At 46.7% G+C, this 144179-nt stretch overlaps 1 protein-coding gene across 1 annotated transcript; it reads right to left on the bottom strand.

Annotated features, from left to right (window-relative positions):
* Window positions 1-43975: 43975 nt before the first annotated feature.
* Window positions 43976-126956, bottom strand: LOC138498006 (forkhead box protein H1-like). Its single transcript, XM_069621787.1, has 3 exons — window positions 126260-126956; window positions 79269-79373; window positions 43976-46175 (listed from the first exon to the last, which is right to left on the bottom strand). The coding sequence occupies exons 1-3, from the start codon at window positions 126560-126562 to the stop codon at window positions 45075-45077; spliced, it is 1509 nt and encodes a 502-aa protein (XP_069477888.1). The 5' UTR covers window positions 126563-126956; the 3' UTR covers window positions 43976-45074.
* Window positions 126957-144179: the final 17223 nt, after the last annotated feature.

Below are 144179 nucleotides of genomic sequence, written 5' to 3'. Positions count from 1 at the left end.
TCTTCTTTGGTTCCTCTGTATTCACCTTTACTACATCGCCTGGGTCCATTCTTTCTTCATCTTCTGGGTCTATACATGATGGTCTGAAGAAATGTCTCTTTGGGGTCTATAGCTTCATTACTCCTTTTAAACTTCCTGCTGTTCTCACGTGTTCGTCCTTGTTGCACGTCATTAGTTGACACTGTCCATTTTGGCTGCAGTAAACCCATCTTCCCACATAATTTCTGTGCTTCCTGGGATAGAGAAACCTTGTTCCTTCTGGTGCGTGAATGCTGGCCTTCACAAAGTCTCTTATTTCTTCGTCAGTTGGGTCTTTGGGTTTCCATCCTTGCTTGACATCAATCATGATCTTCATCCCTATGGTTTTCTTTTCAGTTTTCTGGCACTAAGAGATTATTATCTTGATAACACAGGATCCTAGTAATATCATCACTAACAGGGCTCCTAGGAACTTGAATGCATCTTCCATCCATTGTGGAACCCATTGGAGTGATCCAAACCAACTCTTGTCGTCTATTTCGTCAGTTTCATTAATCGTTTGATTCTGTAGTTTCGTCAGCATACCTATGGCCTCCGTTAGAGTTCCATTTTCTTCATCATGTGATGGTATGAATATGCAACATGATTCTCCAATTTTTGCACAAACTCCTCCATCCACAGCTGTGATCATGTCAAGTATGTATCTGTTTTGTAGAGTCATCAGTCGGATTGCTCTTAACTCCTCCTTGATTGTGTTGAATCCCTTTATGGTTGTGATGATGGTCTGCAGTAACTCCCATCTGGTTATCTGCAACCATTGAGTCCTACTTGGAATCTTGGCATGAAGATTGTCGTGAACACTGATGAGGTGAGGCTGAATAGCCTGTGTTCATATGGAATTGCATGAAAAGCTTCTTCTGATTTAGCAGAGAAGTAATTCTCTCTCTCTTCATCCGAGTCAGCAGTTCCACAGATGTCTTCTTCCTTAGGCGAGTATCTGTTTTTGGGAAACTGTCAATATTCAAGTCACTTTTCGGGATCACCAACGCTGGAACGTGGACATTCACTATTGTGCATATACGTCCCCAGTTTCTCGGCATCTGATGTATGCTTTGGATCCACCGGCCCAATAATGATCCATAATTACTGCAGTTCCGTGCACCATTCCTGGAGCATCAAAAACTTGTCCACAGTTCTGATTCTGTCCCATCTTCCTTGTGCCATTATTCCTGAAGCCGAATTTTGGGCTTTGGGCTTTCCAGTGGCACTATCAGCAAGGGTCCTCCTCTGTCTTTGACCTATGTCATCAGTTTTGCACGCTTTGCCCACAATGGCTTCCATCCATCTCGCACTATGTTGATGGTAGGCTCGTATTGACCTATGACCATCCATGCTCTGCATATCACTACTCCTTTCTCGCATCTGTCTGGTGAAAGCACTGTTCCCCAAATCTGCATTTGGCCTCTGTTCTTCCAACTTCGAGCCTCCTCTGGAGTTTTCCTTGGACATTTAGCTTTTGGTTTGCTTCTCTTCTAATTTTTGCTCCTTTAACTCCACGCTTCTCGTATCTGATCACAATGTATTTAGTTTTTCCATTGTTTCTTGTCTTTATGTCCTGGACACAATCGTCTTCATTTGGATCGGTTGCTTCAGTTGCCCATTTCAGTGAGGCATCACTACCCATGAACTGGTCTCTGTTTTTGCACATTGCTACGTGCGAAAGACAGTGTGCTGTCTGGACATCAATTTCTACAGCTACGAAGATCTTGGACTTCCCCATGCTGTATGGTAGGAGTGCATAAACAAAGCATTCCCCTTCTGAACTTCGTCTTCCAACTTCTTTCATATGCTGGTACCAAATGTTGTTTCCCAAATGTGCTGTGCTGTCGAAGTAGTCGTTCAATTCACTGTCGTCTCCATGTATGCTTCTCGTGATTCTCAAGGTTTTCATGCAGTTTGCTATAAATACATCCCTGAATGCATCTGTATGGCTCCTTCTTGCTGGAGGATTCTCAGGTATCCCGGTCCATGATGCAGGCCTTCTCGTCTGTGCCATTTGAGTAGACAAAAGTCTGCAGTTCTTTCTTTGTCCTCGTATCTTTTTCTTTCTGGTTACAAATGCCCACACCCACTCTGGCATTGGTCCAGTATATGGCTGTATTATAGAGTGTGAACTTTCACTGGAACATATGTGCTTGTCCATGCTGTCTCTGTTGGTCGATTCTCTAACTCCTCTTGTCTCTTCAGGAGTTCAGCTTCTTCCATTTGTCTTTTCACTTCGCTTGTAGTGGAATTTCTCCTAGCAGGCAGTCTCTTCTTCCATGATTCGGATTGTGGTTCTTCAGTTATTGGCACTAGGCCTGTTGTGTGTGCATTCAGTGTTTGCATGCGTGTGGTTTTCAGTACTCCTTTTCCATTCAGACTCTGCCGACCCTGTCTCCGGCTTTTCACTTTGCTTGTTACCATTTGTGTATGTGTATTATTGCTGATTGCATCCTTCTCAAGTTCATTTGCTCCTTTATCAGATCTCCTGGGAACTGGAATTACTATAAAGGGCCTGGGTGCTTTTGTGGGTGTCATGTGTACATCATTAGAAGGGTGCACTGGAACTGAGGCGCTTTGTACACCAATAGAAAATGCAGTTCTGATCATTAGTGACAGTAAAACAATGATGAATATAATACATAAGTACATTATGCCTCTGTAGGTCAATCGGCAGCATTTACTTCCAGAGAAATATGAACTTCTTTCCCAGGGAGGACTAGATTACTGCTTTGGATCCCCATCTCGATCATTCGTTGAAATGTTAACTTTTAATATAACCTTTAGACAATATTATCTCTGGATTCTGTTGGTTCTGTTTGTGAGCTGTAGGAACTAAACAATTGTCTCTCTTTGTCTGAACACTGGATTGTCTATTATTTCTGGATACAATTCTCTTTTTCTATGTAAATGTCAAAACAGGTAATAATCCAACCAGTCGCTCTACTTTGCATGTTCAAAATATACTAACTCCCAGTTTGTGCCTCTGATTTGCTTAATTCTCGAAGACATGTTGTGTCCTTGTCAGTATAACAAAAATAAAAAAAGAAATCTTTAGCACTGTTTTCTTAATCTGTCCCTCGGCAGAAAGTTTTAGAATCTCCTCAGATAGTTCTGCTGATGGTTAGAAAGTTCCCTTTGCATCGCGATACCATGCATGACCATGTTCATCTGCGTGGAGTTTGCTGGCTCTCTGATGAATGTGAGGCCGTCAAAACCGATGGCCTCCCCACAAGCTCTGGAAAATCCTCGATTAGGTGGAAGAACACATTACTCTCCAACCTGCTGTCTTCTGGTGACAGGGACATTTGTCCTGTCTTGCTGAGGTTCGGGACTGTAGGCTTTCACTTCACTGTGAACAGTGTCTGCACTTTCCGTTTGCGTGGAGAGCAACTTGGATTACAATGCTGTTTAGGATTATGCTCAGACGTTCTGTATTTGCTGGATCTCGAAGAAAAGTTAATACCTCTGTCGTTCTCCCGACAAGAACTGGACAGTCTTCAATTAGGCGAAAGAACAATACGTTGATAAGCTCATTTGCTTCCTTCTCCGTTTGGGACATTTGGTTTTTCCTCGCTGTACTCAGCAAGTAGGCGGAACTGTTCGGCAATTACAGTAAGCAGTCTTATTATAGTCTTTTCGTTTTCAGGATCTTGAAGAATGTCAGTGACACTGGTGAGCCTCCCCACTAGTGACGGGTACGATCTTAGCACTAGATCGAAATAGGACAGCACATCTTTGGCGATGTCGCTACTCTTGAACACCATAAGTAATTCCGAACATGGTCTCTGTGTGGAAAGAGTCTGGATACTGTATTTTCTTCCAATTTATGTGTCCTTGATCGAAATTAGGCATATTCTTTCCTAATCAACGCTTCAGTGTGCTCAGTCCAAAGTTCAAAGTCGACAGACTATGTTGTGGTTTATAAATGCAATTTTCTTCTTCACCCTGCAACCAGGATGCACAGAGTGTCGGTTTTTGTATGTCCTTATCCCCTTTTTTGCTCAGAGGAATGTCCAAAATGAAGCCACAATTTTTTGCACAAAAGTTCTTTGTCTTTATTTTGCTGCTGCTAATGTGTCCTTCTTCCTCATCATGGATCTCGATTGCACGTGCTGTGCTTCTTCCCCGTCGTCCATAGTCTCTTCGCGCTGGGGTGCAGGCAGGGGGCCTTCTCCAATGTATGGCTTGATGTCACCCAAAAAGATCCAAGCTCTTCTTCCTTGTAGCTCCACTGCAGAGGGAGTGCAGTCTTCCACTGTAAAGGGACCGTTATCCACTGTAAAGGGACCATTAAACCATGGCTCGTCCCACTTTTTCCTCGTATGGTTCTTTACCAGGGTGGTGTCTACTGGGAAAACGGATGGAACACAAAGTCCTTGAGCTGTGCCTTGAGTAGTATCTCCTTCTGTGTTCCGTGCTGCCCTGCACCCTTTTCGTCGTCGCTGCTTCTGGCCTGAAATTACATTTAGGCAAGATGTCATGCAATTCAAGTAATTTTGCATTTCAGAAGCTAAGATTTCTCCTGTTGACTGGGCATCACATCTAGCTCTGTCTCGGGGTGTCAGGGGAGTGCGCATTCTTCTTCCGGTGGCTATTTTGTGCGGCATAAGATGGTGGTCAGAACCAGGTTGGTTCCTAAGTGCATACAGTGCCAAAGGAAGGCAGTGTAACCATCCCTTTCTTAGAGTAAGCTTCAACTTGGCTACCCTCTCCTTTAATAAGTCATTGAGCTTCTCACATACCCCGTTACCTTGTAAGTGATACGCCGACGAGAACTTGTGCTTTATACCAAGCAATAAGCTAATCCATTTAAAAACTTCATTTACAAAATGGGTTCCGTTATCTGATCTCATGACTTCACATAACCCCCACCTGGGAAATACCTCCCTCACTAAAAATGTGGCCAGACAAGTACAGTCTGGGTGTGTACATGGAGCTGCCTCTACCCATCTAGAGAATGGACACACCAAAACAATGAAGTATCTGTACCCGTTACATACTTGGATCATGTCGACTTTATCGACATGCAAGTGCTGAAAAGGTCCATTTGGCCTTGGGATGACTCCTCTCATTACTTTTAATGTGTGCCCGGCTGTGAACTGTTGGTAGATTATACAGTTCACTATAAAGAATGCAACGTGCTCGGTTAAGTTCGGTATGAACCAGTCTTCCGCGAGTGTTGCTGCTAGATTCTCTTTTGTCATGTGTGCTGGATTGTGTTACTGCTCCAGCGCTATTTTTAACAGGGCTATAGGCATTACTGGTTTACCAGTGGTGTCTTGTCGCCAGAGCTTTCGGAGGGGTTTAAAGAACACCCTTGCCGTTTCCATAAGTTATTTTCCTCCTGTGGTGCCTCCCCTTGGAGTTCCATTAACTGTGTTTGTCTCAGATTATTGTAGCTTTCAGGTCCACTCCGTGCAACAATCATTTTCTCATTTGTGTGAGCGACTTCCACCTCCATGATCGTCTCACTCTTGGATGCCATACACTTGGCTTACGTTTCTGCTGCTTGATTTCCTCGCAAGATAAAATCTGTCCCTTTCGTGTGGGTGGCGCATTTCACGACCGCTATGCCCACTGGGAGCTGTAGTGCCTTTATAAGCCTGTCCAATAAGGCTGTGTGCTGTACTTGCGTGCCGTCCGCTCGGAGGTAGCCCCTCCTTTTCCAGCGCGCTGAGCCTGCATGCACTGTTGATAGGCGGAGTCACTGTACACCGTTACTTCCTGGTTTGTGTGATTCTCAATCGCGGGTATCAACGCCATTAATTCTGCAGCCTGTGCTGAATAATGAGATGGTATTTGTGCACTAAGTAGTACTCGAAATTCTCCATTTGCTGTGTGCTTCATCACAGCAACGCCTGTATATCTTTGACCATCGTTTTGATCGATTCTCGAAGAACCGTCAATGAAGACAATTTCTCCTTCTGCCAATGCATTCTCTTTTACTCTTGGAATTTCATCATAGAATTCTTCATAATTCGCACCGTCATGTATTGGCTCTCCTTCAGTGACTGGCTCTGCTACGAATATAGCTGGGTTCACTATTTTGCATCGGACTATCTTGATTGAGGGATTCGATATGATCACTTCATAAGCAGAAGCTCTCTGAGATGTCAGTGTGCCCTTAGGCTTCTCTAGGATAGCAAATAGTGAGTGTTCAACGTACAATGTCATCGAGCATCCCATTACAATGGTAGTAGCTTTCTCTATGGCGAACGCTGCAGCAGCTAAACTTTGTTCACAAGGGAAATGGCCTCTCATTACTGGGTCCAAATTTCCACTATAATATGCTAGGGGCTTGTACCCCAACGTGGTCCTCTGCGTGAGTACTGCCGTCATAACGCTGCCATTCGTGTGTGAGAACAGGTACAATTCCTCTGCATAATTGGGGATTTCTAAAACTGGTGCTGTGCAAATTGTTCTTTTGAGTTCAGTAAATACTACCTCCATGGTCTCGGACCATTCAATCTTTCCTTTCGTCACTTGTGCCTTCTTTAGGGCCTGAAGCAAAGGCTTGTTGTAAGAGCTGTAGTTGAAGACCCATGCCCTGACATAATTACACAGGCCTAAAACACACTGCATCTGCTTTACTGTGTGTGGCTTGGCAGTGTTTAGTATGGCTTCAGCTCTTTCTGGGGTAACTCTTTTCCCTTCATGAGAGATCAGCTGACCTATGTAGAGTAGTTCTCGTTGATAATATTGTAACTTCTCTTTGTCAACCTTATATCCTTTTGCAGCTAGTATAGTTAATAGCTGAACAGAATTGTGTCTGCATTTCTCCTCTGTCGTGCTGCAAATTAATATGTCGTCCACATATTGCAAGACTACACTTTCTAATGCAATATTGCTTAGGTCCATCTGCAGGACTCTGTAAAAGATAGAAAGAGACTCACAGTATCCCTGGGGTAGCCTCGTGCTTTTCAGACGCATCTGTCCGAACTTGAATGACGTCAGATCTTGTGATTCACTGTGAAACAGGTTTGAGAAAAATGCATTTTTTCTAGTCAATCATCGTGAAATATTTTGCCTCAGTCGGTAGATTACATAGGATTGTAGCCGGGTTAGGGACTAAAGGGAACTCGGATTCCACAATATCATTTATCGGCATTAGATCTTGCACCAGCCTCCAAGACCCCCTTTACTTTTTTAACAGGGTACACTGACGTATTACATGGTGACTCTGACGTCACTAAGATGCCTTGGTCCATCATAGCCGAAATTGTCTTAAAAATACCTTCATCGGCCTCCCTGGACATGGGGGATTGCTGTGCTTTCGGTAGAATTGCTCCTGGCTTCAGTTTAATCTTCACTTCTCCGACTCCTTTCAATAAGCCTACCTCATAGGGTCCTATGGTCCACACTGAGACAGGCACCTGGGCCATGTCATCCTCGAAATATTCGGGATGATTCTGTGCTAACATCATTTCATTCTCTAAGGCACTTCTCTTTTGATCATTTTCACCCAAAAGGTGAGGTTCACCTCCACTGTTGTTTCTCCTCCGTCTGCTTGTTCATCAAACAGATCGTCATCAGTGACGTCAGTCAATCTGCACCCTTCTTCAATGGCGATTACTGTGCAAAATTGTCGGCCTTCATCATCAGAGCCATCGATCAAAACCACTTTTCCTCGCATCACGGCTGTGTGTATTATTAAGGGAAATACTTGTCCCCTTTCCTCGTGCATAGGTATTCTTGGCCTGAACAAACATTTGTCTGGGTTCCTTGTTGTTTTTTTCAGCAAGGCCTGGCAGCCCTGCCATTAACACGCGTATTCCATATGCAAATATTTCTGGTTCTAATGGTATAGCCCTCATAGCTGTGTGTCCTGCCTATGCTCTAATAATTTTGCATACGTTTGAATAGTGCATTCCTGGAGTTGAACATACTATGCCCTCCTCTGTGAACGAGATTGTCATATTTAACTTCGTCATTAGATCTCAACCCAAAATGTTTACTGGGGTTTGTCGTGAATATAATAGAGGTACATTCATTTCACATTCTCCTGTAGAAACTGGAAGAGCGTTTGTACAGGGAACCCGACTTCTAGTATGCGGGGAAACACTGAGTATTTATAGCATCGCCGGACAAGGAAATTTTGACTTTACGTATACACGAACGTGTTGCACCCCTGTCAACGAGTTAGGAATATTCTTTATCCCCTATAACGACATCCACCCTTGGTTCCCGGTGAGGGTCTGGTGTCACTGATAGGATTGATCACATCAGCGTTCCCAGTGAGCTGTCCTAGTCCATATATAATTGTCCCACCTTGTGCGAATGGGCTTCCTCCATCACCAGTGTTACTCCTCATTCCAGGGTTCATGGTCTGTCCTGGCATACTGTCTGTGACAGTTGCATCAGTGATTGTTGGGGCTGTCCTTGTGGAAAACTCACCGAATTGTGAGGTTGCAACCCTTGTTGAACTCCTGGCGTTTGTTGTTGCACCGTGTGATTTTGTGCAACTCCATGCTGAAAAAACGCAGGTGGATTCACCGCACCTGCTCCTATTCCTTGCCCATTCTGCATCATGCCTTGATTTCTGCATGTCCTATCTTTCTACTACGCATAGCAAGCTGCACGATTTTCCTAGCTTTCTTGCGGTTCCAAGCATATGTACAGGTGTAAACTGGTCGAATATCCGCATCTTGCTTACAGCTTAAGCTTCTTACATTTGACATCGTCCTTTCACTTTAGGTTCAAGATATCCTTGTTCATGGCATTTCGTCTCTTTACGTCATTCTCTGGTCGTCATTTCTTCGATATGTGAGTCAGGCCGCGTTCTTGTGACGTCACGCACCATTTGTCTTCCATTAAGACCTTTTTAGTTTCCTCAGGGACTGTACTCAGACGATCTTCGTTTTGTTTCATTTGTTGATAGGGTTTCCGCAATGGATACCTTACTGTCTATGGTTTCCTTGGTACTGGTACTTCAATAGGCATCGTTCTTCTGATGGTTACTGGACAGAGCCCCACTGCGTCTCTCTGCTGTTTATTTTTGCTCATCATACGTCACATATTTCGGTGTGAACTTTCCTGGTACTTTGAAATGGGCGATTGGAATGCAGGCTTTATTTGGGACCCCCTCTACAGCGTGCTTTAACAAGTTTGGTGCAAATCCGTACAGCGTTTCTTTTAAAAAGTAGAACATATTTATGTATTGTGGTGAGAAGGACATGGAGACTTTAAGGACATGGTTAACGAGTTTGTGTTAAAGAAAAAGTATAAGACCTAACTTTCCCTATCACTATGGGTGGGGCCTGCCTAAGTTACTAAGGTGCTCCTCAGTCAGTCGTGAATGTGCAAAGGAATATGTCAACTGTCCAAAACTACCCTAACTGACCCTACCACTATGTAAACTAACATATCTGGAGACTCCTTTCTCCTGGGGGTACTTCTAGTACCAGTCTGTAGAATTCTTTATCAGTATATGATCTTCAAATAGTCTCTTGTGATTTCTTGGATCAGTCTCTGTAGTTTTCTTAATGCGCTGTTGGGTTTTCCTTTCTCCTAGGAAGCCCAGTTTTAGGATCTCCTAGAAGCTATATATTCTTGGTTGCTGTTTCCAGTAGATTCTTGGAAGGCAATATTATTATGATATTCTTCCCCTATTCACCAATTATAGCTCAGCTTGCTTGGGCCTGCTTGGTCTTGCACTGGGTTCACTTGTCTAGTTTCTCTGACTCAAATTACTTTCCTTTTGATATTGTGTTGTTCTTGTACATAATATCTAGTTACTTTCCCATTTTCCCAGGGTATTGTGATCCATTGATCTTTTTGTCTTATCATTCAGATTTTCAGTACTCGTTTCTCTATTATTCCAACAATTCAATTTCATCTGCTTCTATGTCTCATGTGGTCCACTGAGACGGGTTGTTTGCATGGTATAACTATCCTTTCCCGGCCTCCCAGTTACCTTCTATTGTGAAGGAGAATGTCTTTGGAGCCTCTTTCCTCATAGACCCACTCTGTGGTCTCAGATTGACAGTGCCTTCTCTCTGTCGACGTGTTCCTCATTGTGGCATGTCTTCTTTCTACAGTGCCCCGGTCTTCTGACGAGGAGCCAGACACCCTGCAGTACTCTATGCGCTGTGGTATTGGTGATGGTTATGGGACTGGCTGCATACTACAGGGCTTCCGTGGTCCCGGTATCACTTTCCTCCTGCCCTGCTGGTTTCCCATGCTGGGCTTGCGCTGTAGCTCTGGCATCCCAGTCGGCAGCATCAAACTCCGGGCTTCATGACGTGTGCTTACTCTGCCTCCTCCAGGTGTTACACAGCGAGGGTCCTTCCCGTGCCTGCATATTCATTCCTCTCCCTCTTCAGGATTTTGAGTGCACTGTGAGGAACTTGGAATCAGACATGGACACAGAGTACTCATGGTGATTGGCATAAACCTTTACTAAATAATAGAGGGGTTGGAAAATGCCTCACTATCCCTAATCTAAGAGGCATTTCCCTACCTCAACCAAAACTAAGGGTCTGTTGGGTGTCAAGATGTCCAAAGCAAAAATGTCCTGTGCTGTAAAGCCTTTCCTAGTCCTCGCATTCTAAAACTAACTCTAATGTGTCGTCTTTGGCTTTGAAAGTGCGCAAATGTTCAAGTTCAATAAAAGGTATAACTCCAACAAAAGTTCCAAATGGATAATGTTCACAGTTCCAGAAGGAATGACTCTATTCCCTTGGATTCTCTCCACCAAAACAAAAGGTCAAAGAATAATAAAGTTCTTTATAGCACAAGAGGATAACTCCCTCCTCTTGTGTTGCAATTCACCCCTGGCCTTTTCTCAACATTGAATAGAATTCAAATCCTAAGGGCATGGGTCTCCCTTGGGATTCTCTTTGCAAGACTCGCAAAAACACCTGGTATACTCTCCTGCCAGGCTCTCTTATACAGTTACTTTACACAATTTGGGTGCGGGTCCCAGACTCGCAAAAATACCTGGTATACTCTCCCGACAGGTTCTCTTATACAATTCTTCATGGATAAAAATCCCAGATCCACAGTGCGCCTGGTATACTCTCCTGCCACGACTTTATGTTGCAATCTCTCTTTCTCATTCAGTGCAAGGGGGCATGGGTCCTCACTAAGCTACTTCATGGCATAGTACTGGGACTATGAAGATGACAGTGATGCCAATGAGGATTACTCTCTCCTACCACTCCTGGCAATCAGTTCATTCTTTCAGGGTCTCTTTGCCTCAATTTCAGTATTCCCCTCTTCCCTCTGGGTTCACCGACAACATGTACTATATTTCCCTCCACTTGTACATATTAGGGTACTCGCCTCGGTATTTCCTAGTCTCGAGCGGCTTTCCCCAGTCAGCGGCACAGAGTGTTCTCGCTCCTTGCATCGGAACGAAGCCCGTCCTGCCTTCCAGTTCCTGCCGCAACTTCCTTCTTCTCCAGCTGGCAATTCTGTCAACCAACACTGCTTCTCTACGCATCCAGTCTTCAGCTCGCCTCCATACTTCTCCTCTCGCCAGCAGCAGCAGATATCATATATATGGCGAATATGTTCAGGCCTGCTATCACCACGGACCACAATATCATCCAGGTAAGAAATGCTGCCATGGTAACAGTGGCAGTCTCACTATGATCTATTTTCCACTCCTTCAGCAGGTTTACTGTCCGACTGAAAAGGTACAGGTGACTGTATGTCCATTATAGACAGCCTATTGTTGTTTCTGGGCCTGTCCCAGAGGTTTTCCTACAGGTTCTCAAGCTGCTTTCATATGCGATTTAAATTAATGGTTTGGAAAATTTGCAAAAAGGCTTCTCCCCTCTCCTCCCAGGTTTCCTTCAACATGTCTAGGGCATCCCAGGGTTCCCTTCCATACAGGAGCTGAAATGGAGAATATCCCAGGGAGGTTTGGGAGCGGGGTTTCCTGGCTGCAAAGAGGGCCCAGGGACCGTCCCAGTTCTTCCCATATGTCTCTATGAGCTTCCTTAATATTCTTTTTAATGTTTGGTTGAAACCTTCTACAAGACTATCGGTCTGGGAATAATACACTGATGCCCTTACTGTTTTGACATTTAGTATCTCTTTTACCTCTTGCATCAGATGGGACATAAAGGTGGTACGCTGGTCCGTAAGGGTTTCTTTCGGAAACCCTACTCTGGAGAGGAAAGGTAACAGGCTTTTCAAAATGTGTTGCATAGTGTTGTTACGCAGAGGAAAGGCTTCTGGATAGCGAGTGGCATAGTCAAGGATTACAAGGATGAAGCAATTCCCTAGTTTTGAGGTTTCCAGAGGTCCCACTATATCCCTAGCAATCTGTGAAAATGGAACTTCATTTATGGGTAAAGGTTGCAAAGGTGCAGGTGGTACGGGAGTGTTGCCAGTCTTTTGACAGATCTCATAGGTCGATATCAAATTATCAATGTCAGCAAAGATACCCGGCCAATAGAACGTAGGTGTTATTTGATTGTGGGTTTTCCCTGTTAGATGGGAGTGTGCCAATTCTAACACAGTTTGTTTATGACTTTATTGTACAACCACTTGCGTTGGGCATACACCCTCAGGTGTTACTTCACCTTTATAGAGTAACCCCTTTTTAAAGAAAAAGAAGGGGCTGACCAGACTATACCCAGCTTCTTCAGAGATTACTTTCATGATGACGGGGACATTCCTCTGAACGAAGGCCAGATCGGGTATGGGGACAACCTCTTCTATTTCTTTATTTTAATTTCATCTACAATGGCAAGGTCTGCTTCCCCAAAACCTTTACAACCTAATTCGGGCTCATCTTGTTCTGCTACTTCTGTGGAAACGGGGAAGATCGCTGTTTTTAAAATGCCTTGAGCAACCTTTTCCCCCTTTTTCACAGTAGATGTATTCTTTCCGCGATTGTGTAAGAAAACTTCAACATCCCCTCGGAAATCAGGATTGACGACACCTACCATAACATCTAACCCATATCTCCAGGTCAGGCCAGATTTGGAGGCGAGCCCAATATGGGTTCCTTTATGAAGGGTTCATGTTAAACTCATTGGGATCAGACATCTCTTGCCCAGTGGTATTTCAATGTATTCAGTACTTTGCAGGTCAAACCTTATGGATTCAGCTGTGGCTACAGTGGGGTTTTGGCCTTGGCACTCAGTTTTGTGAATTTTATGGGTCCCCATCTTCTGTCAGCTGCTGTACATCCCACTTTCCACAGCACTTGTGGCAAATCAGAAGAAAGACACATCAGTATGGGTGGTCCCTGCATAAATTACTAACTGAGGTGCTTGTCCGTCAGTCATGAATGTCCAAAGGAATAAGTCAGCTGTCCAAAACTATCCTAACCGACCCTACCACTATTTGTACTGCGAAGTGTAAGGCAAAGTGTCTGTGTGGCGGCTAGGTGGCCACTTGTCTTATCTGCCCGAGAGCCGATGTGCTGACAGTCCCTGGAGGTTGAAGAAACACTGACGGGAATTTTGTCTGTGCGCTGCATTTGGGACTGTTACAGCTTTAAGAGTCTTTGCATACAGCTAACCAAAGTAGGTGGAGCCTACATCCAGGAAATCCTTCTTAATCACTTCAGCAGCGCAAAGTGTAAGGCAAAGTGTCTGTGTCCATGTTCGTGGGTGGAGTGGACGTGGACCGTGGCCTGAGAGTGGGTCTGCCGGTGAGGGAAGACTGTAACCTTTCACTGCTGTCTTATTGCTGAACCCTTTGCGTGTTCAATGATTTATTGTGTTCGAGATATTTTCTAAGGCTTCTTTTTGATAGACTCATAAATTGAAAGATTTTCTATTTTTGCACCCGGAACAGCAGTGCTATTTCTTTGAATAGATATGATCTACGCAGCAACCCTAACATGAATACAATCAATGATCGACCAAACAATTGGTTTTAAGTAATTTAAATCATATTCCCTCATCGGATCAGAGCTCCCTACGAAACCTTATAGCATCTGAGTCACTGGAATTAAGGGTTGTGGCACCAGAGACCCGGGCACCAGCGACAATGGTGTTGGCCGTTGTGGGAAATATTGTCCCAGATAATAAGGCCCTGCAAATGTCTGAGAAGAGAAGGAGCCCAAACAAAGTCTTGCTACTGTTGGTTTCATTGAAAATGCACATTCAACTGGGCTCATTCCTAGTTCCAATAACGCGTCGGTGTTACCTCAAATGGGTTTGTTGTCAACTGCTGCACCGGGCAGGCTGGACGATCATCTAGTTTGACGGCTGATTTTGCAACAGGCGAGCCACTAGATTCGGGATGTGATACTAACCAATAACAAAAAAGCCTGGAGGTGGATTTGTTAAATATAAATTATACAGTGGCTCTTGCAGTGCCCACACAAGGGTAGAGTAACGAGAGTCTGATCTCTCATTACCATTGTCTGGTTGTGTATTATGAACTTTTTTTAGAACCACCCCTCCCCAAGTATATATGGGAGAAACAATATTTTGAGAAGATCTAAAGAAAATGCCACTGAAATCTTTATTAACATTATGAGTGACAAAAGTCTTTTAAAAATGCATTTGAGGGACATAAATAATGGGTCAAAGACTTTATCTCTGGTTGGCCTATTAGTAAGGCCCGCAATCGATCTCAATTGCCCCCTCTTGGATGTTGATGATCTTTCTTTCCTGACAAAACACCAAAGAGTGTTTCTGGCCAAGATTTGACCGGTTTGAACACGGTGCAGGGATGGAGGGAAAACGGGCTGCATCGTACTCTTCAAGAGATGGACAATCACGTCAGGCTAAACGCTCCTGAAATCTCGGCCCTCAATATGGTTTTCATCTCATTTTCTACTTTATAGGATGACATTAAACTTGAGGTGCCGACTCATACGCTGCAGTTAATTGGCTTGAAAATTAATTTGGAATATTTGGCTGATGGCATTAGCGGGCTTACCTCCACAGGGGTCGTATTAAAATAGGAAGTGTCTAAACCCTTGTCTGCTCCTGCTGCGCAAGGTCCAAACACTGTCCATCTTGTAGTGGCACCGCAGGGAGGGGTGCACCGTAATGGGGAAAGAGGCATGAAAAATGAAGGGCAACAAAAAAGGTAATACCGGATCAGTAACTTTTTAAAAAGACTATTCATCTGACTGAGGAAGATGCCAAAGACAGTCATACATTGAACTCGTCTTCCCTATGTGAAAAGGAGGCGACTGTGAGCAAGGTTAATGTTGCCACTCTTTCCAGCATAACGGCATCCAACGTTATGGATACTCAGAGGTTGGGAGAGGACATGCTGTTAAGAAAAGGATTAAAGGTGGACTGTGCGTCCCAAACTTTGACCAACTGCCCTCTTTTTTATTGGTACAAGTAATGGGCCGGCTAGGCCCGAGTGTGCAGTGGTGGGGCCTATTGATTGGACAGCCAAAAAAAATGGTTTTCAATGGCTGATGTGGCTCCAGGTATTTCAGTTGTAACAATGTTTTCCCCTGTTTAGTCCATTTGTTAAGATGTCTGGCACTTTGATGGCTCAGGGTTGTAAACCAAAGGGAACGGAGGCTGGTGAGTCACTTCACCCTGTGCAGCCTGGTGGATCTGATTTGCCTAAGAATGTGCCGGAGTTAAAGAAGACGGGGAAGTTTTGGCGGCCCCTATGCATGTGAGAGATGGCTGCTTTACGCAAGTACCATCTGGGGCTGGCCGAGAGTTCCCAATGTGATGTAAGTGCTACCCCAGTAATTGGGAGGTTTGAGCACACTACTGGGGCCTGTCTACACTGGGACTAATATAGTATGATGTAGATATGATATGTCATTTATAACACGCCTGTACACAAGTGTTAATAGGCACGAGAAGACAGAGGTAGGACAAGACAAACAATCTTACTAGGCCTTGTATCATTCAGCTTGTGCAAGCGCGACAACGTAAAGTGCAGGTGGAAGGGAGAGTGGAGGAAAGTGCCAGGGAGAGGAAAGGGGGAAGTGCAATCAGGGCAGCATTTCTCTAAGTAAGTGCAGCTAGGGCAGAACTGCTCTGGGTAAGTGCAAGCAGGCAGGGGGCTGTAGAGGTTACAGTTACAGCCCCTAAGTGCCCCTAAGTGCCCAGAAGCAGTGCAGATCACGGAGTAGCCTGGTACCCAGTGAGACTCTGAGGGTAGCCAGGCAACCAGTCGGCAGAAAGACCCCTTTCATCTGACATTGAAGGAATCCCTCTTTAGACCAAAACATTTGGGAGGGTAGTGTCCTCAACTTTAAGTCAAAGAGAATACGGGCTGGAGACCCAGATGATCACAATGCCCAGTCCTTGCCAATTATGGATGGGAGAAAGAAGCTAAGTTGTTTGAGTTGGAAGGTTGTGAGGCCTTTGAAGCGGTCGCATTGAGGCAGGATTCCGAATTTTTAAAGCATAGAGAATCCTTTGGGGCAAACATAAGGAAGATTGTTGGCGGCAATCATCAACTATTTGATCTTCCAAAAACGTTTGTTAGAAAGGTTGGAAGCCCCTAATTGTAATGTGGTGTTGAATAGAGGGAATGTCCTCAGTTTACTGCATGAAATCCCACAGCTGAGAATTATAACTACTGCGGACATAGAAAGGGTGTTTGTCCGCCAAGGATGATCGGCTGGATTGGGTACACCTTGATTTTAACTCCAATGCAGTGGTGATGATTGTTTGGGGAAGAGTTAATGGTCTGAGGATGTTCGGGTATTATTTATACTCGGCTGCTAGGGTTCCATTTGATCGTTTGGATTTTTCAGTGCAGTACCCGAGTGATGAGAGCAGGTTGGGCACGAGACATCCAATTAAGGTGACCTGTACTGTAGGGGCACAGGAAAATAGGCTTGTAAAATTTGCAAAAGATAAGAAACAGGGGTGGATGCCCAAGATTGTGGTTGGTTATCACCAACTTTGGCGGGGGAGAATTGTAAGTTGGGGCACAGGAAGATGGGACTCTAACCCTGTCCAGGGTTGCACAAGACCTGTCTGTTGCAACGTGGACCATTAGCGGTTCACGTCATTTCCTGAGCACCCCAGAACGGTTAAAAGTGGTACATGATCTGGTGTGTTTGCAGGAGGTATGGCCTACTTAGCCTGTAACAATCAATGGTTTCACATTGGCGCAACAGTTGGCTACGCCAAGTAACGCAGGTCGTCCATCAAGGGTCCTTATCATAGCCCTCACAAGTTCAATGATTATCAAAATGGAGGTGGTTTCAGAGAGTACATATGGACTTTGGCAATAAAAGTTTGGCTTAAGGTTGTGAGCTTGGACGCCCCGGTCCTCATTGTATTTTATTTATTTATTGCATATTTATATGGTGCCTATGCACAGTGTGTTTCCAGGCATCACAAGACAAAAGGGGGGGGGAATAAAAACAATACCAGTCCTAATATGCCAAGTGCAGCCGCAAGAAGTGCAGGGAGGGTAAGAGAGTGGGGGGAGCAGGGGCAGCAGGGCCCAGGGTTAGGCAACTGCTATGGGGAGCCCAGGGGGGCAAGTGCCAGGAGATGATGGGACTCACCGTCTAGTGACAATGGGGCGACTACTCATCAGCCCCCCCCCCCGGCCTGCTGACTGTGGTGTACCCCAAATAGCCAGTTTTTCACCCTCCTATTTAATAATTACATGCGCTGTCTCTGCACCCTCCTGGCCAACCTGGGAATATTCTTTACACATTTTGCAGACGACACACAGTTAGTTATGGAATTAACTGGCTGTCACACCACAAACAACGAGAAGCTCGCTCACATTTACAGCTCCATTGAAGCATGGATGAAGACCAACTAGATGTGCCCCAATGGAAGCAAGACGGAGTTTATGGCCTTTGGATCTCCACAGATCAGAGCCAAACTCGATCCCGCCTATTCGACATTTAACGTTAAAAGCTCCATGGTCAAAACATCAGACAAAGTGAAGACCTTTGGCGTCTACTTACAGACTTCCCTGGGAGCAGACGCCCATGTTACACACCTAAAGCAAACCTGCCAATACCACCAAAAACTGCATAGACAAATCAGGCCTCAGCAAAATAACTCCATCATTGCTAGAGCCACAACCCTATCTAGGTTGGATTACGGCAACTCACTGATGTTGGGGGCCAGCAGTAAATGCTTTAAACAATGCCAAATCATACAAAAATAATGCCTTAAGGACAATCCTGACAAATCAAAAAAGGAACACATCACAAAGGAAAGAAAATCCCTTCACTGGCTGTCGATAGAAGACCGAATCACCTTCAAGTCAATGTCCCTTGTCCACAACTGTATATATGGAATTGCTCCCGAGTATCTAAAAAAGCAAATCAGCCCTTATGTACCTGGTCCGGCCTTAAGGTCCAAAAACCAAGGGCTAGTCAAAGCCTTGTACAAAAAAAAAGCCAATGGACTTCGTCAGGCTTTTCCCACCAGAGTCACTACCAAACGGAACAAACTTCCAGTCCACCGCAGAGTAGAACCAAACTACCTTACATTTTGAAAGAACCTTAAAACTGTGCTGTTCAAATAAACTAGGATCAGACTTATCCTGACCTTTGTACTTCCAGACTGTCCTGTCTTCACTCTATTGTCTTAGTGTTTATGTGATGCACTCCGATGCTTGCGGGCTGCAGCGCTATATAAATAAATAAATAGTGCAGGGAAGGGGTGGACCGGATTCGGGGGGCGGGTATCCCTCCAGGCTGGTCATGGGCCACTTCTGGAAATTAAGGAGATCCGGCTCAAGTCTGAGAGGGGCAGGGAGTGTTATGTCTCAAGGTCGCCGTTGGTCACTGTTGCATTGTTGGCATCGGATTGAACTAGTCTTTAGAACCCCTTCCAAGATGGTTTATTCAATCCTGTGCAGCATTCTAGCCTCTGGTACGGTTTCCTCTCGGCTGGCTTTGCCCCAGTGTCTCTGCACGGATATCCAGCAGCGGAGCCTAATCTCCTTTGCGTTGCTACACTCCCTGTAGATTATATTCGTAAATTTGCTATCAGGTTCAGCCCTTTCTTATCCCTTCTGCCTTCTCATCTCTCTCTTTATTAACATTGTGCCTCCTTTCCGCAGCAAACAGACCGCTCACATGCAATCTTCACTCCCGTGACGAGAGACACGCTTTATCCCGTTACACTTCTACATCCTCATTTCAAGTAGATGAACAGCCAGGGTAGAACCGTAGGCGAAGTACTAGCTAATCCCACATTGCAGTCTCAGCACTTAACTTTCGCATTACCCTCTGCAGTGTATCACAAGCCCGGAGCGGTTTCCACGGCAACCGTCGCTACGACTTCCTGCTGAACCGAAGTTCGGCATTCGCCGAGCTGTGCTAGTCGAAAGCCCTGAGCCTCTGAACCCTCTCTCGTGGTAAGATAGAGATCTTCATATATTGGGTTAAGATATTAGTGCATATTACCACTCTACCATTCTGCCGTATTCACTTCTTGCGCATAGGGTTACAACCACGCTACCCAGGTCGCTAGGCAACCGCAGTGGCACTCCACAGACACGTAAATCGGCCATCGATTAGCAGTAGTCCGCAGATACTCCGAGGCTTTCTATCAGTTCACACCGGTAAGAGACATTGGCAGATATATGTACTATACGTCCCTTCCCTACCCTTTATCTAATCTCTCTTTATTATTTGAGATCCCTTCCATTGAGAGTGTTCCTCTCTTACTGCGCAAGAAAGGTATCTTCAGGCAGCAATCCTCCATATGCCCTTAGCAAAAGGTAAGAGGTATTCTGGCAGCACATAGACAGAGTCACAATCGCATTTACCAATCCCCTCTCTTGTGTTTACAGGGCCTCTGATAAATCCTAGAAGGCCAATTCAGTACAGAAGGACATCTTGATATTTGAAGTATGGCCAGAAGATTGTGAAGAAAGATCGATCCCGCCATGCACCATACAGGGTTTTATTCCCCAGAGGGTTTCCCTGGAATCCCGCGACCTACTAGCGATTATCGCTGGTGGGCTGAGGGAGACCAGGAGGATTCTCAGTGCTTCACCCACTGCTGCGACGGGTCCAGGTAGGAGATTTCCAGCCGTTAAGTATTATTTGCCAAGACATACTCTAACAGGGAAGCCATTCTTGAGGGAAGCTCCTGCCGAAGATAGAGATCTACCCCCCTCTCTCTGCTTGGAGAAACAACGGATCTGCAGAGAGTGTGAGGACTGAGTGCTTTAGCCGGGAGCTATATAGGGAGAGAGACTGCATATATTGGTATCAGTGGGTGGTAAGTTTGGATGCCTTTCTGTCCAGATCAAATGAAGTCTATGAAGTGTTCTTGGGCAAGGAAGGGGGAGTCCATATGATCCTGGCCGGGGACCTCAATGCTGAGTGTCTTATTTTTGCCTGCCTTTGACCATTGGAATCAGAGATGTATAAATGGCGTGATAACTGGTTTGTGCCCGAAGAAGTAGATCAAGGGCTGAGTTTCATCTCACAGGCAAAATTGTAAGTAGTCAATTTGCACATTGTGTTTTCACAGCATTTCTTTATGTCGAGTTGCTCGTGTGAGATTTCAGTTTCCGAACAGCTTAGATCCGCTGGTTGTTAATTTCTCATTTGTCTGCTTATTGTGACTGTGAACGAGGGTACTCTAGATTAGCATTTGTTAACTTCACAGGCTTGAATTGCTCTAGACTTTACCACGTAACTCTAGCATTGCTGCCGAATAAATTGCTTGTGTGTATCATTTTTGTAATTGTAGTTGGTTGGACAACATTTCCCATCCTGCCCCTACCTTCTTCTTGGCATGTTAGCGCTGGCACGCCTAAGCCGGTTTGTGCACTGTCGGTCGAAAGGCAGTATTACCGGATGCTTAGACACTTCCCTGTGGGTCGGGTATGCACACTCTTCAGATTGATTCAAATTATTTTGGCGCAATCTACCATGGACCATCCCTTAAGTTTGGAGACTTTATTAGCCGCTCAGAAAGTCAAACGAGATTTGATTGTAGCAAAGTACACTTCAATGTCCATTCAAACTCATGAAGTTGTGCCAACCGTAATCCTGCAGAGTACAAGGAGCCCTACCCCTTGCAGTTATCCAGAGATTTGGCCTTTGTCAAGAATGATCCTATGCTACCTGAACTTATAAACAACAATGGTACGACCCTGAATATATATGAACAAGAAATAGGAGTTTGCTAAAGCTTCAGTTCAGGTTATGCAATCCAAAGATTTGACGGACAATGCATGATCCACGTTATATTGCACACTTGACAATGGAAATGGGGCAGGCCCAATAAAGCCGTCTCCTCTCTGTCAGTCAGACACTATGACTATTCAAAGCTTACGTGATGTTCTTCCTACTTCCTCACCTGGTCTGGCTAGTAAGGTGATGAAACGCTTGGGGTTGGGCAACATGCAATTCTCTCAGAAGGAGACTGCTAAAAGGCCAACTATGCCAGCAACTGATAACACCTCCATGCCCCCCCCCCCCGCACACTGATGTCCCAGCCAATCGCAACATAACAACCAAGTAACAAACTTGGAAGGACATAGTACAAATCTTAAATGTATGCTACTGAACACAAGGTCCCTTATTAAGCACTCCTCAGAGGTAGCCAACTACATTAACACCCATGAAATCGAACTATGCGCTATCACTTAGTACTGGCTGCATGAGGCCGCATGACCAGCTCTCTCTTTAGCCGTTCCAGCAGGTTTCAGTATTTTAAGAGCAGACCTCAAGAGCATCAAAGGGGAGGGGTTGTGGGGGGCGTTGGCGCTGATCTATGACAATTTCCTATAAATTTGCAAAATTGAGTTTCTGTTTTGGATTGCGAAGTGCTTTGGGCAAAATTTGAGGTTTATGCCAATTCTACAATCAGCATCTTTCTTATGTATAGGCCGCTGTGATTATGCCAGAGGTTATCACACATCTTTGTGATTTACTAACCCCATGCTTGAATGCAAGAGCCAGAATTCTCTTTTTGGGAGATTTTAATTTTGGTTTTGCAGATGTCTCATATGTCATGTCTATGACAATCAGGAACACTCTGCTTGATTTAGGTTTCATGCGCATATTGGCTCACCCACCCACAATAAAGGGAGAATATTAGACTGGGTTCTTACCCAGAACATTACCATCAGGAATATAGTAAATAGGCATCTGTTGGAATGGAACAGGACTACACCAACCCCATTTAAAATCAGGCATGAAAAATGCTTCATTTCTTATAGGCGTCTTCGCAATATTTCACCCGCTGCTCTGGAACCACTTATTTCTCGGGTGATTGATAATCTGCCTAACTTACACTCTGCGGAAGATCTGGCAGTTGCTTATCGAATCACACTGGAAAAGGCTGTTAACAGCATGGCTCCTGTAAAATCACTCCTGCAAACAAAACTGGTGTATAAGAAATTTTCAGCTGATATTAAAAACCTGAAGAAAATCAAGAACAAGGCGATGAAGCATCTATGCCCAAGCTGCGAAGATGTATAAGGTAGCCATACTGGAAGCTAAAAGAACGTTCTATGACTAAAGAATTCAAGGAGCTGCTTCCAGCACTAAAGAGCTTTTTTAGAATTCTCAAAGAGCTGGGGGATCCTTTTCCCCCCTCATCCACAGCTTAGTAAAGATGCTAAGTAGCGCATGACATTCACAGGGTTACATCCCAATTGCTGCCCAATTGTTCACAGGGTTGATTCTCTTCCTGCACTGCTGTTCTCCTCCTACCACTTTCATGTCGCCAACACTCATCAGAGAGGCTGAGTTGTCTTTCTGGTCAGGTGAATCCAATAAAATTGCTGTTGCAGTCTCTAGGAATATTTTGGCCTACAAGAGCGATAATCATGGTTTTCCCCCCTCGCCCTGCTAAGGGTATGATGTGTTTTTTAGAGGGGAGTCTTTCACTGGTCACCTGAATTGTTTAAATGGGTTCACTACATTGACCATTTGTTTAAATGGGTTCACTACATTGACCATACTTCCTAGAGACTGCAACTGCATTTATATTGGTTTCACCTGAATTGAATGGCAACTCAGCCTCCCTGATGAGTATTGCAGATATGAAAGCGCTTGGAGGCGTACAACAGTGCAAGAAGGGAATTAACCCTGTGAAATTTATTGGGACTTAACCCTGTGATTGTTTTTGGATACTTGTTCAGGTAATATATTGGCCAGGAGGAGTACAACAGTACAAGAAGGGAATTAACCCTGTGAACTTTATTGGGATTTAACCCTGTGAATATTTTGGACACTTTGGGATTTAACCCTGTGATTGTTTTTGGATACTTGTTCAGGTAATATATTGGCCAGGAATTGGAGTGCGCGCCTCGCCGCTGCTTTTTTGAGAAGTTAATAGAGTACTCTTAACCACCAATATATCCTATCCTAAATTCAGCTTCCATCCCATATCGGAACAGGACCTCGCTGAGATTCTAACGAAGCTTAAGCCAACTAACTGTAAGGGGGACATTTGCCCCGCTAGCGCAGTCAAGTCATGTGCTCCGCTGCTAGCTCACCTGATCACTACATTTGTAAACACCTCTTTAAGGGAAAATGGTGTCCCGAAAGATGTTGAACAGGTGTGCATCTCCCCTCCGATAATAAAAAAAACCTCCATGGATCCTAGCCTGCCAGGTAAGTACCAGACCATTACAAACGTGCCATACTTACATAAAATACTTGATATGGTGGCGCAGGCACAGATCAAAGAGTTTCTTTCGAACACAGGACATCCTAGTGCAGAAACAATACGGTTTCAGATGAGCCCACAGCACTGAATCTACCTTACTTGATCTGAAAAATAACATCTTTAAGATTTTGGAGAAAGGGAATATATCCATGTTTGTGCTGCTACATCTATCCACAGCCTTTGATTTGTCCGATCAGAACATACTAGCGGATGGACTACGTACCACAGCTCACTTCCCTCTTTCAGCCACAGCTTGGCTGAAATCTTTTCCCTCAGATCTTAAGGCTAGGGTTTTCTTTAACAAGGCTAGGGTAGAGGACTTTGTGGCCACATGTGGGGTTCTGTAGGGCTTGTGCATGTAGCCTGCATTCTCTTTATGCTCCCTCTGTTTGATCAGTTGAATGAAGCTGCTATTCTATATGCCAATTATGCAGATGACACGCAATGCATTGTGCCTCATACGGGGAACTATGCCAACGATTCTTTGACCCTGAATTCTCTCTACAACCAGTTTCAATTCTGGATGCTCGATAATAATCTTGCGTCAATGATGCCAAAACTGAGCTGATGGTCTTAGGTACCACTGCTCAATTGCGTGAAATGAGCTCTGAATATCCGTCATTTAATATAGCCGGATGCCCCATAAACACCAAGTCTCAGGTCAAGACTATAGGGGTCTGAGACCAAGAATTCACCATGAAGGCCCAAGTTTTGTTTCAAGCACTGTGTATCATTTAAAACTGCTGGCGCAAGTATGTCAATTTTTTAACACACCCAGCTGTGCTTCCATTGTACGTGCTAATATAGGGGCCAAACTTGACTATTGTTGAAGTCTTCTGCTAGGTCTCACCAAGGGGGATCTGACTCGCTTGCAGGCGATTCAAAATAATGCTCTGCTGGTTGTGGAATGCCTTTGAAGATCAGATCATGCGACTGTGGCCAGGAAAGCCTTACATTCCTATCTGCAGCAGGATCATCTTATGCGTGTGCTGCATTACTCATAGATGCTCATATGGCCAAGGGCCTAAAAACCTCTCTAAATGTATCTCCTGGCTTCCAGCTCGCAGGATCCTATGGTCTAACAATGCCTGCCTCCTGGAGACTGCTGATACCAAATGTACTAGCATGGTTCAGGGATCTTTCCCTCATGCTGCGTCAAAAATCTGGAATGCCCAACCAGTAGACTTGAGAGCTTGTACCTCGCTTGACATTTTTATGCGAGGGCTAAAAATGATGCTGTTCTCCTAATTCTGTAGTTCCTCAACTCTGTCTTCTCCCGATTCTCTTTTACATGGCATGTGTTGTTAGTCTTTTGTCAAAACCGCCATCATGCCTACAGACTCTGTTGGGCAATATACTAATAAAGATGTATCGGCTAAACCCACGTGGAAGGGGAGAGGGTTTGCTTCTTGTATCGATTACATAGCTTTGTGGCAGGCCCTTTTCGACTCATGTTGTGAAATTAAAGTATTGGAGTCCTCAGCCAGTAATCACAATGTGATAACTGCAAAATGTAAGTATGGAGTAACACAAGTGATGAATAGTGGCTGTAGCAATTTGGTAATCAATATTGGTGGTTGTCTTTTGGCAAAATAAGGTAGTCTACCCCAGGAAGTTTAATGAAACGATTTGCAAGTTCTTTAATGGTATGTCTCTGGAACAAAAGTACAAAACAATCACGATAGAGAACTTCCAACTGTTTTTTGATCACCTTGGCAGCATGTATAACGGCAATACGGCTCCACTGTGCACCCATTCTCATTTGTTTGACCCCGATGTACAATATAAAAAGAGAGCTTAGAGGGATCATCGGGGCTGTAAGAAGTAAGGGTGGCTACCTTTTGTTGTGCCAAGATGAAGAGTGGGAGCTGAAGCAAATTTTAAAGAATTGGTGCAAGAGTCACACATTCATTCAACTCCAAAGAGAGGGTGAAGTGATGCTGAAAACTCTTACAGAAAGGAACTCTCTTTAATTTTTGGGCTTTGGTCAACAATATTTGTAACCCTCGTGATCAGACACAAACGTACCCTATATCGGAAGGAGCATGGGCTGAATATTTCAGGTTCTTTACAGAGAGTCTGATCAGCTGCACTTCTATTCACAACCTGAGCTCCCATGGGCACTGCATTTTGAATGTACCCACAATTGAGGGCCTTATTAGAAATGGCTGCAATTCTTGTGCAGCAGGCCCATATGGCCTTAGAAATGCATTAATGAAACGAGCCCAGATTTAGTTTGTTCTTTTTGGGGAAATGATTGGGGCTAGAGCATTTCCTGGCTTGTGAGACCGGTCGAACATAGTTACAAAAAGGGTAACAAATGTAACCCGTGTAACTACCGGAAAATCTCATTGTTTGACTCGGAAAGAAACATTTCTGCCTCAATCGTTTTGGGAGAGCATGAATCCTGGGCAAGATCTAGCGGCCATCTGCAGAAATTTCAAACTTGGCTCCGCGGGGGCTATCAACTTCCCTGAATGGTTTCATCATGGAATGTATCCAAGAATCATCATGCGGAAAGCGAGCCTCCACTATTTTTGCAGCCACGATTGATTATTCTCAGGCCTTTCACTCTGTCAATTGCTCATTGCTGCGGCAGAAAGTGAGAGATTGGAAGATTCCATCTACGTTACGCTCGATTTTGGTTCTTATGCACGAGAATAGCTCCCTGCAGGTGTGCCTTAGCAGGCATGGAGCCTTGCCCAGGAATGTCCCCACTATGAGAGGATTAAGACAGGAGTGAGTTTTAGACAAATGCCTGTTCAATCTATATCTGGCTGACCTGAGAGCATCTGGAAGAGTCAAGCTTCGCCCTGCCTAAAATTGCCAATCTTCCCATATATTATCTAAAACATGCAGTCAATGTTATTTTGATGGATAAAACACAGATAGGTTTGCAGAGGCAATTGGCCATTATCCAGTGTTGGTCCATAGAAAAAGGAACTCGTAATAAACTAGAAGAATACTAACATCATCTGCTTCGTGGGTAATGCAGGGGAAAAATAGGGTTCAAATGGCAGGTGGGCTATCATGTTTTGGTCCCAGAAGCCTCTGTTATGTACTTGGGTTTGTTTCTTAATTCTATTCCATCCCAAAAGGACATGCTTGCACGCTCTATGGAGAAACTTTATCAGCTTGCGTCCCAGATGAAAAATATATTTGGCAAATATTGCCAATTTTTCTTAATGCCTTCAATAGAAAATTACACTATGAAGGCTGTTCCCACCATGCTATATGGCAAGGAAACATCAAGTACAACAAGATCTCTTAGCTGGGAATCACTTGAACTAAGACTGGTGTAGGACCTTGAACCTCCCAGATTGCCTCCCTGCTGATACATTGCTTTTTGAATTGAGACTCACTTCATTAAAGTGTTTTTTTTTTTACAGTGGAAGGTCTTGACCCTTTATAGAAACATTGGTTCCAGTGGCTGGATCATTGTTTGTGGACCTGGCAGAGGCAATGTTGTCTGGCAGGTTCGTTCCATTAGTGACCTATGAGAAAGAAGCTGAGGCAAAATAAGTTGACTAATATTCAGGCAGCAGACCTGATCTGCAATCCAATGAAGGCAAAAAGGAAATTGCTAGTCCATGACTGGATATGCACAATTGAAGGTTTGAACTCACATAAATTATATAAAACCCCTCTAGTTGTTGATAGGAGAAGGGGGGACAGTGGCACTTCATTTGAAAAGGTTCCCTAACTCCTCCTAGAGGACTCAGTTTTGGAATTCCGTTTAAATTTGTTGCATACAGGCGAGGTATTGCAAAAGTGTCTTCCAGATAAATGTTAGTATTGGGGATTGTAGTTGCTGTAACAAGATTTCACATAATAATAGAATGCGAGGCCCTGCAATCACTAAGAGAAGAATTGTGGTTGAAGTATATGCATGATTTCCAATATTTAAGCGTGCCAAAACGTTATAATATACTAACCTGTGGTGAGGAGATAGGGCTGACATATACTGTAATCAAATTAATCAAGGCAGTAGGGTTTATTGAGCTGAGATGGTGAATTCGTCTGGAGTTGTCGAAACTCGAAACCTTGCGTTTCTACTTTATCTCTGCTTTGCACTTTAGCACTATAATGAAGTTACTTCTTATGCACTTTAGCACATGGAGGAAATAAGGACTCGAACAAAAACCTAAGTCTAAAAGTCAGGTTTTATGCAATTAGGGGAATTTATGAATTTGTGACTATTGATGAGTGTGTTTGGCTCTGAAATTTTGAGAATTTTACTGGACCTTTATTGTCAGTCTGTATGTGAATAATGCTGATGTATATGTTTTATTGTAGATTATCAAGATTTGAGTTGAATGGTTTTTTAATTGTATTTTAATTTGTGTGTTTAGAAATGTATTTTTGATTAGTAATTGTGTTGACTTCACACTAAATGACTAATATTAATATTTTGTTTGTGTCTTTTGCTGGATTTGAATTTTATTCTTATTGTATTTGCTTTTATTAACTTGTGTGACTAGAAATGTATTTCTGTTTTGCATCTGTGATCAATTCAATTTGTATAAGGGTATTTAACACCATTAATACAACAATACATTTTTTTTTTTTTTTTTTAAACCAAACATATCTGGAGAATGTCTCCCTTCTCCTGAGGGCACTTCTAGTACTAGTCTGTAGGCTTCTTTATCGGCCAATGATCCTCAAATAGTCTTGTGATTTCTTGTATCATTCTCTGCAGTTATCTTAATGGGCTCTTGGGTTCTCCTCTGAAGCCCCTTTTGGGGGGGGGGATCTCCTACAAGCTATATATTCATGGTTGCCTTTTCCCGCAGAGTCTTGGAAGGCAATATTATTCAGATAGTCTTCCCCTCCTCGCCAATTATTGCTCAGCTTGCTTGGGCCTACTTGTTCTTGTACTAGGTTCACTGGTCTAGTTCCTCTGAACTCCGCCTCAAAATACTCTTGCCTTTTGATAGTGTTCTTCTTGTACAAAATATCCAGTTACTTTCCCCATGGTATTGTGATCCATCGACCTTTTCTCTTATTATTCAGATTCTCAGTACATCTCTCTCTAGTAGCCCAACAATTCAAGTTCATCTGCTGCAATGGTAACTTTGTCTCATGTCTTCCACCAATACTACTTGTTTGCAAGGTATAATGATCCCATCCCAGGCCATTATTCAATTTCTCTTCTATTGTGAAGGAGAACGTCTTTGCGGACCTAGTTCCGCGTAGACCCTCTCTCTGGTCTCGGACCGCCGTCACCTTCTCTTCGTCAGCATGTTCATCCAGTTGACACCCTGTGGTTCTCTATGCATGGAGGTATCAGCAATGGTTGTGGGACCGCCCATCTTTCACAGGGCTTCCGTGGTCTCTGCACCACCTTCCTCCGAACTCCTGCCCTTCTGGCTTCTCGTACTGGGGTTGCGCCCTGGCTCTGGCACCTCAGTCTGCAGTATAGGGCGAGTTTCAAACTCCCGGGCTTCCTGGCTTGTGTTTACCCTGCCTTCACCAGGTGTTACGAAGCCCTTGGCCTTCCCGCTTATGCCTTCCTCTCTCTCCCTTGTGGGTTGTCAAATGTACGTTATTTAACGTAATTGTCCCAGTAGATAGGATATTTGAATTTAAAGGGACATGTTCTTTTTCTGTAAGATAATGAAATCTATTATGAGTTTCTTCATCCCAGTCTTGGTATTTCAACGTTTCTGGTCTTTTGGAGCATCCCATGTAGGCCACAGTGTGTGCAGCTTTAGGGAGTTCCTCAAGGGAACGGGTATCCTTGTCCCCTAAGGGGGGGTCGCTCTTGGTGAGGTCCCACTTGCCTCAACCCCTAGGGGGGGTGTTCTGGAGCAAGGCTCACTACCTAGCCTCACAGGGGGAGGGCTCCCCATTGAGAATCCCTTGATTGGTCACAGTATGTATTATTATTTAGCTCTTATTATGCGCCACATGCCAATGGGCTTAAGGACACACACAAAACAAATAAAAACAAACAACTAGACAATTACACAGCAGGAACAAAATCTCTACCTAGCCCAGTTTCAAGTTGAACAGATGCATTTTGACGGATCTCTTGAAAACAGACAGAGAGGAGGACATCCCCAAGGAGAGAGGAAGGGCGTTCCATGCTCCTGGAGCTTGCACATCGAAGCTCATCCAACTAAATTAAAAGCATGGTTCTAAGAGCTTGTGGTTGTCACTGGAATGCAAGTTTCACCTGGGCTGGTGGACTACTAGGCGACTCATTAGGTATTGAGGGGGCAGGCTGTCTGACATTTATATGTCAGCAACAGAAATGTGTGGGTATTCCTGTACTCGACGGGGAGCCAATGCACGGCCTGTCTAGATGGTGTGATGTGCTCACGTTTTAGTAGATCATGAATGGCCCCAACTGCTCCATTTTGCACATGCTGAAGAGAATGTAGGTTAGCGCGAGATGTTCTGATTAAAAGACTGTTGCAGTAACAAAGTCTGGTGTTAACAAGATCAGATACAAGAAGGGATCTATTTTCAATGGACAAATTAAGCATTATTTGGGACATATCCACAAGCGGAGCAGAGCTAAGGGACATGAGGTTTCATAGACAACTCTGCATTCAAGTAAACTCCCAACTTCTTAACCTGTCGGACCACAGGTATCTCACAACCCATGGGCAATATATGATTGTAACAAGGGTCTTGTTTCTTCAATCGAGGACCTGAAGCAATAATGAGAAGCTCTGCCTTCTCGTCGTCAAGAGAAAACGAGTTTATAACCATCCAAGATTGAATGACAAAATACTCTCTTCAAGGCTTCATTATCTTGAGAATGATTACCCAACAACTCAAGGAGAATCTGGTTATCATCAGCACATTTGGTGTACTGTACACCTATGCTATCCAAGAAGTCAAGAAAAGGCCCGATATATATTTTGAATAGAGTTGGCGACAAGCAAGAGCCTTGTGGTAATAATGGGGGATGCTTGAGGAGACCCAATCACTACTTTGGAGGCTCTAGTGCCCAGGAAGGATTCAATTCACTGGGCAGCCATCTCAGAGCAGCGGGCGATACCATTAAGCCTATTCACTAAGAGTGTGTGGTTCACAAGGTCAAAAACTACTGAGATGTCCAGTGACCTCCGTAGCGTAGCATGACCTCTCCACACAATACTAGTGATATTAGATTTAAGGCCCAATAAAGCAATCTCTATACCATGTTTGGATCTAAATCCCAGTTGCCAAGTGCCTAAGATGTTGTTAGTTTCTACGAATTCCTGGAGATACAGATATCTAACCCGGTCCAGGATCTTTAGAAGATGTGGGACATTCATGATGGAACCATAGTTTTTTGCCATAGAAGAGCCCAGGCATCTTTTTTTTAGAAGTGGAATGATCCAAGCTTCTTTAAGACATAAAGGAACCTGAATGAAGCATTCACAATCTTCGTAATCCAAGGAACCAAAATGTCATGGGACCCTTTGAAGAGGTTAGCTGGACAAATATCTCCAATACAGGGGGTTGGATTCAGGTTAGATATCATCTTGGACATTTCTGCTTCAGTACATTGTCCAAGTTCAAACTTGGGAAGAGTGGGCTTAGGAATGGATTCAACTATAGTATGTAGAGACCCTGTATCCGAGGAAGAGCCTTTAAGACCATGCTGTTGAGATATAACTGCCTGTTGATTGCCAATAATTTTCTATATGAACTTGTCCTGCATTTGCCCAATCTAGTGTGTGACCATCTTTATGCATCTGCTCCTTGCCCGATTGAGTATAATCAATGGCTGCAAGTAATGAGGATGCCTGAATAACTTGCTTATCCTCTGCCTAGAGATTGAAATAACCTAGCACAAGCACTGGTGAGTGGGGCTTAGTAATGTCCTTAAGGAGGGCAAGGAATTCCTCAAACTGTGGCATATTATTAGGAGGTTTACATAGGATGAGACTACCCACTGATGTATTCTGATTAGCCTTAATTTTTACAAACAAAATTCACAGCCTTCGAGATTTACCATATTAAGTGAATGACAATCCAAGTGTTCCTTAATAAACAGAGCAACCCCTCTGCCTCTCTGCCCATATTGATCAGACCTAAACATCTTGTAGTCAGGTGGGATGACCAGAGAGGCTGCAAGATAGGCCACTTCTCCGTAATAGCAAGCATGTCTAGATTAGATGTAACAAGATCGTCTGCGATCTCAACTCTGTATAATACAAGAGAGCATGTATTGTGCAAGGAAATGTTGAGATGCTGTTCCTGAGCGAAATCATTCACAGTCATGGGCTCCGATATAGTAGAATACATATGACTGTTATTAAATGTGGGCAGTTTAGGTGAAGACAAGGGAATTAACCCAGGTTTATTCTCACTGAATTAGTAATTTCCAAGGTGCAATGGAACGCATGCGTTGGACCTGTGAGATTGTAACATTTCTCCAAATTCTGGTGTCGATACCATGATATTGCTACGAGTAGTTGTTTCAGTGGACTTTTTAAATAATCGAGGCAACATATGCGGGAGGATTTTCATCCCGATTGGTTTCAGTAATCTCTGATGAAATGTCCCTCACCCCTTTTGAGATCTTTAAAAAGGGTGCCATATTAAAGGATAGTTCCGGGACTTTTTTTTTATTGTCCCTACGGGTCGGCCATGTGTTTGTAAGCATAAATCGGTAGATCGTAGGAAACTTTCCTATGGACCTTACCCGACTTTTCGCCCATTATCGCACTCGAAATCAGCCGCCATTTTGTGATAATCCTATCATTCCGCCGCATCGCCCTGGCTCACCTGCCTTTGCGGCACTAAATCAAATCCCCCGCCCCTGAGCCTGACATCAGCAGACGCGTACTGCCCATTTCAAGCACGTCTCGTGTCAACAATCGCTGTGCCTCAGCTATTGACGTGTTGCCATGGAAATGGCAGGACGCCTCTTTCCCCAATAAGTATAAACAGACCGTTTCACAACACACAGCAGCAGATTTTCGATTCCATTCCTCTCTCTGTGTTACTTTGAGTATTCTGTGACTCGTTTCAGTGCTCTGGTCAGCTACCTTCGCCGCTTGTAGCCCGTGTGAACACCTGTACCATCTCTGTAAATTATTTTACTATCTTTACCGCACAATGGCCACAATAATGCCGTATATGTACGAGCCCGAGTACACCGAGGAGGAACTACTGGAAAGGCAAGCACGCGAAAACGATGGGGATTCGGACGGCAGTTGGGAGGACCAGTCAACGGATGAAGAGCCTGGACCATGTCGCATGGACGGCGTCTCCACCTGGTGCACGTGCAATCGGTGCGAGCTAATGCCAACTGAGGAGAACTGCTGCTGCCGTGAAAATTCCGGGTGCTTGGCCTACATTTCGGAAAGCGAGCAAAGTCTGCAGGAAGGCGAGCAAAGTCCGCAATGCATCACCGAGCTGCCAGAGTTCAGGGAAGCCTGCCTCTCACGGACAGTGTTGAGGATGATGATGGTGCTTATGCACGAACTTCGTGGCACTGTTCGTCCGCGTAATCCGAGTAACGAGTAAGTATACTCTGTTTGTGATGTCAGTGATGCCACCACTATTTCATGGTCGTCTCCCACATATAAAATTACATTTACATATCATTCGAACGCATGTAAATTGGTTCCATATAGTGCATTTTCTAGATATAATTTTTTTCTAAGAAAAATGACATGTGTTACCTGAATCGACATTGATAAGAAAGTTTGGTCAGTTTAATACAGTTTGCATCTTTTTTTTTCACAGGTGGTACAGGCTGGTGGCCTATCGTTGCTTCACTTGGTGGCTTCACGGGAGGCTCGGACACCGCGTTCGGAGAGTAATACCTGCCTGTGCGGTACTTGCCATTAGACAACATTTCCCCAGTGACAGTGGACAATACCGCGGATTTTCCCTCGATGTGCTGCAACCTCAACTTTACAATGTGTAATGTTTATTATTTATGTTTAACTAAAATCTAAAATAAAGCCCAACATATATTTTAACAATGGTTGTTTTGATTTTTTAAATGAATCTAGTGTATATTCTCCTGGGAGGGTGAGGTATTTATAAACTCACCCCCCTGCCTTCCATGTAGTAGATCCTGCAGCCATCCTCTTACATTCAGTTAGATGGCCTCTCCTTGGTGAGGCCCTGCGGCAAACGGGTCTTGGCTGCACGACCACCGCCCCGATCCACCCCCCCCCCCCGCCCTATCAAAGGCAGTTCGCACCAGGGTACTTGCGCTGCTGGCAAGTGGAGCAGTCAGGGAGCGATAAAGGCCAAGAGGTGCCAAAGACCATGTACACTTCAAAGTGGTCTATAGAGCATGGGTTGTTGTTCCCATGTCTACCTCCAGACCCCGTGTCTCCTGCCAAGCATCCCCCCTCACGCTGGACGCCCCCCTGCAATCCACATAAGTGTGTCTCCATTCACGAGTCTTCCTGTGTCTTGTCTGCACGACCACCGCCCCGATCCACCCCCCCCGCCCTATCAAAGGCAGTTCGCACCAGGGTACTTGCGCTGCTGGCAAGTGGAGCTGTCAGGGAGCGATAAAGGCCAAGAGGTGCCAAAGACCATGTACACTTCAAAGTGGTCTATAGAGCATGGGTTGTTGTTCCCATGTCTACCTCCAGACCCCGTGTCTCCTGCCAAGCATCCCCCCTCACGCTGGACGGCCCCCTGCAATCCACATAAGTGTGTCTCCATTCACGAGTCTTCCTGTGTCTTGTCTGCACAACCACCGCCCCAATCCACCCCCCGCCGTATCAAAGGCAGTTCGCACCGGGGTACTTGCGCTGCTGGCAAGTGGAGCAGTCAGGGAGCGATAAAGGCCAAGAGGTGCCAAAGACCATGTACACTTCAAAGTGGTCTATAGAGCATGGGTTGTTGTTCCCATGTCTACCTCCAGACCCCGTGTCTCCTGCCAAGCATCCCCCCTCACGCTGGACGCCCCCCTGCAATCCACATAAGTGTGTCTCCATTCACGAGTCTTCCTGTGTCTTGTCTGCACGACCACCGCCCCGATCCACCCCCCCCGCCCTATCAAAGGCAGTTCGCACCAGGGTACTTGCGCTGCTGGCAAGTGGAGCTGTCAGGGAGCGATAAAGGCCAAGAGGTGCCAAAGACCATGTACACTTCAAAGTGGTCTATAGAGCATGGGTTGTTGTTCCCATGTCTACCTCCAGACCCCGTGTCTCCTGCCAAGCATCCCCCCTCACGCTGGACGGCCCCCTGCAATCCACATAAGTGTGTCTCCATTCACGAGTCTTCCTGTGTCTTGTCTGCACAACCACCGCCCCAATCCACCCCCCGCCGTATCAAAGGCAGTTCGCACCGGGGTACTTGTGCTGGCAACTGGAGCAGTCAGGGAGCGATAAAGGCCAAGAGGTGCCAAAGACCATGTACACTTCAAAGTGGTCTATAGAGCATGGGTTGTTGTTCCCATGTCTACCTCCAGACCCCGTGTCTCCTGCCAAGCATCCCCCCTCACGCTGGACGGCCCCCTGCAATCCACATAATGCCACGACATATACACGTCATTCATTCACAAACACACCCCTGTTTCGAATTCTTTATAACCCACTTCATATTTCTAATGAGCACTTCTTTGCGCTTTGCTAGTCAACCCGTGAAGGTGCTGGTTATCTGCTCTTCGTCTCTGTGAACTTCCGTGACCACTTCGAGGAAACTCGTCAGATTGCAACCTGTGAACTGCTCCCTGTTCTACGACAAGAAACTACTCTGATCCCTGCATCTAACTGTTTGTTCGTCAAGGTAAGGCCATGTACCATAATCATTTTGCGTCCAATTTCTTTTCGTTCAAGACAGTACATGCAAGGAACTAGTCACATGTTCTGAGTTTACATTGGTATTTATAGAGAATTGTTGATCTTTACTTTTCAGAACTTTCCATAATGCCTGCCTGTTCCATTGGCGGTTGCCCTTCGAAGACTCATAACAAATCTGAAGGTACTATAATGCATGTTTTCCCTAAGACAATAGATCAGATAAGAGAATGGGTCCGATATTGCGGATATCCAGCCTCTGAGATAGAAAGTAGAGTCCTAGAAGTCTTTGCGGACAAGAGGGGTGATCGATACCGCATCTGCAGCAGGCACTTTAGCCCAGACATGTACTCCACATCATTGCTAATAAAGAAGAAAACACCGCGAGCGAGGCGAAAATTGCTCTCAACCGCTATTCCCACTCTATTCGTCCACATCCCTCCACTGGTGAGTCAAGTTTACGTATTTGTCTCTCGGCCTTGCGGTAGTGTGTAGCATTAGCTAACAATAATTTCCCCATTTATGTATCCACTCAATATGAAGGCGGAAGATTCTCCATCCGTGTCGTTATTGCAGTCATCAGCCACTTCAAGCGCCTATCGGGTAATCTTACTTAGCTATTCTGACACTGACTTGTTTTAGGCATGTAAATCAATAGTTTTAATTTATCCAAAATAATGCAAGTACTGTCTTTCAGGGAGATGCTGAGGAGTCCAACGCATTGACGACAACCGTAGATGTCACTCAGATGCTCGAGGTACGTTTCCGGACAGTTCCATCGATGGAGATCATCAGATCTTGCATTCTTGTAGCGTGATTGTTACACACAATGTTTCTTTCGTTTTTAGCCATTGGTATGTCCTTCTGTCGTCGCCCTCCTATGTGTCTTCTTTTTTCAATATTGTGTTCATTACTAATGAAAGTCCTATGTTTCAGGGAGTCGATGGAGCATTAGTCCAAGAAGAAGGGGGAGCATGCAGTTACGGGTCGGCGCAACAGCTTGCAGAAGTGTGCACCGCAGTTACAGCGTCCCTTGATGTTCTTATGCATTTCGAGGTATGGATACTGACAGATCAATCATGCGAGATCAAATGACGTGATTACATCCGCTATACTTCCTTCTTTATTAACGCAAGTACTATGTTTCAGGGATCTGACGGAGCTTCTTCAACAAGAACATCACCCCTAGTAGTTGATGCAGATCTCTGGGTGGTGACACTTCCAACGATGGAGCAAATCGAATCATATTTAGATATCCATTATTTATTTTAGACAACTGATCATTTGTGCAGGTCTATTTAGATGAGCCGTTGACGCCTGCAGAAAGTTTATGTTCTTTTAAACAAAATAGAAAACCATACTAATGCAATTACTGTGTTTCAGGGAGTTGCTGAAGCGTCATCTTCAATAATATCATCAATGGAAGTCTATGCGGAGCCCGAGGTATGGATCTTGACAGTTCAATCTAACTAGATCAACAATGCGTGAACTATTGTCGTTTGAATGTTCTACACAATGCGTTCATTTGTGTTTTGCTATTGAGATGTACGTATGGGTATTGGTCCCCAAGTACATTTTGTGTTTTCAATATTATTATACATACTAATGAAAGTTCTATGTTTCAGGGAGTCGATGGAGCCTCAGTGAGTGATGGATGTGCTTATCATGAAAATATAGTCGTTGCAGCGCGAGAGGAAGTGGAGACATGCACACACGAGTCGGAGCAACAGCGTCCAGATGTTGAAGTTCGAGGCAAGAAAGTTTCAAAGAAAAGAAAGCAAAAGAAGGTTAGTGTCCTGTTCACTATATTATGTTGTCTTTCACTGTCAATAGTTCTATACTGTAAGTTGTGTTTAAACTGAACATCCCTTTTCTAATCTGTCCTCTAGTTGCGAGTGGGTGTAAGAACTAGATCTACACAGACAGTGAAGCGAACGAGAGATGTTGCTTGTCAAACCTTTTGGCAGGGACTTGAGACTGGAGATGCATCGTGCCAATGGGAAGAATATGAAGTGATTGACAACGGAGCTATACCACCACCAGCCATTGATAGTGAATGTCCTCCTGGTAGTTTGGATGCAGTCGGAGATCAATTCACAGAATCCACACCCGCAAAAAATAAGAGCGCGCGAAAGTTGAAGACATTGTTTTTTTCTCCCATCTCCGGACAAGGAACAGATGTTGCAATGGAAGCGAATGAAGTGGACGACAATGAAACACCATCAATATCACTCAGCATAGCGGAAGACGATATCAGAGATTGTACCTTTCATGCGAGTGACATGTCCTCAACGTTACAGGCCGAACCAGCTGGGACGCAGAGTGACAGTATAAGGAAAGAGGCCAAATTCATTGTATTCGATAGCTGTTTGATGGATATTATTATGATGATGAAATGTGGGCATTGGGTTGGTGGGGAAGTATGTGGGGAGCCATTGATTAATGTGACTCGTGCAATTCGAGGCACTAACCTTAAAATACATGCCACCTGTACACAATATCATCCGTTCGCATGGTCTGCACAACCCATGCTGGGGCAACTGCCAGCAGGCAATCTACTTTGTGCAGCGGCTGCACTTTTTAGTGGTTCAAGTTTTAAAAAGTTAGAGTCTTTCTTTCAGTTTGTGGGAATCCATTTCATTGCGAAAACTCAGTTCTACAAATACCAAACCGATTATCTATTTCCAGCCATTAGCGAAGCTTGGAGAATGGAAAAAATGTCTATTGATAGTACATTCGCGGGCAAACGGTTCAGGCTAGCCGGTGATGGACAGTGCGACAGCCCAGGATTTTCAGCCAAGTACTGCACCTACCACTTTCAGGACATGGAAAGTAAGAAAATTGTGAGTTCGGTGGTCGTGCAGGTGTCACAAAGTACATCCTCAGTGGCCATGGAGAAAGTTGGCTTTGTAGCATCAATGCAAGAACTACAATCGCGGGGAATGGTGATCGACCTGATAGCCACGGACAGACACGTTTCAATTGCCAAGACAATGAGAGAAGAGTACAAAAATATAAATCACCAATTTGACGTATGGCATCTTGCAAAAACAATCAATAAAAAATTGTCGGCTGCAGGAAAAAAAAAAAATATGCAAGGTATTTCACAGTGGTCCAAGTCAATCAGCAACCATCTTTGGTGGAGCTCAAAAACATGTGAAGGGTCGTTGGAAATTCTACTGGAAAAATGGCGGTCAGTAATGTTGCACTGTAGCAACGTACATCGATGGTCGACAAATGAGCATTTCCACAAATGTGAACATGGCCATTTGTCCACAGAGGAGGCACGGAAGAAGAAGTGGTTGATTCCTTCATCACCCACTCACAAGGCCATTGAAAAGATTGTATTTGATAAAACTATAACAAGAGATTTGAGGGGACTCACGGAATTCTGCCACACAGGAGATTTGGAGGTGTTCCACAATATGTGCCTAAAGTACAGGCCCAAAAGATTGCATTTTGGCATGGAAGGCATGATAAATCGGACTCTTCTAGCGGTCTTGGCACATAACCATAATGTTGGCCGTCAACAAAGTAGGACGACCGGAACTTTAGGGACGCTTCGCTACAATAAGGCCTTCGCTAAAAGAAGTAAACAATGGGTGATCAAACCAGTGTTTGAGGATATGCAATATGAGTTTATTGAGAGACTTATCGTAGATGTCCTCGATAGGCACATACATGGAGTGGTGAACGAACCTATGCAGGGGACAACTGCATTGCCACCCAACATTGCCTCTGTTCCATGTCCACCTAAAGCAGAGCTCATTGAGAAATACACATCACGGTTTAAATGATTGGAATTTGATTGTCTGTTCTCTCGAGTCTCCTCATGTTGCAGGCCCATTGCAATTAAACCAAACAGTAATATAAATCATTTTTACAAATATTATAGAATGTTTCCGTATTACAAACACATGGCCGACCCATAGGGACAATAAAAAAAAAGGCACGCAGACAAGATGCCCTTACACTGACTGCAGCTAACTAGAAATGTGTGCTCGCTGAAAGTGAAGGTCAGCTGCTTTGATGTTTTGCTCGGGTGGCGGAACGGCCCACGACCCAGTATAAGGTTCTATTGTGATTTGACCTTGACAGGCCGGGACCATCCTGAAAGACTATGAAAAGATAATGAATAAAATTTCAGAAACGAAACGATGAGCCACGTTCATTAGAAGAAGTAACGTCGGCAAAGGAGTGGTGTTTCGGGTCTGCCCTACACAGAGACACAATGGAAAATGCAAATATAATGTAAGTAACTTTTGATGAGTGTATACCGCAATTTCATTACTATACAGTGGCTTTAAAGACGGGTTCAGTTGTACTTGTTTGTTCTACGTGGCATATTGTTTTCTACCGCGCACTATCTTGAGGAGAAACATCTGCTTTTACTGAAGCACCTCAAAACCTTCCTCTTTGCTTCTGCTTTCTCTCTCCCTCTCCCCTGCTACAACTGGTCCACTGTCTGCGACCTCGGTCCTGGGCCCTTCCACTCTCCACCTGCACTGCCTCCCTGTCAACCCCTGCACTGGGGGACTGTCTCAGTATCCTACAGCCCCCCTTCCCAGCACTTGTTCTGCACTTACCTTGCACTTGCCACCAGCTGGCCCTATTTATTTATTATTTTATGCTACTTACCTTGTACTCCACTCCCCCCCCCCTCCCTGCCTCGCCACGCCTTTAAACACTTGTGTACACCCAGTAGCGCTGTCCTCGCTATGATTTTAATAAGGATCTGATGGTGAGACTAATTTCATTTTTTATGTTTTTAGGTACATCACTCACTACTGTCTGTGTCACGAGTACCAGACACCGGCGGACGGCTTCTACAGCCGCCAGTTGCTTCTCCGCGTGAACAACGTTACCACCCTGACCATTTTATGGGACGATCGCCAAGTACAAGTATGCCCTTACGCGGTACTAACGGTTAGATGCAACATACCTACCGTTGTGGTGGCCTAGTGCCTCATTGTTGGAACAGCCATGCGATTATCAGTGCGACCGAAGAGCTTATTTTTATCGTAAACCAACACCCTGTCTACTGCACACGAACATCGCTTCCCTCAAGACGAACTAATTTGGATCGAGAGCAAAGAAAAATGCAAATCGCTGAATATTCTCTAAACATTTGATGTCCAATAAACGTACTTTGCCAAATGTACAATCTTGCCGTTTGCTTTTAAACCACGGTTTCACATTCCGAATTGTGTATTGTGAGATGCTCTAAGACCCTGTGTACAGCAAAGGACCATCGCGTTCCTCAATATGAACTTTTTGGAACATGAGCAAATAAAAATGCAAATCGCTGAATATTCTCTAAACATTTGATGTCTAATAAATGTACTTTACCACATTTACAATCTTGCGGTTTGATTTCAAAGTACAGTTTCATATTCCGAATTGTGGCGCGCTGTATTGTGAGCTGATCTGTGTTGATTTCCGGGGTCTGTGTGGAGTCGCGTAGAAGACGCCTGGGCGCGTTTGCCTACGCAGCACAGTCACGTCACGGAGAGAGGCGGGGAATATGAATGTTTTGATAATGTCTGTTTCAGGGGCGGGGGATTTGATTTAGTGCCGCAAAGGCAGGTGAGCCAGGTCGATGCGGCGGAATGATAGGATTATCACAAAATGGAGGCTGATTTCGAGTGCGATAATGGGCGAAAAGTCGGGTAAGGTCCATAGGAAAGTTTCCTACGATCTACCGATTTATGCTTACAAACACATGGCCGACCCGTAGGGACAATAAAAAAAAAGTCCCGGAACTATCCTTTAATCTCACTAGCATGCCTAGTATCTTCCTGCAGCAGCACATGCTGATCAGGTTTAGCAAAGAATATTTATTTATGTATTTATTTCAGCACAGAAAGCCCTTCAGCATCTAGGCGCTAGTTACAGAAAGTGTATGATGCAAGAATACACATATGGTTACAGAGTGGTGTGTCTAGAATGACTGGCAGGGCCTCACCTCATGTTAAAGAGGGCTACGCCCAGCAACCTATAAGTCACGATAGGTATGAATACACAAACTGGTAAAACCTCACCTCATTTTACAGGGTGTTTCGTCAGGCAGCATATAAGCCACGATAGGTATGAATACACAGACTGGCACAGCCTCACCTCATCTTGCAGGGGGGCTATGTCGGGCAGCATATAAGTCACATAGGTATCATTCCCTGGAGTGGCAGAGTTAGGTGTCCAGTCATAATTTCGAAAACATAATTTCGAAAGTAAAAAAAGTCGAATCAAAAATGTCAAAAAAAATAAATGTCGAATTGTTTTTTTTTTCCGATTTTTTTTTGGCTCTAGTTTCTGTGACAAAAATAGGTAAAAATAAAAAAGGGGGGGTTGGGGGGGAACCTCCCCATTTCGAAAAAAAAGTCATTAAAAAAAAATTCGACATTTTTTTTTTCGACTTTTTTTTCGACTTTTTGACTTTCGAATATTTTGTATTCGAAATTATGTCTATGAACCGCAGAGTTACACTGTGAGGGGCAGCATTCATTAGACAGCCACACAGTAAGGACTGCTCAAGTGATAGAATCATAATCGGAGAGCATAGAGGCAAGGACTCACTCACATATGGGGCCCTCCAAGGCACTGTGGCACAAAACGAGAATGGCTACACAGGCCTAAAAGCAGCTAGAGTGAGTATTTCTAAGCACAGCAGGTACTTTAGGGAATGCATATGATGGTGGTGTGGTTGTTGGTGGTGAACAGTCAGCTGCCGACAGACATAAGGAAAAGTACACAGCAGGTTAAATCAGAAGTTACAGTAAAATAAAGTACATATGTAGTACACGGCTGAGTGCCGGACAAAGTGGGTCGCTCAAGGGTCGGAGACAATGGGTTACGAAACACAGGTGGATTCATGGAGCAGGGACGAGCCTCGCATGGATGTGGACGAAGGGTTAGGTTGAGGTGGGAACCAGAGAGCGCAAGGGAGACCCCGCCATGCGTTACTGATAGGAGTGAGGGGCTTAAGTGCCTCTTGCCTCGAACGGATCGGCATCCATGGTTAGACCGGGTAAGATAGGGACTGCGGCCTTAGTGCCGTGCCTTTGTGCAGAGCCCAGCTTAGTGGAGCTTCTCCATTAGTTGTGGGTATTAACCAATCAGGTCGCAGCATGCACCAGTGTGCTTCAGTAGGTGGTGGAAGGCAGGCAGGCTGGAAAGGCTGCACGGCGGCCATCTTCAAAGTGGGTCTCGGTCCGTGTAAAGTCAATGCAGGACTTTGTAAGAATGTTGGAGCGTGGTTGTTCTTGGGCTCATCCTGTTGGTGGAGTGTTCTCCAGGGTAAGAATAGGAAAGTCCATGGACAAATTGCTAGCTGTGTTTAGTGCCTTATCCGGTAGCGTTCTGGGCAGAGAGATTTATTCTAGTATTATGACGCGTGCTATCTAGAAGCTCATTAAGATCAGCCATAGTACTGTTGTATAACAAAGAGCCTAGGAAGAAGTGCGTGTATAAAACCGAAAGTTACAATCAGAATAAGGTACCCAAAATAATACCAGAGTAGTTTGCACAGGGGCTATCAGCCGATAACGATGCATTCAAGCGACCCAGCAAAATCCGGCTTGCTAATACGCCGCTAAGGAAATACAACAGCTGCAGGATTGCTTGGAGATTTAGTTCCCTGCTAGTATTCCAGCTACATGCTAAACAATTATACAATGCACGGGATGCACAAGATGCACATTTCTAACTAACTATTTATAGTTCAAGTATTCCTGCACAACAAGCTAACTGGCAACCAACAATTAAATCACAGTTAAGAGATTTTGGCTAGTGGACAGGCTCACGGTGGGGCACCTCCTCTGCATTTAAGATACAAAGGACTGCAACACCTGCAACTCCACTGGTGTCCAAGGGCCACCCTGCTTCTCTTTTCAGGAGCCTCACAGAATTTTAAAAGGGGAGAGGTTTCAGGGTACAGCTATCTGTGTGGTTGGTTAGCTCCACTGACGGGCAGCATTTGAAAAGTATATGATAAAACGGTAACTGCTCTCTCTTATTCTATTATTTGTATTTATCATAGGGAAAATAACTTTGTTAAAGAGAGGTAACTGTTGCAACGTTAACACATTTTTTAAGAAAAATATTTTTTTTTAAAGAGAAAAAAAAACATTTTCACCAGTTATGTTACCTCAAGCAACCAGACAGTGCCCACGCAAGATAGAAACCGCATTGGCGAATGATGCATGCACGGGTACATACCCCCCATTATGCCACACAAATAAGACTGATAAACCATTCACACCGCGATACAACTCCACCATGCGTAAAGAACGAACAAAACCAACACTCTTTTGGATTACAAGTGAAAACACAAACACACAAACACACACACACACACCCCCACCAAGGGCATCATGTGCTTAACAGGCCAACATAACTTACTAACATGCCAAAAAACCAAATACTTCACAACACTCACCTTAAATGTCAGGTAATTTACATCTGTGCAATAGTTAAAATGAGCTATGTGACGTAGTGGTGTGATTTAATTTGTAGTGTGATGAACTCTGTATTAGGTACATTTGGACAGAGTGTTTCTATTTTAATGTGGTCATTCCCCATTTTATAGGTAGTGACCGTACATTTTTAAAATAAGCTGTTTTTTCTCACATCAAGATGTACATTCACTCAGTCTCCAGTACGTACGTTGGTCATCAGCTTACTGCTTTTTTATGAAATACGTACAGAAAAGTTAGGTAAAAATAAAAATCTTATTTATACATTGTCACGGCTTACAATATAAAAATACTTTTGAAAAACAGGACAAATTGATACTCAGGGCGCCAGCACTCCTCAGCTTGCCTTTTTCCATAATATAAACTTGTAAGCCCAGAAACATACACCTACCACAGTAAAAACATCAGAACTATGGTATCAGAAATTCCATTATTTGCCCAAAATCCACGATGTAGCAGTTCTGCAAGAAAAACTATTTCTCCAGTTTTTCCTGCCATTGCAAGTACAAGAACCTTATTTCAAAGCCACGGTAAATCAAAATCTGTGTTTCCAAGAACCTTACCAGAAATAAAGAAACAACTAAAGTGACAAACAGTTAAACATTTGTAAAATACACTAGGCTGGTAAAAACACATCATTGTCCAAGGCTTTTTCCAAGAATTAGAATTATGTAGGGCTCTTGTGTGCAAATTACAAAAACAACATCATAACAGATCGTCAAGTCTGTATCACTTCCATCTCAAAAGCAGCAAAATCCATTGCAAACTTATCGGACATTCCCTGAATAATAATCTTTCCAGTTTGCTACTTAAATTGATCAACATGCCCTTCAAAAGAATTCAGCAATAATAGGCTTAACATTGCCCTAAAAAGGAAACATTTACATAGAGTTGTTGACTGGCATATGTACAGGAGGTACGAGAGCAAGTTTCTCAAGTGTTTCACAATCATTTTGTAAAATGCACTAGAAAAAAACAGCATTGTTTGAATATATACTAATGTGCAAATTAGTCACATGTGGAAACATTCCATTCAGTCCCGGCTGATGACAGAACAGACCCTTCCCCATTCCTCTGAAGACGAAGTCCTTTGGCCAACATTGAAACGTCAACCTTGAAGTGGATGAACTCACTCCCTATCACTCCAAATGTGAGTATAAAGTATCATGACTGTGGTAATTGTCCTCCAAGCAAAGCCATGATCCCCTGACACTGGCCATCTTGACGTGCTTTTGTTTCAGTTCAGTGCTCAAGCTGTTGGAGACGTGGATGAGATTAGTCCTTTAGTCTATTAAGGCAGGTTACATTTCACAACACTATGTCATACCGACAATGGACTAAAGCGGCCGTGGCCCGATGAGATCTGTGCCACTGGGGAACGGGGGCATTGTGAAAAACGGTGGGTAAAGAAGCACGTCACCAGGATGACTTGACCACACGTCGAAGACGCTCTTGTTGGGTGGGACGGCCTGCAGCATGCTGTCTAAATCCACTGGCCCTGGGGGCCGATGGCAATGTGGCACAGGGCTAGAGTGTGAAGGCATCACACCCCAATAAGCTGGACTGGAATAAATCGGCGGCTTATATGTGTATTGAGGCAGGCTGGGTAGGCTGGAGAATGGAAAGAAGTGGTGAGCACTTGGTGGGGCTACAGCGTTGGGGGGCACACACTTGGTGTAAGAGGTTGGTAGCTCCCATGGCATAAGGGGGGCACTTTTGGGAGACTCTGCAGGATCTTGGTCATCAGTGTCGTCAGAGTCAGATCTCGAGCTACCATGCACCCGGTTATCCACTCTTGGGCGCTTGTTGGGCCTCTTGCGAGGGTGCATTTGTTGTCTCCGGTTATGGGCATCCTTCTCATCGTCTGAGATTGAGCTGATGGAAGAGATGGTGCTAAGACTGGAGGAGGAAGAGAACGTTCTTGGATCTACTGGTGTGCTGTAGGTATAGCCAAGGCCATAAGACGGTCTCCAGGAAACGGAAGGTGGTCTGGAAGAGGTGTAAAGGTACTGAGCAGGGATCCACACATGATTATGGGTGGTAAGGCCATTACCAGTAGGCACATACTGATGGGATTCAGTGGCTTCTATACCGTTCTCAGCAGTTGGAGATTTCCCTGGCAAACTCATATCTTCCATGTCATGTAGCAGAGAGTCAATCATGAAAGAGTTATTGATCTTGGAAACATTGCTGGGTTGGTGTACTTTGTCACTGGTACAGGTGGGCAGGACAGGCGGCGCTTCAGGTTGACCGGCCGTCTCTTCACAGTTATACTTCCACCCATGGAGGATGTACGGGGAAAGGTCATCTGCCAGTACCATGCCACCCTGCCGTGCAATGGCTGTGTTTTGCAGCTTGAGGGCCTCCAAAGGGATTCGGGAGACATCCACAGACCAGAAGTTCCCCTTCGACTGTGGTTTCCCTGGATCTTTCAACACCTGGAACAAAGAAAAGACAGATGAACAAATGAAATCATTGCAGATTACAATCCAACAATAGCGATGTAACCCACAAAAGAACATTACTATAACTAATTCAGCAACAAATACTTCAAAATTAGCTTGACCCATGAGCGACTTAATCTGCTTCACCAAAATGGAGAATAAGAGCATTTAACTTCAGAGTTGTTCTCATTACTAAAAAATTCCTAAATCCTTTTGGAAGTCTAGAATTACTCTTTTGTCGAAAGTGAACTCGCCTAGAAGGTATGAGATGTGCTTAACACCAGTTAAATGTCCTAGCTATTGGTATTCGCTCTACGCTGTCCAATGGTATAGAACATTTAAATAAACCAGTATAAATGGCAATTTTTCCACAGTGATAATAAAAAATTACCCCCTGCCCCCATCATTACTGAGATATTGTTGAAGGCTTTAAACCGCGCTGTCTGGTGCCACTACTCTGCATCTTTCCCCACAGGGATAGTGCTGTAGGCTTGCAATTCGAATCCTACAGGGACTCTGTACAAATAGCACTCCATCTCAATGAAACATAGCCGTATCCCGCCGACGGCACAGCCACTCACCTGCAGACACCTGCAGCAATTCACTACTCCATAACACACACCACCTCGACCATTAGAATGCAGCGGAGCCCCACATCAAATTTGGTCCAGTTGGGCACATAATCAGTCTCCTTGACTCTCCTACTCTCCTGACAGTCTATCACAGCACCCATCCACTAGCCAGATCCCCATGGGTCGCTAACAGGACTTAGCCACCACTCCCTACCTTTGTGCTGTCTAAAACACACACACACGCATTCTAAAAATCCTCCTTCAATTCTCATACCTTGGACTTCAGTCCTCCAAAGGCATTCACCTCACAGCGCATTGCGGCCATACCAATGGCATTGGGCACTATACAAATGACATAAATACCTTGAAAGATTTAATACTTTGATATATTCTGTACCCGCATGGGTTCCCCTCCTTCAGCCGAGATATCTTGCAAGTCCAGTTGGAAATATATGTACTTACATGCAGTTTGTGTTGGCATATGCAGCGCCATGAGCAGGGCATGGCAGTGGCCTTCAGCCATGCCGTGAGCCCTCCCCAACCTCAAAGCGGCTGTTACCTGAAGGGCTGGACCATGACTAAAGGCCATGCCACAGGGCCTCCTAACCCCATTGAATTGGCAAATGGCCACTCTGCCTCTGTAAATGGCCAGTGGTTCTGGCCAGGGTAAGTAGTTCCTGTGCCAAAGATTTGACCTTCGACATGACCTGGGCACTTCCCAAACCTGTCACTGAACTTGGCCTAAAGGTGCAATCGGCTTGCAGATTGTGTTTCTGTGTGACTAGAAGCATTGGCTCACTATACATGTTTAGCTTTTACATTTACTCAAAATATGTCCTAGGAGGGACACTTGCTTTTACAGAATGGTAAAGGGAAAAGTAGGTGTCCTATGATTTAAAAACAAAAATTAAAAAAAAAACCTGAAAGCACTTTTCATTGCTTATTCCGCTAAAGCACGTCCCACGATTGTTTGCAGAGCTGACATGTTGAGTCGAAATAAAGAGCACTCTTTGAAAGCAGCTGATTTTTGCCCTCCCTCAAAGCCAACAGCTTTAGATTGGAGCAGGTGCCATTCAATTTTAAATGCATGGATGTATTGGCTGCCTTTCTTATGAACTCAAAGATATTCCATTGCCAGACCCTGCTGGAGAGGCAGGGAGCGGGGGATCGAGGGGGCAGGATTATCATTGGGCCTAATGTGGCATATTTGGATGGGGCCATTGCCTATTCAATGCTTGTCGATCAGTGCACTATGGACAAAAAGGTTTACATGACATACATAGATTACAGCTAGGAAAGCAGCCAATTGTCCATAGATCTTCACCACTCACTACCTAAAATGTCTGGGTTTTTAATCATATTTAGAAGAGCTTGGTTGCCCAAATAGAAGAAGGGAAATGTAACATATAGTTCAGGTATTGTAGCGCATTTTGTCTAAGAAACTGGTTGAGGGAAGTGTGTTAGGAAAAATTTCATTTAGGTGTGATTTTCCCTCCATTTGCAGACCCGCCCCAAACGTTTGCTTTTGTTTGGCTTTCCTATCCTGACTTTTTTCAGTGGAGCCCAGCCTTCAGCTGAACTCCCCTGGGCTTTTGCTCACTTGTTATGGGGAAACCGACACGTCCTTCAGGTGGTCAGTGCATGGAAACTAGGTTTCACTTAGTCTTCCACTATGGTGCCATTTATTGGTAACGTTTCAACAGAACACAATGTGCCTTCCAATGCAGTCCACTGGGTTCTTTTTGTTTTATGGCCATAGACACCCTCAACAGAGGTGTGTGTGTGTGTGTCTGTCTGTCTGTCTGTCCCAGGAAGCGGGTTGGGACTGTTTGGTCCCAATCCACACTACTGGTGCCTGGAGTGCCTGAATTACTGAGATCACTATGGACTGTGATTGGTCCACAAATGGAATGCTTGCATGAGAGCTGATCTTCCATTGGAAGTCCTCGATTTTGGTGCAAAGCTAATCTTCGATAAGAGAAGCGGATCTGTATCCATTCCGGGTCGAGAGTTCTTCCCGAACTACAGAAACACCAAGCATCCTGCACGAAAAAACGTGAAACTGCCGGAGAAGCTCTAGAAGGTTTTGGCACCCTTCAACCTTTGCTGTCCCGTTGGACCCCTGTTTTCTTCAGGGATCAAGAAGGCCTGCCAAGGCGCTTCACCCCTTTGGAGTACTGGGAACAACTACTCTCGGTGTCCCCTGATTAACCATTGAAGAGCCCCTTTGGAAGTGTTCCTGGGCCATCCAGTGAACTGTCCAGCTCTACCTCAGGGTATCTTGCAGAACCACCGGCATCTCGAGTTGAAACCCGAGACTTGGGACATTGCTTTCTTGTGGTCCGGTGCCCTCTACCGCCAAGTTTTGCAGGGCTAGCTCCTCTATGTTCTTAATTAGTAGAGTGTGCAACACTGCCCGCATCTGCAATTCCTGCGTCACTACCTGTTGGCGACGGTCACTATAGGTGCCTTGCCGTTCTACCAGTCTGTGCCCTACAGCCTGCTGCATCAGAATTTTCTTCATACCCCCTTAGGAAGCTAAGAAAAGGCAACTGTCCCTTCACGGACGATCGTTCTATCCCGCAGCCGCTGAGAGCGACTTCAACTAAACTGCCAAAGTTTGGTCTGTACTGTGCCGAGGGTCAGTGAGTACTTGCATCACTTACCGGTGGCCCCCCATGCACAACAGATCCCTTTTTACGCATGAATATCCCCTAATGGTATTTGTTCTTAGCTGGGTTAGCCTGCGCTCCCTAGCTATGCTCACCTTTTGAAAACTGCTCTGCCACCAAGGGTAGGTCCTACTTGAATGGTGGGAACCAATTCTTCATTGCCTCAAGCCCCTTCCTGACTTGCTACAACCCTCTCAAGAAGACCGTTTTCTGCTTCACTTGCGCGGTTGTGCGTTTTTTACGTACAGCTGTACTTCTGAGCACAAGGCTCCCCACTTCTTAAGGCTGGACTAGAAATTTAGGGAACGACTCCGAAGAATTGTCTCATGCACCTAGTGTGTTTACCCACCCCCCTCTTAACAGGTTGGGGTTGTGTTTTCCTAATTTGTCACTTTATGAAATGTATTGTGTATATATATATACTGTACAGTAGAAATGTTTGTGTGGTGACTTTTTGCATAACTAAAGTTTCTCCAGCATGGGGTCTGGCATGGATTCACATGCTCATGAATATTCCCCGTCGTCAGGCTGGGAATCCTCGGTAAAGAAAAAACCAGTATCAGTTTAGTTTCTGATCTGTCTTTCGTAGTAGTAACCAATCACTGATCTCTGCGTAATACTGACCACAGCCAATGACTGCCCATTACCTAAGCCCCGCCTCTGGCAGCCATCTTCAGATTTTTACCGCACGTTCAAGTGTTGGGATCCTCGTGCTATTGCTCTCGAGCGTTAGTGCTATTTTTCACGTTTTTTCCTCAAAAACTTCGATTTTTCGGTCAAAAGAGCCTCAAGCTCCACCGTTTCTTCATCCGATCAACGGGGACCCGTGTGGGATTCGTCTACGCCCCTCAAGGGTGAAGATTTCGTCGAGCCACGCTTTTGGAGGACTCCAGAAGTTTCTCAGGCCCATCTCGGACATGGCCCAGGAGAAGGGAAGCTCGACGCCCGGAAAGCTGTTCAGGGTCTGCCCTGGATGCCAGCTTCAGAATGTCTTTAAGGAGGACGAACACTCCTTTTGTCTTTACTGCCTACATGAGGACAAGTCACACGTGGAGAAGGACTGTGCGTTTTGCGGCAATATGTCGGAGCGGACCATGAAGGACCGCCATCAGCGTCTCGCCAACTGGCTGGAAGGGAAGAGCCCGTCAGGCGAGAAGAAGAAATCCGAGCGGTCTTCTAAGACCTTTGAGGACGCCCCGGCGACGGGTGTCCAACACAAGGCCAAGCACTGCGAGTCTGCTGGCACCGGGAGCGCCGAACGGTCGGGCTCTACGGGCGCCAGGCAGGGTGCATCCTCCCCGGCACCATCAACCACGAGCCAACGCTCTGGTTCGGGTAAGAGGAAGGCCGAGCACCCGGCGAAGCTCCTGGAGAGGCCCCGGTCGAGCTCTAAGGCCCCATCGGAGGGAGAGCGAGGCAGTGATCCTCCCCCCAAGGAGAAGGTGGTGAGCGCACCTAAGGTGGTGAAAGCCTTAATCCATCCGGCCAAGGCCTCTATCGAGAAAGTCGCGGCGGCCCTGGCTCAGCCTGTGGAGGCTACACCAGTGGTGGCGACCTCAGGGCTCAGAGTCTCCCTGCCACCGCGGAGGGAGTCCTCTTTTATGCCCATCGACAGGACCCCCGTGAAACCTCTGACGGAGAAGAAAAAGGGGGGGCAGGAGGTCGTCGTGGATTCGGCCTCAACCTCTGAGGAATAGCTGATCGAAGTCTTAAGCCATGGCGTTGGCGTGGAAGAAGACCAGCCCGTCGGGAGGGACCCCGACGTAGGAGACCACGATAACGTCGAGGGTGCCGACGGGGCTCCTGACCGCCCGTCGGACTCCCCTCAACCAGTGCCGCAAGACAACTCGGCGGCCATTTTGTTGGCTATACAGTCCTTATGCTCGGAGATAAGGACGAGACTGCCGTTACCACCAGCGGAGGAACCGCTCCCGACGGGGGACCCGGAGCCAGGCCCTTCTGGGAGCCCTCCCCCTAAGAGAAGAAGGATTCATCCTCCACCTCCTTTTCAGCCATCGCGCCCTGTTCAGCCCTCCTCCCCGTCCACGACTCGTGGGGATGATACGGGGACTGACGGGGACTGACACGGCCGCGACGGGTACGTACGACAAGGTTTACGACGAGGATCTGCCGTCGTCACCTCCCACCCGGGCTTCCTCGCCCGACGAGATTGGATCGTTTCACTCCATGATCGCCAGGGCATCCGAGCTTTTCCAGCTCTGCCCGGAAGAGAAGAAGAAGGAAGGTTTCCTTTATCAACGGCGCAAAGCCAAGAGGAAGACGGTCCTCTCCGTACCTCTACTGGACGATATTTGGGATGAGGGCCTCGCCCTCCTCAAGAACCCATCCACGACGCCGGCTAGAAGGGATCAGTACGAGAAGAAGTACCGGGTCCCGGACGCGGCCCCCTTGTGCCTTCGGGCACAGCTGACCCCAGACTCGGTCGTCTCCGCGGCGGCCAGGAAGAAAGCGGGGGGGCGCGGCCTCTACGTCGACCTCCCCGCCGGACGGCGAGGGAAAGAAATTGGATACGACGGGACGCAGGATCATCTCGTCTGCAGCGACGACGATTAAGGCGGCCAACGCCTTGGCTATCGTAGCCCGCTACGACAGGGAGTTGTGGTACAAACTGGCCCCCCTGCTGGATTTCCTACCGGACGACAAGAGGGCGGATGCCCTAGAGATCTTGCAGAAAGGAGAGGTGGCGTCGGACCACGCCATAACGATTGCGACGGACATCGCTGACACTGGATTTCGCCAGTTGGGCAACGGCGTGTACCTTAGGCGGCGTGGATGGCTCAAGGCTACTGACTTTCGTCAGGACGTGCAGACCAGAGTCTTGGACATGCCGTTCGACGGAAACAACCTGTTTGGGAAAACAGTGGACGATTCCCTTCAAGCCATCAAGGCAGACACGGAGACGGCCCGGGCTCTTGGGGTTCTCCAGCAACGGCGGCCGCCCTTTCGGAGTGGCGGAGGCAAACAGGGTGCCTCCAAAGGTTCCGGCGGTGGATTTTCCACCTACTGTCAAGCGGCCCGTTCGTCGTCGCAGGAAGCTTACAGGGGACAAGGCAAGTCAGGCGGGCCCCGCCATCGTCGCCAAGGAGGTCAAGGCGGCAAAGCCTCGTCGAAGCAGGACTGTATCGGCCGTGGCGTCGGGCCCCCGCCGAAGCACCCCGGTGGGAGGCCGGCTGGCGAGCTTCGTCAGCGTGTGGGAGTCCATCTCCACCGACCATTGGGTGCTGGACGCCCTAGCCCAGGGTCACGCGCTCGAGTTTCTAAAGAGGTGCCCGCGCGTCCCCCCTGTGGCCTGGAAAGAACATCACGTCCCTCAACTTCTCTTGGAGGTAAAGGCGATGCTCAAGAAGGGCGCCATCAAGCTCGTCCCAAAGAGGCTTCGGGGCTCCGGAGTTTACTCAAGATACTTCCTCGTGAAGAAGAAGACAGGCGGATGGTGTCCAGATGGCTCTCCGGCTGTATCATGTACTGTCATCGGTAGGCAAACCGACCGCTGCCTGGCCGTCCGAGAGCCCATTCCACCAGAGCGATCGCAGCTACCACGGCGTTCCTATCTGGTGTGCCCTTGCTGGACATCTGCAGGGCTGCTACGTGGAGGTCGACGCACACCTTCACGAAATTCTACTGCGTCGATCGGGATTCCAGGGAGGAGTCCAGGGTCGGCCAAGCAGTGCTGCGCAACTTGTTCGCCTAAGGTGAGCCTGGTGAGGAGGTAAGATTTGCTTAATGTTGAGTTTGATGTAATGCTTAATGTTGAGCCTTTGCCACCTCCCGTGGTTGTGCATGTGTGTACTGCTATGTATTCTTTATTCATGAGCATGTGAATCCATGCCAGACCCCATGCTGGAGAAGGAACAAGTTACTTACCTGTAACTGTTGTTCTCCAGCATGGGTCTTGTGGGATGTTTTTACCCATGCATCCGAGCCCTACCTCAAAAACTGTGCAGTACTGACATGGAAAACATCATGACGGCCAGAGCTTCCCAGAAAATGCACAGGGAAATGCATGAAGAATAGGCTGCCACTCTTTTTGCCGATGTTATGGGCACAGAAGGGTACTGCCTAAAACCACCATTGGACTACCCACACAGTAGTCTGAAACCATTGGGAATGGCAATGCAGATTGCCAAAAGCAACCTAGAATTGTGGGGAATTCATTTTCTTAAATCCCAAAAATGGTTGCAGTACCAGTACTCACCACTATCAGAAAGCCGGCGTTTTAAAACACCACCAGATTTTTTTTTTAGTGTAAAACTGAATAGATGAACCCAAAGCAGGCCAAAGAAAGACTTACTGAGAGGTGGATCCAATGTAAAGTTATATTCTGAAGTGACTTGAAGATTTATAACAAGACTGGCTGAGCTGTGGATTTCAGCAGTTTAAGTAAATTTGGACTGAAAGACACTAAAAAAATCTAAATGTTTAAAAGAAATGAGTGACCTACTTTTGAGTGTCACATAGGTTGCAATTGTTTTAATGTCATAGTTTTAAACTTAGAATCAGCATTCTAGCTGCATATGTAAACATTGTCTTGACTTAAACTGGGTAACAAAAAGTGACATTAGCTGGGGCCTGGCTTAAGGAACTGAATTCTGCCCACCTGCTACCCCCGTCAGGAGTTGAGACTTGCACAACTGCTGTGTTCCCAGGCCTACCCGCCTTTTGCTGCTCCCACCAAAAGGGATATGACACTTCTCTGATTGGATTACCAAGGGACTGCTAGAGGCTAAACATAGGACCCAGGCAGAGGGTTTATGGAAGTGGCCATAAATGGCTTCCTCTTGAACAATGGGCCTTCCAGGGCCCAGGCAGATGGTTTATTGCAGGGGTAATAAAAACGGCTTCCTCTTGGCAGAAACTGGGAGGGGGAGAAACTGGAGACAGAGGCTGAGCTTGAAGAAAGTGGAAAGACTGGTTTCTGTACCATGTGACCTGAAAAGACACACCCCTGTAGCCAGAATATGGTTTTAGAAAAAGATGAATAACTCATAGTACGGACTTGTCATAATTATTTAAATGATACCATAATTCTTGTGATTTTTCTGCCCACATTTTAAGAGGTTTTTAGAACCAGTGGCATGATCTGGGGGCAAACTAGCAGTTAAGAGGGTATTACTTAAAATGTATGCATGTTAAAAATCTGACACTTCATCAAGTAATGTCCATACTCCTTGCGCACATGTGTATAAATTTGGGGTAATGTCCGATATTACGAAATCAGTTAAAAAGTGCAAATGTTGCCATTTCTGAATGCAAGCTCCCAAGAAGAGCAGATTTGGACAGGGTATACCTCCTGTGATATGTGATGGGTGCATGTAATTTTAAACAAATGTGTACCTGTGCAAATATGTCTTTTGGGTCAAAATATAGATTGTGTGTAATTTGACAGGGGTGGGTTCTCTGTATCATAAACAGACCTCATCATGATGACACTTCATTTCATTCCCCCAATCAAGGGGAAGAGGATGAAGTGGCCAATGAAAAGTGGAGAGGGGTAGAGCTTAGTGATGCTGCACACACACCCACTTTCAAAACACATAAAAGCAGACAGTCAGGACATTCAATTCCATTTGCTGCAACGCGCTCTGCCGGACCATACCACATCCAGAGATCCAGACTTCAAATCCATCAATCTCCAGAATCCAGAGAGGCTAGACCAGCAGAGCAGAGCTGAACCAGACCCCTGTTAGCAGAACGAGAGAGCTGACCCAGATCACTGTGAAGTGCTGAGACCAGACCAGAGTCTAGTCTAAAACCTGACCAGATCCGTGGCGAGGCCCATCTATTTCAAAAATATATTGTGAGTACCCAGCAAGACTGTGCAGAACCAATCTCTTAGTTAAAATAATATAATTCAATCTATTTTAATCTAAGTAGAACTGCCTCCTAACTGTCACCTGTCATTTGTAAAGCTGTCACCTGTCATTTTCTAGTTGCTAGCTGTCACTTGTCTTTTTGAACTTTAAAATTTCAAATCTGAAAAACGACCTTTACCATATCGCTGATATCTCCGTGACCGTTTGTCCTAGAGACTTGCAGTAACTTTTCTCTGAAAGCTTGGCATCTCAGCTTTTCAACAAACCTAGAACCGCATTCCGATTCCCTATAGTTTTGCCGCAATCGCGAAAAACACACTCGCGAATTTGCCGCGATTTGCAAATTTCTCCACATGTGAAAACAGAAGCTTCCTTAGTTTCCTTGCTAAAAATTCGTTTGCCTCTTAAGAACCATCCCTGAATCATTGCTAGAGTGAGCCTGGACTAATATTAACTTGATACCACTCACCCTGAACCTCAAGAGGGAATTAAAAGCATTTTAGCATATTTTTCACTTCATTGCCAGCACATGTAAAAGCATTTTGGGCCTGTGTTCCAACTTCTGTGGTCTAAGCTTGCTGGGGTGAACTGAATTACATTTGATTGCATTTCTGAGAACTGTGTGCTTTCCTTCCATTTCCTTGCATTGCATAAAAGGGGGGAGGGGATTGCCAGAGAAAAGTGATTACATTGTTTTGTTGAAATCATATTGAGTATTTTCTGTATTGCATTTTTCATTCAACATTACATCCATCTGAACTTATAAAAAGTATTCCCTACCACCTTATTCTTCTGTTCCTATTCACAAGTGTGCTAGTGCCAGACTATCCATTATTGATTACTGATCAGATTAAGTGTGATATCCAATTATTAATTTATTATAAAATGTGATATATATCTATATTGTTCAAATTCTCAAATAAACCTTTTAAATTGCAAAACAGAACTACTTCTTGGCTCAGTGGGATCAGGGGGATTCCTAGAGAGGGGTGTTATATAGGGGTAGTCATCCAGAACGCATGAACTGGACATAAAGATATATCAATAAGGGTTTCCATTCAGTATCCCAGACTAGGCATTGACTTAACTGTAGTGTTGAATTGAATCCTCTTACAAATTGGGGGCTCGTGCCGGACATTTGGGTTAGATCTATCACTTGTGCAGATTAATACAGTGTGCCAGCTGACCAGATACACTATCCGGTCGGATCACCACGCTGTGTTATGCTGTAAAGCACTCCTCAAAGGAACGCTCTAAGGAAAAGGTCTGTTTTGCAAAAATAAAATACAAACTTCTGTAAGTCAGGAAGGAACTCAAATCTCTAGAATGACGACCTTAGTAGACATGAAAATAGCCAGAGAGCACTTCTTACATAAGTTATTTGTGAGAGGTGAGTGGACTCATCAGGACCAGATGGTCTGGTTGCAAGCAATCGCACCCCAGATCACGGAAACAGGGCCAGATATATGGGGAGATCAGGGTCCCTACATGTGGCCCTGAGTGAACTATATTTGGCCCCGAAGGCCAAGGATGAGCACCACAAGATTGCCAGGGTAGCGGCATATTTATATTTACACATGGGAGCCATGCAGGACAAATCAAGATCTGGCGAGTAGGCAACTGCTGGCATTACAGAAGGCCCAATCTGATCTGGACTCTTCTGAGCAGAGGCTGCAGAGGAGCCAGGAGTCAGAAAATGATAGTAGGCAGTATATCATTAAAATAAAAGAGGACATGGATATACTGCAACAGGAAAAGGCTGACCAGGATACCAGATTTCTCGCCTTGCAGAAGGAGTACCAAGAAGGTTTGGACTCCCTACTGCAGAGCCAGAAAAAGCTGGAGCAACAGTTAGACTTCAATAGGGCATGTACTGAGCAGGTAGTCACCCTGCAAAGCCACCTAGATAGGGAGAAGGCAGAGAGCAATAAACTGTTTCTGAAAGACCTGTATACCCAGGCAGAGTTTGACCAGGAGCGCCAGAAAGCTGGTGCCTTCCAAAGGCAAAGGGACGACCTGGCGGCATAGATGCAGGCTCTTAGTCAGGAAAGGGACACCTTAGGCCAGGAAGTCTGCCACTTAAAAAGAAAAATGGAAGAAAATCACCTGGCCCTCCAGGGACTGGGTGACCTCCAAAAAGAACACCAGAACTTGTTAGAGCACACCAGGAGGGTGGAGGATGCTCTGGCAAGAAAGGAGCAGGCCAATAGGGACACAGCTCAGGAGGTAACCCTCCTGCAGCAAAGACTGGCCCAGTGCTCCAGGACCAATCAGGAAACGCAGAGAGAGAATGAGGCTCTCTGCCAGCACAATGATAGGCTCCAACAACAGGTAGCGATGCAGGAGAGACTGATAGAGTCTAGTAAGGCCTTAACTGAGGAACTGAAGGCGCAGACTCTTACATTGCAACAGGGAGCAGGGGCGGATAGAGATGAAGTTCGCTGGGAAAGAGAAACTCCTGAGCATAACCCCAGGAGCCCTAGTACCAGAGGCCTGTATCTCTCTCAGTCCCTGGACTCTGCCACCCCCATGTCCCCTGGCGCACATGAGCACATGGCCACAGGGATGGCAGATTACTATCCAGCCAGAAGCATGGGGCTCATCTGCCAGTACCACCCAGGAATGGAGGGGCGGGCATCCGGGTATGGGCACCCAAGCACAGTGCAATTTAGTGGGGAACCCCAGGAGAGTAGGCCCATTAAGGGCATCCTGAAAACCTCTGCCCAGTTAGGTCAGTGGGGGGGGTACCCATCAAATCCTGGCAGCAAAGAGGAATCTGAAGACTCCTCTGAACGGTACAGGACACAGGAGACCAGGTCCCCACATTCTGACAGCCATTCCCAGGCTCGCAGAATCCGGGAAAACCTGGAAGAACAGACGGGAACCTCTGGGAGCAGTGCCTCTGAGTGAGAAGATGAATGGACCAGGGTTACCCGGACCAAAAAGGCCAATAAGACAAAAAGGGCCTTGCTTAAGGACCCCTTAAAGCAGATTAAGGCAATCAGGAGCGTCATCACGCCTTATCATAAGAACGCCAAGTATTCTGTTTGGGAGCACTTAGAGTTGTTTGAGCAAATGATGTAGACTTTCCATTTGAAGGACAGCCAAAGCTGTATTCAATATGTAAAGTGGACCTTCTCCCCGGAATACTCCAGTTTCTTTGCGGGGCTGGAGGACCAAAATCATTTAAGATGGTCCACCTATAAGGCGGCCATCTTGAAACATTTTTCTACTCATAGAAATCCCCAAGAGGCTCGCAAGGCAGCCTACAATTTGCAGTGTGGGGAGGATCAGGCCCCACAAGAGTTTGTGCAAGAACTGAAACGTGCCTTTGCGCAGACCACCAGAAGGGTGCGCACGGATAGCAGAGAATTTATTAATACGTTTTTCCATGCCTTGCCCAAATACATAATGACCCAGCTCGTGAGGGATTTTCACGAGAAAAGATCTTTAGACTGGGTCATTGAACAGGCGACCCGGATCTATGAGGTGCAGAAGCCCATAGAAAATAAAAGCAATACCCAGAAAAATCCCAAAACCAACAGCACCCCTGCTGCTGCCAAGGTGGCAGAGGTAAAGGTCACCCCCGTTTTGGATTTGGAGATGGGGGGGCCTAAAAACCTACCTGCACCTAATAATGCTAGGCCCAGAAGGCCCACGGGCCAGTCACAGACAGGGAGCCAGGGAGGCAGCCCCACAAATGGGGTCCCTCGCTCTCCTGATTATGTAAGTCCCCGTTACAAGGGAAGTCGACCCATCCTGGGTTATGTGTGGACTCCTCCAGCCCAAGGGGGGGGATCCAGCCAAGCACCTAACTCAGGGAACTTCCCTCCTAACTTCCCACAGGAGGGCAGAAATTCTCAAAATCCTGGGCAGAACTTTTTCCCCAGGTATCCACCCAACTTCCAGCCCCAAAATCCTCCACCCTTCTTTCCCCAATTCCCTGAGCCCAGACAACCGAATCCGGGAGAGGGGAGGCCAAGGGTGGAGGGGTACCAAAATCTTCCCAACCAGGGGTACTACCAGAGAAGGGATAGCTACCCTTCCCGGGATCAGCCCAGGGGAGAAAACAGGGCCCCGTATCAGCCTGAGCGGGTTTCCCAGTTAGAGCACCAGGTTCAAAACATGGCGCGGGATCTGGGTCACATACTGAGGGCTCAGCAGAACCCTCAGATCGGCATGCCGGCGCAGAACGCACCCAACTCTGGACCTGGTGCTCCAGAACAATGACGGGGGACCCCGATAACTCACCGGTTCCCAGGGAGGAGGCACAAAGGGAAAGGGGGTGTAAAGCCTTGGAGGAAGCTTCCTTCCTCACTTGTAAACAGCCCCTGGAAACCCAGGAACCGGAAACAAAATCTCTTGCCCCTGAAAGTCTGCCTCCTAAGGAGCAGAGGGGGGGTAGGAGAAACAAAAGACCCAAACAGACTCAGGTTGAGGAGGAGGTACAGATCTTCCAATTTGAGGGAGAGGGATCCTCAGAAGATCCTGGGAAAAGGATCTTCTCCTTCAGAGAGGGGGGGGAACTCCTCCCAAAAAAAATGGGTCCCTAAGGATGCAAATCCAGACTGGGGAGATGTGGAGACTGAGCTACCGCCGCCCACCATCTCATCCCAGAACCAACAGCAAGAAAATCCCCTGGTTCAAGCCCATCCTGGTGACTGCCTCCAAAAAGGGGGGGGCGGCCCGGAACCTGAGCCAGGGGAACCCACAATGACTCTGATCTCCTGTTGCCAACTTTTTCTTTCAGATTCCCAAGGCTCTCCACAGAATTCTGCCCAAATCTCTTAGCTAGCGATGTCCAAAACCAGAAAGTTAGCCCACCAGTTGTCCAAAAATGTGCATTATCTGTGCCCCCTTGAGGAGAAGGAGGGAAGATACTATGCCCCGGTACAAGTACAGGGGCAGGGTACAATTTTGGCACTGGTGGACACTGGATCTCTGCTACCCTTCTGTCCAGAAGGGCCTTTGACGAACTGAATGCAGGAAGGGGAGAGAATTACCAAATTCCTCTCACCTCACTTCCTGGACAACTCCAGAACTTTGACGGGAAGGAAATTCCCGTCGAGGGGACGGCAGATGTGGACATTAAAATTGGGCGACACAAGTTGAAACACCCCGTCATAGTTGTGACTCCAGAGGGCACCACTTGTTTACTAGGGAATGACCTCCTGAGAAGGTTGTCACCGCTAATAGATTGTGTAAACAAGGTCCTCTGGACCCAGATTAGCCGACCAATAAAATTAAAACAGAGTGTCAACCATGTTAGTTTAAACAGCACATGCCACATGGTTGAACAAAAATCTGACCAAGTAGAATTCCACTTCCAGAATAACCAGATTCCAGACGTGACAGTAATAGCAGTAGGACAACAGACTGGTGATGGAGGGTCCTCTCTATTTCTGAAAATCAACCTTCCTTCCAGCCTAAAGTGGTATTCCACGCTGGAAGGAAATACTCTGAAATTCTTTACTAATCCACAATCAGAAACTCCCACTCCTATAGTCCAGAAAGATGTGAAATCAGCTCAGAGCCTGGCTGATATTCAGCAAATTGGAGAGCAGTTGTTCATCCCTGTTCAGTTAAATGATGGGAAGGACTCTGTTCTCGCTCGAGTGTGTGTGAACAACGGTAAGAGCTTCATCAGCGAAGCCATGTTCCGCCAACTCCCAAAAGATCCAGCCATTCCCACCTTCAAACTGATAGACAAATGGGAAATGGACCTTGAAGCGCCTAATTCCAAACATCTCCTGCCAAGCAGGTGTATGCTCAAAATCTCCATTGGCAACAAGAGCATAGTCCATAATTGTTGGGTCGGGCGAGACGTCACTGCCGCCTTTTACTTAGGCAGTGACATTCTCAATCGCTTTGCCATTAGTTTGGACCTAATCAACTTCAAAGCTTGGTCCCGATTAGCGGATAATCCCATGGGCTTTGATGATCCAGAAAAAGCATTTAGGTCAGCTCAATTGCTACCTTATGCAGTTGAAATTCAGATCAAAGAGGAAGTCACCATCCCGGAAAGGACCCGACAATTCTCCCTGGAAGTGAAAGTTAAAAGAGGACAACATTTGAAAAACCCTGATGCTTACATACATCTAAACGCTTCTCTCCAACAGCAAGGGTTGGGGGTAAACCCAACTCCATTAGTCAACATAGAACATGACACCATTCCAATAGAGGTGGATAACAGCGACTTAAAGAGTATTACTCTAGCCGCAGGCACCATTATTGGAATGGCGGTGGATGACCGACATTTTTCCACAGATTTAGGTAATGAACTGTTAGGGCCAATCCCCAAGGACTGCTTTGACAGTGACAGTGATGACAATACAACACCAGACAGGATTTTTACCCGGCACGGGGTGGAACTTCCTGGTGTACACTTCCTGCCCCTATGGTAAGGAAGATGTGACTTGTGACTTCAGGAGGGATGAGGTGATTTTCCAGGTCCATGAGGGCTGCCTTTCCCACCTGAAGCCTCCAGTCCAAATCACCACTCTGACCAGGGACTTCTCCACCCAGCTGGAGGAGGCCGCTGAAATAGCCAAACCAGAAGTCTTTCCAGGCTTCAGGCAGATGGTGGAAGAGAGAGTCAACCTAGCTGATGCATGTGTGACTCTGGAACAAAAGCAAAAGTTGAAACAAGTTTTCTTGGATTTCCAAGATCTCTTTGCGGTAGACTCATATGACTGTGGTCGCACCGACATCGGACTCCCTTCGGATACCTCAACTCCGGCAATAAATTCAACATTTTCCTACATAAGGCCATGCCCGACCTGGGTGCGAGGGGTAACCTGGCTTATGTAGATGATGTCCTCATCAAAAGTTCATCTGTGGAGGAACACATAGCGGAGATCCGTTATGTTCTGACGCAGTTGAGGGCCGCCGGAGCAAATCTTTCCTTTCAGAAAGCACAGTGGTGTAGAACCCGTGTTAATTTCTTGGGGCATGAGATTACTCCTCAGGGTCTCTGTCCCCAGGAAAAGAAAGTGGAAGCACTTCAGAAACTGAAGGACCCCACAACTCTGCGGGAACTAAGGAGCCTCCTTGGACTGACGAATTACAGCAGAAAGTTCATTGAGGGCTACGCAGAGATCACCAGACCCCTGATTCATCTCCTGAAGGGGGGGGTCAAGTGGGAATGGGGTCCAGAACAAGCCGAGGCAGTAAGACAACTCAAAAGAAGCCTCTCACAAGCGCCCTGCCTAGCTTACCCTGTCAGAAACAAGGAGTTCTTCCTGGAGACGGGGTTCTCTAATACGTGCTTGACGGCAGTATTATACCAAAAGCATGACACGGTCAATAAAGTAATCTCCTATGCGAGCAAAACTTTATCCTCTGTGGAGGAAAAATTCAACGATTGTGAGAAGGCACTCCTGGCAACGGTGTGGGCATTGAAGAATTACCGCCCGTTTATCCATGGGGAACATATCATAGTGGAGACTCCACACCAGCCTCTGCAATATCTCCAAAGTGACAGAATCTGGGCCGGAAATGTGAGTAATTCACGAATTACTTCCTGGATTCTGTCAATGCAAGGCTTTCCTGTGGAGGTCAGATATGGCCAAAACAAGAAGAGTCCCCTCGCGCAAGGTCTGGCTGACTTGCATGATTGTGCCAGAGAAAACTGTCTCGAGGACGAAAGTCAAAAAATGAAGGACAACACGGAGGCATACCTTAATTCCCCACACAAAGTCTTTGAAGAGGACAAGTGTGAGGGAATGCCCACTGTCTATGTGGATGGATGCTCTTACCATGTTGACAACAACGGGGAGAAAGAACTGGTGGCTGGCGTAGGGAATGCATGGGTGAAGGAGTTCCCAGAACCCTCCGCCGGATACAAAATTGGTCCCCGAAGTAGTCAGGTGGCAGAATTGATAGCTGTGCATCAGGCCATCCTCACTGCTGTCCAACATCAACTCCACAAACTGGTCATAATCACGATTCGGATTATGTACGGAACGGGTTCGTGGAGCACCTGGTTAATTGGAAAACCAGAGGCATGTTATGTGCTAATAACAAACCCTTGAAACATCGGAAGTTAATCCAAAACATTGATGATCTGGTCACATCGAATGGGATGACCATCTACTGGAAAAAGATCAAGGGTCATTCCAAAGTAGAGGGACCAGACAAAACTGGAAATGACTTAGCTGATCAGCTGGCCAAAACCGGGGCCATCCAAGGGTATCTAATAGAAATAGAGTCCCTGTTGGGGGAAATCCAGGTCACTGCTATCACTAGGTCTCAGACAAATGCTCACAATGATCTTTTAACTGCCCAATGGAGTAAGGAGACCCCTGATGCTGATTTGATTACCGCTCAGAAGGGGGATCCAATAATTGGTAAATTTTACCAACACATTGAGGACCCTGAGAACTTTCCCCTGACGGATACCGATTACAACGGGAAAGAGGACCTTAGAGTATTGATGAAATGTCCAAAAATGTTCCGGATCCAAGACGGTTTGCTGGTAAGGAAATCCAAAGCTGGCCACGATCAGTGGGTGGTTCCTACCTCATTCCAAAGCCTGATGTTAAGTCACGCCCATGATGCGGCCACCGCCGGTCATAGGGGGTTTCACACAACATTGGAAATCTTAAGAGAGGTTGCATACTGGCCACACATGGGGCAGGACCTCGACCAATACTTGAAGGGGTGTCTTGTGTGTGCACAATTTCAGCCATCATCCCTCACGCACCGTGCGCCTCTCCAAAAGAGGGGGATGACACTGTCATGGTCAGATTTACAAATCGACTTTGTAGGCCCCGTGATTCGCTCTGCTAGGGGGAATAAGTACATGTTGACTGTGACATGCTTGTTTACCAAGTGGGTGGAATGTCTCCCAGCCCCAAATTGCAAGGCAGAAACCACAGCTGCCCTGATGATTAACCACATCTTTTCCCGTTTTGGTCTACCTCAAAGGATTGAGTCAGACAGAGGTAGCCACTTCACCAGTGAAGTGATGACAAAGATGTGGGAGATACTGGGGGTCAAAAGGAAGTTGCATATTACTTACCGGCCAGCTTCTTCTGGGGCAGTAGAGAGATATAACCGAACCATTGTGAGCATATTAAAAAAGTTTGTGGCAGATTCTGGGCCAAGTTGGAATATCCGATTACCTCTGGTCCTAATGGCCATCAGATCTACCCCTTCATCTGCAACCAAAATGTCACCATTTGAGTTGATGACTGGACGCAAGATGGTGCTTCCTCAGCATTTGCTCTACAGGACCCAAGAGCAGACACTGATAAATGCTTCCACAACTCATGAGTATGTGGAGAATTTAAGGAAACACCTTCAACATGCTTTTGCTTATGCTCAGCGGAATCTAGAAAGATCAGCTGATAGCATGAAGACCCACTATGACCTGAAGACTTCCAGGAAGGAATATCAGGTGGGGGACCGGGTCTATCTATACAATTTCCAAAGGAACCAGGCCAAACAGCGAAAATTTTTGCCTACGTGGAAGGGACCCTTTGAGATTATAGACAAAATCTCCCCTGTGGCCTACAAGATCCGCATCCCCAAAGGCGGTTTGGCAGAGGGGGAAGACAAGTGGGTCCACATTAACCAGTTGAAGTGTTGCCATCCCAGGCACACTCTGCAACAACTGGAGGAATCCTCTGGAATCCTAGAGGGTACTGTCTCAGATTAATTCAGTTCTAACTTAAAATATCCTACATATCACCTATCAAATTCTGAGTTTTTCAATGTGGGTGTTTTCATTTTTGAATGCAAAAAGAAATGTGCATGTTCATATGTTTTGACTATAAATTTATATGCCAGCCCACTATATCAATGGTGGGGGAAAAATATCTATGAATAGGTATTGCCGCTCTTCCTTTGTCGTCCTAGGAGAAAGAAAACCTCGAGACTGGCCAGGGAGGACGATCCAGAGACTGGGAGCAGAAACGCGAGGGGCCCAGGGTACCGCCCAATATTCCCATCAGGACTGGCGAGGAGAACCGATCGATTAGTACCGGATGGAGGAAAAGATGCTGAACTGTGCCATCTATTGGAAGAAGATGAGGAAACATCCCAGATGTTGCGAGTTCCATCAGTGAAACAGAATGGCCATCGCAAGAGGGGGGCTTGTGGGATGTTTTTACCCATGCATCCGAGCCCTACCTCAAAAACTGTGCAGTACTGACATGGAAAACATCATGATGGCCAGAGCTTCCCAGAAAATGTACAGGGAAATGCATGAAGAATAGGCTGCCACTCTTTTTGCCGATGTTATGGGCACAGAAGGGCACTGCCTAAAACCATCATTGGACTACCCACACAGTAGTCTGAAACCATTGGGAATGGCAATGCTGATTGCCAAAAGCAACCTAGAATTGTGGGGAATTCATTTTCTTAAATCCCAAAAATGGTTGCAGTACCAGTACTCACCACTATCAGAAAGCCGGCGTTTTAAAACAACACCAGATTTTTTTTTAGTGTAAAACTGAATAGATGAACCCAAAGCAGGCCAAAGAAAGGCTTACTGAGAGGTGGATCCAATGTAAAGTTATATTCTGAAGTGACTTGAAGGTTTATAACAAGACTGGCTGAGCTGTGGATTTCAGCAGTTTAAGTAAATTTGGACTGAAAGACACTAAAAAAATCTAAATGTTTAAAAGAAATGAGTGACCTACTTTTGAGTGTCACATAGGTTGCAATTGTTTTAATGTCATAGTTTTAAACTTAGAATCAGCATTCTAGCTGCATATGTAAACATTGCCTTGACTTAAACTGGGTAACAAAAAGTGACATTAGCTGGGGCCTGGCTTAAGGAACTGAATTCTGACCACCTGCTACCCCAGACAGGAGCTGAGACTTGCACAACTGCTGTGTTCCCAGGCCTACCTGCCTTTTGCTGCTCCCACCAAAAGGGATATGGCACTTCTCTGATTGGATTACCAAGGGACTGCTAGAGGCTAAACATAGGACCCAAGCAGAGGGTTTATGGAAGTGGCCATAAATGGCTTCCTCTTGAACAATGGGCCTTCCAGGGCCCAGGCAGATGGTTTATTGCAGGGGTAATAAAAATGGCTTCCTCTTGGCAGAAACTGGGAAGGGGAGAAACTGGAGACAGAGGCTGAGCTTGAAGAAAGTGGAAAGACTGGTTTCTGTACCATGTGACCTGAAAAGACACACCCCTGTAGCCAGAATATGGTTTTAGAAAAAGATGAATAACTCATAGTACGGACTTGTCATAATTATTTAAATGATACCATAATTCTTGTGATTTTTCTGCCCACATTTTAAGAGGTTTTTAGAACCGGTGGCATGATCTGGGGGCAAACTAGCAGTTAAGAGGGTATTACTTAAAATGTATGCATGTTAAAAATCTGACACTTCATCAAGTAATGTCCATACTCCTTGCGCACATGTGTATAAATTTGGGGTAATGTCCAATATTACGAAATCAGTTAAAAAGTGCAAATGTTGCCATTTCTGAATGCAAGCTCCCAGGAAGAGCAGATTTGGACAGGGTATACCTCCTGTGATATGTGATGGGTGCATGTAATTTTAAACAAATGTGCACCTGTGCAAATATGTCTTTTGGGTCAAAATATAGATTGTGTGTAATTTGACAGGGGTGGGTTCTCTGTATCATAAACAGACCTCATCATGATGACACTTCATTTCATTCCCCCAATCAAGGGGAAGAGGATGACGTGGCCAATGACAAGTGGAGAGGGGTAGAGCTTAGTGATGCTGCACACACACCCACTTTCAAAACACATAAAAGCAGACAGTCAGGACAGATAGGGACATTCAATTCCATTTGCTGCAACGCGCTCTGCCGGACCATACCACATCCAGAGATCCAGACTTCAAATCCATCAATCTCCAGAATCCAGAGAGGCTAGACCAGCAGAGCAGAGCTGACCCAGACCCCTGTTAGCAGAACCAGAGAGCTGACCCAGATCACTGTGAAGTGCCGATACCAGACCAGAGTCCAGTCTAAAACCTGACCAGATCCGTGGCGAGGCCCATCTATTTCAAAAATATATTGTGAGTACCCAGCAAGACTGTGCAGAACCAATCTCTTAGATTAAAATAGATTGAATTAATTATTTTAACTAAGTAGAACTGCCTCCTAACTGTCACCTGTCATTTGTAAAGCTGTCACCTGTCATTTTCTAGTTGCTAGCTGTCACTTGTCTTATTGAACTTTAAAATTTCAAATCTGAAAAACGACCTTTACCATATCGCTCATATCTCTGTGACCGTTTGTCCTAGAGACTTGTAGTAACTTTCCTCTGAAAGCTTAGAATCTCAACTTTTCAACGAACCTAGAACCGCATTCCGATTCCCTATACTTTTGCCGCAATCGCGTGTGAAAACAGAAGCTTCCTTAGTTTCCTTGCTAAAAATTCGTTTGCCTCTTAAGAACCATCCCTGAATCATTGCTAGAGTGAGCCTGGACTAATATTAACTTGATACCACTCACCCTGAACCTCAAGAGGGAATTAAAAGCATTTTAGCATATTTTTCACTTCATTGCCAGCACATGTAAAAGCATTTTGGGCCTGTGTTCCAACTTCTGTGGTCTAAGCTTGCTGGGGTGAACTGAATTACATTTGATTGCATTTCTGAGAACTGTGTGCTTTCCTTCCATTTCCTTGCATTGCATAAAAGGGGGGAGAGGATTGCCAGAGAAAAGTGATTACATTGTTTGCTTTATATTGAGTATTTTCTGTATTGCATTTTTCATTCAACATTACATCCATCTGAACTTATATAAAGTATTCTCTACCACCTTATTCTTCTGTTCCTATTCACAAGTGTGCTAGTGCCAGACTATCCATGATGGATTACTGATCAGATTAAGTGTGATATCCAATTATTAATTTATTATAAAGTGTGATATATATCTATATTGTTCAAATTCTCAAATAAACCTTTTAAATTGCAAAACAGAACTACTTCTTGGCTCAGTGGGGTCAGGGGGATTCCTAGAGAGGGGTGTTATATAGGGGTAGTCATCCAGAACAAATGAACTGGACATAAAGATATATCAATAAGGGTTTCCATTCAGTATCCCAGACTAGGCATTGACTTAGCTGTAGTGTTGAATTGAATCCTCTTACAGTCTGGCATGGATTCACATGCGAACCCTCCCGCCTACCCCTCTGCGGCTCTTCACTTGGTCATACTGCCACTTCATGTGCTACCAAATCTGAAGATGGCTGCCAGAGGCGGGGCTTAGGTAGAGGGCAGTCATTGGCTGTGGTCAGTATGACGCAGAGATCAGTTATTGGTTACTACTACGAAAGACAGATCAGAAACAAAACTGATACTGGTTTTTTCTTTACCGAGGATTCCCAGCCTGACGACGGGGAATATTCATGAGCATGTGAATCCATGCCAGACCCATGCTGGAAAACAACAGTTACAGGTAAGTAACTTGTTCCTTACTTGTGTCAATCAATTGGTCCGACTGACAAATGTATAGATATTTTTCATATACACTGTCTAAGTGTAATTTGTGGTTTGTTACTCTGTGTGTGCGCTCATTGGAGGGTTCTGATCACTCTAACACCTCCTGAGACTTCGTCTTGACCGCCTGCCAAGCTACCTAGATTGGTTTGGCTTGTCCAGAAGGTTCCCCTGTCTCACTAAACCAAGGGTGGCATCCTAAACTTCTGCCCACCAGGTCAGAGTTTAGAAATCCATCATAATAGTGTGTACATGCAACAACATGGCTTTGGACACTACAGTTGGTATATTCCGTTTTTGCCCTGGTTTTAAAGCAGAATGTGGTTGATTTTTGTAAACACTGATCCTCACGGGTAAAGCTTTGGGAGACTTCCTGCTGGATATTCATGGCGAAAAAGGCCTTCTACGTTTGCTTACTTTAAGGAGCAGTATTTAAGTCAGTCTGAGTTTTCAGAGGTAGATTTACAGTTAAAAGGGAAGTATGAAGCCTTTTGGTCTGACAATACACACCCCTAAGGAAGGTGCTGGTGGGCAAGTGGGGGATCCTTTGTCTCTGGGTAATCCAAAAGGTACAAGATCGGCTGGCTAATAGATGCTAATACTTGCACTCTAGCTGGATACAGAGGGGTTCCTTTCGCTCACTGCAAGGCAATCAGAAAGTACAGAAAGTTTGGCCAGTCTTTGCAGAAATTCATGTGTCGAGCATGGTGAAGACGCAAGCAGAGAAACTGCGTACCCATTTGACTCTGGAGTACAATGGGTTGTGAGTTTTTCATCACTTTACACTTTCACAAATGTTGTCTATTTCTTTTGGGTCTTACTCCCCAATATCAGTCCATCTCTTTCCCCTGTGCTGTGCTTTGGCTTTTGTATCTCAAGCAGGTTGGTGGAAAAGGAGGATTTCCGATGGGTTTGGTGTATTGCCGATTGGTCAACTTGCTTTTGGACAACAGATCGCAAATGTATCATCGATACATGTACATTTCTTCTACCGTTAAAGATGGCCGCTTTACTTTTTTGCAATACATATTTTTACCATTTTCCAAAAAAGAAAAACGGAACAATTCAATTCTTCTCTGTGAGTATTTTTTAAAGGGCAATGGATGAATACCATTTATGAATAAGAATGTGAAGGGTTGATAGCAATGTTTTATGGAAAAAAGCACACTGGTCAAAATTGTACTGGCATTTAAAAGTCAGGTGCGTTTATGAAAGTGTTGGTTGATTACTGGCTCCCTAAGTAAGTTCTAACCAGAACATGGTGCGATGAGAAATAGTGTTCAAAATTGTAACCAAAAACAAGACGAGCAGTTACATGCCCCTGCAGGAAATCCCACCCCTTACCTCCTATATGTTGGAAGCCTGATATTGTGCATGCTTAACACCAGCAGTTGTGCCAATTCCGCAGCAAGTATTCGAAAGAAGGTATCCTCTGAGAAAAACCTATCAAATGTATCGCCAAAGAGACGACAATCTGAGGGAGGAACTCCCTGAAGGAATATGAAAAAGGGTGAAAGAGAAGCCAGAGACGAGCGTGACGCATTGAGAATATTGGCTGAAAAGAATGTATGGATCTTGCAGAAACTGATAACAAAGTGAAGAATTGAGTAAACTTTAATATGTGAAGTGCTATAGAAATGCAACCGTTCAATGATTGTACAGACGCTGAAATGCAAGTAGACTAAGTGATCATAGAAGCTGGCTATACATAGTGAATAGACTGCAGGCGAAGCTGCCATTGTATAGAAGCTGGACATCGATGTCATGAATTTAGTAAGCCAGGACCCATGGAGAGAAAAGGCGTGAACTGTGTCGCAGCAAGAATAAGCTGATATCGTGGAACGAATGGCGAGGCTGTTTGGCCTTGTATCAAAGCCGAAGCGGCCAAGGTCGGTTACTGAAGACAGTAAACACGAGAAGCTGAATCATCCCTTGTTAAAGTACAAAGAAAGAACACCAAGTTTGCCAGGTTTTATTCAAGACATTTAAATGCTGCAGGATGGACCAAATCGTGGTCTCCTGTCACACAAGCCAAGGATGGAAATAGAGTTGAGGGTGGAGTCCTAGAACAACAATAGGGAGTGCTCACCCTCCCATATATTCCCAGAGACAAGAACTTTGCAAGGCCAAGTTCAAAGACAATCTCCATGCCAGAAGGCATGGGTGATGAGATGTTGGGCTAATTTGGCGGGGAGGTAAAGTCAAGTCCACCTCCTGGTACCTCGGTCTGAGCTTACATGCTGCCAAGTGAACCAAATGTTCCAGACATGGCACAAGCATGCCAACCAATTATAGAGGGCCTTATAGTTTAAGAACCAATGATATACTGTGTACTTAATAGTGTTGAGGATTATAGGTTTTAGAGGTAGGCATAAGTTGTCCACCTGACAGACAGCCAATTACAATCCCAGCGCTTATAGAAAGTATACTTAGATGTTCCCCTTGAACGTATCACAATCCCTCGTAGGTTATTCTTACTTACCACATAGTAGGACGTCACGTCCGACGTATTTTTTGCATATACAGATGTTTTTATGAGAAAGGCACAGAGCTCGAGCGAACGTCCGTTGATGTCTGTTGTAACTACCTGTTTTAGAGACTTGTTAATAAAACAGCACCTTTGCCATCTTCCCGAGCTGGTTAGATTATTTTGTTATTCTGCATCCCCATCCATTGCATGAACATTGCTAAAATGGCCATATGCTCAATTGGAAAAAGAATGTTAAAAAAGGCTCATGAAAAAAAAGTCAACTTCTACAGAAAGTGCATTGGTCCAGACCAAATCTTTTGGGATCTTGCAATATGTTCTACACAATCTGGTGAAATCCCACGGGAGCACACAGACCACATGTTTTGTCCAGGGTACAAACAGACTATGTTGCTGCACCAAAACAAAGAATCTCATTATCTTCTGCATGCTCCTGCCAGCCTTACTGACTGTTGCAGCACCTAGCATGTGTTTTATCTGCAACAATCGCTGGATAAACCGATACCGAGTTCTACCTAGTCCTCTGTAGTGATCGTCCACTAAGCAAAACCAAACCCTGGTGCCACGTTTCCTATCAGCACATGCACCATCAAAGCCAGTATATGTTCCCAACACGTACCCTACCAAATCCAGCCCAGGCACATGTCACACCTATTGTACGATTGCTTCCAACCAACACATACCACACTTAATGGACAACTGACACAACACAACCCTTGCACTCAAAAGAAGAACCATTTTCCAATCCGATCAACCCAAATTTAAAACAACAAAAACACTTAGTAAGTAGGGGACATGTGAAGAGTACAGCCAACAACATACTCTACTTACACAGTAGAAGAATTGGACATGTATGTTGTCCGCACACCAACATGTACTTTCATCCTTGCACCATTTTAACAGACATTCAGCCTCGGGTTATAGTTATTAAAAAAGACCCACATTGGTCAAACATAATAAAATAAAACCGGAGAATAAAAAAGGCAAGGGGGATACAGGGTGCAGAAAATGGCAGTGGCGACTGAGAAAGTAAATTGCGCAGGGAAGAAATGTCGAGGGCTTCGGGAGTAAGGGAGTAAACGTTTCAGGAGGTATAATTCTTGATGCCCATGAAGCGCTGAGTTTAACTGTCCTTAAGTCACTCATAAGGGACTGTTCGTAGGATGCCCAACATTTATGGGATCAGAGGGGCTGAAGCCTGCATCGAAGCAAAGCATTTCTCTTTTTGGAGGATTTGGCATCCAGGAATACTCAATCGCTCGCGTGCGCGCATGCTTTGGGGTAGCGTGCTTGGTATCCTAGGATCTATTTTCAGGCATATAAGGAGAACAAGCTTTATTTCATGGAGAGGATTTGTTGGATTATAGTTCTTGGATGTGGCTGTCCTCTTTATTCATGCATAAATCTTGCCTTTCATTAGGTCAGGTACATGGTACAGGTCTGGCATGGTTGAATATTTTATAGGGTTATCAACCTTTGATTGATCCCTTCTTCTTTCTTTGTGCAGCAGCTCGCTTTAGGCCTTGGGTTTTAGAAAGTAGACTCTGAAGAAATGTCATGTCGTATTTGGTATTGCCTTTGTCAGTTGAGGCCATATTCTGTGTAATGTATTGGGAAAGGCTGATCATATTTTGGGTACCTCCGGATTAGGTCCAGAAGGTTTTTAGTTTCTTTTAAATTTAAATCACAGAGAGCACTCTGTAGTTTGCAGTCAAATTTTCATTTCTGCTGTGATTAGTCTGTTGCCTAGGACATAATTGGTCCGTTTCAGTGCATTTGCTAATTGTGTCACAAATAGTTATACATGAGCGTTATGGACTTATGTCATTTAACCCACTGCCCCCTTCGGTTCAACCAACGTCATCCCCCACATATGTATCCTGAGAACATTTAACGCTTCACCCATAGAACTGAGTTATTTACATAGAGGCATTTGGACTGAAAGGATGTCTATTTTGGACTCATCTTTGGTACTCTCAAGCAGGTTTTCTGGGAGATACTTGGTGCAGAGTTTGAAGAATAGTAGGCCAATACGGTCCCACTGGCTTGAAATTACTATTTTTTTCTGATTGGTTGTCAGTTTATGGAAAAATCTGATTTAAGCTAGTCTCCTCCATAGTTCCTGTATTAGTATGATTGCGGGAGGATGGATTGCCGTTTCCTCGAGTTACACCCACAGCTTTTCCCTGCTTATTAAACTGAAGCAGGAGGACAGGCCTGAGAATGCCTCCTACATTTGCCCACCAGCACTTGCTATCCACACCCTGGATCTTGGCAGAGACTTTTTGCTCCCACCATCCAATTCTGTAGTTTGGGTGAACATTTTGCCATTCACATCAATCAAGCCAGTTCAACGATGGGAGGTGTGAATCTGAATTTTCCCTTTTTTAGAGAACAGGACAATGAAGCGGTTATTCCAAATGAAGGTGCATTACAACAAACTGCATCCCTGTTTGATTATATGTAGGTGACCTACGACACATGGTAAAAAATCTAGTGTTCTAAGTCTTGAAAGTAGCACAATCTATAGGACAGGATCATACGTTGTCACATTTCAAGTGCCAAATATAATTAACTAGTCCCGACTTCTAGGCTTCATCATTTTGCATTCTGGAACTTGTAGTCTGCACTTATAATCTGTCCAAAAATGTAAAAGGCTGTGCACTAAAAACAAAGAATGCATGAGATTTTTTGTATGGGCAGGGATGGATTGGGACCCAAAACAGGCACTGGATATAATTGTCAAAGTAGCCCCATATTACACATTTTGAGCAAGGCTAACCCTTTTCATACGAGTTCCTTATAGGCCAGTTCACCACTGTGTATGGAATTAATTTATAAACCACAGCCCTATCTGGGAAGCAATGAAGCGATTTACATACTGGATGCTGAAGGTGGTCACAAGTGGGGTGCGGGATAGCAGGGGTAGCTGGAGCTGGTAGGGGGAGCTCCAGAGGGAGGAGAAGTAGGGTTTCGGGGAACTATCAGGAAGAGGTTCTTTGAAGAGTAGGGTTTTCAGGTACTTCCAAAGTTTTAGAATGGAGGGGGACAGTGTTTGAGCTGATACCTTGTTCCAAATATGGAGTGCATAACAGGAAAACACCTGTTTCCAAGTGCCGTCCCGCCTCCCCCCCCCCTGAAGTTCCAGGTTTACAGTCTGGCAATATTTTGACTTCTGGTGGGGAGTTGGCCCGGGGGATGGTGGGTTTTTGTCCAAAGATTGACTACAGAGACTGTGCCTACTCACAATACAGTTTCCTCTTGGTGTCTGAGAAATTGCCTACCGGATGTAAAAAAACAAGTTACTTACCAACTGGTAACGTTCTTTCGACTGGATGTTCCTCCAACGTATTCCACATCTTTGACAGCTGTGGATATTACATGTCAAAGATGAGGAATACGTTGGAGGAACATCCAGCCGAAAAAACGTTACCAGTTAGTAAGTAACTTGTTCTTCTTTGCACTCTGAAAGAAACTATATTTTAAAGTGACACTAGTTACACTATGTTCTCTCGGTTTGCAAAGTTTTACTCAACCCCCGATACATAACCTACTGTATTTTCTCCTCTAGCTAAAACATAATCCAATCTTTTGCATTTCTGCTGCGTTTAAATAACTAGACCTTTTTCCCCACTCTCCTAGGAAAGTTTAATCTGGGTGTTTTGCATGGCAGCAGTGTTTAAAAACTAGGCGTTTCTTCCATACATTTAGGAAAGCCAAATCTGATCTGCATTACGGAAACTGTGGTATTGTTGTTAACTGTGTCTCATTGGGCTCTCTCCCCCTCTCTAGGATGCTTCTTCTGCATGTTCCCTACTGTGTGAATCCCCCCTCACACACTGCGTTGCCTGGGCTGAGCTGCGCTGGGCTGTGTCTCCTCACACCCTCTTATGGTGCTTTCTGTTTCCCCATCTTCTCAAACTGCTACTCTAACTCCTATCCTATCCCTCTCACTAAGTCGGGAAGTAACAAGTTCAAGAGGGACATCCTGGTCTCCAACCCAGGCCACCCTATCGTGGATACCTACATCAGTTCTTCTGCCAGACAGACTTTTACTTATACCTCTTTGTCGTCCCCTCACCTGACCTATAGACCCGGGATATGGTCTCATAATTCTCTGACCTATGGACTATATATTTATAATCATATTCTCATATTCATTTTCTCTCTCTCTCTCTCTCTCTCTCTCTCTCTCTCTCTCTCTCTCTCTCTCTCTCTCTCTCTCTCTTTTCTCCTCCCCCCTCCCCACTCCTTCCTTCCTCCTCTCCCATTATTGTTAGTATTTGTACAGCACCATCTTGGACCAGGGCCCTGAGCCCAATCTGCTCCGTTTTGATAGGCATCTCCCACATTTGATCAACTTCCTTCTCCTGCTGCTTCTCCTACCACCTCTCGGGCTCCTCTGCCTCCTCCGCCTCCTCCTCCTTGCTCCTTTCTGACCACTATGCTAACTCCTTTGCCCACACTCGGGAGGGTTGTGGGTGGGTCACCTCCTCCACTGGGTCTACCTCAAGCCTGTACCCACTCAGGAAGTCTTTCAAATGTGGCAGCCTGATCCATGTCACTAATCTTAACTCTGACATCTGCCACATCCTCGGAAAATTGACCAGGATGTCCCCGCTCTCACCGAAACATTGCACATGGCCAGATTTGTCATGGGTTTTGACACACTCCTCCATGATAGCTACAAGATCTGCTCCGATACCAGAACCAACGACACAGAGGTGGAGTAGCTCTGATCTTTCCAGAGTGGATCCCTGCTTTAAGCAGGACTACTCCTCCTTTGAATGCCTGGTCTGCAGGATCTCTATCTCTCCCGGCCTCTCGCTAACTGTGGCCACCATCTACAGGACACCTGGTCAGGTTGCCCTATTCCTCAGAGTGGGCTGACTGCTCTTCTTCTCTCCTTGCCTCTACCTCTCAACTTCTCCTCCTCAACATCCACCTGGATGCTTCTAATCCCTCCTCTGGGCTCTTCTGCAACCTCTGCAACACTCTCTCTCTCTCCATTCTATCCTCTGGCCTGACACATCTTGGATGTTCTCATCTCCTTAGACACCCTCCTATCTAACCCTCTCACCACTCTTCTCTCTTGGACTGAACTTTCTGCTTTCCTCTCACCTGAAACTCTGTCTCTCAGACAAAGCCCACCCCAGCACTGCCTCCTACCATCTCGGTCATTCGGACAATGAAGCGTGCATCAGTGGATCCCTTTGCTGCTACCTTCTCTGCACCCCCTACTCCTGCGGCTGACTTGCACTCTGATACAGCACTCTCTTACCTGCATCTTTCTATCCCCTACACTCTGGACGTCCTTGCCCAGGTCATGAGAATCCGCCTGAAGCCTAGCTCCAAGTGAAACTCGTTCTAAGTCTCTTGGGCCCCTTCTGGCCGTCTCTGCTTCTCCTCCTCCTTTCTCCTCTTTCTCCCTGACATCACCTGTCGAGGTTTCTAGACAAGTCCGATCTATGAAAGTGCTGTCCAAACAGGTGCTCCTCTAGAACCATCAAGGACTACATCGACACCTTCGCTCCAGCCTTGGACGATTTCTGCAATCACTCTTACGCCACTGGATCTATCTCCACTCTCGTTCACCCCTCCTCACAAAGCCTTCGGCCGATCTGAAGAGGAGGGGGGGGTTGGGGTCCCCATGACACCCCTGCGCCCCCCAAATTCATGACTAGACGAAAGGCCAGAAATTCTTGCAGCCACCCATCTTATTTTGGATGGATCCAGAGTGCACCAATGATTGACATGTACACAGAAAATTATCCTCTCAGCCAACCATACAGACTGAATCCAGTACATATTTTCACAGGTATAGGAGAAGAAACAGATTATTGACGGAAAGAAAAATCCTGATGCACAGCCTCGACTAAAGCACCGTGAAGCCACGGTGCTGATGTCATTCGTGACACCACGACATAGCAGCGTTAGACATGAAGCACACGCAGTCCTGCACACCACACACCCGTATACATGAGTAACATGCATGTACAGTTCTATAGCTAGAGGACAGATACATAACGTCTATGCTTTTATTATTTTTTCATTAGCCAAATGCAGTAACGCAAAAACGCAAGGCACAAGAGATCCTGAGCAAGCTTGCTGATGCTTAACGCAAATAACCCTATGGGACTACAGGTGTATATATATGCAACCCGATAGGACCAAGTGTGACTAACATAAGAACCTAGCATGACATGGACAATGTAGAAACCCATTGTATGGTTTAGGAAAATTACAGCATGCATCAAGTCACTGAACAAGAGACGAGCCGACTCAGGCCGCACAGAGCGTAAGACGTGCAAGACAGGCCTACAGCCAAGGTCAGTGATACAAGGACACATTCCAATCTCCAGATGACAAGGGGACTAGCTGCAGAGAAACTGAATAAATCCACCTCAGAAGATTAGCCACTCTTGCCACTGTTCATTTCACAACCTTACTGTTCATGGCCTGTAAGAATGTCATTGTATTTTCCCCTTGTTCCCTCCCTTGCCTTAAAGCACTTTGAAACACATTGTGTATAGGCGCTATATAAATAAACTATCATATCATATGCGCAATTCAGGATTGGTGCAACTCCAAAGATCTCTGTCTTAATGCCAGTAAAAGAGATTCTTCTCATTGTGACCCCCCTTTCCACCTTCCCCCTCCACTCGTGCTGCCCTCCTTGGACCCCTCTTCCTCCACCTTCCTGTGAGGCAAAAAACCTTGGTGTCATCTTCAACTCCACTCTCTTCTTCGCTCCTCGCATCTCAGACCTTGCCAAGAAGTCCCACTTCCAGCTGCACCTCCTCAGAGGTATTCTTCCTTTTCTCACTTTCTCCAGAGCCCTGGTTCTCTCTAGGCTGGACTACTGCAACAGCCTCTTTTATCAATCTGCCTTCCTCTACTCTCCGTCCTCTGCAACTTATCCAGAACAGGACTGAAAGACTTATCCTTGGCCTCAAGAACAAGGACCCTATCTCTCCAGTACTGAAATCTCTCCACTGGCTCCCCATGGCTGCAAGGATCAAGTTCAAGTCCATCTGCATCGTCCACAAGGCATTTTGGGGCCTCGGCCCGTATTACATCCATCTCTCTTCTAAAATACCTTCCTTCTCGAACCCTTCGCTCAACTACCTGCAACTCTCTGAGGGTTAGAGGTTTGCTAAGCAGAGAGTAGGGGGTAGATATCTCTTCTGCAGGTGCCTCCCTCTGGGATGCCCTCCCTGTCCCTCTGAAACCTGAGCCGGAACACCAGAAGTTTCGGAAGCAGCTCAAAACCTTCCTATTCTACTCCACTTTCTCCCTCACCCTCCCCTGCTGACCTACCCGCCTGCTGCACCGACTGGTTGCTTGGCTACCCTCTGAGAATGAGGGGTACCAGGTTCCTCCATGATCAGTCTCCCTGCACTGCATCCGGGCCACCGCATACTTAGGGGCTGTAACTGGAACCTCTACACGTACCTGCCTCTACCTCTGGAACCTCTACCTGCCTCCCTGCACGTACCCAGCACCGCGCTGCCATGGTTGCCCTTGCTCAGAGCACTGCTGCCCTGATCGCACTTCCCCTCCCTCACCCTGGCACTTCTCCCTCTCCTTCCCCCCTGCACTTGGGCGCTGTCACACTTAAACAATCTGAATGTCACATGGCCTAGTAAGATCATTGAATTGTCCTGCCTCCGTCTTCCTTCTTGTCTTGTGTGCCTAGAAACACTTGGCGCGTTATAAATTATTTTTCATATCAATCACACCAATTTCCGGCCATGACATATTCCCATGCGTTATTTTAGAAGTAAAATATACTGCCTATGAGGTTACCCACTCCCGAACAAGATGTCAGGGCATCAAGTGCCAGCATCTACCTCTGGCAAACCGCCTCACCACCTCTCTCTACCTCTTGCCTTCATTGCGAGGATGGGGTTCTCTCGATGGAACACAGGCCTCAAAGTCGTTTTACTGCCATCCACCTCTTCAGCTTTTAATGCCAAACGATGTCAAAAGCCAACTCTAGCACATGACACGCCTACCGTACACCCTTTCAGCCAACACATACTTCACCGTTTCCAACCAGAGGAACAAAGTGATCTTACCTTTTGAAAACAATTATTTGAGGATAGGTTGTGTCTAATGGAGTCCTTCCATCCCTGGTAATCACCCTTAAATAAAGGGAAGAGGGTGCTGATCTCCTTCAGTATCTGAAAAACAAAAGAAGAGCTCTTTGTGGTCAAGGCAAAGCACAACAAACATGGGCACACACAGAGCTTCGACATAGAAATATTAAGAATGAGCTTGCGTGCAGATTCAACAAGGCATCACTGGCAGATGCCAACTTGTAGTTATCAAGGAGGAAAAGCCCAGAGTGTACAGAACCGAGATGTGTTTTATAGAAAAACATGTTGATTATTATTTCTAGAGTGGTAGGGCGCTATTTCCAGAACGGCTTTAGAGCACTCATTGAGAAAGCCATGAGGCCACAAACCCTCGAACAATGGGTTTTCAGCCTCTTTATGCCTACAATAAAGTACCAAGGTTTGAGATACTAACACATGAAGGCGAGTTGACAATGAAGCACTATTGAAAGGTCTGCTGAGAGAGGGTCGCTTGAACACCTTCTTTATATTTCATCAAGATGGAGGCACAGGCATACTCAATTAAGTACAACAGTGCCACTACTCACCACCAACTTTAAAGCTAGGATTGGTCAACGGCAGCAGTGGCAAGAGTGGCTAATCTTCTGAGGTGGATTCTACCCATACTTTTACTTGTTCTGGATGTTAGCAGGTTTTGTAAAGTGCTTGATATCAATACAAAGTGGCACTTTTGGTGGCAGCCAGAACACTACTGCAGAACAGAGCTTCCAGGTTTGTACTGCTTTTCACGTGGTTTGTTATTTTCAAGAGAAACCGTGTTAAGAGCCTGGATGTCCAGCACCTTAAGCTCAATCCAAAAGAGAAATTCTGTTAGGGAATCCCCCAAAGCATACTGGAATCTGCTGACGGACATGAAGCTTCACAGATTAATGCCTCAACTCTCGGGAGGATAGCTCAGGGGCAACGTGCTCACCTTGGAAGCAAGACGACACAGAGCAACACAGGTTTCGGTCCGCGCTTAGAAACATCTGGGTATTAAGCGCGTTATAAATAACCCATCATATCATACCTCACCTACTGCAAACTGTCACGATTGTGTGCCTGGCGCACCAATTGGCACCCATCGTGTACGATTTGGGGCTCAATTGTTTCCGTGATACTCCCTGGACAACACCTATTCATATTATTGTCTTTACTTTCCGTTTGCAAGGCTTTGGAACTTTCGTATTTACTTTTACAAACTACATGTCCCATAATGCACCTTGTGGCAGTTCCCATTTCCTGGCTTTTCCTATACAGCAGTTCTAGCACTACGATCCCCAGAAGCCTTAGAGAACAGTGCAGCTTTCGCTTTCCCAGGACTAGAGGGCGCTTGCCAATTACATTCAGGTGTGCTGCTCCAGGTGCTGCTAATTAGCCTACTTCAGCACAGGGCAACTCAGTATTTAAGCAGCTGCCTGCAGGAGCACAGGCCTCTTGCATTGAGCTTTCTACCAGCCCTTTGTTGCCCTGTTCCTTGGATATTTGTTGTGTCCTGTGGCTTCCAGTTCCTGCTCTTGTTCCAGAGCCCTGTGCTTCCTGCCTTGCTGCCCTGCTTCTCAGCCCTCTCTCCCCTGCCTTTTGCCGGCACCTCTGTGCCTTCTATACTGCAGTCATGCTTCCTTGTTTGCAGCCCTCTGTTCCCTGACTACAGCCCCCTTGCTCCCTTTCTTATTTTAAAGCCCTCTGTTTCCTGGCTACTGCTCCCTTGCTCTTTTCCTTGCCTGCAGCCCTCGGTCCACGATTCCTGTCCTTGACTTCCTTGAGTCTTAAGTCCTCCCCTTTTGGTTATCCACTTCAGTTATACTGTTTCCTTAATTTCCCTCTGCTAGCTTTCTCTTGTCTTTCTAGCCCTGAGTTACTGTTCTTGATTCCCGTGTACAGTTTTCGGTCGCCATTCCCTGCATTTAGATACTAGGTTTCTGCCCTTCCTTTCTTCCGGTTCTCTGTTCTGAACCTTGCTCTCTTTGACTTCCTTATCCCTGGATATTCCTGTTCTTGGCTTCACTTGGGTTTTATGTAAATCATATGTACAGAGTTTGACTGTTGGATTCCAGCAGGCAATCTCTGCCCCTTCCCTTTTTGCATTTCAGTGTTGTACTTCGTGCCATTATTTACAGTGTACTGGTTCCTGTTTCAGGAAGCAGTCATTGTTCGGTACCTGCTGGACCTGTACAGGCTTCAGTCTTGTGAGTACTGTTACCTTGTTCGTGCCTTAGGGTTCAGGTACAGATGCCCACTGCTGTTGCTCCCAGCCACGAGCATTCAGAGTGGGCCCCTGTAATAGCAATCTGTGCAGAAGGCTGGAGTTTCCCCAAGGTCCGTGGAACACTCTTCCCCCATTCTGCGTACACCCCAAGAGGGAACCCAGCGTTTTTGTATCTTTGTATTCCCTGCCCCTTTCTGTTCACGGCCTCTGTTGCCTATCCTTTCTTGTCTACAGGACTCCTTGTAGTCCAGCTTCTTGCGTGCCTTTCTCCATTTGGCTTAGTGGGCATGCCTCTACCCTCAGGCCCTTCCTGACAAAAACATTTCACCTCAACTATTGAATGACCTCTCCTTCAAAACACACATGGCCAAGAAAAACCAAACAGCATGGTACCAGCTTGCTCTCTTCTGCAAATGCAAGCCATCCGCAGTACCCTTCTTCCAGGAGTCCCAGATGTCACCTCTGGAAGCAACCCATTACACTGAGCATGCCCAATCACAGGATTACGAAAATGTGTCACCCTCAAAGAGCTACAATGGCTACCCTTTCAAGCATACATCATGTTCAAGAAAGCCTGCATCGCCCACAAAAAAAGTAACAACCAAGTCAGCACGTGCAGAGAAACTCACCATATCCAGAGGCCAGCCCATCACCAGAAACCACAACTTTTCCAAGACTGGAAAGGAAGAATTGCAAGATGGATAACCCACAAAACATGCCTTTTTAGCTACGCAACATGCCTCTTGAACAAGTTACCAACAAAGATTAGACTGGCCCCTTCCAGCATACACCACAGGAACAATATGACGAACATACTCTTCAAAGAAATTATTGCCAGTTACTGATCAAACCAGAGCTCCTCCACTACCCATTTCAAGCTCCTCCGCTACCTCCACATCCTACCTGCAAACCTTGCAACCCTGCAGAGTGTGTCAAATGTACAGCGCCAAGTTGTTTCCAGCTAGGTCCCACTTCATAAATCCCATACACATATATAAGAACAGCAAAGGTTCTGTCCTTAGCAGATCAGGTTGAGCAAACGTCAAGGATGGAATAGAACACTAAGTAATTTACTCATGAGAAATCATTGGCCGGGAAAGTGTAGAAAACAACTGATGAGCATGTTCCCAACCTGGAGATAATGAGAAGCAGACACATCTGGTCCATATTATCCTCTCCACTGGCAATGAACACAATATTGATAGTGCAAATACAAACTCAACATAATCGAGCCGTGTGCTCGTGAGGCATTAATTATTTTAGGGTGATATACTCTTTAAAGAGTGGATATGGAATAAACACAAACGAGCAAAGATTGGAATATGTCTGCACCTTACATCTTTCAAAGACAACACTGAATGAGCGGAACAACACTTCCAAGAAGTTACCAGCCATGTATCACACTAAGAAAGAATTGTGAAGATTAGCTATGTGTCGCATTTAGATAGAATTGTCAAGATTAGCCATGTTTCGCTTTGTGAAGATTAGCTATGGGTCACATTAGCGGTTTAATCCTGCAGCACTCAGAAGCACACTTTGTGTCTAGTAACTCTTGCTCTGCACAGAGGGGCTTGTGGGCGTAGCCAGTGTTTTGCACTTAGAGGAATTTTAGGGAGTGGCTAGTGTGTTGAGCTTGGCGGTGTTGTCGGGGTGGCCAGTATATAGCACTTAGAATAATTGGAAGATACCATGGAATTGCAGCTGGATGAGCTTGGAGGATATACTGGGAAGAACTTTGAGAGTAGCCAACGCACTGACCACCCTGCTCATGCTCCCCTCAAACATACCTCCCAAGTACTATACACACCCTATGTACTAGTCAAACTACACACACCCAACATCACAATCATTCACATACAACAAACAACCCAGACACTCGTCCCTCACTAACCCAATCCACCCTCTTTCTTGCAGAGCCACGTGAGCGCCTGGAGACCACCCTGACGGTAACGGTGCATGGTATACGACTAATTATAGTAACATAACCATAGTTAAGAAAGATTTTTGTATAATTTGGATGCCCTTCACTGTGTTTTAAGCCTCAATACCAAAACAACAAATCCAGAAGGGGGAAGGGCAATGTACACAAAGAGCAGTAAATCAACATTAAAAAGAGCTTTTAGTAGGAGTGCGGAGAATGTGTTGGACAGAACAGATTTCTAAAATTAGTAAAATACTCTCAACACAAAAAGCGCAGGGAGTAATAGTAACTGATAATCTGGTGCCTGTTCTGTTGCCAAATGCATTGCCAGGTTGATGGTTCATACCATAGGCCTCAGCACCACATGTCATAAAGGAGCTCTACTATTGTTTTATCTGATGTGAGAAATTACTATCAGATTTAAAATAAATCTTCACAAATTACTGAGCACAAAGAAAGTATTTAATAACTACTTATTTTTTTGTTTCCTGAAAAATCATTTTACACCCAACTTCCAAAAATAGGCAATGAAATACTTCAACCTCAATGTAGATCTATTTTTAACTGAAGTTAGTTTCTTTCAAAGAAACCAGAGATTGACAGACATTTGTGTGTAATTGCCAAAGTGCGAAGAGTGATTGTATCGCGTACTGCCAGCCAGTTGGCTTCCCATCTGATGGATGAGATGTGGCAGGATCTGGGTTTGGTAAGTAAAGTGTAACATTCCTATTAGGACTACAGCATATACTTTAATTGATCATTAGCAATCAACTTTAATGAGAAACAATTTACAATGCAAGTACATATTTTTAAATATGGCTTCTTTTGCCTTTCATGCCACTAAGCGTTATTCCTTCTTGGACAGGGTCCCGCTCAGATGAAAACCAATTACCTGTTTCTTGTGAGAGCACCAAAGCAATGTTTAATTTTGCAAGCTGAAAGCGGGTGGGCCCCGCTGTGGAAACTGGGCATTTGTTACAGTAGGTACAAACACTACTAAACAAGTTAGAGGAGTCCCCCAGCACCCCGCTACGAGCCTATCGAAGTCCCTCTCACTCTTGCTGTATGGACAATGCGTCCTCATTCCGATGACTGCATTCTTGCAGGACACACCCAATGACAACATAGGCCTCCAATTACAAGTCTGGCTCTGCTGCTGCTCTCATTTGACTTAACTATTAAAAGAAAATAACCACAATAACCGCCACACCCTTCAAGTTCTGCTTTTTCCTCTGAGTTGCTGTCAGCAATGACCCGGGTATCTCTAGCTACGTCTGGAACAAGTTAACAACACAGAGTAGGCTGGCCGCTTCCAACCTACACCACAGGAACGATATGACGAACATACTCTTCAAAGACATTATTGCCAGATACTGATCGCAACGGAGCTCCTCCACTACACCCATTCAAGCTCCTCCGCTACCTCCACATCATACCTGCAACCCCCCACAGTGTGTGCAACAGGAGAACACAATGTGTTGGGGGAAGAGTGGCGAGGGTGGAGAGGGCAGGGTGCAGGGGTTCTGCAGAAGGCACTCCATCGCATTGAACGCTGGTAAGAGCTCCACTTGGCATTACTGCTCCGAGTGACTGTCTGCAGATCTCGGATGCAATAATGCTTTAGTGGCATGACTTGCAGGGAGGCAAAGAGTTTATCGAATTCAGGTGATCTTGATTAGAATTCCAAGTTATGCAATCACTGTCAACGTTAGGACATTACTAACTAGAGAACATCTGACCTGCATGCTACTGAAGAGTAATCTTACTTTTGTGTTGGCAGACACTGACAAATTGTAATGGTGGACCCTGTCCCAGTTTTTACATTTGAAAGGCTGGTCACCTGCACATACAGTTGCTGCTCCCCATCTCAGCCCTCTCTTTCGGACAGTTTGCCAAGGACTACTTAAGCGCAGCAAGGCACTCCAACTACAGCCCTGCTCCCCGCTCAGTCGCAGCGAGGCACTCCAGCTACGGCCCTGCTCCCCGCTCAGTCGCAGCGAGGCACTCCAGCTACAGCCCTGCTCCCCGCTCAGTCGCAGCGAGGCACTCCAGCTACGGCCCTGCTCCCCGCTCAGTCGCAGCGAGGCACTCCAGCTACGGCCCTGCTCCCCGCTCAGTCGCAGCGAGGCACTCCAGCTACAGCCCTGCTCCCCGCTCAGTCGCAGTGAAGCGCTACAGCCCTACTCAACTGCTTAGTCTATTCAATTCCATTGCTGGAGGGAGTTCCTTGAGGCATGGAAGCTGGGAGTGCTCCGCTGTCGCACTGATGCACAGACAGAGATGGAGAGAGAAAGGTTCTGCACTGGAGTTGTGCATGATACACTGGGGACAGAGTGGTTAATTATATCCCTAGATCAGCAACATATCCTGATTAACTTAGAAAGGAGCTTTCAGATGCTTACTTTGCTGGATAGAAAAACAAGTTAAAAGTATATCTTAAATGTTGCACACGTTTTTCCAAGAAAAAAGGTTTGCTGATAAAGATCCCTGCAAATGAACTTTTTGTAGGTTCTTTTTTCTGCAAAAAGATTGTTTTTGGATGGTCACTGGGTAAGATTATACATTTAGGAATTCCATCCACTTTAAAGACAATCCTTAAATGATCTTATATTGAAATAAGCACTGATGCATTACCACAATCCTATGTGAAATCTACCTGAAAAGGATCCAGAAAACAGTAGGTTTTCAAATAATTCTTGAAGCCGATCACTTGTGCCACTGGAGTAAGTTGAAGCCATAATTAGGTAGGTTTGAAGTTTCAGGGCTGGATAGGTTTAGGGTTATTCAGAAGCACCATGGACTGAAGTGGACATCCAAGCTTGATGTCAGAGGTATGTTCAGTTTAATCTGGGATATGCTTCATCGGCAATGTGGTACTAAACAGGAGGGACTAAAGCCATCACTAAAATGAACAACTCGTCATAAACACAGAACAGAGTATGTTTTCGCCAATAGGATCGGAATTTGAAGGTGGATAAGGAGGGGGTGGGGGAGTCAGGTTGGCAACCCATCTAGAAAAGATGACGGAGGGCACCAAGTGGTGGCATTAGTTCTTGACAAAGCAGTGGAATTCTCCAATTCCCATGTATTTAAATCTGAAAGTCAGGGGCCATGGCCCACTCTCAGGTGCCATTGTACACAATTACTGAATGGGGATTTCAAACGAACCGTGGTAAAGACAGACGGTGGGTTTTAAACAGAAAAAGGGGATTGGTTATTATAAATCCACTGCAAAACTATGTCCTGCAACCAAGATCTTTTTTTCATCTGTCATTTGTGTCCGATAGACATCGCAGGAAGCATTCGTGGGGCCGGTTTCCATCAGGATTTAGCATTTTTAATGCAAAGCAATCATCTGCACGAGGGAGGTGTGTGGATATTTCTTTAATAAATCAAGCCAAGGGGACTTATTGCTCCATTCTTCTTTTCATGGGAGACTTCCAGGTGCCCCAAAACATTAATGCTATGTAATAACTCACACGATTTGCTTTAAGAAAAAAGGCATCAATTGAATTCAATGACAGCTCGCTACAGACAGGAAAAGAACGCAATGGCCCCAAACTTTTCTTGGTCACACATGCATTAATTGATCCCAACAACTACTGCTCCACTAGAGGGCCATAATCAGACTCCAAAACTCTGGATAAAAGCCTCACTGCTCAAGTTTAGGTACACATAGCAGTCAGGAGTCTGCCCCGCAATGGGACAGAACCGGCAATAGTCTCAGTGTGGGAGCACATACTGGACCTTGCAGAGCACGGCTCAGCCAGCAGCTGTGACCCCTCTGCTGCCTATCCCAAGGGAAGGCCGCTTGTCATGTGCATATAAGGTTTATCTTGAGGTAACCGTTGGCGAGGAGTTCCCTCAGAAGTAGCATGTATTTACTGAAAGAGACCAGCACAAACAATAGGATCTTCGGCATGCTCCTGTGTGTGCAGACAGTAGGAGTCAATATTTGCGTTGGAGGACTCTCTGCTGACAGTTTTCCATGACTGGCTGAGTAGGCGAGTGGAGGGATCTGAGGTTTTCCTGTGTGCAAATTCGTGTTAGGTAGTGAATGGTGCGTTTTCTGTTGGAAGGCAGTTTTCCAGAAAAGGAGATACTACCGAGCGGTGGTTAGGTCTATGATCTATCTCCTTCAACGCAGGTTCCAAGTTTCAATAAAGGGAGCTGCTCATAGGTTAGATCTTTTAGAATGCGTACGATAGTGTGTTTGTGGCTGAATTGTTTGTCCTGGTAGCATGAAACGTGCTTTGTACTTGCGAGAAGAGTGCCATGTGCTGTCAGTTGGTTTTCTTATGGCTGGAGTCCTTTGTGAAGTTTCTACTTGTGGCGTGTGGTTGTCGGGTTCTTGTATGTCTGGAGCCTCGTGGGTTATCATGTGCCCAGGGGTAGGTTAGGGTCATCTCTCCTGATCGATTGCTGTGCAGTTTTAGGTCTTGCGGTCTATCTCAATCCTACAAGGTGGTGTATCGTATGCTCTTCATGCATTTTGGTACTGGCTCACCCTCTGCCAATAGTGGGTGATAGACTGCGGCAATCTTGTAGAGTTTTAGCCCTCCCACGTTGTTACCCATAGCTAGTAGACAGCTTTGTGAGAAGAAAAGGTATTTCCCCAAAATACAGTTAAAAAGGGGGGGGTGGTAGGGGAGTGCGGCATGGTGGAAAGAGATCAACATGATTTTGCAATTCGATTTTTTCGGATTTACCATGTCCTGATGCGCAGTGATCACGTAGATCCGAAGGAAATTGTGACTGCTAGTGACTCAGGGGGTCTTTATCAATAGTCCTGGGATTAGAAGTGTGACAAGTTGTCCTATGATTTGTGCTGAAAGTGTCTTTGGGGGTTGAAGGTGGTGATCAGTAAGCAACCAAGTGGAGTTGGCTGGTGGGTACAGAGGCTTCCTCTCTATGATTGTTGTGTGGCATGGGTGGATCTAATGTTGCAAGCACCCAATGCCCTTTTTTTTCAGAGCAGAAAATCTGCGAATTATGGTAGGTAGTAAAAATCATTCCTAATGTGGGCTACCCTAAGGGTCTTCATTCATGGGGTAGCAAGGTTCTGCCATCGGAAGCATTTTCTGCCTGGGCAGTGAGGATTTGGTACGGTAAACCTCTGTGTGAGAAATTAAGTTTAAACTGTGGATGGGCAGTCCTTTCATTGACAACTACAGGCTGTGGTTAGGAATGTGTGTTAGTTGGCAGTACCTGCTCCAATAGGACTGGACTCTTGCTGGCCAGTGCTATGAGCATACATGCACCATGGGCCTCATTACACGGACGGCGGTGAGCCATGGCGCTATTAGCGCCATGGCTCATGCCGGTAAAATACCGGCACCGCCTTGGCGGAAAGGGGATTTACCGCCCCATTCCAAGGTTGGTGGGGCGGTAAATCCCCCTTCCGCCATTGCCCTTCCCCATTCCCAATTCTGCCCCATAGGGCTCTATGGGAATGGGGAAGGCGCTAATTACGGCACCGCAATTTTGCGGTGCCGTAATTAGCTCCGAGGTCCCTTAGCGGGTTGGTTTTTAACGGCTGCAAAAAGCTAAGGGACCTCGTAGTAAGGCGGTAATGGTTAACGGTCACCGTTACCATTAACGGTTGCTGTTAACCATTACCGCCTTCCATGTAATGAGGCCCCATGTCTTTTTTGATATGCTCAACTAGTTTCGCCCTTCTCCACCCCCTTTTGATTTGCAGGACTTGCCAATTTTCTTTTCACCACTATAAAGCCAGGAGGTCAAGTACCAACATTGAAACCTACAAAAGCAAGACTGGGTAAGCATCTTGCCAGTAACATGAAGCGTGTTGGCATGTAGCCAAGAGAGATAATTTAGCTACTCTATGGTAGGCTCACAGTCCCTGCCCAGGCAGACATTGGCCTTCCTGGTAATCGCCCAGTTGAACATTCCCAGTAAGTCTGGCATTTCTGTTTAGCTACCAGTTTACACAATTCCAGTATATCGCACAGAAGAAAATCCAGTACTGCTCCCAATACCATGGAGGGAATGCCAACAATGGTGAAACCTCGCTTCTACAGCTACCGCTTAAAAGACAAGAAAACAAGCAGAGTGAGGAGGCTTAGAAAATGATGGGGCTGGGCGGGACACCCCTTAGTTAATCGCTGGTGGCCCCCTCATCACCCTCTTTGCCAGGCTTTCTGGTGAGTGCAGTGAGAAACTCTACCTCCCATTAGAGACAAGGACCTAGCAATGTGGCGCCCTCATCAGGCAAACAGCACATCAAGTTTCACCAAAGCAAGGTTGAGGATGGTGCACAAATGAGTACTAATGCCACACAGATGAAGCGCTGTGTGATGGTTGCAGCCGAAGCGAAGAGGATGGCGCTACATGAAAGTTGGTGCGGGACGAATAAGTGTGAAAAAAGTCTGTGTTTGTGCATATTGTGAATGCAGTCATAGGACGTGTGTGCGTGCATGTCCGCAACAGTTGCATGTGTGTGTTTGGCACCTCACTGTTTTACATTGGCAAAATTGAACATCTCGATGCACTACTAGCAGTGCTGCAAAGGTTTTCTCTAAGGCAATATTGGCACATGCCCATAGCCATCATGAAAATCTTCTCACAGCGGCATGCTGCGTTCGGTGGGGCGCATCCAATATGAAACATATACCGTTAGACTGGCAATTATTGGGCACAGCCAATATGTCCTTTCAGGGTAATGTTGCATCTATTGTGGGTACACCACCAGGAACAGGTTTTAAAAGGCAATTTTGGCGAATAATTTAGGTTCTCCGTTTTTACACAAATACAGATGCAAGCCAGTCTACATTTATTTGTAAAAGTGGGAACAAAGGAGAGAAGGTCTTTCCTCTTGGATGCCCATGCGGTCTATCGAGCACGGCAGGCCAGTGGCATTGCAGAACGGCAGCGTGGAGAGGGTACATGTTGTGTGAAAAGTTCGAATTGCTGACAATTTAGGTCAGCAGCAGTCACAGGAGCATCCGTTTGCATTTATGATCAAAACAGGAGCAGACAATGATGTGGATTAACGCTGTTCCAAGTATGTCCTGCATCTCAGCGCGTGTGTTTTGAAATGTGCATTTTTTCCCCATTCGTATAAAGTACAGATAAAATACTGGTTGAAAATTATACTTAATATGAGAAATAATAAATGTGCATGAATAAGGATAGAAGGACTGAAAATATACATATGACTAAATACACAAGTCGTAGTGGTATACAGCGCCTGTATCCCATTAGTATGGCCTCAATGCGCTTCTGGTGGGAACACCCTCGTCCAAGATGTTAATGTTGAAGGACATTTGTACCGCGCACTATCACCACTGGAGTGGTCCCCTGGTGCTCTGGCGGCTCTGCTCTGAAAGAGGAGGGGAGGTTGAGTTAGTGGGAGGAAGCAGGAAAAGTGCAAGAGAGCAGCGATGTGCTGTTGGCAGCCTCAGCCCGTTGGGTCCGTTGGCTGGGCCTGGGGAGTTTGCGGCCGGTAGTCGTCGTGTACTGTTTTTCGAGATTATGTGTTTTTTTGTTTTGTTGTTGCAATGTAGTGAAGTTTGTGCGGTTTGTTGTTCTGTAGGTTTTTGGTTGTGTTTGGTTTGGAGTTTGAGAGGTGTATGCAGAGGGGGAAATAGTTTAGTTGGCATCTCTATCCTGAATTGAGGCTCTGGGCTTGCGTAGTCTCCCCTGATGCGCCTCTGTCCTGATCTGGGCCCGTCTGGCATTCAAGGTCCCTTCTCATCTGGCCCCCACCTCTATCAGGCTCTCTCATAGCCCCACCTGTCCGCCCTTCATACTCCTGTGGCCAGTGCACCTGCCAATGTCAACAACTCAGGTAGTGTGACGATTGCCAATATCTCGACAATTCCACAACACTGTGGTACCTGGTGGTAACTAAGGGGCGGGTGAAGATGTTGGGTGGGATTGGCTGGGGTAGTTAACTCGATCTCCATGCGTGTCGCCTGTGTTCCAGTCTATCCGGTGTCACCCGTCCAGGTGCTGTGGGAGCTTCCCTGTCAGTTCTGGGGCTGTCCGTGTCCTTTCCAGTTTAGTCATCCATTTTCTCTGTTTCGGTTTTCAGTTTGAGTCTGTGGTGTTGAAGAGCCAGGTTTTTTGTGATTTCCTGAATTTTAGGTGATGTTCTGTGTTTCTTATTTCTTTTCGGATGTTGTTCCAGGTTTTTGCGGCTAAGTGGTAGAAGGAGGTGCCTCCAAGTTTTTTCTTAAGGTACGGCTTAAGTTCCAGGCGGATTTCGTGGCTTGATCGGAGGGGTCTCGTTGGTTTGTAGATTGTTATTTTGTTTTTTAGGAATTCTGCTCCTTGTCTGCTGATTGCCCTGTGCGTTATGCACGTTGTTTTGAAGGTGATGCAATGTTTTACTGGGAGCCAGTGTAGTGTTTTTAGGGCAGGAGTGATGTGGTCTCTTCTGGATGGTTTGAGTAGTAGTCTTGCTGCTGCATTTAGGATCCGTTGTAGTTTCTTCAGGAGGTATTTCGAGGTAGAGGCTGTTTGCAGAGCCAATTCTTGACATGATGAGGGCGACGATAGTGAGTGTTTTGTGCGTGAAGGAGAGGAAAGGTACAATTCTTCTTGCTGTGTGGAGGAGGAAAAAACATTTCTTCATTGTTACATTTATTTGTGGTTCTAAGGTTAGGGGGTTGTCCATTAGAACTCCCAGATTTTTTACTACCTAGGTGGTGTTGGTGTGTTTCCCATTTTCGTAGGCCACGGGATGGTGGTTTCGTTCTCTTGGTCTTTGGATATTATCATGATTTCTGTCTTTCCTCGGTTGATTTTCAGGTTGTTGGCATTCATCAAGTTGAAGACTTCTTTTAGGCAGTCGATTAGGGTTGAATGGTCGGCATCAGTGTCTTTGATTTTGTAGATATTGGAGTATCATCTGCGTAGTTGTAGCATGTAATGTACTATTTTTTGAAGATTCTGATGACCAGAGTCTGGTAGATGTTGAAATGTAGTGGAGATAGCGAGGATCCTTGTGGCACTCCACAGTCGTTAACTCGTGGAGTGGATTTGAATGGTTTAATCCATACGGTTTCTGTTCTGTCTGCTAGGAATGATTTGGTCCAGAGTAGTGCTGTGTCTGTTATGCCTATGTCTTCTAGTCTTTTGGTATGGGTTTCGTGGCTAACTGTGTCAATGGGTGCAGAGAGGTCAAGCAGAATAAGGGCTGAGGTAGTGTTTGAGTCTGCGTTAGTTTTGAGGTCGTCCCAGATGGATAGTAGTGCTGTTTACGTTCCTCTTGCTGGTCTGAAACCGACTTGAGCTAGTCGAAAGGCGAAAGGATTGTCAGGGAGGATTATAATGCATGTGTGCATTTGGCCGAGGTAGGGAATTGATGGGATGGCCGTGCCCCAGTAAGATAACCATGACGGTCAGGCATGTGGATGGGTGGTGAGTGGAGGTCAGGAGTGAGCGAAAGTGCAAGAGACTTGTTATGTCTGCAGCTACACCGAATAGTTGGGTCGTAGGAAGAGCTGCATTCTGATGGCAGAGGTGTGGTGCTTTGACTTAGTCTGGTGTATGGAAGCGAGTGCTTGCCTGCGTGAATGCAGCCGTGTCTGGGGCTGAGGTTCCATCAGCATGGAGTGCGACAGGTTTATATATTGGCTACACTTAGAGCATGCCTTCGTGCCGACCATTCGCCGAATTTAAATGTCTAGGCTGTTGAACATTAGTGGCTATCTTCAACATGCAACAACAGAAAAAGAATATACAAGTGGGAACCTTACGTAGGATGTGGGTACAGATTGTAAAATGTGCTGTTGGTGACCTGGCATTTTACCCCACCGAACAGACTGTAATTTCTGTGGCTTGCGTTTTTCCCCCCTACTATAAAATGTACAATTTCTACATATGACTTTAAAAAAAATTCTTGCAGGAAAACCCACACCTCCAGGAAATATTGCACCCCCATTTTTATAAATAAAGCCAACACGGACCATGAATCATTTAGAATGGAACCTTGCTGCCACGTCCCCCCACCTCTCCCACCCCTCCTGGTGTTAAAATCCGCCTTCCTTCTCCAAGACCTATTAGATTTTGACAAAACTTTCAAAATGCTCTGGACAGAAAGGGCACCCATGTTCCCATTAGATGACCCTGCCTTTGCAGTAGGTGCCTAGAGTCTCGGTTGCAGAGGTAGTCCAAGTTCATCGGCCCTTCAGAAGCGGACTCAGTGTAGCAGACGCTGACCACCACCTAGAGATGGGCAGTTTTGTAAATACCCGCTTAATAGGAAAGAAGGAGGAGCCGGATTTTAAACGAGGCCCTGGCATCATCGTGCTCCAGGCATGTTGACCCTTCACAGTGAGGAACACCGCGAGAGTGTCCCCCCGCCAGAGACATGGACGCTGATAGGGTGAGCGGATCTTGCACGGATGCCACAGGATTAAAAGGCCACTTTAGTGCAATCTGTTCAGTCTATACGTTTACCAATCTCATCCTTCATCGTACGCCATGATGAGGATTTCACTGCCTCCGTTGATTTAAAGCAACAATTCTTTCCCTGTAGGTTGTCCCTCTTTTCTCTCATGGGCTCCCTTATACATCACGTCTAGCCCTTCACCGTCTACCAGGTGCATACTGTCTAACGGTCACCGCTCTCTCACACAACTCACACTCTGATGTCTATCTCTCTTGGAATCTACGTGTCACTGTGAGCCCCCATGTCTCTCTAGCTGGGGAGAGGGCGGTTCGTCGACCCAGGCAGGGGTCTCGGGCTGTTGATAATGCTGTCTCCTGCTCGCTGTAATCTCTCCGGCTGCCCTGCCCTGACCCCAGTACCAGATGATTGCCTCTGTACAGCAGGCTTAGGCCTTTCCTGAGCCCTGATCCTTCGCACAATAGCCGCCCCAGAATCCAGTCCTGGAAAGACTTTGGGAACATTTGGCCACGACATAAGCCCCTCCCCCTACCATGATCAGCAGGAGATTAATTAGAAGCCCCTATCGAACCTGAGAGATGATCTGAGGCGATACCCAGGCTTTGATCCTCTCATTGCTGCCTCAAGACGCCACCAACCACTGCAAGCACCTCTGTGCTGACAACCAGAAAATCAGATCAGAGCCAACAGATTGTAAACACATGATACGGCTGCGCCCGGTTACTGATGCTACACCCTGCAAACAGAGAGCACTATACACCGTCCCCCCCAACCTGGGTTTAAGAAGGGGAAGTCCGATAGAAGAGCGTACAAAAACCGAGGTTCCAGGCAGTCCCCCGAGGTCAGGCACTGGCAAGTCTGCTGTATGTAAACCGTTCTCGTGGCCCCTGGGAGCTCACACCTGTATAAACGTACATCGCATTTTCCATCTTGATTTTTCGGATTCCCCCCCTCACACATTGTGTACCCGCGCATCACAGATAGAAGGACCCACAGGCCACACACCCCCAGGCCCCCTTTACCAACATCAAAAATACAAAACTGTAAATATCGGCCAAGGCCTGCGTTCAGAAGCCAACACACCAATACCATCTGCTAAGCGATTTACTGGAGAGATGGCACCGCTGCCGCCTATGCCGCCTATAAACAGTGCATTTCTCCCAGTAGACACCTCAGTTCTTGTGAAATAACCCTGAGGGATAAATGGGAGCAAACAAGGAGTCCATGGTAACTTGCAAGGGTAGCAATCCCCTTCAGGTCATTCTAGTGAAATAAAGCCATTTAATAGCATAAACCAACTACACAATCCTTTGCGCTTGATAATTGCAGTCTGTACTACTTAACCTCTTTTTCTGAATACTTCCACTGATGCGATCCCAACCTCGCAGTCCTGGGAGTCAAAGAAGCCTGTATTGTCCCTCAGAGCACTACACGTGTGTTTCACTCCACACCCCTTCTTGTCTACAGTCAACCTAGCCCAACTAGAGGAGGAGGCAGCAGCGGCCTAATGATCAGTTAAGTTACTCGCTCTGCTCCACTTCTACTACCTACTCACACCTGCTCTCCTCCCTACTGTACTATCAGCCGCCAGCGTCTCAACTCCACGTTTGCTGACCTTTACCCTCCTACTGGACCAGCTTGCATCCAAAACCCTCTTTAAAATCTGTAATGACCGCCATCACGAAACTATACTCTGCTTTCTGATCAGCCCTCTCCTCCCTCCATGCCAACTATACTTACATTAATGGCAACTCCATTGATCCGGTATCCTACTCATCGTGCCTTACCGTAGCCAACACCACTATCACCCCAACACAACCAGAAGCACTCTTTTACAGATGCCTGCAGAGTCCAGGGGACCCACAAGTAGCATCAGTGTCCATCTAGGGACTGCCCCCATGACCTCTGACCCCAAGAACAACATGTCTGGAAGGCCTTTCCACCTCCAAAATGGGCTGTAACTGAGCTGGGAGCAACACAGAGCTCGCCCCAACACACTAGAAGAACTCTTTTTTTCCATCTGCTTGAGGCTGCCTGCAGAGATAAGGGGACCCACAAAAAGCATCCAGGATTGATCTAAAGGCTGCCCACATGACCTCTCGCAAAGTTACTTCTGGGTTACTTTGGGTATATAAGCACTCTCCTTTCCCCTCCAGAGCAAAGGGAAGAGAGAGCCATTGGTTGCAGCTATAGCATTCTCCATTTCATTATGTGTTACCCATTAGCCCCCTTCCCCCAGTTTGCCACAGGTTGCCACAAAAATGGCTTGCATACAGCACAAACAAAATTCAAATCAAACTCCAAAACAGCACTGCATTAAAAAACACTAATTAAATTTGCCTGCATTGTTCTCAACTGCCACTGTGCACCTGCTCACACACATGAAATTAATGAACACATTAGCACACACTCCCCAGATATACTCTCCCACACAGAAACATGGCTCAAACCCCACCACACACCCATTATCCTCCACATGCTTCCCCTGTACTCTCTCATCCACCACAGACCACCCACACAAGCAAAGTAGCGGCATTGCCATTGCATATAAAGACTCACTCGCACTTAGTAATCCCGCACATCCTTTGAAGCACTCTCGCTCACTTGCCCCCCTCCATCACACCCAAACCCCACCTTTCTCCACCTCATTTATTCGCCCTCCTACTCACAAACCCAACTTCCACACTGACTGGACTGACTTCACTACTAACAACCACACCTCCTCCTGCAACAACATCTACCATGGCGACTTCAACCCGCAGAAGTTCCCTTCCAGACACCAATCCCATACTAAAGACTATCCTCACTCAGCTCATCACCTATCCCACACACATTGCTGGTAACACCTCAGACCTGTGAGTGTTAGGGAGAATTCTCTGTTTAGGCTGAATTTCCTAACCTAGTGAGTCCCCCAGCAGCTTTGCTGGATTTTTGGGGTTTATTTTTTTCTCCTGCCAAGAGTGAGACTCTTTTTACCCTCACTCTTGGGCATGATTTCTTTGAATCTAAAAGTGTTTAATGGGCTATGGGGTCTTTTACTCCATAGGGCTTCATGTGTTTTTGTGATGTGTGTTACACACCACCCTCAGTGCAGTGACACAGTATAGACTCCATACCCTGGGACTGACTACTGTCTCCCAGGGCATGTAAAGTCACCATTGACTTTACTAGTCTTAAATTCTGAACAGAACCAGTACAAACCATCATATTGTGGACGTACTGGCTGGGGCAATTCGATTGCCCAAGGGTCTGTTAGTCGAGGGGGCACGTCTCCGTCCCCCCTGACCGAGTTTTGGCTGGTGGCAGTGGATATGCCTTTTTATATTCAACCGCAAATATTTTCCTATGGGATTTCCCATTGTTTTAGGCTACTATCTTTATTTAATTAATTACGATAGCCTCGAACATACCGCCGGTTTATTTAATTAATATTAATTCTCCGGTTGGTATTTTTTGCCAAAACTTGATTCTAAAATGGCGTTTGTGTTCTCTTCTGTGACTCCAAGCCAAGTCGAGCCCTTTGTTCCACTTTTTGGCGGGCTTCTCCACAGAAGCCCTCCAAAGTGGTGCCACTGTGTCAGGGGTACTTAGGAGGGGTGGCGGGGAATTTAGGCACCCTGGACTGAGTTGCCTAGGCAACTCAAGTCGCACTCCGTCCTGATTGGCCCAAGTGGTGAGCCGGCCGGCTCACCACTTAGCATGTTTGAGTGACAGCTAGGCTGAGTGAATGGGGGTTTGTTGCATAAAAGCAGGGCTTTGGGGACTGGAACTTCAGAAGTCGCCACAGGACCTAAGAATCCGACGAGGGAGAAGCTGAGCCGACCTGCCACGACACCACCACCGGCGGAGCCCTGCTGGACTGCCTCACCACTTTTCCCAACGACAGAGGAGATCTCCCGCCGGAGAGTCTTCTTCCTTTGACTGGTGGGGATAACCAGTTTCACCGTCTTTTCGCTTTCCCGACGTATCTCGTGGCTGCCTTGCCCGTGCCAAGCACCCTGGCAACCGGGATACCACGTTTTACCACGACCGCGAGACAAAGGTACCACTTTTAACCGGAAAACTCAGCGGCTGGTTTCTGCCCTGGTAGTGCAATGACCTTCATCTTTCCTCCAAGTCGAGATCTGCTCTTCCCCTGGACGACGACACAACTTGCACCCACTACCAGGAACAACTGCCACCGCTGGAGGATCCTTCCCACTTAAGGTACCGTGTCCTGCCTGGCTTCCCTTGCTACCGACTGTACGGGGTAGATTTAGCCCCCGGCTTTCGAACCTGGGTTAGCCTGGGACACCTTGGCTAAACTTTTCTAAGTCTCTCCCAACGCTTTTCTGAACCCTCTGCAAGACTTTCTAAGCCTAGTGTAACTGTGTTATCTTGGGCGCATTTGTGCTCTGCTCTCTCTAAGAGTGGGCCCAGCCTTTGAACTTTGACTCACCAGTGACTTTTTGCTCTCTGCCTTGCTAACAGTGTTCTGGAATCGTAGAGTGGTGTGCCTCTTCCTATTCTGTCTTTTTCCCTCCCTTTTTCACAAACTTATTAGAGTGCAATCTAGTTAAGCGCTCACCTCTGTATGAAAATAAGTGGTGTTTTACTGTGATTTTCTAAAAGGGAAAAAGGGGTGTATATATCATAATAGTAACTGTGTTTAGAATATTTTACAATAAGAGTGCTGGAGTGTTTCAACTGTGTGTTTTTAAATAAATAATTATATACTTTGATACCAAAGCTCTGGTCAGTGTTTGCTTGTATTATTGTATCTGAGTGCCTATTGAGTATACTTTGCATACTGCCTAACTCTCTTGAGGGAAGTCTGACTGCTCAGCCACAGCTACCGGGTAAACCTGGGTGGTACAGACTGCTACCAAGTGGGTTTACTGCCAACACCTGTAGTCTTAAATCTTTTGCAGTGGTCCCTAAGGGAACTGCACAGTTTTCTGCCTAACACCTGTGTTTTCCCCTTTATCAAACTTTTTGAACAAAACAAACATATGCCATTGCTTGGTTAGATATCATAAAAGGATTAACATAACAATGCACAGCAGCAGAGAAAAGACACAAGTGGAATCAGATCAATCATAATACAAAATATGAGGGGAAAGCAAATAATACTGCTCAACCCTCCCCCTTCCACCTGCCCTATACCTTCTGAAATTTTGAGGGACAACGCCGTGCATTATAAACCCTTCTCTCCATAGATATGCACAATTCTATTTCGGCAGATCAAGCGTAAGACAAGGGTGGGGGTTGCATAAATAGCCACAATACCCCAGGTTGCTCCCCACAATTCTCCCTTCACCAAAACAAATCGTCCACGAGGATCCGATCGTACCTCCGTGAGTTGAAAGGGAATCTTCTTCTGTGCTCCACTGGAAATTCTGGTGTGAAAAGCCATCTTGTAACTAGTTCCACTAAAGAACTTGCATTCTGTCCCTGCTAGATGCGAGGGCGAAACCTGGTCAATGTCAGTTGAGAAACTGCAACACCAGCCTTTGTTTTATGCTGGAGCACAGCGCGTGCACATCCCATGTTAATAGAGAGACCGTCCCCTCATGTGCCATGCTCCTTGAAAATCTGTATTGGCAATCGTGCATTCAGTGAACTCGTTTCCATCCCTGCTACTGGGAGAACACAAAATTCGTGCCTCCTCTCCCCACCCTCATGTAGATATCCCAAGCGATGTAGTTAAAACAAATAAAGCAACCAGAAAATCGTATGCGTACCCCCCTCTCTGTACCGCCCCCAAACATGAAATACCTGTAACCCACATGAGAGAACAACGTCAACCATGTTTGGGGTAACCACAGAGGCAACCAGTACGGGACTCAAGCCCCTGCCTAGTGAGCGCCTATAAGCGGTGACCGCAATTTATGAAATCCTCTATGTGGGAGAAGGCAGCCACTTGACAGAGTGTTCAACCATTGCCTGCCGCCTCTGGAGCAACGTCCCTGCCTTCAGGCGGCTCACTGGAGATTACACTATCAGGTTTTTGCCTTGGCATCTCCCTTAGTGACCTAGGCACTGGTGCAGACAGATCCTGCGTGTCCAGACAGCCCCACGCAATACCCTGGACCTTTTCATTGCAAACAAAAAAAGTCTTCGTGTATAATCTAATCCGGGTATCATTATCCGACCACTTTGCTATACACTTCATGCTCACACTACCACACAAAATCCCACCACCTGTCGCACATCCCCCTCGCCGCTCAGCCAGACAAACCAAACCCATTACAGACATAGCCTTAGCACCACTCATACTACTCCCCCTGACCCCCACATGCACATCCCTCCATCCTACTCCACCAATACAAAACCATCATCACACAGGCACTCCGAACAATTGGTCCCCTCAAATTACAAAAAAAACCCACAAACCACAGCTCAACAGTTCCATCCTCACAATCAAGCAGGAAGTCATGCCCCTCAACCACGATACCAGTCATATACTGCTGCAACAAATATAAAACAGCCATACGCAATGCCAAAGCCACACATTACTTCCAAGAACTCCAATCCACCACCACTCGTATCCCGAAATTATTCATCTTCCTCTCTAAACCACCGTCCACACCACACCATCCACACACACACTCCACCCCCATTCACTGCAGTATACAACTCCCTCATGAACGACTTCAACTCCAAAATACACATCAGGACAGCCTTCCCCTTAGCTCTCCCACACATACCCCTCACTCCCAAGAACACGTGGGACTACTTCCACCCTATCGAAACGGACACCCATATAACCCTCACTGCCAAAACAAAACCTGCACACCTCCCGGCTGATGAATTCCCACCTCAAGCTGCATCCAACTGCATCACTACCCTAGCTCGCCACTGGTTCAACATAATCAACTCACAGGGTACTATCGCCTCTGTTTTAAAAAATTGGACAAATCTCACCCTGCCTCAACCACACGCTGCCTGAAAACTACCACCCCATTACTATCCTGCCATACCTCGCCAGAATGATGAAATGCTTTGTAACTACCCAACTGCAACACCACATCACAACAAACAACCTACTCACCCTTTCACTCTGGCTTTCAGCCTAGGCACAGCACTGAGACCGCTACTCTTTACATCCTTGATGACCTCCACAGCATCACAGACAAGGGACACATAAACCTACCCTTACTCCTCCGCCTCTCTACAACCTTTGATACCATTCTACTAGACATCCTCGCCCACAGGATAAATGTCTGGCACCATACTCTACCGGTTCACCTCCTTTCTCACTGACAGGATACACTTTTTCTCCATGTCCCCTTATAGCTAAGACCCCACCCATATCCAGTAGGGGCCCCACAACGCTCCTCTCCATCTCCACTCCTCTTCCACCTGTATGTTGAATCCTTTGCAAACACAATGCACATTTCCACCAATACACAGATGACACAGAAATGAGAAATGTACTTCCAAATGTCATTCCCATTACAAGTCCACACCCTTTCTTGCCACCATCAACAACTGAATGGCCACCTGCTTCCTCAAATTCAACCCTTCCAAAACAGAATACCTCCACAGCTGCCCCCACCAATGCACAAACCCGACCTCACCCGCTGGATCCAAGAACTTGGCACAGTCTAACCACATCCTTTCCTCGCAACACCTATTAAATCTCTTGGCTTCATCACCGATCCCCACCTTTCCTTCACACACCAAATAACCGCTGTCACCAAAACGTACAATCGACAACTACACTGTCTACGCAAAATCAGGTATAGCCTTCCTCCCGATGACTGGTTCTCTCTAAACTGAACTATGGAAATGCTCTCCTCACTAGACACCCCCCGCCCCAACACCCTTGCCACCTGCAAGCCATACAAAACGCAGCAGGTAAACTCATCATTCACCTATCAAACTGTTCACACATCACCCCTGCTCTTGCCCAACTCCACTGGCGCCCAATACCCCAGAGAATTGCCTTCCAACGGACTCTGCATTATATTGAAATCCATACACCTCAAAACTCCCATCTCATCTTCATGACAAACTCAAACCCATCATCCACACAAACACCAGACAAACCAACCAACACCTTCTACACCTTCCACTCTGCATACTCACATGCACACAAAAACAAGCATTTACACACTGGGCATGGAACACCCCATCTCTCCACATGGCCACCATCCTCCATCACCAATTTCAGAAAGAGCCTCAAAACATACCTGTTTTCCCACACATAACCCTGCCCTTCTCCACTGCCATCACTCACTTGTCTAGCCTAATCTTCTTATCCTTTCCTGAAAACATTTTGTAACTACCTTTTTCAACTCCCATTTTTTCAATATTAGACTCATGTAAGGTGCTCCAAGAGCCTCTGGGTAGAACCAGTACCAATAAATAAAAAACAAAAACATAAAAAAAAATCAAATAAATAGGGACCCAGTGCTCCAGATAAAATTTGGAAGTGGGAATATTTTACTCCACATTTTTTCTAATTGGGGGTAAAATGATATATATTTTTCGGGAAATAAAAGTCTAAGTCCAATTCCCAATAAGAGTATTATTTAAGTGAGCAAAACTATGTTTTTGTAATATTTACTTCTTTGCACCAAGTTATTCATGCACCTTAAAAGATAACATGTTTACTTCTTCTTTGTCTCGGGAGGATAGCTCCGGTGCAATGCGCTCGTCTTGTAAGCAAGACGACGCGGAGCAACACGTTCGACCCCCGGGTCCGCACTTAGAAACCTCTGGGTATTAAGCACGTTATAAATAACCCATTACAATTAATTCTTACAATCGGGCAGTTAAAATAGTAGTTTCTTCCTGTGGTACTACCTGCACTACTGGTCCAAACATATCCCTGGAACTGCAAAGGGGTAAACAGGGGTACAAGATTCTACATGTCTTTTTCCTATTTTTCGTTGGGAGTATTTTTACTCCCTATTTTGTTTCTGGCAGTATTTGCCAATTTTTAGGAAGTAAAAGTGGCAGATACACCCTTTATCTGTAGGGCTGTATGGACCACTCCAATTATCAACTCGGATGTCAAAGTTCCTCCCATCTGACTTCTACCCACTACAAAATGTGAATTGAAATGATAGTTCATGATGCCCTACCCTACCCGTCAGAACGCCACTGCTCTCTTTCTTTACTATCACCACTTTACATGAGTCATCCGGAGGCTTCAAATCTGGCTCTTCTTTCTCCTTTTCCGCCAATGCCCTACCTGCACCTTCACTCCCACCTGTAGCCCTAATTACTCCAGCTACCCATCTTCTGAAAACCAGCATGCGTCTTTCACTTACGTTTCTGGCGCAAATCAAATCCCACCCTTTTCACAAACCTAAAACCACCCTCTTAATGCTCACCACTTCCGTTGATGCTGCCAAGCCCTGCTATGTATCCAACGTAATCTACTCTCTCTGTTCCTACCCCATGAAGTAACTTCTACCCTCCAAACCACGAAGTGCCACCCCCCATCCCGTCCAATGACTTCACCCTCTACTTTTCCTCTAAAGTCTTTGATCCTGGACACCTTCACCATCCTATCCCTTGCCTGCGTCTCTCATCCTGCCTGCACTCTTTTGTCCATCTGACTGTTACCATGTCTCTGCACAGCTAACCCATCCTCTGCTCCCTCTGATACCTAAGTCATAAAAGAAACTGCACCCCATACATGCTTCTACCTCTGTATTCTTTTTCCTCTTCCTAACCATAAAAAACATCTTATCCACCGGACAGTCCGGCTAACTATCGACTGGTCTCTCTCTCCTCACCCCAGTCTTCTAAAGATTGTGAACGAGTTCTCATCGGTAGAATCACCGGCTATCTTAAATTTTACAGTCTCGCCATCCCACTGGAATCAGGGTTGTTTCGCTGTCACTCACCAAAAACAGCCCTTAGGCACACCTCCAACTTCCTGACCACCCAAAACTCCCCAGGCCAAGCAGATTCTGTATGCTGAAACATACCTTCCACTGACCCAACGCACTACATGCAAGGGTCCCTCAACGACTATCATTGGCCCTCTCTGTCATTAACCTATTCCTGATGAATCCGCGTGTCAGCTTTTGGATTATGCAACCATCTCTTTTCTCTTAATACCCCTTTCTTCGTCCCAATGTTCGCCCTAGAGATCTCCAGAAAGCCTCCAAGTCTCACAGCCACTTCACTGAATGGGCCTGCTCTGTCTCATGCTTAACTCACCTACAAGTGATTTTGTATACTTCCCTGCTCACTAAGGTCCATACCATTGTCCATCGCCTTCTCCCCCTCCCACAAGGTCCCCAGACTAGGGGGCCTCTTTGACAGTATCCTTATGCGACACAGTTGCCCCACTTCAGAACATGAACTAGAACCACTACCAGGCTCTACCTACATTAGAAAGATGTACCCCATCTTACCCACTCAATCAAATCTCTACTCTTGTACTCTTGACTACTGAACCAGCCTACTCCTAGGCCACTCCTTAGACCCCTGCACCCCCCCGACCAAATCCTTAATCTTCCTACCCATGCCCTCTACAACCTTTCACCCTCATTTCCCCCTCCCTCACAAAACTACTCTAGTTTGAACGTCTACTGTTGAAATCTGCACATTGTTATTGTTATTGTTATTTTGCATTTATATAGCGCCTTATATACCATTGGTATGGTCTGAAGGCGCTGGTAGGTTGAACGCCCTTGGGAACCGAAGTTCAGGTCAGTAGAGGGAGTCCAAAAGTGTGTGTGCGCACCAGGTATGTGTGCAGCTGGTGCGGAAATCGAGTGGTAGCTGCTTCTTAGCTGTAGGTGTGGTGGTTGAGCGGTCAGGAGTATGTGTTCGCTCTGGTCGGTTTTACCCAGAACGAGTGTGGCTGCGTTAGGCCTGAGGAGAACGCCTGGCTGGGGGGTGTGAAACCAGCAATGATTACTTAGAGTGATGTGGAGTAAGCGGGAGAATGTAGATATGAGAACAGATATACCGAATGGTGTCATAGTATCTCTGTGTTCTAGATGAGTGGTGGTGTAAGGGGGAGAGTAAGCATGGGGTGTGGTATGATGTATGTTTTCAAGTGTTTCCTTCATTCCAAAGCATATTAAGTATCGTCCGTTGCACATATTCGTCCGTTCCTCATACTCGTCCGCTCCACACATTCGTCCAGTCATTATCATCGTCTAGTTCACACCCTTGTCCAGTCCGCACACTTGTCCGGTCCGCACGCTTTCTTTGCTGCGATTGGTGTGAGAGAGGGTAGGCGGGTCAGAGGGGGGGGGAAGGTGGCAGGGGTATGATGGCAAGGCGGGGGGTGGGTGATTGCAGGGTGGGGTGTGGTAGTGGGGGGAGCGGGCATGGGCAGTGCTGGCGGGTCAGCAGTGGGGTTCAGGAGATGAGTGGTCTTGGGTTTCTGATGGGCACTGGTGGAGTTGGTGCGCTCATGATTGGTGTGAGCTTTGGGTTGATTTGGGAGGGTTTTCTGATTGTAGTTCTAGGGTCGGTGACTCACACTTATAGGTACACTTCTGGGCTCAACTAGTCAAGGACTAATTGGTGCTTCTAAGCAATTGGGTATACTTCTAAGTGCAACTTGGTACGGTTCTAAATGCAATTGGGTACACTTTCTTAATGCAGTTGGGTATACTACTGAGTTGAGCAACTTTTCAGAGAGGCTAATGGGCGCAACTTCAAATGTAGTTGGGTGTACTTCTAAATGCAGGTGGGAACAGTCCTAAATTCAACTTTCTCAGAGAGGCTATTGGGTGCAATTTCTAAATGCAATTGGGTACACTTCTAAATGTTGGTGGGAACAATTCTAAATTCAACTTTCTCAGAGAGGGTGCAGGGTACAATTCTAGATGCAGGTAGGAACAGTTCTTAATTCAACTTTCTCAGAGAGGCTAATTGGGTGCAGCTTCTAATTAACATTGGGTATAATTCTAATGCAGGAGGGAACAATTCTGAATTCAACTTTCACAGAGAGGCTATTGGGTGCAACTTTCAAGTGTAACTGGGTACACTTCTAAATGCAGGTGGGAACAGTTCTAAATTCAATTTTCAGATAAGCTATTGGGTGCAGCTTCTAAAAGCAATTGGGTACACTCCGAAAATGCCGTTGGATACACTTCTAATTGCAAGAGGGAGCAATTCTAATGCAATTTTCTCAGAGAGGGTGCGGGGTACAGTTCCAGTTGCGAGTGGGAACAGTTCTTAATTCAACTTTCTCAGAGAGGCTATTGGGTGTAACTTCTAAATAAAATTGGGTATACTTCTAATGCAGGTGGGAACAATTCTAAAATCAACTTTCACAGAGAGGCTATTGGGTGCAAACTTTCAGGTGCAACTGGGTACACTTCTAAATGCAGGTGGGAACAATTCTGATGCAAGTGGGAACCAATCTAAATTCAACTTTCACAGAGAGGCTAATTGGGCGCAGCTTCTAAATGCAATTGGGTACCATTCCAAAGCAGGAGGGGACAATCTTAAATTCAAATTTCTTAGGGAGGCTACTGGGTGCAACTTTCAGGTGCAACTGGGTACACTTCTAAATGCCGTTGGGTACACTTCTACATGCAAGAGGGAACAATTCTAATTCAACTTTCTCAGAGAGGCTATCCGGCGCAACTTCCAACTGCAGTTGGGTACACTTCTAAATGGAGGTGGGAACAGTTCTAATGCGGGTGGCAACAGATCTAAATTCAACTTTCACAGAGAGGCTATCGGGCGCAGCCTCTTAAATGCAACTGAGTACACTTCTAAATGGAGGTGGGAATAATTCTAATGCAGGTGGGGACACCTATAAATTCAACTTTCACAGAGAGGCTAATTGGGGCCAGGTTCTAAATGCAAACAATTCTAATGTATCTTTCTCAGAGGGCTATCCGGCGTACTTCTAAATGCGATTGGGAACAGTTCTAGATTCAATTTCATAGAGAGGTTGTTAGAGATTCCATCTAAGTGTGGCATATGCTAGCAATCATTAGTTGACGTTATACTGCGGGCCATTGAAATGCAGGAGTGGGCAGGCTATTGGGAACACTTCTAGATTCTATTTACCAGAGAGGCTACTGGGCGCACTATTAAAATCAGTTTTCCAGAGAGGCTATTGGGCACACTTCTAAATGCAACTTTCACAGAGAGGCTATTGGGTACATTTCTAAATTCACAGAGGCTGTAGGGCGCACTTTCTAAATGCAACTTTCACATGCTAACATTCACAATTTCATCTAAGAGTGGACATGCTAACATTCACAATTCCAACTACGAGTGGACATGCTAACATTCACAATTCCATCCAAGAGTGGACATGCTAACATTCACAATTCCATCTAGATGTGACGCAGGCCAATATTCACAATTTCATCCAAGAGTGGACATGCAACATTCACAATTCCATCCAGATGCGACGCAGGCCAATATTCACAATTCCATCCAAGAGTGGACATGCTAACATTCACAATTCCATCTAGATGTGACGCAGGCCAATATTCACAATTTCATCCAAGAGTGGACATGCCAACATTCACAATTCCATCCAGATGCGACGCAGGCCAATATTCACAATTTCATCCAAGAGTGGACATGCTAACATTCACAATTCCATCTAAGAGTGGACATGCTAACATTCACAATTCGAACTATGAGTGGACATGCTAACATTCACAATTCCGTCTAAGAGTGGACATGCTAACATTCACAATTCCATCTAAGAGTGGACATGCTAACGTTCACAATTCCGTCTAAGAGTGGACATGCTAACATTCACAATTCCGTCTAAGAGTGGACATGCTAACATTCACAATTCCAACTACGAGTGGACATGCTAACATTCACAATTCCGTCTAAGAGTGGACATGCTAACATTCACAATTCCATCCAAGAGTGGACATGCTAACATTCACAATTCCGTCTAAGAGTGGACATGCTAGTATTATGGCACTCTGTTATTGGTAGGTAAGATAGAGTGGCGGGGGTTTTCTGGAGTAGAGTGATTGCTCTACTCCCCACCCATGCCACACTCACGGTTTATGTTGGCGTTTGTTGGCTTCCTTGGCGTCCCTTGAGGACACCTGCTGACACGTCCTGGAGCCGCCTCTGTAGGAGCCGCCCTTTGCCTTGGGGCCCTTCGCCACAGGGGCTGCCGGGCAGAACGCTGCCCTGGGAGAGTCAGGGATAAAGGGGAGGTGGACGAATGAGGGCCAGGGGAGGACAAAGGGGGCGGTACTAAGGGAGGAAAGCTGCCGTGCAGAAGGGAGGCAGCAAGGGTCTCCTAGCCCCAAATTGGTGGCATGGGGGGGCAGGGGCAACACAAGCACACACGCTTACCTGGGCCAGGATGGAGATGGCCGGGAAGGAGCGGAGAGAGGGGGACGCAAAGAGGGTACAGGTGCCTGGGGGCACAGAAAATACTTTGTGGGGGGGCATCTGGGGTCGGCTTGCCCTGCGTAGCACTCCCCTGCTTCCTGATGGTAAAGGAAGCAGGGAGGCTACCGCGGGTCGCTAGACCCGAGACCACGAGCCAAGTTAGCCAATGGGGAACGGGGGGCGGGATGGGAGGCGGGAGCAGGGTGATCCAGGAAGGAGCGGGGAGAGGGGGACGCAAAGAGGGTACAGGAGCCTGGGGGCACAGAAAATACTTTGTGGGGGGCATCTGGGGTCGGCTTGCCCTGCGTAGCACTCACCTGCTTCTTGATGGTAAAGGAAGCAGGGAGGCTACCGCGGGTCGCTAGACCCGAGACCACGGGCCAAGTTAGCCAATGGGGAACGGGGGGCGGGATGGAAGGCGGGAGCAGGGTGATCCAGGAAGGAGCGGGGAGAGGGGGACGCAAAGAGGGTACAGGGGCCTGGGGGCACAGAAAATACTTTGTGGGGGGGCATCTGGGGTCGGCTTGCCCTGCGTAGCACTCACCTGCTTCCTGATGGTAAAGGAAGCAGGGAGGCTACCGCGGGTCGCTAGACCCGAGACCACGGGCCAAGTTAGCCAATGGGGAACGGGGGGCGGGATGGGAGGCGGGAGCAGGGTGATCCAGGAAGGAGCGGGGAGAGGGGGACGCAAAGAGGGTACAGGGGCCTGGGGGCACAGAAAATACTTTGTGGGGGGGCATCTGGGGTCGGCTTGCCCTGCGTAGCACTCACCTGCTTCCTGATGGTAAAGGAAGCAGGGAGGCTACCGCGGGTCGCTAGAGGGCAGTTGAGGGCGGAAGCCCGACTGGCGTAGGCCGAGGAGGTGGTTGTCTTCAATAAACTTTTGAACCTGCAGGTAGGCTGCTTTGTCCAAGATCTTTAACAGAAAAGGGATGGTGGGATGGTTGTGATGGGACGGTAGTTCCCTGGGATGGAGGGGGCGAGAGTTTTTTTTTTTTTTTTAGGAGAGGTTTGACCCAAGCTTCTTTTAGAGAAGTCGGTACATGGGATGATTGGAAAGAGGCGTTGATGAAGGCAGTGATGATAGGAGCCAGGGCTGGAGCGCAGTCTTTGCTAATGTGGGAGGGGCAGGTATCTCCCTTGCAGTTAGAGGGCTTCATGGATTTAATGAGTGCAATGACCTCAGGTTCAGTCATGTTCGAGAATTCAAATTTAGGTATTTGACTGGGAACGTCTGGCGATTGGGCTGGAGGAGCTTTAGTGCGATCAAGTAGAGCGGATGGTGCTTTTTGGTGCGCTAGGATTTTGGAGTGTAGGGTGTCTAGCTTTGGTTGCACCAGGTCTCATCTTTGGTGATGGTAGAGGGTGGTACGGATGGGGATTCCAATTCCCTGAATATAGCGAAGATTTCCTTAGTATCAGAATTGGCGTTACTAATCCTGGTGTTCTAGGAGTCTGCCTTAGCCCGTGTAGTGGCTATTTTGTAGTCTCCGGAAGTAGACTTGAAGGCAGTTTTGTTTGTCTCGGAGGGGTGCTTTTTTCAAGTGGTCAGTAGCGCTCTCTTCTTTGTACGGAGATCCGCAAGTTCTTGTGTGAACCAAACGGAATGTTTGGGTTTTTTTTAGCTTTTTTAGCGGTGAGAGGTGCAATGGCATCTACCGATGTGGTTATCGCTTGGCTGAATGTGCTGGCTAGGATGGTGGGATCGTTCGGGAAGGGGGATTGAAGAGCTGGTGTGAGCAGATGTAGAAGGAGCGAATCCTTCGTTAGTTTTTTAGAGCTCCTTGAAAGCCCTGCCGGCAGAAGGATGGAGGGCCTTGCAGGTTCAGGTGAGGTGTCGACGTGAAAGTTGATGCAGTGGTGGTCAGACCATGGGATGGTATGTGGAAACAAAGTGTAGGGCACTAGCATGGCTAGCTTAATAGGGAAAGGGGAAATAGACATTTGTTCTACTTGAACTCAAGATACAGATCACGCTCAAACGAAAGTTTTCAAACACTTCTATTAAATCACCTATTTCAATTAAGATGTATCCCAACTAGATGGAGTGGGTGCACCAACTCTATTCTGAAAGTACCACAAAACCATTCTAAAACTGCAATATGGAAAATAACGGATTTCTACAATGACAGACAGCGATCGGCCAACTTCTAGGGGGAAGATGTGGATGAACTTGGCACCCCATATTTTGTGATTTTATGAGAACTCACTAATGGGACAATCTCCCATAGTTGAATGAGGCGAAAATCAGTATTGTTCATATCGTCCAAGATTAGAAATTAGCCAAAATAAATAGTTATCGTCTTACATACCCGAGATGATACACCCAGACTAGGTTAGTTGCAGTACACTCAACTGAATAGAAGACATCTATTTGCTACAGTCTACTTTAGACCATCTAAAAACATAGTGGTTGTTTTTTTTTTTTTTAAGCACCCAAAGAAGCCTTCAATTTGATTGAGTGAACCTCTTAACTTTATTTAGGTTATTCAAAAATAAGTACAATTCAGAACAGACAATCAAAAATGGAACAAATAGAGCATAACATAACTAAATCAAGGAAAATACAGTGAGGAAAAAAAAAATCTCTACAAACCTTAATTGCCAATTCACCACTAACCAATTATCCTAAACAGCACTTTTACACTTAACAAAAATACAACTTCAAAAGACACCACAAACATCAACCCTACCCTCCCACCACACACAAAAATAAAAATAAACACATTGACAGAGCATCAGTCATAAAACTCATTGAACATTGTTCATTGTAAATGTTTTTTGTGTAATCTACCCAATTTCAATTTCTCGAAACGAGAAAGAATTTGCAATTTAACTAACCAATCTACACATGGCTTTTTCCTAGTCTTCCAGACTCGTAATATCAGTTTGACAGCAACTAGAAATACTATTAATCCAACACAACATCAGGTATTCAAGATGTCCCACACAACTCCAAGATTTCAATATCACTGCTAATGGGTTTCTAGGAAAAGAAATCCGACACACCAAATCAACCCTATCCAAATCTTCTTTCCAAAACCCCACTACCTTTTCACAATCCCATAACATGTTTAACATAGTACCCTTCTCTCTCAAACAACCCCAGCAACTATCAGTATCACCAAGTCCCAATTTAAGCATCCTATTAGGAGTCCAAAAAAGACGCCATAAAGTCTTCTGGTGAATAAAGCGCAAATTCAAATCAGCCTTCGCCTTAATAGGAACCTTCCACATACTTTTTCCCCCAATCATTCAAAGGTATAGCCTCTCCAAGTTCCTCAGGACATGTACATCTCAATTTATCCCAGAATACTAGGGAACGACTTTCAGTCGGAAAGAGTTTTCAAAAACTAGACACGGTCTAGAATCCCCTGGATGTCTCCATTTCTTGCTACTCAACCTTTCTAGTCCTCGCCCACCTAGGGCTTCTTTCCTGTTCCGATCCTTGCCCCCATATCAAATATACGATCAATCTGAACACCTTCCAAACAGCACTCAAACGCCATCCTGGAAAATGCACCACGCCCCCACCACCTAATCGCACTCTCCTGTCCTTACTATGGCGCTACACCCGCCCCTGTATCTTTCCTCCTGCAGGGCAATGTGTTAGTGTTGCCCCTGGTGTATGCCCCATCTCTACCTCCCTTCAACATCCGGTTCATGATTGTTACTGGGATTTCTCTGTAAGGCCCCATGTCTCATGATTGCCAAAATAATCGCGTATACCGTTGTTCATGCATCTCTAGGAAGCACATTACTTTGGTAATCAATCAATAGTACAGATGAGCAGTGCCTTGGTATGTTAGAATGAAATTATTCCAAAGACGTGGTCCCTCATTATACAATATATACAATAATCGATTTCCACCCATCCCCCCTTTCAATACATCACCAGGCAATTACTGTCACTGCAGGCTAGGCTCTCTGCCAAATTATATTTGTGTTGTTTTGTACAGCCCCATATTGCAAACCACGTTGCGTTAAAGCACCAGGAGTAGGGGATGGTAAGGCGGTGTGAGGTAAATAGGAGATGTGGTGCATATTAGTCCTACATTCGTGGCATACAGTTCAATAGTCTTTCTTGAACTGATTGCGAATCGGAGGTCGGGGGGTGCGGGGGAGATGGAAAGCGAGGGAGGAACCGTCAGGGGGAGACGTTCGAAGCATGCCCTCTAACAGCACTGGCGATGCTCTGGCCGTCAAACACTTGCTAATTACAGAGAGAGGCCAGGTTGGCAGCAAGGGGTCCAGATTTCCAGAAATACTTCATGCTAGATTTTAAAGCGGGCGTGCATTTTTGAAAGTATCTGTACATGTATATATGGGTTAATATGTTGATATTTTATTATTATGTATTTGAACTGCTGTTTTATGTTTTGTACTGTGTAAAAAGTCATGATTTCAGTGGCTAATGCACAATAAAAAAAAATGTACATATGGATTTATAAAGTGCAAATTCACCTGGGAAGCAACAGAGCTGTGCAAAGGGGGACACCCCCAGGGTTTACAGGTAGGGTGGAAGGAAGAGCTGCGCATAGGGGACACACCCAGGGTTTACAGGTAGGGTGGAAGGGAGAGCTGCGCACACACCCAGGGTTTACAGGTAGGGTGGAAGGGGGAGCCGCGCACACACCCAGGGTTTACAGGTAGGGTGGAAGGGGGAGCTGCGCAAAGGGGACACACCCAGGGTTTACAGGTAGGGTAGAAGGGAGAGCTGCGCAAAGGGGACACACCCAGGGTTTACAGGAAGGGTGGAAGGGAGAGCTGCGCACACACCCAGGGTTTACAGGTAGGGTGGAAGGGGGAGCCGCGCACACACCCAGGGTTTACAGGTAGGGTGGAAGGGGGAGCTGCGCAAAGGGGACACACCCAGGGTTTACAGGTAGGGTGGAAGGGGGAGCTGCGCACACCCCCATGGTTTACAGGTAGGGTGGAAGGGGGAGCTGCGCAAAGGGGACACACCCAGGGTTTACAGGAAGGGTGGAAGGGGGAGCTGCGCAAAGGGGACACACCCAGGGTTTACAGGAAGGGTGGAAGGGAGAGCTGCGCACACACCCAGGGTTTACAGGTAGGGTGGAAGGGAGAGCTGCGCAAAGGGGACACACCCAGGGTTTACAGGTAGGGTGGAAGGGAGAGCTGCGCAAAGGGGACACACCCAGGGTTTACAGGAAGGGTGGAAGGGAGAGCTGCGCACACACCCAGGGTTTACAGGTAGGGTGGAAGGGAGAGCTGCCCATAGGGGACACACCCAGGGTTTACAGGTAGGGTGGAAGGGAGAGCTGTGCAAAGGGGACACACCCAGGGTTTACAGGTAGGGTGGAAGGGAGAGCTGCGCAAAGGGGACACACCCAGGGTTTACAGGAAGGGTGGAAGGGAGAGCTGCGCACACACCCAGGGTTTACAGGTAGGGTGGAAGGGGGAGCCGCGCACACACCCAGGGTTTACAGGTAGGGTGGAAGGGGGAGCTGCGCAAAGGGGACACACCCAGGGTTTACAGGTAGGGTAGAAGGGAGAGCTGCGCAAAGGGGACACACCCAGGGTTTACAGGAAGGGTGGAAGGGAGAGCTGCGCACACACCCAGGGTTTACAGGTAGGGTGGAAGGGGGAGCCGCACACACACCCAGGGTTTACAGGTAGGGTGGAAGGGGGAGCTGCGCAAAGGGGACACACCCAGGGTTTACAGGTAGGGTGGAAGGGGGAGCTGCGCACACCCCCATGGTTTACAGGTAGGGTGGAAGGGGGAGCTGCGCAAAGGGGACACACCCAGGGTTTACAGGAAGGGTGGAAGGGGGAGCTGCGCAAAGGGGACACACCCAGGGTTTACAGGAAGGGTGGAAGGGAGAGCTGCGCACACACCCAGGGTTTACAGGTAGGGTGGAAGGGAGAGCTGCGCAAAGGGGACACACCCAGGGTTTACAGGTAGGGTGGAAGGGAGAGCTGCGCAAAGGGGACACACCCAGGGTTTACAGGAAGGGTGGAAGGGAGAGCTGCGCACACACCCAGGGTTTACAGGTAGGGTGGAAGGGAGAGCTGCCCATAGGGGACACACCCAGGGTTTACAGGTAGGGTGGAAGGGAGAGCTGTGCAAAGGGGACACACCCAGGGTTTACAGGTAGGGTGGAAGGGAGAGCTGCGCGAAGGGGACACACCCAGGGTTTACAGGAAGGGTGGAAGGGGGAGCTGCGCACACACCCAGGGTTTACAGGTAGGGTGGAAGGGAGAGCTGCGCATAGGGGACACACCCAGGGTTTACAGGAAGGGTGGAAGGGGGAGCTGTGCAAAGGGGACACACCCAGGGTTTACAGGAAGGGTGGAAGGGGGAGCTGCTCAGGGGACACACCCAGGGTTTACAGGTAGGGTGGAAGGGAGAGCTGCGCATAGGGGACACACCCAGGCTTTACAGGAAGGGTGGAAGGGGGAGCTCCACAAAGGGGACACACACAGGGTTTACAGGTAGGGTGGAAGAGGGAGCTGCGCAAAGGGGACACACCCAGGGTTTACAGGTAGGGTGGAAGGGAGAGCTGCGCAAAGGGGACACACCCAGGGTTTACAGGTAGGGTGGAAGGGGGAGCTGCGCAAAGGGGACACACCCAGGGTTTACAGGTAGGGTGGAAGAGGGAGCTGCGCAAAGGGGACACACCCAGGGTTTACAGGTAGGGTGGAAGGGGGAGCTGCGCAAAGGGGACACACCCAGGGTTTACAGGTAGGGTGGAAGGCCAGCAGAGGAGATATTGTTGCGTGGAGGCGCGATCAGCGGTTGGAGAGATGTTCTTGGAAGATTAGATTTCAGGCCCTTCCTGGATGTAGGAGGAGGGGGCGAGAGGAAAAGTGTGGAAAAGGATTGTGCACACGAATAGAGCATACCACCACTACTGTACAATTTTGACGATTTGCAGCATTACATTGGAAGGGGGCGAGATCTCCAGAGATGCCCACTCTTTCCATCCTTTTGGGTGCCCCACGCAGAATCCCTTCACTGCAGCAGGAAAACAAATACAAAACTTGAGGGGGCTTTTTTATTTTATATAATGTGTTTTAGATCCACAGAACTATTTCACATAGAACATAAAATTACAACAATAATCTTGAGGGGACTTACCTCGTAGGTGGAGGATTTTTAAAATGTTTGGTATGTGGCATACCATCTGTAGGTGGTTTTCACTGCATGCAGAATTCTTATACTTAACTGCACTTGCCATAAATATCCCACCCATCAGTCTGAGGCTGGCGTTATGTTATATGTCACGTGTATAGTGCCTACTACCATTGGTACGGCCTTGAAGTACTGGTGGATTAACAGATGAAGCTTGTAAATACTGACTGGCTTTATCTTTACGTCAAACACATAATGAGGCCTGTGGTCGAATGGGGGGGATTTCCCAGACATGCAGCAGGGGCGTTTATATCAATTTCAGGGAAACGATGGATGTGCTTGTTTTGAGTTCAAGCCTGATTTGCAGTCAAACCTGTGCTATATTCCTTCTTTTTGTATAGCACTCATGCTACATAAAATGCGTTTCACTGAAGAGAGGACCTCAAGAGGAGGAGATTCGAGACTCCCGATCATAGGCTTGTCGGAATTGGTATTTCACAAGGATGCACAGTGACTTACTATAACTCTAAAATATTATGGGCCTGATTAATGGACAAGTGTGCATCGATCCTGCAAAGCCTACGTGCCGATAACGAACCTGTGCGGCCCGTTGTACATAAGAAAATCTACGTGCCACGCGTAATCATGTAATTGTCCACGCAAAGTAACCCCCATGTGGAAGGCCTGTGACACGCCCACACGCAGAGGCATTCAAGCCATCGAAACTGACCTTTGCGGCTTCCTCATGTGCGTAGCAATGAACTCGGAAAAACAACCAGGCCGCCACCCTCCGACCTCCCCCGGAAGGGGTGTGTAGGGTCTCCAGTAGCTATTCCCAGCACCCCCTCAAAATGTGCACCACATATCATAAAATTCGTCATTTTCTGGGACACATGCGTGCAAACCCCTGTAAACGGTTCTCACACCCTGCAACACTGCTTACGAGCACCCACAAGTGCGATCGGAACCCTGCCTCCGTGCACGCACCCCTAAACATGATGATGCAAGATCTCACCTCTGGGCAGAGATTCTTATGCACAAGTGGGGTGGCGGATAGTTAGTGCATTGCATGGCAATTTCCTTGACGAGTGGTTGCGAGGACTGATCCATAAATACGCTCAGTTCAACGCATTTGTGGGCATGCAGTGGACAGCCTGCGCCTGTCCCACGTAACGCCCACATTTCCCCTTGTTCTTCCCTATTTTGTGTGTTCCACAGCCTACTCCAGTCTATGCACAGGCATCGCCCACACTCAGCGGGGGTTGAGGGGGTCTTGCGCAAGGCATTCGCCCGCTCGCAGAAACATGCCTGCATGAAGTCCCCGGACACTACGAAAAAGTCCAGCACAGATTATTCGACAAACTGAGTTAGGTGCGTGCTTTGGCGCGCAATGTCCCGATTTATCACGCCAATAATACCATGAATCAGGACCTAAATGTTTTCTAAAATAATCTTTGCATAAAAAGCATAGTGGGATGGAATTCAAAAGGGGTGAGTTTTGTAAGGGGGGGGGTGGGTAATCCCAAGGCATTTGCGTCTCTCCATAAAGGCGGGTCAGCAGCAGCAGTGAGGCAGGGTAGCCAGGAACTGTTCCATCAAGCACTGCCAGCTCCCCCCCCCCCATCTCTTTTTTATCTGTGGGATTTGGTTACACACAATTTAATACATGAATCACAAACAAGCAATTGAAACGGTTAATTGATACAAACATCATCAAATAAATTACTTGATGCATAATAGCAATACTATGTTATGACACAATTTTAAAAGTATTTATGCTATCCACGATTTGATTCCATAATTTACAAACAATGTGTTCACACGGCATGGATTTCCCAGAGAAGATGCACCTCCAATGTTCATCCCTGTCTAGCGATAAACCGTTACATGTAACCAGGTTAACTCCTTTACAGATCTTGTAAACATGGACCCTGCACTTAAGTGACGCGTGGTTTCCAGGTTTCTACACTCAGAAGCTGCATGAGCAGCAAAAATTGCATTGTGAAACCTTGGCCTTTCCCCCCCACTATACAGGGATCTCAGACTTCGTTGCGCTTTTCTCCGGTATTTAAAATAACATTATGAAAGTAGTGCCGTTCTGTGGTTTTTGCCTTCTTAGCAGAGCATTCATCTAGCAAACTGTTCTACCATTGTCTGAGCTCCTGTCGTCTTGTCCAATTGTCTACTATTGTCTCGTCTCTCCCTGTCTCGTCTGCTTGTGCCCCTCACTGTGTGCTTCCCTAGTGTTCTCCCCTCCCCCTTCTTCTCTCCTCTCCCTACATACTCTATGGTGTTCTCTGTTTCTCCTATCTTCTCTACCTCTGTTTCTCCTATCTTCTCTAACTGCTTCTCTATTTACTATCCTGCTCTCCTTACTAAATCTGGTAGGAAGAAGTTTAAAAAGGTCATCCTGGTCTCCTACCCAGGCCTCCCTATCACCAACACCTATACCAGTGCCCTCTCCATGCAAACCCTCACCGACATCCTTTTTGTCGTTCCCTTGCCAGACCTATGGACCCTTCATGTGGTCTTTGCTTTCTCTTCTTCTCCCATTGATGGTGACTCCCGGTGGGAGGCCCTCCTGGCCCCTCTTTCACTCGGCTACGTTCATCATTAATGTTTACCTGAATGGTACCGTCTTGTTCCAAGGCCCTCAGGCCAACCTTCTCCTCTTTGATGGACGTTTCCCGCGCATCATCAATTTCCTTTCCTCTCCTGATGTCCCTTCTTCCCCCACAGCTTTCTTGACTCCCCTACTGTCTCCTCCTTGGCTACCTTGCCCTCTCCTCCTTCCTCGTCTGCCCCACCCACGTGCCACCTCGGGCTTCATCTACACCTCCGCAGGGCATACCTCCGATTTGTATCCCTCCCCGGAAGTCTTTCAAGGATGGCAACCTTCTCCAGATTGCCAATCCCAACTCTCGCTCAGCTATCAAACACTCCTCTGACATCTGCCATCTCCTGGAAGAACTTGACCTTGATGTCCTTGGTCTCACGAGACATGGTTCAAGGCCAGCTCTGTCACGAGCTTTGACACTCTCCCCCTGGATGGCTACAAGATCCTCTCTGTGCCCAGATCCAACCGTTCCCGAGGAGGTGTAGCCCTGATCTTCCCTGCCTCTGTCATGCCTAAGCAAGCCTACTCCTCTTTCGAATGCCTCATCTACATGCTCGCTCTCTCTCTCCTGGCCATTCCCTTACTGTGCCTACCATCTATCGGCCACCGGGTCAGATCTCCTCCTCCCTCTCCGAGTGGGCGGACCTCTCCTCTTCCCTCCTGGTCTCGACCACTCGACTCCTCTTTCTTGGAGACTTTAACATCCACCTGGATGCTTCCTGTCCTTCCTTTGGTCCCTTTCATGACCTCTGCAACTCTCTCTCACTCTATATTATCCCTTCTGGCCCGACTCACTCTGAAGGGCACACTCGATGTTCTGATCTCTTCAGACCTTCTCCCTTATATCCCCCTTACCACTCCTCTCTCCCGGAGTAATCACTTTCTCCTTTCCTCCCAGCTCACCCTCTACTCCTCAGGCCAAGCAACCTCCTGCATTGCCACCCACCTTCTTGGTTATCCGACCCATGATGTGTGTGGCAGTTGAGACTTTTGTTGCTACTTTCTCACCCCTCCTCCCCCTTTGGCTGACTCACACCCTGACACAGCCCTTTCCATGCTCCACTCTGCTATATCTGATACTCTTGATGTTCTTGCCCAAAGCCAAGTGTAACCCCGGGTACGACTCAGACCTTGTCACCCTCAAACGCAAGTGCAGGGTGGCTGAGAGGAAATGGCATGCTTCTAGTATATCCTCTGACAAACTGGCAAGCCGCCTGCTCCAAAGGCAATACCGGCTCTCTGTCCGCACTAAGAAGAGAGCTCACATCCAAGTCTGTGTCTCTGCAGCATCTAACAACTCAGGCAAACTCTTTAAAATATGCAAGGAACTGGCCAATCCTGCTGCAATCTCTACCTCTCCTGTCCTCCGCACGGCTTCTCATTTCATTTCTAAAACGTAGGACATCTTGTCCTCTCTCTCTCTCTCTTCCTCTCCCCCTCCTCCCTCTACTCCCTGCTCTTCCTCTGGCCCTTCTTCGGCCACCTCTCCTCCCTCCTTCTCTGCCTTTCCCCTGTTCTCCCAAGAAGAGGTTTCTAGACAAGTCTGATCTATGAAAGTCTCGTCAAAACAGGTTCACCCCTGTTCCCCCAAAACCATCAAGGACCACATTGATACCCTGGCTCCTGCTCTGGCTGTCTTCTGCAACCACTTGTTCGCCACTGGAGTCTTCCCTTCCCCCTGAAGCACTCCCTTGTGCACCCTCTTCTTAAGAAACCCTCTGCCGACTAGTCCTGCCCGGCTAACGATCGCCCAATCTCCATCACTCTTTTCTGGGAAAACTCTTGCAAAGGCCTGCCATCTCCCAGCTTAATCTTCACACTGAATCCGTTTGTTGTCTCCATGGCTTCAGAGCTGCCAGAAGCACAGAAACTGCTCTCCTCAACATCTGCGAAGACCTGCTCTCCACCCTTGATTCCAACACCCCCTGCGTCCTCATCTTACTTGATCTCTCTTCTGCCTTTGACACAGTCAACCATGCCATCCTGAGCAATCGTCTCTGTGATAACCTGGGTATCACCAATCAGGGCCTGGCGTGGCCGAATTCTTTCCTCTCCGATCGACCCTCCCAGGTCCAACTTTGGCCTGTCCTCTCCTCTGGCTCTACCTGTGGTGTTCCGCAGGGGTCTAACTTCTCTCCCTAGCTGTTCAACCAATACCTGGCACTTCTTGCCCACTGCATTGCCGCTCTCTGCCCCAACTTCCAGTGCTATGTGGATGACACTCAGCTCATTTTCAGACTCCCTTCCGCCACCTATTCTTCTTCTTTCACCTCTGACTGTCTGTCTGGTATCCAGGAGTGGTGTGCCGCCATTGATTTCTGCCTTTATGACAGTAAGACAGATTCTCCTCATCGGCACACCTGCTCCCTCCTTTCCTGTCACTCTCTGGCCGACCTCTATTGGGCCTCTTCCTGCTCCCACCTGTGTGGCTAAAAACCTCTGGGTCATCTTTGACTCCACACTCTCCTACTCGCCTCACATCTTAGACGTCTCTAAGAAGTCACACTACCAGATGCACCACATCAGAGGTATTCTTCCTTTCCTCTCCTTTCCCCAGAAGTTCACTGTCTCCAGAGCTCTGGTTCTCTCTAGGCTGGACTACTGCAACAGCCTCTTTCTAAATCAGCTTGCCTCTACTCTCCGCCCTCTGCAACTCATCCAGAACAGGACTGCGAGACTTATCCTTGGCATCAAGCCCAGGGATTGTATCTCTCCAGGACTGAAATCTTTGCACTAGCTCCCAATGGCTGCAAGGATTAAGTTCAAAACCCTCTGCATCATTCACAAGGCCTTCTGGGGCCTGGGGCCTCAATATCTTCAACTCTCTCTTCCTAAATATCTTTCTTCTCGAGCTCTTTGCTCATCCGCCACCAACTCCCTCAGGATCAGTTGCTTCTCCAAGCAACGAGTTGGTGGCAGATGTCTTTCTTCGGCTGGTGCCCCCCTCTAGAACAGCCTCACCGCCACTCTGAAAATTGAGAACCATCTCTGGAAGCACCTCAAGACCAGTGGTCGAAGTGAGCGGGAGCGGTCAGGAGCGGTGCTCCTCTACTTTTTTTTAAAATTACCTTTTACGGCTCCTTTTCTTTTATTTTAAAAAGAAACCGTTCCAGAATGGTTTCGTTTTAAAATAAAAGTGTAGGAAGAAGTTGAAACTTCCACTTTCTGTGCACTGCACTCAACGTTCTCTTAAACAGCAGGTGTAAGGGGGTGTGTATTGTATGTGGTAGGGGACGCGGCAACAGGGTTTGTGGGGAGTGGGTGCATGCCAGCAGGGAACATTCCACTACTTCCTTTCATACACTTCGACCACTGCTCAAGACCTTCCTCTTTATTTCTGCTTTCTCTCCTCCTCTCCCCTGCTGAACTCTTGGCTGAAGCTGCACTGATCACCTGGCTACCCTCTATTCTCGGGCCCAGGTCCCCTCCCCGTTGCACACCTGCACTGGTGGCAACCCTTGCACTCTGGGGCTGTTTCTGCACCCCTACAGCCCCCTACCAGACACCTGGTGTCTGCACTTACTCTTCACCTGCCACCAGCTTGCTGCACTTCTTATTTACTGTTTATCCTATATACTGCAATTCCCCCCTCCCTTGCACTTTTCCCCTAACCCCGTGCCCTGCACTTTGCACGATCTCAATGCCACCTGGCCTGGTAAGATGGTTGTCTCAGTCTTCCCTCTATTCCCCTCCCATCCCTCGTCGCGCCTTGAAACACTTGTGTACAGGCGCGTTATAAATGCCATATCATATCATGAGTATTGCCCCTGAATCCAGTCACAGTGTACATGGGAAACCGATTGTCGCTAAATTCTTATAAATCCTCTCTGAGTGGTAGGGCTAGCGGTAATTAAATATGGTGCAGGAGCTAAATAACTGAACCTCTGCTTGGAGTATTCGCACAAGATTTTTTTTATGCAGCCAGCTTTTAACCACCAATGCCACAATAAGACCCGCTTTCTCAGGGGGAAACGTTGGCATTCAAGTAATCACACATCAAACTGCCAGCTCATTTTTTTAATGGCATGATTTTCACAATTTGCAAACATATATAATGCTTTACCTTTTTAATACTTGTCTGATGGATGATTTTCGCAAAATAACCCAACAGATTATTATCACACGTAGTGACCATTTTAACATACAACATACTTCGTTTTATTTTAAGAATAGCTAGTAAAGAAATCAAACCCAGCTCTAATTTAATTGCATGAATCCAGAAACCATGATGCAAGTCTGTGCAACCACAAAAATCCTCTTCAGAAATTAAAATTACCCTATTTTAAAGTAATCCTTCCATTGTGGAATCAGACGAAGAGCGCGTGACCCAAGATGTACCCGTAACATAATCCTGTAATCCCGATTTAATATGTACTGTGCTTTGCAGTACTCCAACTGGGTAATTTGGTTGACCCACTATGATTTTCCCCATTACAGTTCACCTAAATTTGAGATTACACCCCCGTCCCCCAAGAGATATAAATCTTGGTTTTATTGTAATGTATGTTACCACCTGCCTATGCGGCGAGTGCTCGTAAAGTACGTTGCAGCCCAATAGGTGTCTGATCAATAACGACCAAATCACCCGCATAGCCTAGCCAGAGGGTAGGATTCCCGCTGGCATGGGATGGAAAGGATGTAGCGTTTACCAGATAAGCATGCACGTCAGAATGATATAGGTCATGCAGCAGCAGTGGCACTGGCAATACACAAACCGGCTTTAAATGAGTCTTTCGTGAGTTCTGTCAATTTTGTTCAATCTGATTCTGGGTGGTCGGTAGCAGCAGTGTTGCAGGGTAGCCAGGTTTTCCCCATCAAGCATTGCTACCCCTTCCCTTTCCTCAGAGACAACGATCTGGAAACCCCAACTAGGCGGTAAACAATACGCCACTTTTCTCAGAAGCCTATATGTATGCATGAAGGGGGATTTATAGAGCACAAACTAAGGCCGAAGGCGTCAAGGCGCTGAGAAAATGGCGGCAGCCGGGTAGCCATGAGAAGAGAAACCATTAAAATAAGTTTATTTCCAGTCCCCTTCTGAACTAGGCATGGTCTGTCGTTTCACGCAATGTTGCAGGCAGAGCGTGCCACAGAGATGGAGCCAGAATTGAGAAAGAGCGACCGCCTAGACGCGCTTTCTGGTAGCGGGACGTTTTTAACAAATTCTGAGAAGCAGATCAAAGGGGCCTATTAGGCTGGTAGCGGGACACCTTCTCCCGTAGATAGTTTGTCCCTGCATTATGCACTGCATGATGAGTCATACACAGCGCCTTAAATGGGGTACAGGAGTTCACTGGAAGCCAGTGATGCTGGCGTAGCATGGCCTGTGTTGAAGAAATACGCAGAGCATTCAAGTGCCTGTCGTGCTGCTGAATTTTGCAGAACTTGCAGACGCTGGATCCGAGATGCAGGTTTTTCCAGATATATCCTATCACGACAGTCAAGCGACCCCAGGAAAGAAGACACGACTAATTCTGCAGTCGGGAGGAAGAAAAGTAAGCATGGCCCTGACACTAATGAGCAAAGCCGGCGTTACATACTGCAGTAACTTCGGCGTCTCTTGAGCCGGAGGGCAGAAGCTTCACCCATAGGCTTTTTACTTAACTCAGGTTAGGGCATGCCCCTAAAGAATCAGGCCAAAACTCTGGCCTAGAGTTGGAATTGGGAGAGCCGATCAGCAGGACCTCAGTTTTATCCCCGTTCAATTTTAGCCGGTGTTCAGCCATCTTGAGGAGTTTTCAGCGTGCCTGGTGGCTCCAGTACTGCCAACTCAATGTGGAACACCAACTCTGTGTCATCCGCATAAGTATACAAAAGTACCCCAGCTCCAAGAGGTTGCGGGAATACTACCTTATGTTAGCGCAAAGGACTGCAACAGGGCCATGGTCAGCCTGGTGCAATAAGAGTATTGGATGGGCAACATATTGTTTTTGATCTGGATGGGACCACTAAGCACCAGAACAACCCAGTGGCAGAGCAGCGTGGAAGGACGAGCTGGTGGACAGCAGATGTCACGAAAATGCTGGTTTGCAGGCTTTGAGGGGGGGGACCAATTATAGGGTCTCACCACGAGACTCCCCTTTGAGGTTAGATAGGCAAGCAGACCTAGAATAAAATTCAGAAGTTAACAGGCGTGGGGATCAGCTGGCAGTATATTGTATTTAGGGAACCACTGGACGGAATAGAACATATATAGCAAATGGAAATGATTGAAGAAGCGGGCGGTGTTGCACTGCACGGGGAAGGGTGCTGCGCTCCCTCGGAATGCACAACTACCTCAGGGCCGACCTCCAGGGCGATAAAGTGCTCAACCCAGAGGCCTGTAGTTGAACACGAGCTCCGACAACTACCCCAAAACCTCTTCCAAAGGAAAATATCACCCACCAATGAGGTTACCTAATAGCAGACACCCCCGCCCCATCTCCCTCAAGGGGCATCAGAGGGCGGAGGCCTAACAGCGTGACATCCAACTCTGCCAGCCTTCACCTGCTGCACAGTACTATACGAGGTTTAGGCCAGGAGAGCAGAAGCCCACTTCAGATGCCACCTCTGGGGCAGAACAGATGAAGGTGGCCTTATCATACAGTAGACAGACACCCGCTCCAGTCTTCTAGTATGGGACAACACTGAGGGGCGCCCGAGCTGGGGGGGGGGGGCACCGCCCATCCCATGATGCCTGGGGCATGGTCTGCGAGGTCCACACAGACCAGCGTTATTGGCTAGTCTTTGGTCCATGAGATCCGGCGCAGAGAGATGGGGCGCCCTTCTCCGCCCCCTCCACCCGACAGAAAGCCCAGAATGATGCGCTGTCTTCCCCCTAATGGTTTACACATGAGCATAATAATAGCGAACACATTCGTGACCTGCTCCCAGGTATGCCCCCAGTTTTGCTCCCCCCTCGCATTTCCATTCCACAAAGCAATCTGCAGGTCCCCCTACCCCCCTCCCCGGGGGGCCCCATTAGCCGGTGCTTCTGAGGGCGGGCGACCTTTTCACATTCTGCTGCGCCACAATGGGCGGCCGAGGCAGCCGCCATCACCTTGTACTCCAGGAGACAAAAGGCCGCGGTGTTGTGGTGCTCGAGCATGGGGAGTTGGCACCAGAGGCTGCAGACAGGGAGCCGACCTTGGCTTTACAAGCATCCGCGTCTGCGCCACAATACGGCCCTCATCTCATATTTCCCCCAAACAAGTGTCTACAACCCACTCCAGTCTCCCACTCCGACCTGCTGAAGTGGGGATCATACAACACAAGTTAAGTGTCAGTGAAATAATATTAGGCATAAAAACAAAATGTGGGGGCAGCTGGGACTTCCGAACGGACCAGTCCTCTCCAGTCCACTGACCCAGAAGGCTTCCAGCTTGGACCCATGTCTCCTTGGCTTAACTGATCAGGGTCTTATCGCGGCCGTTTCCGGTGCAACCGTGCCTTTTCTGTAGTCTTCAACAGTGCCCACTAAAATGATTACCCTGCTCTCTTGTATCTCTACCCTTGGCGAACACCAATTGCGCTTTCACACCCACCACCATCCCTACGTGCCTGCAGAAAACGGTTCAATAGTACGACAAGCGAGGGGAAAGCCGGAGACCAAGCGCCGGGCGCCAGCATGCAAACAGAGCGGCGGTGGGTCCATTTCGTGATATGTAAGCGATATCGTTTCTCTATGGAGAGCTACTCCAACAGAGTGAGACCAGTCTGTTCTCTGGGGGGACGCACTGTCTTTTATGTCGGAGAGATGCATTCTGGGACGAACGCAGAGTAAGAACTGCCAGCCCTGATAAGACGTTAACAAATCGCGATGGTGTGGTAGTCAGACAGGCCACTGCCAGAGAAAGCTACAACACGTGGGGTATAACTCTATATATGGCTGCACAATCGGGTCCATTCCAGAGATGACAGGCCGGTCCGGTTTTCACTTTGCATTCTGGGACTTGAAGTCTCGCCTTCATCCATTATAAAATCAGCAATACAAGTCCCAGAATGCAAAGTGAAAAAAACAGGACTGGACAATCACCTACCGAATGGAGCTATTGATTTAGTAACGGGATCAAAAACTATTTGGGATGTGAGTTTTTTAACCTCTCCATTGAAAAATACGCTATCGGAATTGATGCTTTTTGCGAGTTGGGTTAATGTAAAGTGGACTAAAGCAGCATGTATAACGATTTTGAAAAACGATGCAAATGACAGTGGTGAAACGGTGCCCTTTCGCCTACATAGGGGCAGAACAATTAATCTCACCCCCCAAAAACTAGAAAAGGTTAGGGGCGTTTAGAAAACATATTGACATCTGTATGGGAGCGGGGTTGGGCCGTGGGTGTTGTGGTGGGTTTGGTGTTTCTGGCTGATGTGGGGGTACCACTTAATAGTAAATAAATGCCCCCCCCCCCCCCCCCCCCCCCCCTTGGAAGAGCATGCCAGGCCGCCCCTTACCTGGGAGAGCTTCAGCTTCTTCTCCGGGGAGTTCTGGATGACCAGGGCGATCATGGCCAGGTAGGAGTAGGGGGGCTTGGCGTAGCGGTGGTAGTTCTTCTTCCTCTTGACTTTCGCCTTCTTGGCTCCCTCCCCTGGACACTCGTGTTCTTCGGCTCCGGAGCCCCCCCTCTCGTGGGCGTCTTCCCTTTCGGATCCCGGGGACTCAATGGGCACTAGATCCACTCCCTTGTCCATGACGCAGCTGGGGGGTCTTTCTGCCCGAGGGTGCAAGAAGTGTCCAGGGTGGAACCCCTCGAACATGGCAGGACCTGTGCCCGGGACAGCCTCTGGCCCCTGGGCTGACGCTCCTTCTGGGCCCAGTGTTCTCGGGTAATGTCACCCGGGCTTGGCCCCGCGCCCTTGACCTCTGGTCGACCCGCTGAGTGGCTAGCCTCCTAGCTCGCCGCCTGGAACAGCGTCCTAGCGTTCTCCTGCTTCGGCTAGGTCTTGCTCGGAAGGCCTCTGCTCTGGATGTACCAGCCCTTTGCACGGCCTCCACTCTCTGGAAGTGAAGGTAGGTTCCTCCTGCACAGGATGGTGGGATATGTTGAGTAGGGAGACCCATGCTGCCGTAACCCCCCTAGGCCTTTGTCATGCTGATCACCCCCTACAACTGGAAACATGTCTTGATGGCTCCGAGGGGGGCCTTATTGAATAAACAAAGGCCCCGGATCAGGGAGATTCACAAAGATGGCTAGGTTAAATGCCGGGCATTAAGGGCCCTGATTGGAGGAGGTGTCAAGGCAAGGGGGTGGGGCAGCAGAGCCAGGGATGAGGACAGATGCAAGAGGGCTTCTGTGGACAGGACAAACACCACGAGAAAAAGAACACACTGTTTGTGTCCTGGTAGAACAACACAGTGGCGAGGGCAAACAAAGGGTGAGGATAGCAGATTACCAGCGCAAATCCGGGATCTGAGTGCGGTTTACTGTGGGATTGGCAAGGGGTGTCCCAGAGAACTGAAGGGGTGAACTGTAGGGGGTGCCAGCTTGTTTGGCTGGCTTTAGGAGGGTCCTGCTGTGCTTGGAGAGGGCTCCGGGTCACGATGGAGCTGGTGCCAGGAATATGGCCGCAGGTTACAAAATCTAGGGGGGCCGAGGGGGATAATCTGGAGGGTTGAAGTGACACAAGGCTCGCATCGGAGCAACCGGCCTTCCCACGTGTAGCCATGTGCCTTCTCGGCAGCCGACTGCACGTCATGCTTGGAAGTCACTAGGAGGATATTCCCATATATTATTGACACGCCATTAAAATCGCTGCGCAGAAACCGGAACACATTTTAGGGGGGAAGGATCCTTCGAGGACCGCTGGGTGGCTGGATTCGCGTTTTCAATTCAGCGAGCAAACGTTTTGAAGCTGCACCGATCGCCCCTCCCCCTTTCCTTCCAATCAGCCATCCGTCAGAGCTGTCAAGATTACACTGCTGGCAGTCTCCCTTCAAGTGCCAGTGTGACATTTCTCCGCACTTGGCACCTTTATCAAGGAAGCGCAGCGCCCATTTGTCCAGACTTTAAGGTGGGCAGCTGCTGGTAGAGGGGCCGGAACGCTCTCCCACTTTACTCCTCTTTGTATAGTCATGATGTTTATGCTGGGTAGCGAGGAGCCTGGGGGGGGCGGTGGCGACACCTCTTATAAAGTGTTTCGTCGTAAAATAAGTTGCACGTATAATATTCCATCATTTGTTTAACAAGTTGTGTGGGAGAACTCCCACAGTATCCATTTTCGGATACTAGTTCGCGAACACATTTATCTTGCAAGCGGCTAAAAGGAGGGTTCGTTTTCTTCCATTCCTGTGTATATGGCCTCGGGGGCATGTACAGATGATTCCATTAGATCGGGGTAACACTTCTTCAGTCCTTATTTCATTGGGATCGTGTGCGTGTACATTGAGTGTAAGCAAGACTACATCCCCCACAATGCATTCGTTTTTCGAACGAAAGCCTGGCTCTAATGTCCAGAACTCAAGTTTCCCAGTTTCATTTCTAAGAAAGTCAACGTATCCTGCTTTTTCTTGGATTTGAAGTCCTACGTTTAAAATGAGACAAACCTACATAGCTGGATGACTTCCTCGCACATAGAATTGGTAAACTTGGGAGCCCTGAACGTTCCTGAAACGTGGTGTCGCCAGGTTGCACTACACATGTGGCGCCACTTCAGTAAACAGTCGATTGTCACCCAACCTGCATTTGCATTGTGGGACTTGTAATGTCACTACCCCATTGGGGGCATGCGTCTACACACGTGCAGAGTGATGCTCATTAAAAGCAAGGACTAACCTTTGCCACAGGGCCTCTTGGCAGCTGTGCGTGCCTTTGTTCGGCTACTATCTAGATAGGAAATACTTCACAAATTGTGTGGGGGTGGGGGGGGCTTTTATGTACACACCCCAACCGTGCTGGTAATACGAAAAAAATACCGCCTATCCCACATCAAGTAGCTTAGTTCGCCCCTAAAACGATCGCCGCTGAAGACCCCCAGATTAAGCGCTTCTTGGCGCATGGGACAGATAGAGCTGTCCTCCCACCACACCTGTGGACCAAACTGAGTGTTAACGGGGTCGCCAGCATAGGGCGCTCTCCTGACCCATGTATGGGAGGATTGGTCAAGAGACCCCCCCTCCCCTGCATCCTCTCCCCTGTGAAGTCCATGGCTCGTCAGGGGTTCCCTCTGCCACCAGGGCCCAGGTGGTGGGTGGGACACTGGCTGAAGACATTGACCAAACATGCTGTATTAGCTAGGCCCTGGAAACCATTTTATGAAATAAAAGATGGTTTGAGCCCTGTGCACCGCAGCGCGGCCCCCACCCTTGGAGAGTTTCACTTATCCCTGTGGCCGCAGCTCTCTGGCAGATCCGCTGAGAGCCCGTTCCCACGAACAGACGGACATGAGCTAGTGTTAGATACCAACACTGTAACATTTCACCTTCCGCAGTGTATCACTGTTTCCAGTATGACCCGGCCAGCAGGGCCAGGGTGGAAAAGAACTGTAAAATGGTCCCCCGACAAAAGCAGAGTCGCCAAATACTAATGAGCAAACCACCTGTGATGAAACTTTTCTCCCCACGACCTTTCTGACTAAAAACCTGTAACCTCCATGAAGATGGCAGAATGTTTGCTTATATGACATTCGGGATGAAGTACCCACATCCCCGTAGCTATGCGCAAATAGTAAAAGTGTCCCGGGGGTTTTTCATGTTTTGTGTTTCACCAAGAAGACTGCACCCCAAGGTCCCATGCCATAACTGAACTAATGCTGCTAGAGTGCAAAGGAAGACAAATGCAACCCTATTTGGAGCTCACGTAAGGGGTGCACTAAAATGCACCATATGTATGTCCAAGCTCACCATGTGTCACTGCCGTCAGTCTTATTGGCGGGTTGTTCCTGTGCGCTCCACCAACCTTACTACTACCTCACTTACCGCACATGTATAGAAATGTAACAAAATGTTGTGGTTGTTGAATACTTAGCGTATAGGTAACATGTTTGAAATGGCCATGTGAAAGGCACTAACAATGTCAAAAACATAAGCTTTGAAAAGACTCAATGAGTATTGTATATTATGTGAATGTTTATGTCTCTTCCACTTAAATCTGCAACACACAAGGAAAATACCTTTTTGAGCACATGCAAGGCCATTCCCCCTTCCTCCCAGTGAAGCCTGCCAGATGAAAAAGCAGAGGCCTGTGCTGCTCTGCTCCACCTCCCCCAATTCGGCTGGAGCCGCTTCAAACATTCACATTCCCCCGCAGCACCCAAGGCCACGCCTGCCACCTGAATTATTTACAACCCAGCAGTAAACCCCGGCCTTAAAACACAGATCCAAAGGCGCCCTTTCTTAGGCTCCACGACCCACCGGCTCACCTTAGGTTAATGCCCCTGTAAAATTAGGACACCCAATATTATGGCAACACTACAGGAACACATTCATAATGACTTCTAACGAGACATGATAACTCGGACAGCCCGTCCCATGCCCTGAGACCCAACCTCGCGACCTATGATACCCAGTCAACAGGACAATGGTAACCATGTATCGATGTATCACCAAAAGACCCCACTCTAGGTGCATTCCTGCTGTGTTGCATTAACCTATAGAATAACCTATTGGAAGATTTACCAGGGAAGATAATATTGCAATAATTGAATGACTGCGGTGTGCGTGGCCTTAGGGAAGTAGGCCAGGAAAAACGTTCATCACTGACACTGGTCACGGCTGGCACAACAACACCGTCCGGATGAGCCCAGCTGACCTGCCCGGCCCAGCCCAACCCACGAGGGTAACCAGTGACATCCTCCAACCATGGCAAACCACATCGCAGCAACACCTATAGTTAGTCGTCGCCACCCAATCCCCAGGAACTTGTGCCCACTATAGCATGTAGGTTCTTATGACGCTTTTTGTAAATATATACGCCTGTCTTTGCTATTGTCAGACAGAGCGCTCTCGGAGATTGCAGAGTCCTTTGCATGCCCTATTCTGATTGATAAACTCCCATTTAAGCTCACCCGCACTTTGTTCTAGCCTTATGCCCATCGTGGGAGAGTCCATTATTGTCTCTCATTGAGGGGAGGATCGTGCTATCTGGGGGACGCTCGCCTTCACCCGTCACACACGCCAGTTACTGATTGTTAATGTGGAGTTTCCTGTGTCTTTTTTTTCTCATTTATTTATATATTTATTGTATTGTTTATAAAACCTCATGCACTCCAACTGAGCATAACAATTCGTTTAGAGCACATCGATATAAACGTAATTACAATTTCCATTCAAACGTTCAAATACACACAATCAATCGGAACAATTCATGACATAATTATAAAAAGGTTAAAAGAACTGCACTAAATTTCAATCCTTTAAAAACGATATAGTCGTTATTTGCAAGGGGGGTTGAGCACCCTTGTCAAATCCTAAACCAAAAGGAGGCGTTCACATAAGCCTCCTCATGAACACACTGAAGAAAGAACGACCCCCTTTTCTGTTGCAATCCAGGCCACACAATAAAAAGGTGTGTTTCAGGGATTCTGCCACGAAATGGCGGAATCGAGATACATTGTCAGAGCACTTCTTTCTCAAGAAGAGAATCTCTCTTGTGTGGATAAGACGCAGGCTAATTCTCATAAAAGTTTCTCTTTACTCGGCAATCGGGACATTGGGGAATATAAGATAGAAGGCTGCCTCTCCGTTTATTTCCCATACACCACTCCCCAGATGATTTATAGAGGCACCTCTTATCACACGTGTTGCACCAATCTGCAAAAATCGGATTATTAATTAGTAAATCCATATTTATATTCCCATTCGCAACTTCCCTAATATTATTCTGTTTAAAGTTTGCCAGACACCTAAAGGGAGAAGACTCCACGGGTCATACGAGTTGGGCGGAGCAGGAAAATGCGACGGTAACGCGATTGCCGCTGCATTTTCCGCCCGTGTTCCGGGGCATTCACCTCCAGCTCTGACCTGGAGGTGAATGCACCTGCTTTAAGGCCATTTTCGGTGCTATTATCGCTGGGGCTGTTACCGCAGCGGTATTAGCTCCCACCCCAACCCTATTGGACCTAGTGGGAATGGTGACTTACCGCCCCTTCACAACCCCACCTGCATTTTGGTATCCGGCGCAGTTGTGGTAACGCTAATTGCATTGGGTGGTATTCCAGCGTACTTAGCGGTGGGATACCGCCCAACTCTTGTTAGTTGCCCAAGCAAAAAGTACACACCGTTGGGTTCTGCCAATTCAATCATCCTATATAACGCTAAGGCTTTGCACATTACTATGCACTTCATAGATGGTAGTCCTAACCGATAACGCAACATAACCATGGGCACACAGTTGGTCAAATTTAACATTTATTTCCTTATTCTTCCTTTCAATTTTGTGAAGTCAAACAATTCAGAAACATAATTAGTCTCCTAACCATATAACAGTGATGGGAAGACTTGCAGATTGTTAAAGGTGATCCATGGGGTCCCCTAAACCGACAATATTTCCGGCCAATACAAATCATTAGTGCACCAAACTGTGGGTTCCTCTTGTCACTAATTTATCCCGAATAATTGTTCTATTAGTTGCTTTAGCTACCATAAAACCCAAGTACTTAATAGATGGCGCAACAGCCACATTTTCTTCGCTGAGAAACCAATTAAAAATGATAACCCCTCACCCCAGCTTCATTAAAATATAAAATACTGGATTTAGCCGAATTCACATTCAATTTATTCTTAGTGGCATAGTCATAAAACAATTTAGCAACCACTGCAAACCCACTTGGATTCTGGCATGCGTAGGACATCGTCTGCATATCCGAGCCATGGACATTTCTCCTTACCCACTTTCTTTCATTCATGATCACACTTTTCATGAACGTTTCCAGACTTCTTTTATCCGATCCTTCTCCCACTTTGCTGGGAGGCTATACAAGGGGCTGTTTTGAACATGTTCGTCTGTTTCATGCTTGTGTAACACAAGAAGTGCACTGTGCAATCCAAACACTGCTTTCCCAGTCCTGTGGTTCCATTAGGTAAAGCATTCTGGGTGTTGATGAACTGGAATCCCTGGTTTAAGCAAGGCGCATGCGTGGTGTTCTGTGTGCTGTCAACCTTTCAAATAAAAACACATTTTTTAAATTTTATTTTTAGAATTTATAAAGCGCTCATTGGTCACGGGGATCCAGGAGCTGGTTACAGAGAGGGGAAGAGAGAGGGAGGCACCAGGGAACATAGGGAGGAGTACCAAGTCAGTTGAACAGTCTGGTTTGAAGTTGTTTTCTCAATGGCCAGTGCGGCAATGGTTGGGAAGCTAGTGCCTCCAGCTTTTAAGCGCATGAAGCGTGGAATGAACACGCGGTCGCTATCGGCTGCTCTAGTTGGTCTTGCAGAAGAACGTCTAGTGATTTTGCATGAAAGGCAGGGTGGTGCAGAATTAGAGAGGCACTGGTGGGTAGTGGAGAGGATTTTGAAAATTGATTTGCTCTCTTACGGGTAGCCAATGTGCGGCTTTTCTGTGGACAATTACATGGTCCCGTTAGTTCAGGTTCATGGCTGTTCGGATAGCATTGTTCTGGATAGTTTGGAGCTTGTTGAGGTTGAGCTTGGAGGTGCCTGCAAGGAGGTTGTTACAGTAATCTAGTCGGGAGCCGATTATTGCTCTGCCTATGGTTGGTCGATCTTGTATGGTAAGGAAGGGTATGGCCGCGTTAACGACTTTGGTAGTGTGGGCAGCTGATGGATCGATAGCATTAACATGGCGGGTCATACTGAGGTTGGAATCTAGGTAGACACTCACATTTTGACATGTGGAGGGACTCGGATAGTGACAGTGTCAATGGTGAAGGCTTGGAAGGCAGGGTCTAGTTGGGTCAGCTGTGAGGGGGGGCTCACCAGCAGTATTTTCAGTTTTGACTGTATTAAGGCACCGTTGATGGGTGGCAATCCAGGCTTGTATGGTGTTATAAATTCTGTTGATGGAGAGAGGGTCTTGTGTGTGGTCGTCAGTGAGTGGGAGGGGGATCTGTGTGCCGTATACACCGACACAGTCTTCACAGCCCTTCTGTGGTTTCCATGATTGTAGTCACTTCCACTTGCATCCTTTCTAATCAGGATGCACCTCTGACCATGCTGCGACCCGATTGGGTGAAGCCACAAAACAAATAGAAAGCCCTTCCTGAGCGAGAGGCAAAGCTGGACCCTCTTCAAGGATCCTGTTGAAGGCTCACTGAGCCTGCCTTTGCAGGGCTGTGTCTGCTTCATTGCATTCATCTCTGAGACGGACTCCGTTGCTTCCTCCTCTGTCTAACATGCTTGCTTTCATCACTCGCGCCCAGTCCTGGTGCTCTCCCCTTCCAGTTTACTTAACATACGAAAAGGTAAGAAGAAATCCCACTCTTAGGCACGCGTTCATAAACAGCATGTCTCCACCTGAATCATTCTCCTTTATCTACCCATACCAGCCGGCCCGCACCCTGCTAATGCAAATTACCTCCTTTGCCTATTCCCCTCTCCTCCTTCTACCTTATGATCGCTCTATCCATGCCTAAATACCACACTGCTCAGGTCGTACCGTTTCTGCAAGTGCCCCACGACACTTGTGGGGTGCATTTAAAGGCCCCAAACAGAAGTCCCTATCACATGAATGGCAGGCATTTAAACGCTGCAACAAAAACGGCCTGGCTTTTGCTTTTGTTTTTCACGTAAAGTCAAAGAGCCATGTGGAAAGGGGCCTTCCTGTTATTTGCAATAGACAAGCAGCAGTTTAATTTACAAAAGATATGGAAAACAGGATTTGTAAACATTGAAAGCAAAAACGGGCTGCACATATGTGTGCAAATAAAAACCGCTGTAAAAGGCCAAAATGCAGAAAGAATATAACTGCTCACAGAAAAATGTCAGGAAAACAAAACATGATGTGTGGGGGACAAAAGCAATGTATTCAACCACAAAACTCCAGTGACATTTGAAGTGACACTTAGGGTCTAATTCACAGATGCGTTTTATAATGTCAAAACCCCATTCGAAAATGCTCTCTGAATCAGGGTCTTAGTCTTCAGGAAAAACCTGTTCCTGGCTGACGGGGAAACGTCACAAAAGAAACCCCACTTCCAGCCTGGACGTCACATCTCCCATATAATGACCCCGCAATAACATTTGGTGCTGTTAAAGGCATAAAAATTCAGTACTCTCTCGACCTGCTGGCTAGGAAAGCAGGGACTTCAAACAAAGCCATCCTTGGCTGGAGCATGACTAAAAGGTGTCAAGACTGGGGGCACCAACTTCAAATAGACTCATACAAAAACCTCTGGTCCGAGGCTGGCCCAGGGAGACAGAGGGCTGTGCTGGATGAGGCAGACCTCCCATTTGCTGAACAGGAACGCTCCCAATTAATTTAAAAGACTATTATTATTTAGGCATTTTGTGCAGAAACTATACTGTGGATTGATTTCATTTTGGTACAGTTTTTTAATGTCATTTGCAGGTGATTTTGGGGATATAAAATGCATCTACATGCGACTCTGGTAAATGTAATGGCCAGTTAGACTAGGTTTCTGGCTGATCTGAACATGTTCCAAATGTGAGAGTTTGGTGAAAAGGTGGAAAAAGAAATTAGGGATATGTTTAATAATTTACATCTTCATAACTATTGTGCTTTTTATCGAAACAACAAAAATGTGCCAAATGGCCATGCTACATTGTACGGATTTGGCAGTTGGCTTATCTAATTCTCCAAGATCAACTAACACAGAAAATATGTTTAGTATGGTGGTTGCTAGTACAATTACGAAGTTGTAGTGCATAACTAGTTTGTGCCAAAAAGTTGAAAGGAGAACAAAGGATTATGACAAATGGGAACTGACAGATGTTGCTCCAAACCCCTAAACCAATCCTGAATGGGGGGCGGAGAGAAAGAGGGTAAACGTCCAATCCTAGTGGCAGGGATTATTGCAGGGCACTTGCCCAAAAATGTAAAATTGGTGATATCATTTCTGCTATACAAGGGGGACTGCACTAGGACAAGACACACACAAACCGGGGAGACAGAAAAGGGAGAAAGCCATGAGGACAGAGAGAAGGCTGCTGAAACTTACCATCTGACAGCTGGAATGAGACACTAGAGGGGATTGTTGAGTGTCTCTGGGTGGAGCTGTCTATTTCTAGGAAGGCATCAAAGCTGATTGGATCCTGTGGTGGAGAGTAGGAGGCCATCTTTGAGAGTGGAGTGACCAAACCCCTGCCCTATCTTTCCTGGGTGTCCCGAGATGCTGCTGCCTTTCCTGAACCTTAAACAGAAGCTTGCTATGTAAGTAGAACTATGCCCTGGAAAACCAAAAGGTGTGGGGAGCCTGCTTGCCTTGAATCCTTTCCCTTAATAGTGGGCTGGTGTCCGGGGGGCAAACTGGGTAGATCCTTAGCCTATGTAACCAAAAACATTAATTTAATTAATGTCCCATTTGGCAGAACACTACAGGGTGAATTTTGGATAACCCCCCACAGGAAGCCTCCTCCAGACTGGACACCACCCACAAGCAGCCCCCTCCAGACTGGACACCACCTCCTAACCCCCTTACCTGTGAGACCACCCACAGGCAGCCCCCTCCAGACTGGACACCACCCCTATCTCCCCTCCAGACTGGACACCACCCACAGGCAGCCCCCTCCAGACTGGACACCACCCCAGTCCCCCTCACCGGTGACACACCCCACAGGCAGCCCCCTCCAGACTGGACCCCACCCCTGGCACTCCCCCAGATGGCCCACCAGCTCCCCTCATCTGTGACACCCCCCACAGGCAGCCCCCTCTAGACTGGACTCCACCCACAGGTAGCCCCTTCCAGACTGGACACACCCCCCCAACCTACCTCCCCTGTGACACCCCCCACAGGCAGCCCCTTCCAGACTGGCTACCACCCAAAGGCAGCCCACTCCAGACTCGACACCACCACCCAGCCCTCCTCACCTGTAACAACCCCCACAGGCAGCCCCCTTCAGACTGGACACCGCCCCACCCCCTCACCTGTAACACCCCCCACAGGTAGCCCCTTCCAGACTGGACACCAGCCACAACCCCCTCACCTGTGACATCCCATCCCCAGGCAGCCCCCTGACAGTCTCACACAATACCAGTGCAGTCCATGTCTGCAGCTCACCTGAACTTCCGTGGTCTGACAGCACCATGGAGTGCAACACCAACATGTAGTCCGCAAATATGACCAACTGGAATCGCTGGAGACCATCCATGAGTGGAGCATCTAGTCACCCACCCTTCCAGGCCTTAATCATCTGCACCATGCACATGTGACAAGCAAATGCAAAAACCCCTGCATGTTTCCCATGGCACACTGCCAAGGCATTAAAGCACAGTGACAGAATGTGTGCCCATGACAGAAGCAAATCTACCAAAATTGTTGCAAGATCCACAAACAATGGCCAGGCATGTCACAGCCTGGGCATGAGTGACCTGGTTGGCAAAATGCCTGCCAGGAAACAATCACATGACAGGGCCATGCATGGGTGATGGTAGGGCAGTCAGAGAGAGCATTACTCACAGAGACTGAAGAATTGTGCTGCCACTCTGGAAGAGCAAACATGGCCTACTATTGCATTCCAGCGATAGAGGTTGAGCAACACATGAGAGAAGGTATTGTGTGACTGCACATGCTGGGTAACACCTGTGCATAGGCGTGTTATAAATGCCATATCATATCATGTCTGCACGACATGGCTTTTACACAGCAATGACAAACTAATGTGCTATGAACATGACCATGGAACACTCCCACAGTGAGGCCACCACCCTCCACCCCAACCACACAGATGCCAAAGTGGCAGACTATTGCAAAATAAGGAAAGCCATTGGGGAGATTGAGGTGAAAGATAGATTGAATTTAGACCTGTTTAGAAAACTCAGAAACCAGGAGAGAGTGGTTTAGCCAGCCGTGTATATGGAATGGCTGTGGCTGCATACAAAGGAAATGATTTATTAAGAGAGGAATGGAGCATTAGGATTGGTTGCGAGATCGATGAGAGTAAATGGTCTCGAATGTGTGAAAATGTCAAACTATGCTCTTTGGGGTTAACAGAGAGATTGCGTCAAATAAAGATTTTGAACCCGTTTTTTTGGACGTCAGAGGGATTGCAAAAGAGAGGTATGAGTGATAATTCAGACTGTCGGCTTGTGTACAGGAGCCCGGATCCCTAGAGCATATGTTATGGGATTGCACACGAGTGAGAGGATTTTGGTTTGAATATGATACCATCTGCGCGAAGGTTATAGGTGTAAGACTACAAAATGATTTCAAGACTCTGATTATATGTAGTGATTTGATGTTAGAGAATCTGACTACTAGTGAGAAAAAAATTGATTTTCAGAAGCGCTATGGTGGGCAAAAAAACTATCTTGAGAGAATGGAAGACAGCAGAACCTGTTGATATTGCAGTGTGACTTGCAGAGATGCATAATATAGCAGAGATTAAAAGAGTTCTTTATCGTAGAGAAAAGAAAATTGCATTATTTGAAAAGATTTGGGGTGAAATCCTTACTTTATATTAACTGATAGAAAATAAATGCAAACTTTGATCACTGGCGGCGGGGGCATTGTTTTAATTCCATGGTATTCAAGTTATAAAATGTATTCAATGTAAGTGTTTATTATATGGCACTTTTGTATATAGTTTAAACTACAAATAACATTTTCAAAAAAATGATGCCAAACACACTGATATTGCACAGGTAAATGCTAATGAAAACATACAGTGCAGACGCAGTTGTCTGATGAACCCACCTCCACATGTCAGGCACATGTGGATCCTGCCATCCGCAACCATCCTAGCAACAACAACAACACATGCATGCACGCCACAAGACACATGACTTGCAATGGAAAGATGCACTGGCTGAAAATAGAACTATCAATGAGGCCGACACACAAATGAACTGCATGAAGCGTGGAATGTAACTGTTCTTCTAAACACCTGTGAAGAACTTCTCCAATCCCTTGATTCCAACTCCCCTGCTGTCCTCATCCTCCTAGATCTCTCTTCTGCATTTGACACAGTGAACCACTCTATCCTCACAAAAAGGCTCCATGACACCTTTGGTATCTCAGAGCGGGCAGTGAACTGGCTTACTTCCTTCTTCACTAACAGCTCTTCCAAAGTCATACTGGGCACTTTGTCCTCCCCAACTTCCTTCTCCACCTGCGGTGTCCCCCAGGGCTCCATTCTTTCGCCTTGGCTCGTTTACATCTACCTTACTTTGTTGGCATACCTCATTTCCTCCTTCTCCCCCTACTTCCAGTGCTATTCCAACGACACACAGCTCTTCTTCAAACTTCCTACAGACGCCCTTGCACCCTCCTTCCAGGCACGGTTTACTTCTAATGATTTTTGCCTCAAAACCAGCAAAACTGAGATCCTCCCTATTGGGACACCGGCACCTGTCTTCTTCCCTTCACTCTGGCCTTCTTCCATGGGCTCTTCCCCGGCTCCCTATTCGGAAGCCAGAAACTTCGGAGTCATCTTCGACTCCTCTCTCTCCTTCCTCCCTCAGACTCAGGACATTGCCAAGAAGTCCCACTTTCAGCTTTTACTTCTGAAATAAATTCTACCTTTCCTCACCTTCCCCCAGAGACTCAATGTTACCCAGGCTCTGGTTCTCTATAGGCCTGACTGCTGCAACAGCCTCTTCCTTAATCTACCTTTGTCCACTCTGCGCAACTCCTCCAGCTAATCCAGAATAGGGCGGCAAGACTTATCCTTGGCCTCAAGCTCAGGGACCGCATCGCTCCTGCCCCAAAGTCTCCACTGGCTCCCGATCACAGAACAGATTAAATTCAAATTCCTCTGCATCATCCACAAGGCTGTCTGGGGCCTGGGACCACTCTATCTGCAACTCCTTCTGACCAAATACTCCCCCTTTAGACACTCTTGCACCAACTCCTTGCTTGTGAAGCGGTTTGCTAAACAGAGAGCAGGTGGTTGATCGCTTTCCTCAGCAGGCTCCCTTCTTTGGAACAGCCTCGTCCTTCCTCTTTGTCTTGAGCAAGACCTCCTTAAGTTCTGGAAAAGCCTCAAGACCTTCCTCTTTACCTCTTCCTTCCTGCCTTCCTTCCCTCTCTCCCCTGCTAATCACACAGTAGCTTGACTGGAGTGCAGGGCCCTTATGCATCCTCGGGCCCTGACCTCCCACATCTTATCATCCCAGCCGATGTCTATCCTCTGCACTTTCCTTGGCTCACCCACCACCACTAGAGGTTGCACTTACCTTTCTTCATAGCATTTCACCTGCTGCTCTCCATGACCACCACAGCACCTATCCCATACCCCTCTCCCCTCTGCACTTGCACCTTCTGAACACACAGGGCATAGTAGGTTTGTCTTCCCCTCCCCATTGTGTCTTCCTTTTGTTGTATTTTATCATTTAACATTGTTGTAATTACATGGTCTATCGTCCCCTGTCTCCTACCTGTTGCCCTGTGGGTGCTTTGAAACAGTATGTGCTTCCTGTATAAGCGCCTAACAAGTGAACAATAAATAAATAAAATAAATGGTACACTCCCGCAGGGATTAGTTGTCAGGATTGAGCAAAGGCTTTTCCTTGAAAACAAAAACCTTTTGATACAATGGAGCTACATTGCTAATAAATGCGCGAAGGACTGGGCAATTCTCATAATAGATACGGTAAGAGAAATGACATAAAAAATGACTATAGATTTACGCACCTACCTTAGAAGAAGAAAATAAAAAAAATAGTCCCAATTGAACTATATAAAAAGACTGGACGAACTGCTATCAGAAATGAATGAATTCAAAGAGGCACTAACAAAGGAAAAAATAAGGAGAATGAAGTAAGACCTTCAAAACTTCAGCCATGAGAAAGACTTACGCTATACTCAAGAGAATTATAACCCAAAATAAAAGGATGAAACACTGCAGAATTATCAACAAAGAGCTGAAAAAGGAAGATTACGGTTTAGAGAAGCCTCTTTTAGCTCTAGTGAGAGAAGGAACAATGATGAGGCAGGCCTCCACACAAGAGGCTGCAATACAGATTGTTCCTCAGGAAGAAGGAACGTTTGAGCAAGACAAAGAAATAATAGACGTGGGGGAGGCAGATAAGGTTATAATGGCCTGCATTTTTTAGAGAGGAACCTTCAAAATTGGGATACTGTCATGATGCCTACCCCCGGAGCACCAGGCCAGGCCCAGCACCCCCGGAAGCAGGCATCATGCCCTCGGGTAAAAGCCCAGCGGCCCCTTATAGGGGCTCTTTGGACTCAGTCCTGGCGCCTTTGGCGCCAGGCTCATGTTGGACATCAGTCCTGGCACCATAGGCGCCAGGCTCATAAAGGGAGATGTTTTGTGCACTTACCTGATGCAGAACATGCTGCACGCTTCAGGCCTCCCTGAGACCTGAAAGGGACTATTTTTTCATAGGGACTATTTTTTCACTCGGGCGTGGCCAGGGAAGGATACATACCTAGTTGGGGAAGGATACATACCTGGGACTTCTTTGGAGGCTATTTAAGCCACGCCCAGACAGCAGCTCATGCTTCGCGTTGTTCTGCTTCCTGCAGCTTAACGCTCACCGTGTCTGCTCCTGGACTCCAGCCACGCCCGCCTCGAACCTGGAAGACCTGCAAGGAAGGAAGAGAAGAGAAAGGTGAAAACCAAGGACTATTTCAAACTTCTTACCTGCATCCGGAATCTTCTCGCCAGCATCCCTGAAGAAAGACTTCCATTTAAAAGCATTGCGTTGCTCGCTGCAGCGCCACGCTTCACTCACCTGTCCTCGAGACATCTCCCGGCTCCATCGCGGCTGTCAGCATCGGACGCCACATCTCTGCACCTAGGGGAGAGAGGAAGAAACAAAAGGTGAGCAGAAGGAACACAGAAGGAAAACCTGATTAACAGCCATAATACTTGCCGGCTTTTCTTCCACATTTCGGGTCGGTGCCGCCCGTTGGCAGGTACCGTACCCCGGCCCCTATGGGGAAAGGACAAGAGACATTTCTGGGGAATGATAAGGACATTTAGAGGGATCGCCCTCATCACTACTCACCTCGGCAGTTTAACCCCTCGACGCATCGCCTTCATTCTGCACCTGAAATAAAGGACAGATCACAGGTTAGAAAGACAACATAAAGGGGGCCTCACTTGAACTTTGAACTTTCATACTTACGGCGCATCGCTCAGGAAAGTCAAGTGGATTTTGCCAGCGCCATTCTGAAAACCAGTGAAATAACTGGACGAACGCGCGCCCCTGCACCAGAAGCAGGATGGAGAGTTCATCCTTCCAAACCATAAGGTGAGCTTAAACCGGGGTTTGGAGGAAGTTAGAGGGGAAAGGAGGGCGAAAGGGGGGAGCTAGCACACTATTCTGCAGACTGTTAATCCCCTTTCTCATCTGCAGAAGGATATTCCTACGGGCCAGGTAAGCACGATTTGCAGGTCCTGTACAATCGGTGTTCGGGGTCCTGCGCATCACGCTAGAAGAGGCCACAGCAATCCAGACTAGACCAGCGACCCCGTGGGAACCAGGTGAGCGTTACAGAACGCGAAGCCTTGCTACAAATTCCCACCCAGGCGCTATGGAAACGTCCGAAACTGACCAGTTGGCCCAATTACTGGGGGAATTACGGGCCGAAGTACACGCCGCTCGTCAAGAGACTAGTGCCCTCAGGAGGGAAGTGATTGTAATAAAGGATAGAGCTGATGACCTGGCTAGACAGCTTTTGCAAGGTCAAGCTGGACAAACTCCTTTACCCGGTTCCGGGGGCAACCCGCTCCTGTGGTTTCCAGTAACCCGGTGCAGATTAATCTACCTGGAAACATGCCGCTAGCCCCACCTGAATGCTTTGCTGGGGACCCCAAACGATTCGCCGTATTCATGAATCAGTGTCGTTTGCACTTCCTATGCAGACCTGGGGCCTTCCCTAATGATCAGACCAAGGTAGCCTTTGTGTTGTCATATCTCAGCGGCTGTGCTGCCGATTGGTCAGTCCCACTGGTAACTCAAGATGACCCGATTCTTTGTGATTTTCAAGGATTTCAAACAAGCATGGAAAGGTTATTTGCTCGACACTCCCAGGGACAGGCTCTGGATGACGAGCTTCTATCTCTGCGACAGGGCAATCAAGACCTTCTATCCTACATTGCAACCTTCAATAGACTAATTGTGGAAACTGGTTGGCCAGAGGATAAAAGAATCACGTTATTCTATCGAGGTCTATGCGGAGAACTTAAAGATGTCCTGGCACAAGTTGTAAATCCGCCCCAAGAATGCACTGAATATATAGACTTAGTGGTCCAATTGGATCACAGGCTGCAAAACAGAAAAGCAGATCGGCCCAAGTTTGAAACCCGGGTGTTGGCCAAGACCCACGCTAACCCCAAGGGGGCTGATGGCTCGGAGCCTATGCAATTCGGAGGGGTTAAAGGACCCCTAACTCAAAAAGAACAGGGAAGAAGACGACAGATGCAATTATGCCTTTATTGTGGGTCCTCTGGACACTTTCTACGAGATTGCCCGGTTAAGCCGCCCAAGAAGGTGGTAGGAGCCGCTGATAAAATCCATGGAAACTCTGTATCGGGAAACGACCACGCCCGGCAAGCGTAGGGGTCCACTTGCCGAGCTTGAAAACTAACTCTCAGACCTCGCATTTCATTGTGCCAATGGTCCTCGTAGATCCGGAACAGCCTAAACGGTTGCATGCTATAAAGGCATACATCGATAGCGGGGCTATAGGAAACTATGTGGATCGAGAATTGGTCTCTAGGATAAACCTCCCTCTGCGTCCTAACCACAGTAGATGGAACCGAAATTGCCTCTGGACCGGTAACACATTCCACAGCTGAGGTGACACTTGTAGGTCTGGATGGCCATCGGGAGGCAGTTGTGTTTGATGTAATCAAGGCTCCACAGTTTCAGCTTATTCTCGAAATCCCAGAGACACATAATCCTCGAATTGATTGGCGAGCGAAGAGAATAACCTTCCCGGATTGTGCACAAACCTGCTACCCAGAAAATCCAAAGATTAATCTAGCATCAGTAACCTCTGTCCCCGTGCAACTACCTCCAGAGTACCAAGACTTTCAGGACGTCTTCCAAAAGGAACAGGCCAACACGTTACCTCCCCACAGATCGTACGATTGCCAAATCGATCTGGTGCCCGGTGCACAACCCCCTTGTAGCAGGATTTACGCCCTTACTGAACCAGAGAATCTGCATTTGAGACAATATTTAGATCAATACCTCGCCAATGGTTTCATTCGCCCGTCAAAGTCCCCGGCATCCTCAGCTTTGTTCTTCGTGCCTAAAAAAGAAGGCGACCTTAGAACTTGTATCGATTACCGCGCATTGAACCAGATAACTGTTAAAAATCGTTA

The sequence above is a fragment of the Ambystoma mexicanum genome, chromosome 5q (assembly GCF_040938575.1).
Source record: "Ambystoma mexicanum isolate Mex_15411 chromosome 5q, UKY_AmexF1_1, whole genome shotgun sequence".
In the NCBI taxonomy this organism is placed as follows: Eukaryota; Metazoa; Chordata; class Amphibia; order Caudata; family Ambystomatidae; genus Ambystoma; species Ambystoma mexicanum.
The sequence above is the reverse complement of the archived record's forward strand: the minus strand, read 5'-3'. Positions and strand labels throughout refer to the sequence as shown.

What these genes read in the sequence shown, in the direction of transcription:
- LOC138498006 (XM_069621787.1), bottom strand. Translation starts at nt 126,562, where the DNA reads ATGTTCGAGGGGTTCCACCCTGGACACTTCTTGCACCCTCGGGCAGAA. An exon ending in AGAAGCTGAAGCTCTCCCAG is followed by an intron (nt 79,374 to 126,259) that starts GTAAGGGGCGGC and finishes TTTGTTTTTCAG; the next exon opens with ATACTGAAGGAGATCAGCAC. An exon ending in CAAATAATTGTTTTCAAAAG is followed by an intron (nt 46,176 to 79,268) that starts GTAAGATCACTT and finishes TCTTTGTTCCAG; the next exon opens with GTGTTGAAAGATCCAGGGAA.